This window comes from Liolophura sinensis, chromosome 7 (genome assembly GCF_032854445.1).
Source record: "Liolophura sinensis isolate JHLJ2023 chromosome 7, CUHK_Ljap_v2, whole genome shotgun sequence".
Taxonomy (NCBI): Eukaryota; Metazoa; Mollusca; class Polyplacophora; order Chitonida; family Chitonidae; genus Liolophura; species Liolophura sinensis.
Window position 1 is genome coordinate 19,081,652 of NC_088301.1, and position 144,179 is coordinate 19,225,830.

Genomic DNA, 144,179 nt, shown 5'->3' on the forward strand with positions numbered 1-144,179 from the left:
TTATTTACGGCCTTAATCAACAGTAAAAAAGCGAAAAAAAATACTATAAACATTTTGATTTTGTAGTTTGTACCATATGATTTATATACATGTTTCGTGCCTCTGTGGCCGAGTGGTGTAGCACGCCATCACGGCGCAATGATCCTGGAGCCTATCACCAATACGGTCGAGGTGAATTCAAGTCCAGCACATGCTTACTTCTTCTCTGGCCCCCCCTGGGAGGGTCTGCCAGCAAGCTGTGAATGGGTGTCTTGCCCGGTTTTATGCCACCATAATGCTGGCCGCCGTCGTATAAGTGAAATATTTTCGAATGTTGCGTAAAACACCAAATAAATAAATAAATAAATAAATAAATAAATAAGTTTACACATGTTTCTTGGGCAATATAACCGACGGCTTTCGGCAATTTGAATAGGACGATTTCGTCGCTGGGGGCGTGTAATGTGCAACTATCTATGCATTTATATGAAGAGTTAGAATAAAACCCAAACTGAGGTAAATTGATGGAGTATTTCGCCGGTTACCTCTGACCATTTGCCATTATCACGCTGTCATTGTTGCCTTGGTTTTTCTCTTTGTGCTGCACGTCTTAGTTATATTGAATGATTTGACCATACCCTTTATAAATAGGCGCAAAGGCCTGAAACCGTGTTCGTGACATACTACCTAAGCGCATGTGCCGAGCTGTTCACTACTGTAGACAAGATTGACCACTGGGGCCTGTGCGATGCACGCATATAGTTTTGTGTAGGCTTAGCATCATCACTTGTGAACTCGGGCCCAACTTCTTAATCCGCATTCATCAATAAAATTGTTTCAGGTGTTGGATACAATAATATGCTGTACATACTTTGCATAAAGAGAATACTTGTGTATAAAGCATGATTAGAAACAAAGATTGAGACAAACTCTTTTACATTGCTTCCGATCTGATCACCATGACGCCAGTGACCATGACATTTCTGTACCGAATTTCCTAGTGGCACCCATATAAAGCGAACCTAGAGAGCGGCGCATCTTCAAATATTAACTTTGTATTCTTGAATAAACCAGGATTCCTCGAGTAAGAATCACCTGGTCCATGTGCATTGTTTCCGCGTCCCTGATCATATAACGTCATGACAACACAGCATCTGAGGAATTGTAGACAAGTGACGTCTAATGAATCACTGCAATGTTTTACGTAATTCTTATAAAGTGCCCATGGTGCTGGAGACTCAAAAGAATACTTTTCAACCATTTACAGGAACCATTAGAATAAAATTTTACTGAAGTATATACAATGTGCCTGATTTCAGAGGTTACGTGTGACCATGCTAGCACGCAAAATGTCGTCAATGTTCTTATTCTTCTTGTATTTTATAACGATTGCAGGTTGAGGTATATGTTTCGGTATTAAAAGAAATGGCATAGGGAAGGGAATTTTAGAAACAGACAATGATCTCTAACAAACGTCTATCCTTCTTATACGGTATTATGGACTGACAATTAACGTTTACCGACGAAAACCCCAAATAAATACATCGCGATTGAATATTTTAAATTCTTTAACAAATGTAACTTCAAGTGATCACAAGTTACGTGTGATCACTTGCCAATTATCACATCACATGTCGATGTCAAAATCAAACTTCATCTTGTTTGCCATCATATTTTCTACTGTCAAATTTTTCTGATAATTAAGGGACAGTGATGTCCATTGTCCGTTTTTTGTTCTTTTTTTTGTTTGTTTGTTTGTTTGTTTTTACAGGGGGTGGGCAGTATTTAATTCACCGTTCGTTGCACACATCCATGGGCTATAACCATTATGCCCATATAGCATGACACAAGTTGGTACATGATGCATGCCAAGCCCATCCCTAAGGAAGCCAGGAGTCATGGCTTTGCTAAACATCCGCTTGGAATCATTGTTCCTAAAGGCAGTGTTTACCATACCCTGCATGGCAGCAAGTGGAAGCTATACACTAACCTCACTGACAGCCTCGTGATATCTTTCTTCTGCACTGACCACTCAGTAAACACTGTCCAGTCGCCAGCTGTGAAGGATGCCCGCTACAATTCCGGACACGTCCACCCGAACCAGAAACGCATGTGGGATTGATGACGACGGCCCCGTGTTGTGTTCGTTTGTAAGCAATAACCTAAGTCATTTTGAGCATTCCGCGTAATGACATTATTAGGCTATTGTTAAGTGTTAACACTTAACAATGACCTATTTGTTATACAACTGAACCTGTCCGAGGTCTTAAACCTCGGGGAAAAAAATAACGATCGAGTGTACACATACAGATTGAGCCGGCCTAGTTCAATTCCATTGAAGGGAACCCTTTCGATCTCCCTGTTTTCGGCGGGCAATGCACTCTCTATCCAGGGCTTGTAACATCGTCTTATGGGTTTTCGTGGCTTTCACACTTTAAGCACAAAGGCAGAAAACCGACGCCTTGCATTGAAAAAAAGTACCGCTGAACATACTACAGTCTACAGCATAAGCAGACTGCTTCCAGTTCATTTTGATTCTCACGATTCAATCGATCTCGTGTTCAAAATTTTACGTTGTTTTTAATGTTGACACGAAAGTGTGAATACCACGAAAACTCGAGTCGGGACGATATATTCCTAAGTCCCTTTTGATATTCGTTTTAATATTTTGCAGAATTTGGGAATCAAGAAATAATGAAATTTATTCCCCCGTCCACATTTCCTCATCAATGTTTACAAAAAACGCGGAGAGCAAACAGTAATTAGAGCAGTAGAGCAGCCCCCACCCCCGGCCCAATGCGTTTAGCATAAAGTTACCTCCCTTTGCTACCGTACAATATGAAAGAACTACTGCTCTCCGGGATTAAAAAACGCTCCAACTACAGGACGGTCACGTGGTACGATTCCATTGGATCCCGTTTATAGCTATATTCTAATTGTATGTATATACGTGTACGGGATTTAAAGGCACTCAGTGCTGAATGCAGAAATACACACAAGGTCAACACAAAATAGATCTTAGCATAAAGCTTAGATTTTAAGATGTTTGTTAAAGTTAACCGTAACTCAGTGTCACGAACAGTAAATTTTAAACGCTCATTTTAATTTATGTCCACAGGCGTAAACTGATTTAAGCACATCGCAATTGTGGCATATCAAATTCAACTCCACTACACTGATGCTTCTTATATTGTGTCGTGCATGTCTTATTTGTCAATTTTAACAAATGCAGAAGACCCCAAAAATCTGATTATCCGACGCTTTGTGGGAGTAATATCTTTCTGTATTAAGTCCTTAATGTTTCGATAGAAAGCTCAGGGTTGATTTTATTGATTTGATTGGTGTTTTACGCCGTACTCAAGAATATTTCACTTATGCGACAGCGGCCAGCATTTTGGCGGGAGGAAAACAGGCAGACTCCGATGGCCCATGACCATCCACAGGCTACTGGCAAACCCTCACGTACGGCCGGAGAGGAAGCCAGCATGAGCTGGACTTGAACTCAAAACGACCGCATTGGTAAGAGGCTTCTGGGTCATTGAGTCGCGATGACGTGCTAACCTCTTCGTCCACGGAGGCCCCATCAGAAATGATCGAAACCTACAACGCTGTTTTTCTTGGTGGTATCCACAATGATGCCTGGTATGAAGTACAAACAAGAGAATGCCAGGTTTGAACTTGTCCCGTCAGGTAAATCCTCCTGGACAAGGCTATGTACACCAGCGTACTGGGTTTCGGCAAGGTCGGACAAAGGAATCTTCCTTTTTATCGTGTTTTCCGAAAAGTCTGCCAATAAACCGAAGTCTAATGTGCCGATTTCACCGGCACAGTTCTGCATGGCATTCAGCTGTTTTACTCCGAGAAAAGAGTTTGGCTATCAGCGATATACCACACAGAGAGTAAAGCCTTACCAGACGGCAGTATCACCAACTCTGCGAGGAAATGCCTCGCAGCGGAGACGAGCGAAGGATCGGCAAGCCGGTCCAGTAGCTCCGGGAGACTGGGCGAAACGCTCGCCAACAACCCACCACCATCCCCCTCTTCAGTGAGCACGAGCGACCATATGCCAGCGGTGTAATACGTTCAACAGGAAACGCAACAGATATCTGGCAGGCTATGTAGAGAAGAACGCACCAATGGCAATGTAGAAGCATTCGTTGGAGTCACTTGTTCCTCTATTATTCCTAGTCCAGCGGCAGGTTTTGGTTACTTCTGCCTCATATCCGTTCGCTCGCGCCCACCCAGCCTAGCGCTTGCGGATATTTGTAATATCAACAGATGCCACAAGTAGCCCTACATTAATGGTGTCGATTTTGTACAGATGGATGCCTCGCCGGGGGGATTCCACTATTCAACATTTGGGAAGGGTGTCCGTAAGTGTTTTGCGATGCTACTTACCACATTATGAGGGAAAGGCAAGCTTATATTAGCTTGAGTAATAATAATGTCGTATAAGTGACATTCTCACTGGGAAGAGATTTTTATCACGCACAAGAGATAGGAATGCGGATGCTCGAAAAGCACATGCTCAGTTGAAAGCTTTTATATAGTAAAGGACGAGGGATGAGAGGAGAACAATTACGAAGTACCCATGTTATGAATGCATTTATTGTTTTGATTGGTGTTTGATACTGTACTAAATAATTTTACAAATTAGGCTTCCAGTTTTATGCGACAAAGAAAAGGGAGTGCCCGGAGTATACCACCGACCATGCCTAGGTACCTGGAAACATTCTGATTTAAAGCTGCAGCCCAAACAGCAGGAGCTGGACGGATGAAGGCTATCAGTCATCCCATCAATAAGTATCAATTCAACGTCATGCATTACCCTTTGCCCTCTCCATACCGCCACAGAACAATCCAGTCCGATGCCTTTTGATTTAAAACTTTTAGGACACAAACCAGTAGATGATACAATGCAGTAACTTCTTCTTGCAAAAGCAGGTATTAATTGCGCTTTATCCACATCGGCACCATCAACGCAATGTTCACATCTATTGATAAAACACTGTTACGTCTCTCAGCTGCCAATACAACTATACACTCTGGACATTGAGATGCATTTTCATCCACATTTGCATTTAATATTAAATACTGCACCACATACAGGGTAAAATCAGAGCAGCGACATTCAGTGTGATACTAGGCAAATGGTCACATGTAACAGGGGAAATCCGGTCATTTGTCTACTTACTTCAGTTCAACTTTTATTGCGTCTGATCGTTTCCATGCTTAATTAGTAGCAAATGGTGATCCACATTACATGTATATTCACATCCACAGATAAGTTGGTGTAAATGGGATTACATGTTATAAAAGAATATTTCACTTACACGACGATGACCAGCATTATCATGGGTGAAAAAAGCCAGAAAACTGTGCCAGTCAAAATTTGGGTACAAACGACCATAATTGTCGCCAAATTATATGATGTAGGAGTCTGAAACTCGAACTTCATGAGTAACTTGCTGTGTGTATGATGAAGCCTGGCATGTACCAAGTTCCAATTCTATACACTGAAAACTGCCAACGTCCAAAATGGCCATAATGTCAAGATTAAACGCAAGGGTTAGAAACTCAGTGTGAGGTAATGCGAAGCCATGTATCAGGTTCAAAATCAGTAAGAGGAACCGTTTAAGAAAAAGACCAGGAAACTGGTGAAAACAATCAGCCATAATTATTTTGTTAAAATTGAACTTAAGAGTCCAAAACTCTAACCTAATCTGTAACTTATGTTGAAAGCCATGTATCAATTTTTATTTTATTTTAAATAAGACGAACCGTTTCAAAAAAAAATGTCCAGAAAGCTGTTAAAAGTCCAAAAAAATTGTCAAATATGTGTCAAAAACTCAAACTTGAACTGTAACTGTGAAGCCTTGTGCAAAAGTTTCAATACTATATCATGGGCTGCTTTAAAAGAAATATCTTTACGCACTGACGGACGAACAGACGTTCAAATCTCCCCGAAATCTCCTGGGTACCGATAGGGTACTAATGAAAACTATATCTGACGAGAAAATCCTGCATTTGATTGTTGCTTATGCTTATCAGTTCAGATAAAACTCAAATCCTGTTTTGTATAACAGAAGCATCCACATAAAGTGTAGGTATGGTAAATGACAAAAGAGAATCTGTAATCTGTTTCCAATAACGAAAAGACGAGTAATCCAAATCGCAATTTGCATTCGGCGTCTAAAACTTATTTTTAAAACACTCTTAAACGACTCTTTAAAAGAAACGAATCTCTCTGGTATTGGTGTTGCAAGTACAAATTTGGGACATCTATATATGCAGTTATAGTCCTCGTTACTCTGCCTGTTTGTACGTACACACTTCAGCTAGGGGTTGGGGGAATTCTGATTTATATGGGTCTGTAATCAATCATAGGTCTGTACGACATGTACTGAAAACCAGGGCAACAACCACTAATGGAGTATGCACAATAAATTTATGGGGACAAAAGTCGGATAAATATTCTTTGCGGCCGTGTGTAAATGCCTCATAATATCCTTGATTAATCTACTTATGAGTTGATCCCGAATTCCATCTCCGCCTCGGCGATATATTTATGTGTATTAATAATCGTGTCAGGTCCCATAAGAGGCCGGGCCGTCGAATATTTGACAGTAACAAATCAGAAATATGTAGGCAAATGCGTCTGGACTGTCTTAATCTGGTTTACGTATTACCACCTCGTTAAACTGCTGTCGCGAGACATGAAGGCGACGCCTTGTTCACACATCAAAAACCACGGTGTAACACTACACCAGATATAAAGCCTCGTTACTATTCTTTATTTCCTCTTGGGTAAACCAAAGACGTAATATTCTTGATCGTGCCTTCATGCACAACGCCCAGGTTACCAGATATGTCTACCGCCCAGTAACGTCATGCGACTTTATGCCGGTGCATGGATTCATACACCAGCAAAGACGGATTTCTTGGCTGGTGACAAGTCTTGTTTCTGGGTTTATGGCAGGGCGGTATAGGAAATAGAAGGAATGTTCTTGCATTCTGTAGATTGTTTTCAGTAATAAAATACAAAGGTCTCATTCCACACTTTTTGCCGGTACTCGATGAAAAACCCTTGCAATCCGTGCCTGTTATTTTCTGCATCTAACTTATTGCCATTCCCTATCATCTCTCATTCAAAAATTTAAGGTTACACGACACTGTTTTCCAACAGGACAAGAGAATTTTGCGATTTTGAAAAAGAAACATTAATTCAGTCGCCTTACCATTGATATTTATGAATGTATTTTGGGGGTTTAGCGTCGCACTTCGAGCGTTCGAGGCGGACGCTCTAACTACTAGGCCACGGAAACGATCAGTAAATGTACAATAAATGCGTCATTTAACTCTCTTCGTTTCCGTTATATGGTGGTAAATTTCATTTACTTTTATCAAAGCATATTGTGTGAACGTTATCATAAATACATGCATGACTGAAGAGCCTCAGAAATTTAGTTGTATAACCGGCAGAAATTGAAGTCTTCAGTAATTATAACATTATCGAACTATGCCTGGAGGTTAGTACTACAGAAAGGGGCATCATCCGAGTAGGTCTAATTTACCCAGCGAGATGGAAAACTGAGCGATGTTGCTCCATTCCGCTTGTGGTCATTTGACAGGTTTTAGCAGATTTCTAGTCTACGCACATCATGACTTAACATTCAATTCGTCCTAAGAGAAAATATATCAGTAGGCAACAAGAAAAACGAGATGTGTTCAAATAGTTTCCTCATTGGGATTCCATTATCTCCATCATTATAGCAAGATATTCAAGTATCTACTGCAGAGCATTATTTATCATCCAACCGTTGTGATGTTTTGTGCCCTATTCAAAAATCTCGCATAAACAATTGCGGTCAGGTTTAGGCCTGGAAGAAAAGCGACATACTGTGCCGGCAACTACTGCATCTGGCCAAGTACCTCACACACATCCTGATGCAAAGTCAAGAGCTGGTGGCATGGGCTGAAAAAATCAACTACTATAATGCTGAATGTGTTAACTGGGCTGCATTGTACAGTTTGTATTTCGAAGGAATCACCGTGTAATCAAGACCTTTGTTGGATACAATAATGCAATGGACCTGGCTGTTGAACTTATGCTTGGTATGCTGCTGACAGAACATTTCTCCACACCATGATAAGAACTGATTCTTTCGAGTTCGAACTTGGCATTAAAGGTAGAAACAGTACTAAGATAACAGGATAGGCAAACTGGGTTGATATTAAATTACCGATCACCTGTCTCACTTGTTTACCACAACAAGTTTCCATGTTATAGTAAATGTGATCAAATATAGTTGCCTAACATTTTTGACAAGTCCTATAATACAGTAGGACTTTTTCAGCTTCTCAACCATTCGGTCATAGGAGATATCTCCAAACTTGAAATGTACTCAGCAGACAGAAAGATGCTACCATAATTCCTCAACTCTTTCACATACTTCAGTGTATGGCAAAAACTATAATTTTATCAACTGGCACAAAGTAAAAAAAAAATACAAAAAGTTTGAAGAACTGTGGTATTCACAATCTTAGCCTTGCTGGGTGAGAAGAATCTATTCATTTATGTCACTTATGTTAGCACCGTACTCATGGAATGTTCACTCTGAGCTTTTGGGTGGAGGAAACTGAGTGTCTGAGATAAACCAGTGGCCTAAGGCACATTTCTAATGATGTTTCCAACCATGATAGCACATTATGTGTCCTGTTTATTTATTTATTTATTTATTTGTTTTTATTCAAGAATATTTCACTTATATGACAACTTCCAGCATTATGGTGGGAGGAAACCGGGCAGAGCTTTTAAGGAAACCCACGATCATCTGCAGGTTGCTGGCAGACTTTCCCATGTACAGCCAGAGAGAAAGCCATTATGAGCTGGACTTGAACACACATCAACCACACTGGTGTGTTTCCTAATCATTGAAATGCAAGCATATTAACAACTAGACAACAGCCTGTTCCCACTCTGGCCCGGAGAAAAAGGAAAAAGACACCGTTATACCAACATCAAACTGTCTGTTTCTGTTTAACAGTTTTACGCTAAACTCTCTTGTTTGACTTACAGGATTGTAGCCAGGGTTTTGGGTAGAGGAAATCAGAATGAGCCTAGTGAAAGTACCCCATCTTTTCAGAGTGCTACAAGATTCTCATCATATCAGCAAATATTTCAATTCCAGGTGATCTGTGACATGTCAAAAGTCAAGGGTGAACCATGTAGCACTTGTCCTCAAACCAGAACTTGAAGGCAATGGAAACACTAAAATGAAGTATATATCACATGAGAAACCATTATATATACTGTCCAGGAAATAGTTCAATTTATTTTTCTTCTCAGATTTTTTCCAACTTAGTAAAATGGTATTAAAACATCATATTCTACACTGGTAAATAGTGCCCCAGAGGGTATCAGTGATGACTCGTCCATATTTGTGGCTTAAAAAAAATTTGTTTCAACATACATTCGGCATATGCAGCATATACATATGTCTATATGTATGTGCATTTTGAATTAAGAAATCTAACGGTCTGTTTGTTTTATGTGGCAAAGACCTAACGTGACATCACTGGTCCAAATATGATCAGAAAAGGCCATGGTAGAAACTAAAGTTTCAAATGCATTTTAATGGGTTGAAAAAATTCTAAAAAAAAAAAGAAAAAATGAATCAAACTATTTTTATGGACAGTGTTTCATGGTCTAATACTTATCCTTAGAGTTTTCTTTGCCTTTAAAGACTGCAGTTGTATGGTGATAAAGAGAATGAAAAAGTACATGTATTACGGAAATCTAAAAGGTTTATTTCTGAATACATCTCACATTTGGAGATATCTGATATTTTGTTTTCATCCACAATTACAAGTTTATGGCTCTTGAGTACAAAAAAAAAAAAACAGAAAAAAAAAACAAACATTACCTCAACACAAAAGTTGCACAATTTCTTCATTTCTAGTCTTTTGCTTTGAATGCTGCCTAGAAATCTTGAACAAAGATACTCAAAGAACATAAAGTATACAATATTACTTTGTGGTAATTCACTTCCGTTTTGTTTTCATATGAACTTATTTTTTTGAAACATATCTCATTTGCACCGAGCAAAAGGAATAAATAATTGCTAAACAAAATGTCTGCAACATTCTTTCAAAAAAAAACAAATGATATTCTCTTCAAAAAAAAAATGAGTACATGGGTACTTTTCTGGTGTAGGGTTCAATTTGCGGAATATACAGGTACAAGCTACATGGATCACGCACAACAACAGCCCCCTACCCCTTGCTCATCCCACAAACCCAACACCCGATCCTGCACCTGTTGCTTTCTACCCAGAATGTCTGCACCATCAAAGAGAAATTTCCACACAAAGTTCATCCTTCCAAAGGCAGTCTTTCTTTGAACCATGTTCTTGTCTTGAGACATCCAAGATTCTGGCTCTCATACAGTCAGTGACCTGTTCTTCACCCACAGCATGCTTGACCACAGCTCATCTCATCCTCTAGCTCTGAGAATCCTGGCTCCCTGGTTATTGTTCACACACAAAGTTGATGATGATGATGAACATAGCAAAAGGTGATGGTGACCTCTAATCCCTAGTCTCCCCGACCTTTGCCCTGCCGAGGAGGCCCACCTCGTCCCCCTCTTCCTCCTCCCCGGCCTCCGAAGGCCCCTGAAATAGCAAGAAAACATACTGTTAACACAATTTCAGCTGCATTAAGTATGCGAAAAAGACTTTAAAAGTACATCCGTAATAACAGAAATCAAACTTTACAAATGGTGTTGGGATCTCATAGAAGTAATGTTAAGAGGTACACAAATGTATGTGATTTTCGAAAGTTGACAAACAGATAAAATAGTAAACGTGTTTTTTATCACGTTTACAAGTATTAAAGTACAGGTAGGAGCCAGTGAAAATGTGTCCTTCACAATAAACACCAAGCCTTACAGGGATAAGACAAAAGTAATGTTCAGGTGTATTAAATGATTTTTCAAAAGTTCATAAACAGACAAAGTGCTGACAGACTGGTTATAGTTAGGATCAAATTTTTTTCCGAGCATTTGTAGACACCTTTAAAACAGTTGTTTAAATTATATAATGTATTGTACAATCACTGCATAATTAAAAAAAAAAAAAAAAAAGAAAGAAAAAAAAGAAACGAACAGAACATTATTAAACATGTATAGAGTCAAAGTCTACCACAGATTTGTTGATTACACGCTTCTTTTCAGCATTCAGAGAACTGTTCAAATTTTATAATGTTGGGAGCATATATTAAACAATTAAATTTAAAAAACAAACAAAACATTGTTAAATGTCTATTAAGCAAAATGTCTGGGAAATCAACATAACATTGGTCTCATGTCAGTTGTTGATAAAGTGAGCAAATAACTCCATTATTAGCATCATTTTTTGCTCATCATCAGCCTCTGTGACTTGCTAGCTTTATCTTACATGATAAATGGCTCAGTAGATCTCCTCCGACTCGGAAGAGAGGCCTTGTGAAAAGTCCATAGTTCTTGTTACAAGTCTTGCACCATCCGAGGTATAAATCTCTCCTTCAGACAGTAAACAGTGCTCAAGTACTGACACACTGGTATTTGTCCTTTATTTCTAGCCGACTACTGTGTCGAAAAGATCATAAAATATTCCTGATAGTATCAGGGTTGTAAAGCTGTCAATGCCTCCCACAGCTGATATCCTAACCTCAAAACTGGGTGGCAGTATGGCCACAGTGAGATCTCCCAACATATATATAAGTTGCACCACAGTGAAATCTCCCAACATATATATAAGTTGCACCATGACAGACAAGAAAATACATCTGAGGTCAGTGTCAGAGACCAAATTCCGATTACCAGACAATTTAGAAGAGAGCAACCTTCATGAATAACCTGCTATGTGTAATAATGTGAACAGCATATTGATTCTGCCATTCAAACTGGTCATTTTAAAACATTTTCTGTTTATTTTCTCAATATATGTCTAAACAATTATATGTCTGTTCAAAATCACAAAAAAATTCTTGAAATTTCTGAAGCTGGTCAAACTTTTTGCAACTATAAATTACACAGGTACATTTTTTGGGTTTTACCTGATCAACAAATATGGATTTTTGAAAGAGACAAAATCAAAATAAAGAAACAGAAATTAACAATCGATTAAAACATGCTTGCATGTGTTTCTTAAATATGCACATATGCAAGCACTGTTCTGACTGGATCCAATGACAACGATTTAGTGAATTCCCCAAAACTGATACCAGATAAGTGAATGTGTCAAGCTTGGGAACCCTTCAATGCTAGCAGGATGTTGAAGGAAATGTGTGTGGTCCAAAAACATTTTTTCTGGTCTAGCTACATGTACCTGTACAAGACATATCAAAACAAGAGATCAGCAAACTGGCAAGGGCTAGACCAAAACATGAAAACCTAAACCAGCACAATCACCTGCAAACCAGCAACAGTACTTACCAAAAAAACAAGGGTAGTACCAAAATCAGTAAAAGTGGTGCCAAGCCAAAAAGAGCAGCACCAAAGCCAGCATGTACAGTACCATGCCAAATCAAAAAGAGCAGTTCCAAGCCTGCAAAGGAACTAGCAAACCAACAAGAGCGCTACAAAGCCAGCATTGGCGGTGTCAAGCTTGTGAGGGCAGTACCAAGCCAACTTAAGGAATACCAAACCAACAAGAGCAGTACCAAACCAGCAAGGGCAGTACCAAGCCAATAAGAACATTACCAAACAAGAACAGTACCAAAACAACAAGAGCAGTACCAAACCAGCGAGGGCAGTACCAAGCCAATAAGAACATTACCAAACAAGAACAGTACCAAACCAACAAGAGCAGTACCAAACCAGCGAGGGCAGTACCAAGCCAATAAGAACATTGCCAAACAAGAACAGTACCAAACCAACAAGAGCAGTACCAAACCAGCGAGGGCAGTACCAAGCCAATAAGAACATTACCAAACAAGAACAGTACCAAGCCAACTTAAGGAATACCAAACCAACAAGAGCAGTACCAAACCAGCGAGGGCAGTACCAAGCCAATAAGAACATTACCAAACAAGAACAGTACCAAGCCAACAACAACAGTACCAAACCAGCAAGGGCAGTGCCAAGCACCAATCTGCAAGATCACTGTCATGCCAGTATTGGCTGTGTTAAATCAACTATGGCGGTACAAAGACAGAAAGGGCAGTACCCAACCAACAAGGACAGTACCATACCAGTAAGGACAGTACCAAGCCAACAAAAACAGTACCAAATCAACAAGGACAGAATCAAACCTAAAAAAGCACTACTACAAGAACAACATCTACTAAACCTGGGTACGCAGAGCATCAGAGAGCCTGTTCCTGACGTCTGTGAAAGGTTATTTATTGCAGCAGGGAGGTACATGTGCCTCTGTAGTGTTATCACTCAGGCTCACTGTGGCAGCTAATTGACTCAAGAGCCAAGGAGTTCTCACTAGACCACAACCCACTACTATACCACTACTACTCAGACGCCAATTAGAACTGCCTGTATCACCCAAATTGAGCCAATATCAGTCCTTTTTCTAACAGACCATCGCATAACTCCTTCCAGATGAATAGAAATTTCTCAGTAGTAACACATTCCTGCCATGCTCTTGGTTTAAGCTTACACGATTTGACACCGTTAATGCTTTGATTATGGGGATATCAACTTTTGGTAAGGCACAAAATGTACACACTTTAAAAAAGTCTGAGAGATATTTGAAAAGTATATGGTAAATGACTTAAAATTTAGCCCAGAATGGTGTAGAAGGCAAATAAATGTCATTAAATATTACTTTTTGGTACTGACCTTTTATTTTTCTAGTAGGATATCATGTTACCTTGCTGACAATTCTCAAAACACCTTTCTATCAGAAGTCCTATCAGAAGGACTTTCAGAATCATGTAAAAAAGTGCAGCTTAGGGTGAAATTTTAAATGATTCTTTTGTTCTAAATTTATTTTCTACCATGAGTATTTCAATACTGTATGAAGTCCGGCTGTCTTCTAGAAATTTAATTTTAATACTGAGATGAAATTGTCTGGCAGAAGTTTTGGCTCCACTTTGGTTTTTATGTTTTTGGAACATGTATTACACCAGAAATGGTACACTATTCATTTAAAGAAAAGACATTTACCAAAATGCAAAATAAAAATGTATAGTTTTGCAGCTTATAAACTGAGTAAAACATAAAAGTAGTACAAAAACACATGTACCCCAAAATAAAATGTAGTTAAGGTGTCAGGCTCTCCAGTGTAACGTCCACAAAACATGACGACAAAGCCATTTGTAACATTTTAAAGAACTTTATTTTATGAACAACAATAATTAGGCGAATATACTGGCACATAGATAATATCTATGTATTGTGTTATGAATGCAAGCACACAATCCCTAATGTTATCTCCTAATGGGATCTACTGTTATCTGAAATCAATGAGGACCAGATTTCAAGGTCAAGGTACTATCCTGTTACCATCAGGGCCACTACAGTTGCCCACACAAGGGTTCTCTGGCAAAAGGAGGCAAGACTCCGCTAATGAACCATTACAAGGAGGGTTAGGCTAGGGGGGTGTGGGGGGGGGAGATATCCAGTCTGGATCAGATAGTCCCTGTCTGTAATGATAGGCTGTTAAGGCCCAGTAGTCAGGTATGCAACCACACTTTAGTTCTTATTATTTCTGTGGTGAAAATGATCCACCATCAGTAATAGTCTCTTAATGTAGCTTGAGAGGGGCCTTTGAAGTTAGCCTGTCACTGGTATGGGTATAGCCTGATAGGATCTTTAGGAAGCTTAAGAGGGCCAGAGGGCTCTGAAGTCAGTCTTCCACAGGTGGTTGATATAGCTGGGGCCCATATCCTCATCTGACAGTTCATTCTGCACTACCAGGTACTTATGATACCTTGGGGAGTTCTTCTCTATATGGAAAATGTACTCAACACATGCAAATTGTCAAGGTCACCTTTACAAGATCAATACAAGATCCTTTCCATAGATCAACACCACAAACTACAGGTTTAAAATGAGCATTACTTATATATGAAAGCAAATTCTGTTAAATAATACATGTACTGTAACCTTTTTAAGGTGTTTAATTCAAGCACATTCTGAGGACATTTTTCTGAGTTAATAAAAAAAATTATAATTTTTGTTAAGCTCTGAAATTGGCCAATCCAATTTATGTCATTTCTTCACCCCCTTTCACTCGATCAACTGCACACTTTCCAGGTGTATTACTAATGACCCAAATAGTGAAGTGTTGAGAAGTTGAAAAAAAAAGTGTTCTGTGGTACCACATACTTGGAAAGTCAGAAGTAAGGTACTCTCTCTCTTTCAATGTTGGGAGTACCATACTCACTCTGATCAAAAATTATCCACTGCACTGGACAAATAGTTTTGAAACAGTTTGGTGTGGTCTTTGAAATGGACAGTTTATACCTCAGCACATACATTATGAACAGTCTTTAAAATTAAAGAGACTCTGACAGAGAAGCACATGAGGTATGGCATAGAATGTACCAAAAATACACACTGTCAGGTGCCCTATCCTTAAAGAGCCAGGTATACAGCACGTGAGATCAAATACGGAGGGCCAGCATCACATTTAGCAGTAAACAAACACACACTTTTGCCTGCAGTCTGCACACCTTGTCACCACATAAGGGCACATAGAGGGCTGTACAGGTGCAGGTAAGTACATATATCCCTATACACACAAGTCAGAGCATTCTCACACAGACTGTGGTCAGATTGATTTACATGTACTCAAATGTTCAGTAACAAAGATTTACATTATACACAAGGTAATAAAAAAGGGAATAGAAGGAAATCATTAAAAATATGTTTGCTGGGGTAATCCGACAGACACCCTGCCCTCCCCAAATGGATGGACACCCTTGCCCTCTCCAAAGGCCCAACACCCCTACCCTCCACAAAGAATGGACACCCCTACCATCCACAAAGGATGGACACCCCTAACCTCCACAAAGAATGGACACCTGTACCCTCCACAAAGGACGGACACCCCACCCTCCTCACAGGACGGACACTCTACCCTCCCCAAAGGACGGACACCCCTACCCTCCCCATAGGGCAGACACCCCACCCTCCCCAAAGACCCAACACTCCTACCCTCCACAAAGAATGGACACCCCTACCCTCCACAAAGGACAGACACCCCACCCTCCTCACAGGACGGACACCCCCTACCCTCCTCAAAGCATGGACAGTCCACCCTCCCCAAAGGACGGACACCTCACCCTCACCAAAGGACACCTCTACACTCCCCATAGGACAGACATCCCCACCCTCCCCAAGGAAGGAATATATACTCTTGTTTATAATGGGCTCTTCATGGAAACTCTTCTCTAAATTTTTCTCTCATTGTTAAATTTTTAAAATCACTTTCTTTTTCATTAGTCAGAATAAAAAAAAATTCTCTACATGTGCCTTACATTTTTTGATATGGTTGGGTTATGCACAGACATGGAAACCTATTACAATTTAACCCAATAACATTGGCGTAATAGTAAACATATAATATTACAGTCAAAGAGCTACAGATGTGTGGTTGAGGTTCTTTTCAATTGCTAGTCATGGAAGTCACCCGAGACATGGGTTCAATCCCATCCTTGGACGAAATATTTCAATGGCTCCTCTGTTCCGTAGTTCTCAGGACTTTGGGTAGTCAATGGTGTTCTTTTGTCTTTTTCCACCAGATGGTTTTACGGCCTGGGTTATCTCCCTTAGAGGCATTCTCCGAGATGCAGCACATGTCAGCCAGTGTTAATCTAAAACAAGTGATGCTAGAGGAGATCAAAGCTTAGCTGGGGCTTGTTTGATGGTACAGTCTAAACTATATGTCAGACCATCCCTTACTGAGGTGATAAGGCACACACTGTCCTGCTTTTCCCTTCTACTGAAGCCAATAGCTGGCAGAGGATTAAAGAGATTTACTTGGTTCTGGCTGACAGGCTTGCCCTAAAATGTGCTGACAGCAAATACAGGCAGCAAAAATCCTGGCCACAACCCATCAAAATTCAAGAATCTTTCCTTGCACACAGCCTGTTTTCTGGAGAAAGAATCTGGTGAGATAGTATGAACAGTTTAACAGCTTTAAATTACAATGGATATGTATGACAGATGCATATACACTGATACTGAAGTCTGGAGCCCCATGGGGTGACCAGAAAATGGCTAGAATGACGAGGACATGTGTACCATGTCATACTTGTCTTGTTATTCTCCAAAACACATTCGCTGTATACACATGGAACTTTGAACATTATAAACAACGCACTATTAAAAATTAACATTTTAATTCTCATTACAGATAATGCCTTTGAGTGGCATCCCTTGTAGAAATTTGAGCTTGTCGAATTCGCCACAAGTTTGCACGTACCTTCGCCTTGGTTGCAGCTAACTTGCGCAAGCTAACAGTTCTAAATTAATTGGGTACAATTAACCTCAAAGTTCCAGTACTACCTATTACCAACAACTGCAAGCACATGATTTTTTCAAATAATTACCTCACAAACACAACTTTCTCCATCAGACTGACCATTTTTTTTATTCAACGAAATATAGTGTTTCGACTTCAAAAACATGATTTAGTGGTAAATTTTTATGTTGGACTTTAACTACATGTGTGAGGCAAAATTGTAAATAGCCAATTAATAAATAATAAGTTGTGACAAACCAATTCCAACTGAAAGCCCTTAAATGAAAAATACTCTTAAACTCTTAATATTAAAGTACACAATATCCTCTGCACTGCCACATGCACTTTGAACCACATGCTGTAGGCATTATTTGAAAGTACAGAAGGACCCATTCTTCTGGGGCCACAAAGAGTGGAAATTAAGAATGGGAAGGATCAATGTTTGTTTCCACTCAAAAGCACACCCACCCACACATGTTGCAGAATACAGCTCAGTGGCATGTACAAGTATGTTTTTTTTTTACCTACATTTGCAGAGTAACATGGCCAATTCAAACAGCTGTTATTGGCCATTTCCCCCGTGTTTGAGCCTGAAACCAAATCCTCATAACAGTGTTGTTTTAACTGTTTTTTAAGGTGGTGTTATGACAACATCATGGAGACCATCCTGTTTGTACAGGCCCCAGATTGGCACCCTCTCTCCACCATAATGACTACCCAGTTAAAACATCTTTGTGCAAGATACCCGGCTCTAATTGGCTAGTAGAAAAGCTGTCAGCAAACAACAGCTTCCAGATCTACATGGAGGCTAAACCGGGACGATGGACAGACAAATTGCCACATTCCATCTGCTTCGCTCCTGAGGTTTTCCTCCAAGGCAATGATTAAGACAAGGGCGCTGTAGCTGTACCCAGAGAACTGACACACAGAACACATGGTAAATGTGTCAAACAGCAACTAAAGGTATTTTTGCACACTGGCCACAGTGGAATCGCCTTGTGACTTCACAAATCTCTCTTTGAGATATTAAGTCAGATTTTGTCTTATCTTGTTCTATTACATGTATTTCTGAGAAATTTGAACTTGAAAGCTTAAATATTTAATTCTGTCATCGTATTATTAATTATTAAACATATAACTTTCTAAGATAATTCCTAATTTTAAGTGGCACAGTAAACTCTTTTTGGGCCGATTTCACAAAGATGTTTGTGACTAAGTCAAAATATAAAACCTCTTCACAATGCTTAATTTTTGGTACTGGAAATTGAAATTTTGACACATTTGTCTTTAATACTGTATTTCAAATTTTTGACTTAAGATAGAAATAGCTTAGTGGAATCAGCCTTTGATGTCATGGATTCTGAAGTCTAAGATGACTCTGTTATCCTGGGAATGCTTAAAATAACCTTTCAACCCTAACATGTATATGTACATGTATATATGTAGAAGTACTAAACCACCTTGGTTCTCTCTGGTTATTGATTTTTGATAGGCCTTCACCAACAAGGCTGTGGGTTCAAATCCAGCTCTTGTCTGTTTGGTTGAAACTTTGAAAATTTGAACGGGATGAACAGATAGATGGACGAACGGAAAAAGCGATCTCTATATGCTCAACTTATTACGACATAGTTACACCACGTCAAGAGTCAAGAGTACATGAGTATGAAAGAATGGTGATAATTGAACATGTAGACGCCTGATCTTACACTATTAGAGATGTCAGCTGGATACTATAAAACACAGCTATTCTTGACCCACTGATTATATATCAATGCCAATAAATCTGAAGAAAACGCCTTTCAGCGGCAACTTGAGTAATCCTGATAAATTCTTGTGCTCAGTCATACCCATCATCAGCATTACATAAACCTAAAGCTAGGAGCTGCGCAGGATTTTCGTGCGAGGCCAATTTTTCTGAGTTGCTCAGGTCGCTATAGATGAGCAATTTACCAAGCCCACTTTCTGGCCCAGGATACATAGGGCCAGTGGTTCAGCAGAGAGGTCAGAAAGGCCAGGTTAATATACCCTTGCCCAGACATACACATATCTCCCTTCCATCTCCACAAGATTCAGTTTTCATTTCCGCCTTGTTTTCACACGGCTCCATATATTTTCCACGGTAAGTTTCTGATAAGTCCCATGTGAAATTGGATTTTGATGGACTTAGGGAGCAGTTCCTCTACAGAAGAAAAGTGGTCTCAATCTAACAAAATATGACGTGCACTTTATCACTAACAAGGCAAAAATAACAAACCTCATTCATAACACAAACTACTATTGGGCTACCAAAAAAGCCTGATAAGCGTGACACAATTTACTTGCCTCCATGTTTATGAATGTTTACAGGGGTGTTCATATTTGTTACAAAAACTACTTATCTTCCCCCATTAACATTATTATTTTTCTTTTATGTGGTTTATGAGCCTGAGTCAATATAAGTCATGAGTGAAATATATTAAAGTTAGCCACTTAGGTTTTCTCTTAACTTTAAAAATTTCCCAGCTCATTAAAGCAGGATGCCTATGAAGAATTTAATAGAATGAGCAGACCACATCAATGAGCAAGTACTAATTCAGTTATGTTGTCATACTAACCTACAATATGAACACACGGGCCAAATCCACAGTCATTTCTGACTCCAGTCAAAATTTGAAATATGATCTTAAAGCTTATTCTTTCGCTTTTTAATAGAAATCAAACTTTTGTCCACTTCATGAATGTTGTCGCAAGACAAATGTGTTCAAACTTCAACTTATATTACCAAAAACTAAGCATTCTGATAATGTTTTCAATTTTGACCTGTCAGAAATGACTCTGTGGAACTGGCTCCAGACACTACCAAATACTTTATTACTTGTGACTTTATTACTTTATTACTTGTGACTTTATTACTTTATTACTTGCATGAGCTCTTGATTGCCTGGTGTTAATATTTTACCTGTGCATGATTGAAAGGAAAAAACTACTACATGTAATTATAAATCCCCACATTCAAAGACCTACGTAAGTGTAATTTATAACTTATACATCTACATATGTATACCTACACATGGGAACAAAATTTCTTTCACATACTGAAGTGGTATTTTTTTTTTATATCAAACATTTATACATAACATGCACACGATTGGCAGACAATACGTGTAAGGCATATGAGGGGCCAATTAAATTAACACTTAATCGAGTATCAATATCAATAATTCATTTATCCATAAACTGTCATGCACAGGTATTTATCAATCTGACAAACTGAACCGAGTATTACTTACAAAGCAAACTGCAAATTTTACTGCAAATTTTATAAAGGTATAGATAATTTATTTATCAATATTATATCCATACCTGTACATTACACGTTCATATTACTCCCACAAGGCCTCTGACCAGAATAATGCCATGATGTTTAACCTACGTCTTCACTGGTTTGATTGAGGCTTAACATCAAGAGAACTGTCAGATACCGTAATTCACATGTATAAGTATATGTGATATTGTAACACGTACACACCCTTACCTTAATAATTAGTTAACCTGATGAATACTACCAGAATTTACAAGTGTACGGCACCTTTACTTTTTTTGCAATAATGCTCAATGCATTTTAATATTAATTTAGCTGACTGGTGTCTGATGTCACACTCAGTAATATTCATTACTTACATGTATATGACAAACAGCTGACAGGTACATCCTAATATGATTTATTTTCAAATTTTATGTGTTGAAGACATGGGTTTAAAGTCCATACTAACATACACGATGTATATTTCACCTGTCAAACAGTATGTAATATAAATGTAAGCATACTAAAGAGACCAGATTAAAAGGGCAAGGAATCATCTGGTATATATAGCACATTCTATGAAAGACGTGAATAAGTGAGCGGGTGCCTGAGGTTTAGTGTCGTACTTTAAAATTTATTAGTTTTATGAAGATGAAGGAGTCCTTTGCATATTATGTGCCTCTTTGATGAAGGATGGATTTCCACCGCTCTTTTATCTAGTGCTGCTTCACTAAAGCGATTTACTGAAGGCAAGTAAGTCACACCACACGAGCCAATATGCTGACACGGTTCATGCTGAACGCCAAGCGAGTTACAACTTTCTCCTTTAAGGTCTTTGGTGTGACTGACCCAGAATTGACCCTGGATCTTCTCCCACCTGAAGTGGATGCTCTACCAACTGTGCTATCAGGGCACGTCTATAAATGGAGAATGTTGGTAACAAAGCCCGTACAAATGGGTCATCAATCTAAGAACAAGAACAGGTGATATTTGGAGCCAATGTCAGAGTAAAAAAAAAGTTCCCTGAATTAAAACATAGTACGGGTGAGGTGAGCAACAAAGACTTCAAACGTACAGGTAATTTATATCTTACATGACAGCAAAGTTGAAACTGTCAACACAGTGACACTGCCGTCAACATTTAAAAACCCCGTATAAATCAGCACTCTGTACCGTATACATGTTCATCTAAAATTAAAGATTTTTAGGAGTAATTGCTTGAGCATACATTACTTCTTATCTAATGTTATTTTCTGTTTTAAAATTCTCAAGCTTTGATGAGATTAAATGCTGATCTGTCAGTCTTTTTATCACACGGTGCATGCAATGCAATATCACATATTTGTATCATTCACCTGAGTGAGTGAGTGAGTGAGTGACTGAGTGCTTGGGGTTTAATGTCGTACTTAACAACTTTTCCGTTAGATGACGATGAATGAGTCCTTAGAGTAAATGTAATGTGCCTCCTTGTTGCAGGACGGATTCCTACACTCTTTCATTTAGTGCTGCTTCACTGAGACACCTTACAGGAGGCAAGTAAGCCGCCCTACCTGGGCCATTATACTGATACTAGTTAACCAAGTGCTGCTCTATACCCTTAACGATGAATGCCAAGCGAGGAAGTTACAAATTCCTCTTTTAAGGTCTTAGGTGTGACCCGACACAGAAATGACTCTGGAACGACTGTCCCCGAAGCCGATGCTCTACTCATCCACTTGAACAAATCTCTTTATCAGCAAAAGAAGATACATGTATATGTACTGCTTTTCACCAGATTGTGCCAATGAAATTGTCTTGGGATTGGCAATCAGTCTGCATGCGCTTTTTAGGGAGTTTAAGGTATAGCCTGCTTTATTTTACTGAACTTGGATGAAATATGGTCTCAGAACCAAACACATTTCACAGCCAAGGTGTGTACAAGTGGTGATCCCAGACAAAAGGTTATACGCTTGCGGCCATATTTTACATGAGGTTCAGCGATTAAGCAGGAACTGCGGCCATAACTCATGCCAGCGAAAATCCCTCCCGAAATTAAACAGACACCAGCCAGGGATGTACAGGGAGTCAAACCGGGCAGAGTAAATCAATACAGACAGAAGCTTGGTAAAGATTCAATAAGCCCGAAGCACAGACACATAAATACTTCAATATTTGTTTCTTCAAGCTCTTAATCAAGCCAGAATCTGACGTGGTGACACTGATATCTGACAGTGTAAATCATATTAAATAGCAATTAAGCCTTCGTTCAAAGTCACAGAAGAATAAAGTCTTGACCCTTTAACTACAATGTACATGAATACATGTAAGTTGTTAAGAAAACCAGCATTCAAGAAGTACTTACATGTATTATTGTACATCTAAATCAAATATTTCTGGCTCCTTTCTCTAAAGTTGACCATTAAAATCACATACTTGTGCAGATCCAGATCCTAATACATATAGTTAAGCTACAAATCATTAAAAGGGGACAATATAAAACTGATTATCACATGACAGACTGTGAAAAATTATCATGAATACTGTATTTCACCTAAAGTTTAGTATTTTTAAAAATGACAAATATTAAAATTTTGCTTGATTTTGATTAAGCTCATCCACCTTATGATTAATTTCTGATCAGAAAAACTTAGCTATTGGCCATAAATGCATAAGTTCATGGCTTTTATGTCATCTCAAAGTTCATTTTTACGTACCAGATTTTAGGTGAAATGCAGTATATGGTCTTCAACATTCCAAACTATGTTTCTTTAAAGGAAAAAGAACATTAGAAAATAAATTTTGCAATGGCGGGTTTCTTGGCAGATGTATACTACGGAATTCTGACAAATTTACAAATAAATAGGCTTTAAATAAAAACATGCATGTATGTCTCAAAAATTTACTCATTCTCAAATTCAGCCTTTTCTAATAACAAATGTGTTAAACATGAATTTTAATTGTAGTCATACTTTAAATACATATCTTTAAGTCCAGAGGTGCCTTAACAGGTTCTAACTGGTTTCATGCACACACAATCCATAACACCATGTTACATCAGTCAGAAGAAATAAATCAATCAAATTCAAGTTTCTGACATATTAGACATATATTATCTACGTTTTCCGATCCTTGTCAGATCCTACTTTTTGAAAGTCCGCATGTAAGCCAACAATTTCTCAACCATAAACTATGCAGGAGCGGTAACGCCACATCATATATTTTTTCTACAAAGACAGCACGAAATCTATGTCTGCTGAACTAAGAGTTAAGGAAATTCTGTCCCTTGGTAGTGGTGGCACCTGCGTATTAACTGGCAGGTGAAACAGACAACAGGTGGCAGGATGTGTAATTTGGTGGATCTGACACAAATCCTGTCTTATCAAGCTAACCTGGTATTGAGAGACAATGCCCTAACTAAGCTTATCAAAGCCTCAGGCTCTGCTGTCAGCCGTACGGTGCTATCCACTCCATTAGCAGGTAAGCAATGCACTCATCAGTCCAGGAAGTCGTGCAGTCAAATTAGTTTCACTGAAATGCATCATGATAAAGCAGACATACCCAGTTAGAAGGTCTCGCTCATGTATTGGTGTTTCATATCTTACTCAGTCATATATCACAAGCATGTATGCAGAGACTGAGCCAGCATTATGGTTGGAGGAAACCAGGTGGGACCTTTGGGAAACCTGCAACCATCCACAGATTGCTGAGAGACCCATGGCCTCATCTACACAAGTATATGCATGTATACATCCATCCCAGCAGTATTAATACACCCACCTATGCAGTATTAATACACCCACCGTAACAGTATTAATACATCCACCCCAGCAGTATTAATACATCCACCGTAACAGTATTAATACATTCACCCTAGCAGCATTACCAGTAATACATCCACCATAACAGTATTAATACATCCACTAAGTATTAATACATTCACCGCAGCAGTATTAATACATCCACCGTAACAGTATTAATACATCCACCCTAGCAGCATTACCAGTAATACATCCACCATAACAGTATTAATACATCCACCCCAGCAGTATTAATACATCCACTAAGTATTAATACATCCACCCCAGCAGTATTAATACATCCACCCCCAGCACATAATACGACTTCATCGGTGCTTGAATATCTACATGCCTACATATTTAACGTGCCCAAATCTACCATATGATCTTTCACTCAATCCTCAGCAAGGGTTTCGGAACCTTAAGTACATGGACACTGATGACTGCAGAGTGAATAACAGATAAATAATGTCATCAAAATACACAGGGTTGTCCTATTTCAAACTCTTATTAAGCGAAACAGTTCTTCACATGCAGTCTTACCTCAACAAATGTACGGACAGACAGACGGATGGACAGAGAGATGGATGGACAGACAGACGGATGGACAGAGAGATGGATGGACAGAGAGATGGATGGACAGAGAGATGGATGGACAGAGAGATGGGTGGACAGGCAGACGGATGGACAGAGAGATGGATGGACAGAGAGATGGATGGACAGACAGACGGATGGACAGAGAGATGGATGGACAGGCAGACGGATGGACAGAGAGATGGATGGACAGAGAGATGGGTGGACAGGCAGACGGATGGACAGAGAGATGGATGGACAGACAGATGGATGGACAGAGAGATGGACGGACAGGCAGACGGATGGACAGGCAGACGGATGGACAGAGAGAGATGGATGGACAGAGAGAGATGGATGGACAGAGAGATGGATGGACAGGCAGATGGATGGACAGACAGACGGATGGACAGAGAGATGGATGGACAGGCAGTGGCATACCAGTAATACATGTACGGACAAAACAGAAGATCACCTGGCACTTGCCTTTGACTGAAGAGGTGGCAAGTTCCAAACCACTTCCTGATGGTTTGCAAACTATTTCCCAAATGCCTGATTTATCTAAAAAGAGCATGTTGAGCTTGTTTGGATTTATTTGACTGATGTTTTATGCTGTACTCAACAATCTGCTTTACAGAGTAAACTCATGTCACATATATCACATAAACTAACACTTACAGCTATTAACACTTACAAGTGTACTGCATCTACTGAAAATCTTCAAACATTTCCACCTTTAAAACAGGCAAACATACAAATACAAACAATCATCTTCATGGAAAATCTCATGAGAACCATACTGAGTACCTCGGAACATCACACCTGTACATTTCAGAAGGCAAGCACTTCAGATATTATCTAGGAGGGGCTTCTTCATCCAGCATAACTGCTGATGTTTATAAATTTACAAGAGTCAAATTCATGGTGAGTGCTTGTTCTAAAATATATTCAGTTTCCTGTAACATACAAACCATAATAGCTAGCCCAGACAGAAATGCGGGCGGTCTCCAAGCCTACCTATGTACATGGTACACTGCATGGTTTTTTAAGACATACAATTCTTCTGCTTGTTTACAAAGAAAATAAACAAACAGGAATGTTATTACAAAACAGATCTTATCTGGTTACCCTTAGTTCTGTCTCTGGATCTCTCCCCACAGCTGCTCTATCATCAGGATGGGGTGCTCCGCCTTTTGAGGGGCCAAATCTGCCCATCTGTGACAGATCCACTCAGACAGACTGTCCCTGTGTTGAGGTCACCCACAGTAAGGGTCATCTTCATGTATACACATCTCCTCACATCAAAGCCCAGGCATCACTCACTGTTTATCTGTTTACCCCATGACTGGGTAACACTGAGGTACTTGAATCTACACAGGTTGAGGCCTGATACTTCAACATTCCTGTATGAATTATTCAGTCCCATTGATGCATGGTTTCATGGTAAAGTGATAAACTGGGGCCCAGTTTCATGAAGCTTACTTAGTTTTAAGTTGCCCTTATCTAAGTGCACTATATATCTCTACAATATGCATTGCCATAGAGTTAAGGGCATACTTAGCTAAGTGATCTTCATGAAACCGGCCCCCTCATCTTGATACACCTATCCCCTGGAAATAGCAGATCTTCACATGTTGAAAGAGGATAAACTTAGGAACTAACACTGCTGCACAGACATCCACAAGTACCTGAAATGTCAACCAAGAGATTTACCTACTGTATGTGTGCATGTACTTTAATTCTTCAACATGTTTGCTATTTGTTATTTCTTGCCAGCAATTTGAAAATCCTGACAGCTTGAACAAGAGTTAAATGGGATACTATGCAGGCCTCCATGCAGAAAGGCAAATCCTATAACAGCAAAACAGATCTGTACACGTGAAACATTTGCCTTCATCTACACTGTAGTACCAGTACTAACAAATACTTAAGGTTTCACAGGTTTTAATATATATCTTACCTTATGAATAGTGGCATACGAAACAGCCAACTTTTAGTGCAATTTATGCACATTTGACTTTGGCGACAAAACTACACTGTCTGGATTGGCCATCCACAGGTGGCTGGAAGACACCTACCTTTATAAATCATGAAACTAATTGCCGGAGTACAAGTGGAAAATTCTTGGGTATGGTATTAAGCAGCAACTATACAAATATATAATTGAAAAAGCACCGGATTTTTGAAAAATAATCTGGATTTAGCTCCTCAGAAGGCGTCCTCACAACTTCAAGAAAATACTGTGTCAGAAAAAATTCACCTGGTAATCACTTCCTGGACCAGCATGTAACAGCAGAGATCAATAGATTGTCTTTAAGACTTCCTCTTAGTAGTGAGACATATTACAGCTGAATCTGAGGTTTACAGACACTATTGAGTGGGACAAGCCTTGAGTGATTAACTGTCCAGTCTTAAGACTGGTCAATCCAGAACTATAGGAGCTAGTCCACTTAAGACAGAGAGATTACAGGCATTTCTGGATGAGAGGTAATTAGAGCTTGCTTGTTCACAGAGAAACTGTTCATTAAATTCTGTTGTGTGCAAAACAGTCACAGGCTTGAGAGATCAAAGCTGGCTCCACACACAAACACTGACCCCCAGCCTAGCTGACCAGCCGGCTGCAACAAAAGCAAGTGACCGTCACTGCTCAAGGCTGGACAGTTCCACACAAGCTTTCCTCCACATAATTCTAGGCACTCTTTCATGTGATGAGATTGGATTTCCCTGGAGAAGTTGGTAACAGTAATTGCTTCCTGGCCAGCCACAAAGCTGACAAGTGTACAAGTCCTCAGTGTAAGAGGACACCAAATATTAGCTCAGTCCATTTGTTTGAGACAGTCACTTCATGTAACACTTGTTCTAGACACCAGGAGAAACAAGATCCAGACTACAGGATATACTTCTGACACTTGACCTACCCTGCCATGAAGGAGGCCAACTAAAGTAAACAGTATCTTCAACAACCCTATCTGCATCAAGAAATCCACTATGTATCCAGAAAAGCACAAATTACCTCCATTCCAGTGGTAAGAATTGAACACTTTCTCCCTATTTTTATGACACTCAAGCAACACACAAAAACCCCCCCCCAAAAAACAAATTTTTGTTAAGACAAACAGAAACACAAACAAGTCTGGCCAAAATCCTTCCTTCACTTAATAATATATATCTCTTTATAAATCAACTGTCGATGCTAAATAATGAACAGTCACAATTAAGAACTTTCGTCCTGCAAGTTGTTGTGCAAAAGTCCACCTTGTGTATACAGCCATTTAGTTTACTCTATTTCACCTAAAGTATTATGCACCCTTCAGAAGCACATAAACCTTTAAAATGATGCTTTTGATTACAAAATCTAGGCTTTTCTGGTAACAAATCAATCAAACTTCACAAAAAATGCTCAGGTTGTATCACACGAAATCTGTCACTTGAAAAATGCCAATCACAAAGTGAATTTCAGTACAGTTAACTGTAAGTTCATAAAGGTACTTTATTGCACACCAAAGATGTGGCAGGTCATGGTGATTTGGTATAGGCCCTCATCAACTTTCGCAAACCAAGCTACAACATGTGGTTCAAAACATCACACAAGAGTCTTGATTAGTCTCAATGTTGTCAAACCAACAAAGTCACGGATATGCATTTACTGCTGAATGTTTTGACCCACAGAAAGCCTGCTGCAAGACTGTGAAGTCAAGTTTAATCAGGGTTTTTTTCATCTGGAAATAATCAAAGAGAATCCACAAACAGCAAAATTGCTTCTAATCCTAAACACACTGAGTCATTAACTACATAAATTAATTATTGCTTGCTACAACATGACCGTTTCAAAGTTCCTGCTGGATCGACATGAATAATTGATTAACAAGAGTGCAGACACGTAATTTCAACAGCTTTCACATTTCTGTACTATAGGGCTTTTTACCAGCCTGTAATTTAATTAAATATGGAGAAAAAAAAGCATATGACAAAATGAGTTAAAGCTGCAATGAGAGAGTGACACGATACTTCTTCAGTCAATGGCGGGTTAATAGTCGCCATTGACTGAAGAGGTATAGTGTCACTCTCTATACCACCACAATGGTGAAAGACACCATTAATTTTAAGCTCTCTCCCTCTAATGCGGGTATATGAGTATATGTGTATTTTACTTGAGTTGTTTGCTCTCTGTCATTTGCAGTGATTTGTTTTCAGTTTCTTAGACACAACTAATCACAACTAATTAACTGTGGCATAAGTTATACTGTAGAGAAAAAAGTACCGATAACAGTGATCGCTAAAAATTCCATTCAAAGAATTCATTTACCAAAATCCGCCATTATCCAAGCCTAACAGACCAGTCACTTCCATAAACCATTCTCCCAGAATTCCACTTGACCTTTATCCAGCTTCAAGAGCAGCCCCTTCTATCTGTCAAACACTAATGATAATAGTCCCTAACCTGGCCGTCTCTAAAGCATTAACTCCCAAACCTTAAATACACACACTCCCCTTAATGTGAGATACACTATATGGATAGAGCCCGTCCAAGAATGATAACAGCATCAAACTCTCTCAATCAGGGTCAACTTTAGGTGTAAACGTCTTAAGGGTTTAACAAATTCCTCACTGGAGACACCAAAATGCTCATAGGATAAAGTCAGTCTGACAAGTCTCCATTAGGTCAAACAAGATTTTAGACTTGGGCAAATTCCATTGGCTTGGAAAAAGTTTTCTTCCACTTTTGTGATGAGAATGACTTTTGGCTAATATAAAGTGGCGTGTAATTAGACCCACGTTTTTGATGAAAGACTGACCGGTTTTGTTAGTACAAGTTCATTATCTATCCAAAGACAGAATACAGCACGTCAAAGACTACATGAATTTCCAGTGGGCATGCATCTGTAAGTCCATATTACAGACACGTAAGTGAAATAATCTTGAGTATCGCATAAAACACCAATCACTCTCCGTGAATCAAATTAAAAGTCCACTTCAAGAATAGCAAAATTACAATCAATATGTGTAAATTTCCACAAAACTTACTGTAGGTCAGAACTTGAAAGGCATTTAAAATCTGTTCTTTCTAGATTTCAGAATCTTAACATGTGAACATCTACACAATGTAACTATGTAAAGGGCAAGACTAAGTTATAATGCCACCCTTTCCAGACTATCTCACTGAAAGAACCAATTTACAACCTTTTCTGTAGTGGTGTACAATTTACATGTGTGTATGAATGTCTAATACCAGTACTGTAAACAGTACCTTTAAATAGTCTGGAAAGGGCGGAGTTACATGTGTAACTTTGTCCAGGTCTGTACCTAATAAAAATCCCCCCATCTATGCAGCATACACACATTAATATATATATATATATATATATATATATATATATATATATATATATATATATACAGGAGGCAGACACAGTAAATTTGTCTGATGTCCAGCCATGCATGCATCATAATAAAAGACTTACGGTGTGGAGAGTAAAAACCTGAGCAGCAACGATAATGTTAGCAAATAGTCACGTGTAACATATTGGTCAAAATACCGCCTTTTGTAACTTTAGCTAAGTTGTGGTTTTGGTCTGATGGTTCACGTAAATGTTTATATAGTTGCTAGTTACACACCCCCTAGCCCCATGATTTAATTAAGTGAAATATAAGGTGGGGAAAAAAGTGATGTTCATTGCAACTATTCTAGAATTACTCCCAATATATCACAATACAGAATTACATTCAAACAATTCCACGGGAACATGTCCTATCAAACTGAAAACTTGGACCACTCAATTGGATTTTAGGAAAATCTTACAGAGAGTGTAATCCTGGAACATTGGGAGATCGCTGACAAGCACATGTAGCAGTGGGGGGGTCAGCATATGGCTATCAGAGGGTAAACACCAACAGCACCGCCTAGGCTGACACTTAGCACAACATGTCCTTGGCCGCAGGGGAAACTGGAGCCAAAATAAGCAGTACTAGAAACTACCGCAAGGTGTGTAACCCTTCAAACTGTGGAGCTCCACCTGAGGAATGCCCTTTCAGGTACAGTCCCACACCCAGATACGCTGCTGCTCACCGAATTTCTGCAAAAGCACTGATGTAATATCAAAGGGAATCCTGAAAACTTAAAAGGCGAATGTTATTTGGAAATCTGTGTTTCTTCTGTCCTTGTTGAATGGTATTTCTTTGTGAATGAAAAGGGTAAATATCTATATGAAGTACGCTTATTTCATGTCTAGGGCAGGATTGTTTTGCTTCATCTTGTGTCTTCACTATTAACAAACCACTTTTTGCTACAAACATAATTGTAGAGCTCTAGAATCTTTTCCCTTGATAATGTACAAAGACAAGCAAAACCAGATTCAACCATTCAGTCACTTGCTTTTTCACAAAGAGGAGTTTTAAAGAGCAAGGTACTAGAGGATTTTGACAAAATAATCAATCAGCACAAATCCAATCGATTTTTTACTATTAGGCCTACACATCAAAATTAAAATGTCAGTTGCTTTATAATGTTGAAACCTCAGTTTCACTTTAACAATACTAACAGCCCAGGTAGAGGCCAGACATTTTCTGTCAAATTAAGGCAAATTAATTTGAGCTATTCTTGGGTAATGGACAAAATCCCATTTTGCGAATATGTTTTTTTTTTTTTTTGGGGTAAAAAATCTCAGGTATAACATCTTTACAATGTGGCAAGAAGTATAATGAAATCAATACAAATCAACTTTAAACATCAGCTTACATGCAGCACTGAACAAAATAATCCATTCTAATAATAGGTGTATACAAAATTTATTCATGTGTTGATTTTTAAAATACAACAAACATATAATGCATGTAAGCTCTGTATTGCAGAATTTTAACACCAGTATCTGTTGCACATGAAATTTAGTCTCTCCAAGCTCAACAAAATACGCACTGAAACCTGGGATCTTGTTTTTTTCCAACATGTACAGAAATTCCTAAGATTGTTTTTCTTGGCTCATTTCTCTTCATTTCAAAGGTGAAAGTCGGCTGAATGTCTATCTTGCTTCCAAGCATACCTCTTAACCTTCATGATTACATTAGATAGACATGTACCCTTGTGCTATTTCACTAGTGTAGTATAAAAACCACATGAGGCAGACTACCATTGCCAAGGAACGTAAGGTGTGCTCTTGTAGTCTGAAGTGGCCTGCTTCCTCATTGGACGGCTATTACAAGCAGACAATCAAAGCTTCCGCAAAGGCATCAATTAAAAACTTAAATTAAAGTTCATCTGGGGTCACCTTTATGTATAGCATAAAACACCAATCAAATAAAATAGGTGCCCGTACCTACATATGAAAAGCCAGACTTTTGACTCTTTTTGTTTCATTGTTTTAAATAGATTTTTTTCACTTAAAGCTTTATGAACTTGGGATATTATTCAACAAATTTGAGTGTAAATCTGTATTACCTGATTTTACCTAAAATTCAGCTTCTGTGAAGTGACAGATTTTCCTTGATTCCGATTGATTCATCCACTTTACATGTGTTTTTGTTGAGAAGTTTGGATTAACTTTCTTCCTTAAGAAAAAAAATAAGGCCTGTAAATGCTTCTGAATTGGCATTTTACTTATTTATTTCTCTGAATGGTGTTTTACGCCATACTCCAGAATATTTCACTTCTACATCTGCAGCCAGCTTTACGGCGGGACAAAAGCGGGCACAGCCCAAGAGAAATCCGCGATCATTCACAGGCTGCCGGTAGACCTTCCCAAATTTTCATTTTATAGGCCAAACTATAATAAAATAAACTGAGCTTGTTGTTTCATACGAAGTTTTGTGTTCATTCTGGCCTACACTGCCTGTGCGTGTAACACAAGATTAAAATATCCCATTCTGAGGCATATGTCTGTTTGAATAACTAATTTGTGTCACTTTCAGCCCTCTGTGTATACTCCGTGTTCAACTTGGAGTGCACAGGCATATTTTCACAAGAGTAGGATATGATGCTTGTTAAAAATTATTACAGCATATTTTGTGTCATAGAGAACAGAGACGGCCATGATAGATTGATGCTCATCTGTTACAGTTGGCGTCTTTGCAAGCAGCCTGGAATGACGTCTAGTACTTTATAATCCACCCACCTCGAGGGCCTATCTAATGTTAATGGGCTTCAAGGAAGTTGTACTTCCAAAAAAAACGAATCATAATCATAAGTCTGGCTAACAGTTTGATGGATGGTTTCCTGTGGTCAGAATATTTACAATTCACACGTACATGTATACGCATGCCGGCAACTGGAGTTCTTACCTGAGCCAAGACAATTAAGCCAAGGACTAAAAAAAGAGGGAAAAGCATGTATACAGACATGTGTCCATGGCTTCTCCCAGTGCCCAGAATGTAATAGAAAGAACTCTAAAGTGTGGTGTCAGTGGAAAGGTGTCACATGTCTGGTGTCCCCATATTCATGTTTCAGTGAAATAAACATGGTATCACTTATGAAGTTAACTGTAAAGCTTTCAAATTTGGAAAAAAATTTCTCCACATTCTTCTGTTATTGTGAAAATGATTAATTATTTTCAACAGAAATCTTTATAATTTCCCAATGTAACATTGAACAGAAATTGTGTATATATCTTTGTTTTGCATGCAATAATGCTGAAGTAGTCAAAGTGAAATGAAAATCTATATGCAGGAGTTAATCACCACAGTTTAGATGTTCTGATTGGTTGCTCTCACCAAACTATCATGTCAGGACAAAGACCAAAAATGTGCACATCTACATGAGCCATTTCCACAAACTTCACACACAGATTTTAATCCATATATAACATTCCCTAATAAATCTAACATCTTCAACCAAAGTTTCACAAAAGTCACTCACAGTGACTCCGATTATTTGAGGTCTTTCATCAGTTGGGCTTTCCTGTTTAGAATGCAACAATGTTTGCCTGTGACCTGTCACGACCATGGCCTGTGATCAGCTGAAAGCTTTTATTGGCAACATCCTGCAGTATTTGACCAACTGCAGTGCTGTACAGAAAAATTTCAGATACAGCTACTGGAAGTTGAGTGAGAGATGGATCCAAAGTGTGTAAAATAATTTGAATTTACTTGCTGTGCAGCTACCTGGAAAAGAACAGTAATCGTTGTGTTTTGAACCGAGGAAGACTGCAGGTTTGGTGTGACATGACGAGCAATGACATTATGAATTATGTTGGTCTGTGTCTGGACTCTCATGCAGACCGCAACTTGTTCACCTGGGACAGCCAGCTGCAATATATTGCCAAGGTTAAGCCATAATCATTCATTCATTCAGTCATTCATTTCAGTCCTCCCACATTACAGATACACCAGTCGCATGTCTAAAGCTGTAAAAAGCCGGCCTACATGTACCATTATAGCAGGCATGTATATATTCACCACAGATATGTAGCCATGTTGCTTATTTTTGATATAAACTGTATATACCTCTAGGCACATGAACATACTGTGGGGTTTGGTGTGTATCATAAAACAGAGTTAACGTCCATACCCCCCCCCCTCCCTCCCCCGCATCCAAAACTGTAGTACAGATGGACCTCACACATACTACATGTAACATTCTCCAAACTGGACATTTCATTACAGGATATGTGTTATGACTACCTTACAAGTAGATCTGTTCCCATATATTATAGTTTATGATCTGTTCATAACCCATAACCCGATCCTACATGTACGAGAAGAGCCGAAGGTATAATACACCGTAGATGCAGAATTCTGTGTTTGTTACGTTGGCAACAATAGCTGCTCCTCCATGTATCAGTAGCCTCCTACATTCCAGCCTGTGTTAACTACATGTATGATGGTATACACTATGGAGCTATTCAGATCTGAACTCATGCCTTAGGAACAGGGCTACATAGCCATGCTGATTTGAACCCGGAAATTGTGGCCAGGGCTACACAGTTCTGTACTAACTAGAAATGTCAATTAGTGCAACAGAAAAAAAAAAGTGATTTATATACATGTATGTCAAAAAAGCTATCCAAAAAAAAAAGTAGTTAGACAGTTCACTTCCGGAGGGGGTGGGGTGTGTGGGGGAACTGGGGGAAGAGTTGACTGCATATGTATGCTTAATAAGCACAAATTACAAGTATCACATTACAGACCTCCCTGTCAGAGAGAACAGAGAGGTACCAAAATATGGCTCTGCTTTCTTCCTACCACATTACATTATGTAAAGATATCCAAAAAGAAGAAAAAGAATATCTGGATAGAATTAGTAATCTAATTAGTTGGAAAAGGCAAAGAAAGAAGTAGGTTTCATGTAATAAAGTTAAATTATATGTGAGCCAAAAAAAAAACAACAAATAACACAGATAAAAACTGTGACCAAACTTAACCAGCTCTGTAATTCGATAAAATTCTAACTAGTCATTACACTGCACAAGGGTAACTATAAACTGATATGCTCTCTTTTTCACTACAGACACGCGATATGCAAACAAACTCTTAATTTGCAGATGGGACAAATTTGCTATTTTTTTTATCTGATTAGTGTTTGAAGCCATACATTTTTCATTTATAAAATCACCAAGTGCTGCATTTGAACTTGAGATCTCATTGGAATGGTACAGAATCCTGCAGTGCTTCAGGCTTGTCACTTGCCTAATTTTCAGGACTATGAAAAAGGCAGTACAGGCTTAATTAGACTGTCTATTCTCACATATTATCATATTTATTTGATTACCATTTAATATAAAATGAGGTTTGTACAAGTAGGGAAATGGCCAGATTATTTTTCTGATTGTTGTTTCAAATCATACTCAAGAATTTTTCACTTTTGCACTGGTGGTCAGATTTATGAGTGGTCAAAACTGAAGTGCTTGGAATAAACCACAAACTTTTGGCAAGATACTCAGAAACTTTCATATGCCCTGAAAATTTTTTTTTTTATTATGTCTGATCATGATATTTTGAAGATATTCCAGTTTTCTAAGGTTTCACAATCATGTAAATATGTCTTCAATAGGAGAAACTGCCAAAGAAGTCCACATTTTCCACAGATTAAATCTATGATTTTTAAGATTTTTTTTTTATTATCTTACTCCTTTATTCTCTGATAATATTTCCACCTCTCCACTGAAATTAAAAGATTTATTCTGCCCTTAAAAAAGTAAATATAACTGGTGTGGCCTAAAGCATTCTGCAGCTAAAGCACTGACTGTATAGCCTTGCTGGCACCTACTTTATTTATTTATTTATCTGATTGGTGTTTTACACCGCACTCAAGAATATTTCACTTATACGACGGCAGCCAGCATTATGGTGGGAGGAAACCCATGACCATCTGCAGGTTGTTGACAGACTTTCCCACATAAGGCCAGAGAGGACACTTTAGGTCAGAGGGTACTTCTGGTACCTTGATTCCTAGTGTTTAATCCATATAAATGTAATTAATTACTAAAACCTGGGGTATTTAACATGCACTGAAGTCACCTTGATTCTGTCTCGTCAGACATTACACCTGTCAGCTCCAGTTAACCAGGTCAACGTATCAGACCAACCCAGACAGGCGGGTGCTGCTGGTCCGGTGGGGGGAAGAGGTAGTAGAGGTTTGGGCCGGGCCAAAGTCATACAATAAAAGCCTTTGACGTTTAGTATATATGTAGTAGTGACTTTGATTGAGTAAGAAAGAGCTGTGTAATTAAATATATACACTAATATGTATTAGTAGACTTGTATGCATGTACACAGAAGTGTGATACACAAGGAAGATTGATACAATCTCTTAACGTAGGACTTCGGGTATGTAACCTCAAAAAGTTGGATCCCGAAAAATTTTTATGCTAGCTCAGATTCATTTACGGACATGTCTGAGTAGCTACAAACGCAAGTGGAAATGCGGACTCATAAATTTCTCAGTGTTGGATAACTGCATTGAGGAGTTTCGTATGCATTTAATCGGTGGGACACCACATGTATACCATTATGGTTTGAATAAAGCTTAGAGAACACGGTAAAATGTCACACTAAAAACGTCACATTTTAGGCTGGTTGTCCTGGAAAACTGGGCTGGTGAGTTTGCAAGCCACTAGACACTGTACATGTAACTGATTTCTTTCTGATGGACTTTCATATAATAATTTACACAGCGTGATCAATAAAAGCTATGCGCGGCCAAAGTTGAAAATATCAGAAACATTACTTCATCGTACATTTAGTGAAATGAAAAACTTGTTCATCTCCAGTGGTGTATCCACGTGTACATGATAATGATTTTATTTAAGTGATTGTTGTTTTACAGCGTATTCAAGAATATTTCATTTATACGACGGCGGCCATTATTATGGTGGGAGGAAACCAGGCAGAGCCTGGGTGAAACCCACGACCATCCGCAGGTTGCTGGCAGACCTTCCCATGTATGCATGACAATGAATACCATCAGTATCAGTACATGCTAGGTTTGGGAGTACACACATGTATGTTAAAAGCTTCATGTATGCTTTGCCCACTATGCAAACAAAAACATAGCCCTACATCTCATATAATGGTGAATGAGTATCTGGGTCATATGATATACTAGTAACCAGTTCATTATTTAATTATAATATAATTATAATTATAATTATAATATCTCTATTAGAAAAAAAAAACTATTCTTATTCAATGTTAGCTTGGCCATCCATTACACTAATTTGCAGAATTCCAATAATTAAATATCAATTAAAAGTCATATAATTAAGCAATCAAATCAAGACACTACAAATATAAATTCAAAATGAAGTCATAGAATCACCACATTGCTAGATAAAAGTTATTTATTTATTTGATTATTTTTTTTTTTTTTTTTTTTTTTTTTGTGCCTTACTCAAGGATATCTCACTAACATGACAGAGGGCAGCATTATGGTGGGAGGAAACTGGACAGAGCCCGGAAGAAACCCACGACCAAAGCAACGTTTCAAACCATTAGATGAAGGGTTTTTATTCCTTGACTCTCATTGGACAATTCTTACTACATGCATAAAATTTGAAAAATACAAACACTGTTGCCTGATCCTACAGGGATAATTGAGACTGGTTTACTTACTGATAACTTATTAGAGTCTGAATAATTATGTTTTGCTATCTCATAAATCAAATCAAAAAGGTTTCAAAGTAAGTAGGTAAACAAGCAAAAAGTTTTGCCAAAAATGATTTACATTCAGCATGTGAAAGCAAAAAGTCTAGCCATCATACATATGGGAATGTCTGCTGTAGGGCTCATTGGAATTGACCAACACTGTAATTGTGTATGCCGCACTCTGACCTGTAAAGGTGATTTTGAGTGAGTGAGTCCTTGGGGTTTAACGTCATACTTAACAATTTTTCAGTCATATGACGACAAAGGAATCCTTAGAGTGCATGTAATGTGCCTCCTTGTTGCAGGACGGATTTCCACTGCTCGTTGATCTAGTGCTGCTTCACTGAGACGCCTTACTGAAGGCAAGTAAGCCGCTCCGCCCGAGCCATTATACTGATAGGGGTTGACCAGTCGTTGCACTATCCCCTTCATGCTGAACCCCAAGCGAGGAAGTTACAACTTCCTCTTTTAAAGTCTAAGGTGTGACTCGACCCAGGATTGACCCTGGATCTACAGCCCCCTGGGTGATTTTGAAGAGTACAAGAACACACTTACTAGAAGAATATACATCACCCTGTGGACAAATAAAACTGTCATCATGGCATGATTACCAGCATAATTCTCGGCATCTTTAAGCTTTTCTCTGCAAAACTACACATACTCTTTGAGTCACAGAGGTGATTACACCACAACCACTTCAGTACAGTTGTTGTAATGATGATAACGATATTCTGGTATGCTGCCCTACATAGCCTTTATCATAATCACCCCTCCACAGTAACCCACTGTGACTTAAGTGCTTAGTTAACTCCGACACAGACAACATCCTGATTATCTGCCAGCCAAGAAAAAAGATAACCAGGCTGGATAATCTGATTATAGCTCTAGAACAACCTCATTACATAATACATGTTATTACTGCCATTGATCCCTATAACTGAGCTATGGCAATATTGCTAACGTCAGCCGATATAAATAACGTTGTTCAATTCACCAGCTGATGATCAAGTGCGTGATGCCGAGGATATCTTTTATTCTGGGTACTGAGCGCTCGCTCCATTATTTCTTCATGCTGTGTTCTTTGAAAAGGATTTGATGAAGTAAAGTAGTTCACGATTAGGGGCTGAGTTAAAACTAGAGTGACACAAGCAAACAGTTTGGGTAATAGCCCTGGGTTAATTGTCTCCATCATTGGTTTTCCCTAGGGGTCAGGGGAAGCCTGAAGGTTTGGAATGGGGGTGGGGTGCAGTTAAGTTAACAGACTGATCAGGCTTAGGTTAGTTTAGCATCTGTTAAGTGTTTGTTGCCTAAGATGAGATAATCTTACAGCATTTGTTTAGGGGATGGAAGCAGATGTGATTAACACAGAAAATTACTGGGATTATATTGGGACAGTCCAGACACATGGTTGACATGGAAAGTTTACCCTGATTAAAGTGCTAGGGGTTAGAGGACTCATTGCGTGCTCTATAATCAGGCAAAAAAAACCAGATGTCCACTCGCAGAATTACATGTACTTTTTCAAGTGATGGAAATATATATACTGTAAATCTTCAATCTCTTCAACCATGGGGTGTCGTGAAAAACTTCACACAGTCTTATGAAGCTTGCATCTTTAGTCATACAAAGAAATCACATTTAGTGCCATTTTCCTAATCACATTTAGTGCCATTTTCCTAATCACATTTAGTGCCATTTTCATAATAATAATGTGCATAATTTCCTCTGCTTAAAAAGTGCTTATAAATTAGTAGTTGAAAAGGTTGAAGATGTACAAAGCATGGTGGAATTTTTCGTCAGGGATACTTAGAACAAACTGTACACAAAAACTGTTTACATTTAAACTTATCTTACACAAATAATGTACAAGCGCATGATTCATTAACATTAGCCCATTAATCTGTTGTGTGAAAGATTATATGTTGTTCATTATACAGTTGTACATGCACATTGTATTGTTCATTATATTTTGTATTGTAACATTATATATTGTTTTGTTCATTACATACTATATCTTGTTCATTATATAATCACATTTAGTGCCATTTTCCTAATAATAATGTGCATAATTTCCTCTGGAAAAAGTGCTTATAAATTAGTAGTTGAATTGTGTGAAAGATTATATGTTGTTCATTATACAGTTGTACATGTACATTGTATTACATACTATATCTTGTTCATTATATATTATATATTGCTCATTGTTGCGTGAAACATTACATATTATTATAGTGAAGTTAAGCCATATTACCATTGATTCGACTTGAGCACAAAACATCTGATAAAGACAAAAGGATCCCATGTTGTGCTTATGAACATACAGGTGTGTGTCTGATGGCTGCAGTACAAACTGTCTTTCTTGTGGCAGGGTGAGTCTACGCCACCAAAGTGCTGCCGCCACTGAAGTATCATGCTGAAGACACCAGACAGGACACCCCATAAAGTCACACTATATTGACACTAGGCAAGCCTTGCCTGTTTCCTTGCTCTAACCTCTCGGTACTGAGCGCCAAGCGAGGCCACAGCAAGTATCATTTTTTAAAGTCTTTGCTTTGACTCAACCCGGTTTGATCCCAGGTCCCCTCATTGTGCATACAAAAATATGACTTACTGTTAATCACAAAATGTAGTTCCCATTGAGAAGTAACCTTTGATACAACCTCTGCTGAACTACATGCACATACATGTAACACTTTCATTTTTTCAAGTTTGTCTCCTTTTGATGCAACATTTTCTCAAGCTTGTGTCCTTCTCATGCAACATTTTCTCAAGTTTGTCTCCTTCACATGAAACATTGTCTTAAGTTTGTCCCTTTCTCATGCAACATTTTCTCAAGTTTGATACCATTCAAAAACTGGTCCCAATTTGGCAAGATGTTCCACTGTGCCAGTTCACACCTAGTGAATGTGTCAAAGTGTTCAACAGTATCAGTCAAACCCTGGCTGATTTATCAAGTCATTTTTCAACGCTAGTCAGAATTTCTGCTCTGTCTGGCAACGTATTTCTCAATGTCAGTAAAAAAATTTTGTGGCTCAGTTTGGCAAAAGGTTAAGGGATCTCCTGGCCAAGATAAATTTACCACAACTGCACATGCACTTTAAGTAAACAATGTATAAGGATGTAAAAATGACATACCAAACAGAAATAAGGGATGTGAAGAAGCGACTCACCTCTACCTCCCCGTCCTCTCTGACCTCCACGACCTCTGCCCTCTCCACGACCTTTAGACTTCATTATGACCTCCTCTTTTACCATATCAATCACTTCATCAGGTATTCGGAGATATTTGATTGTGCTACCTCTGATGTAACACTCTGGCATTCTCCAAAACCTGTCTCCATCCTAGACAGAAATCAATTTGATCCAAATTTTGGCATATAAAGCAGACAAGAAGCATTAGCTAGGAAAGGTACCATATGGAACAAATCAGCCTTACCCGTACACTTTTACTTCATTACAGGCATTCAGAATGAATTCTTTATATTTATCAAATGCCTTCAACTTTTTCATTTGATTAAGCCGCATTCACATGATGGACTTTCTCATTTCGACTCATCGAATTTGAAGAAAGGCCATGTCAGCACCACCATGTGATTTGTCAAAGGTGACAATCAGATGGAATATTGCATGTCTTATTTTCAACTACTGATGGGTCAACTTTACAAAAAAGAAATGAGAGAAAGCTACAAAGAGAAACACAGATCTGTTGGATGTACAGTTATTATAGCATATAGATGTTCTTTAGTATAACCAAGAATCAAGAAATGCTCATAACTTAATGCCACACCAGCGCTAACACAGCAGAGTCGTTCGCTAGAAATTACCAAGAATACCTATACATATCATAGAGCAGTCCTACTAAATTCTACCATGTTTAAATTTATTTATTGTTGGTGTTTAACACCAAACTCAAGAATATTTCCCTTATACGAAAGCAGTCAGCATTATTGTGGGAGGCAGAGTGCGGGGAAACCCACGACCATCTGCACGTTGCTGGCTAACCTTCCCACTTACAGCCACAGAGGTAGCCAGCATGAGCTGGACTTGAACTCACAGCGACAGTATTGGTGAGAGGCTCATCATGTTTAAATAGAAATGTTCCTCTTGAAGGCCATGCTGGAGACATCAGATATGCATTGTATACCAACAAGACAACCTTCCCAAGTGTGACATATGACATATTGGTGGAAGGCAAAGGCACTTCAACAACCTTCATGCAAGACCACACAAGAGAGCACTGTCAAGCACTTAACGCCACCAGATCCCCGGACAACAAAATGGAAGCATGGGAATCTTGAAACCCCCTGTGGAAGGCCTGTTTTGAACCTGCATCTTAAAAATATGTAAGCATGTAATTCAGCCTTGTGGGGAAAGTTTCACGTGTGAAATAACACATTTTAACAGGAAATGCTAGCATCTTACATGTATGTGGTACTGGAGATTCCGTGTGAGGAATTCACAGTCAATCCACAGTCAAGCTGCTGGACTTGTATAAACAAATATTATCACTGGCCATAGGATCTTGTAAATTTCAGCACCAGCAAGCTGCAATGAGGCAATATGGCTTGGTATTTAAGACACCAATGCATGTGCCATATATTGATCACCTTCCTATAAGGGTTTGGTTGGTGTCAGTTAAATTGAAAGCATACACCTAGGCACAGCTAAGTCCTCAACTTCTTAACATGGAGTTTCAAGGTCAGTTTGAACAATGTATATGTACTTACTTTCAGTTTTGTTGGGAACCCAGAAGTATAAAAATGTGAAATGTAGATATTGTCTCCACTACCTAATCACCCGGTTAGTTGTAGGCAACTGTATTTCACAGTTAAGGGGAGACAACTATTACCATACAGGATGCTTCTGGTAACTGATTTTATCACACCAGTGTTACAGGGTACATAAAATGCATTGGTTTTATTTCATAATGTGCAGATTATCTTGTGTAATAACATATAACAGTGCCAACAGTTTTCAACTTTCATTTTGGGAAGTATAAATGGCTTCAAAGTACAGTTTTCTTGAGGCCTCATTGGCAAGTTTGGAAATTAAGTAGCTTGTAGCGGTGATGTCAACAATGATTCCTGTTTAAAAAGAACTCTGTGGGGGAGAGACCGAATGGGTCTGGCAATTTGGATGCGGCCGTGAAGGGAATAGACAGAATGGGGGTGGGTGTAGGGAAACTAAGATTGCCAAAAGAAGCCATGCGGTATCAGTATACTTGTCACCTTGCCTAAACTGTGGTGACACGGATCACCTGGCTCCGGTCACTTCAGGGGTGTTCACAGAGTTACGAATAAGATCAACGATGACATAATTTCTGAAAAAATGCTACCATGGATGGAAAATATGCCTAACATATAGGTGTAATAAAACAGGTATAAAAATACCTCCAAAATGAAAACTTTTTAACAAAAATTCATTTGGCATAAAAACATAATCTTTGTTTTATAGTTCCTTTTCATGCATCCTTTAGGGTTAAATCCTGGCCTTGGACAATTAGATTGGCCCTCCTGCTTTCATTGTTCAAAGGTCTCTAGGGTGTTAAAGACAATAGCCTGTCAGTGGCACTCATGGAGCCTTGGAGACATGGAGTCTTATAGTCGTTAAAGATCACTTGTCTTCCACGAACGTGGTGTGCAAGTCTGCGTGTCACAGATAGGAATGTGGTTTACTCTCCCTCAGTCCGGTTTCCTCAAGTCATAAAGCTTTATTTCTTTATTTATTTATTTGATTGGTGTTTTCTGCCGTACTCAAGAATGTTTCACTTATAAGACTGCAACCAGCATTATGGTGGCAGAAAACCGGTAAGAACCCAGGGGAAACCCACGACCATCCGCAGGTGGCAGGCAGGCCTTCCCACATATGGCCCCAAAGGAAGCCAGCATAAGCTGGACTTGAACTTGCAACGACTGCATTGGCGAGAGGCCTCTGGGTCACTACGCTGCGCTAGCACACTAACTAACTAGCCATGGAGGCTTCCAAGTCATAAAACTGACAGCTACCATACATGTACCAGTTCAAAATTCTTGAATATGGCAATAAAATCACATAAATAAATAATCACACTGGTAACTGTAAACTCTTCAGAGGTGGCCTACTGACTTAACCAATCACAATGATTTGCATGCAAATGCAGACCAGTGGAGCAAAATGGCCTATCAGTGTTAGGTTCTCTCTCTTCCTTCAGCTATATGTAAACTTTAAGTCCATTCTTTCTACATTTAAAAAATACATGTACCAAGCTCTACAGAGTTTCAGATACCAGAGTTAAAGCAGAGAAAATGACTGGTGAATGCTGTCTTACCCTGGATGTGCAGATCACTTCTCTTAAGTTAATATTCATCCAGTTATCACAACTGACAAGATGACCATTGTAGGTTTCTCCATTCTTTAACTCCACCAACTGAAAAGAATAATAATGCAATTTAAATTGTAAATAGTCGAGCATGCATTGAATCTTCTCTCAAATCCCCTTTCATAAGGCATAAAGCATTTTCATACTCTCAAATCATTTTTATACAAATTACCTTTCAAAAAGAAAAAAAAACGTAAGATGATTAACTACTTTTTGACAAAGTATGATATTTTTATCTGAGAAAAATTCCAAACAAAAAATCATTATGGACAAAAAAATTGAAAAAGATTTTCAATCTAAAACAAGTGAACATGAACTGCAGCTAAACTTTTATCACATATATAATTTATCTGAAATGATACAAAGATAAAAATTTAAAAAAAAAATCAAGAGTTATAATATTTACCATTGGGTGGTTTACTGCTGTTCGCAACAATGAAAGAGGTAACTGCAAATAAATAAAAAATTGTCTAAATGTACATGTGCAGTAGAGTACACGTATTCATCTTCCATTAGAGGAAATGACAATATACAGGGTGTCCCTGAAGTCGTGCACCATCCTGATTTTCATGTTTTTTCTGTGTTTCAGATTTAATACTGATTTAAATTTTTTTTTCTTTCAGAGTTAATTATGGCTAATAAACTAACAGTACAAGAAAGAGTTGAATTGGTTTTTATGTTTGGAAGAGATGGGGCAACACACCGCTCTGTAGCTCAAGCATTCAACCTCAACCTGGATGGTGCGTGACTTCTGGGACACCCTGTAGTGCTGTATTTGTCACTAAACATTTTAGTCAGGGAAATGTAGGTTTTGTTTGACAGATTCTTTAAAAAATTGATGCAACTGCCAAAATTCAAAGTCCTTAACAGAACAAAAACAGCCATGACCTTTTTGAAAATGCATGAAACAGTCAGAAACTTTTGACACCGGTGCATATAGCACAGTGATTGGAAGTTGAATTGAAGCCTGGGTCATATAAACATCACACGTTCATGTGAGCTAGTGGGAGATATTTTTCTCTTCGAGTAAGTCACAGCAGCAACATCGAGAGGACACGATTAGGAGTGGGCTTCCCTTGTGTTCCTGCTTGACACAGAACGCAGTTGTAGCGATGTTCAGGCTAAACTGAAAGGTGCAGCACCTCGACCAGGGCAGGTAACTGCCTCAAGTTTTTAAATGGAGCGTGCTCTGATACAATATTCTGCCCCACCTAATGTCAGAGCAATCTCAGACTACAACCAAAAGTGAAATAGCCGAACTCAGCACTCGGCAATTTTGTCGCACTGAAATTAGAATGGCCTCTCAAAATTGTTACATGGATTACACCAGTTTGACCAGTGGTGCTTATCCGGGCGACCACCAGTTCCCTACCATGTGACCAAGGGGGCTGGTCTCGGACTGCTGGTCGGATAATCCAAGATAGCTTTGATGTGCGTTCTTGCAATATTTTGTTTGGTCAGCGATGGCCTCAAACCAACATCAAAGTGGACGTCATTTAAAAACCTGATGCAGTAACCTGCCCTTGTCAAATATGTTGAGGCTGTCAGTACAACTGCTCGCTTTCAGCTTCACCAAGGAATCTCGGACCCATGCCGCCTAGAAAATAACATATCGACGTTGTGTTCACAATACCCACTGCCACTACAGCTGCATCACGTTTGAGGACATCCTTAGCCGAACAAAATTTTGCCAAACTTCTATCTGCTGGAGAAAGTTTCAATACATCAACAACAACACTAATGAAACATCATTGGCGACAGCCTAAATGAATTAAAGCAAATTCTCATGGAATGCGCACAAAAATTTTATATGTGCACAAATGTTATATATTTCCTCACCATCACTGGAAATTTGTTTCAAATCTTTGAGCGGTATGCAAACACACAATATTCGACACTTCGCTTTCGATTCAGCTTGTCGAAAACAAAACGCACGTGTAGGTTGTTGGTAGTCGTTATTTGCCTTTCAAAAATCGGGATCTAGCTACTATACGGTAGAATTTGTTTGATTCACAATAAACTAGTAACTCAAACTTTCAAACAAGAGGAAATAATTGAAATATTTAAGCGGGATTCTGTTTAAAGTATTACTATATTTTGGAAATTAATTCCAAAATCACGCATAAGATAGATATAACATAATAATACCAAATTCCTTCCAGCCACTTTAGAATCAAGTGCAGTTTTTCTATAGAACAGAGTGCGACATCCGAAAACAAGTCGTTTACGTACCCACGTGGTTCGAGACATTGGTAAACAGTCATGAAAAACATCTGATGATTTATATTTATGTTGTATTTACGCATTTCCTTTTATTGTGGATTTATCAGCGGTTTTTGAGAACGTGAGGAAGTGAGGTGTATGAAGTCAGTATGAGTTCAAAGAGACCAAGTAGCACCTCGGATGACCACGCCTGTGTAAAACAATCGAAGTCGACACCTACAGATCATATAGTTGAGAAGGGCGGGGACTGTCATGCAGTGGACGAAAACGAAACCGCTTCAGATGTGTCGAATGGTTATCTTAATCCTGTTTTTGGAGGCGAGGGCTTTAAAGACTGTCTTGTTGAAAGATACCGGAAAAATGATGGCGCAAACGATGGCTCGTGGACAGGTGAGATCAGCTGTCACCTGATACATATAGCATGCATGCATTTTATATTAACTGCATAAAAATATACACTTGAACACTGGGTACTTGCATTTGCAGCCATCTATCACTTGCTGTGTTTGTATGCTGTGTGTATAGTTTACATTATAGTCTAATGTCTGCAGTTTTTTCTCACCGTTTTCACGTATTTTTTTCTTTTGTAGTCCTGTATAGTAAACATGCAGGATAGCAGCTGGATATTGCAGGCATGATGCATTCTTATGAGTTGGTTCATTCAGCTCCAGCATCCTCTTATATGGCCCTTTGTTCTTATCCACTTCCCAGCATAGTCATCTGACAATAGTGACAGGATGGCTTTTCATGCCCATGCTTCATACAATCAGCCTACTTTCTAAAAGTCATGGCGTAGTCCATATAAATATAATTGGGGACGCATCTGCATACCATAGTTCATTTAGATGCATGTAACTTTTCTGCTCTCAGTTTGCATTGAAAGTCAGTAAATGAAAGTCATTGCAGTTCAGCAAATGTGTGAAATGTGCAGACTGACACCTTCATTTTGTCTCAGCTGCCACAGTACAAATTATTCTATACCATACTAGCTCAGGGTATAATTATTAAGTAATATCTCATCAGAATGTACACTGGCAGCCATTTCATCTGCATGTGTTGACCGCAAACATTACAGTATTCCTTGCCTCTTGAATAATGGACCTTACCAAAAGTTACAAGTATCTTTTTTCATGTCCTGGTCATACATGGCTGATGCACTGAGTTGATGGCAGCTTGATATTAAAAAGAAGGTCAGGTACATACAGTATGTGCCTGTTCATTTGCATAAACCAGGCCACCATCATTTAAGTGTAAATTATTTGGTACTGCATTATTCACCAATCAAATTTATAGTGGCCTAAATATATAAAACAAGATATAACAACATTTCTGTTTTTTAGACTCTGGTGTTACACTTCACAGTGTGCCTTTTAAGTGCTGTGAACTGAAGAATTTCATTGAGGAAGATGGGTATTTGAAACGATTAAAACAGGACCTGGAAAGCCTAAAATTCTTCCCAAAGAACAATGATTTGTACAAATTCCACCAGGTCAGTCAGTTTTAGTTTAATAATTGTTATCTACATGTATATGCATGTATGATGACATGTAAACATGATCACTATTGTTTCAAAACTGTTTTGTCCATTTCTGGAGCGGTAGATCCAGGGTCAGTCCTGGGTCAAGTTACACCTAAGTTGTAACTTTCTCACTTGGCGTTCAACATGAAGGCGATAGTGCAATGACTGGTTGACTCGTATAAGTATAATGGCTCGGGCGGGGTGGCTTACTTGCCTTCTGTAAGGCATCTCAGTAAAGTAGCACTAGGTAAAAGAGCGGTGGAAGTCCGTCCTGCAGCAAGGAGGACACTTGCACTCTAAGGATTCCTTAATCGTCATATGACTGAAAAATTGTTAAGTACGACGTTAAACCCCAAGCACTCACTCAAAACTGTTTGTATAAAGTTTAAGGTACTGCTGTATGTAATTGCTGGATATTTATTGAGCTTTACTCTAAAATGTGCACCGGATGACTGTCACAAAATCACATGCATTTGTTTTATTATGGCTAAGCTGTATGGTATATTATGTAAAATTTGCCCATTAAATGCATTTTTACTGGCAAATAAATGCCATGAAATCTTAATTTTGGCGCTGAAACAGTTTTCCAGTAGGAAATCGTCATACCTTCCAAGCAATCCTGAAAAACACCTTCTGAGGATGTTGGACCTCACAGAGCAGTGCAAAATGTGAAAGTTAGTCATGGGTGAATTTTTAAATCATTTACTGTACATTGTAAAATTTGGACACAGGCATTGAATCTTAAACAGAATCAAAGACAAAAGCTTGTCAGCTCGACAACAACTTGTCAGCTTGACAACAGCTTAAGATCAATGTATAATTAAATCTAAAACAATCAGATTTAACCGAGCCTGTCCTGGTGGCATGTACTTATTTTATGTTTATATTAATAATATAGTTTTGCTGCTTAGACTCTATGCTGCCATTTTAAGAAGGCATAAATGTAAGTGTGCTTTCTGTATATCATTTGATATACATTTATTGAGCTGATGTATTGGTTTGCAGAGTGATGACTTGAAGACTGTCAGTCACCAGTCAATTCAACACCTCAGGTATGAATTTTTGAATAGGCGTAGTTTCAATAATGTACCGGTATTGAGGGCTATACTCTTACTGTGATGTGGGTACAGTCCCAGAACGTGACAGTGAATTCTCAGGATTCTTCCGCCCCACCGGGGCTTGATGAAAATAATTGTCATCAGTGCTCATATGGCTACTGAAGCCTGACTTGGCTTGTTCACATGCTTTAAGGGCTGACAACTATCATTACAGCTATTAAGACTTTGGTCAGTGATGTCACAAGTTTGAATCCAGCTCTCGCTGTTCAAGCTGTGGCCTTAAGGAAAGAGGTTTTTTGTGTAGCTGGTGAGTTTCGGTTGTCTATTGCCAGCGGATCATTTTCTTCCACCCATAAACCTGACCATCCATCATGTAAGCAAAACATCGTTGAGCACTGCATTAAACGCGAATCAATCAACCAGTCATTCATTAATGAGGCCACAAAGGCCTCAAAAGTTGATCACTGTTATTTCTGTTATCGTGTTATTTCTGGTATTTCTGTTATTGTGTTATTTCGCCTTTCTTATTCAGAAATAAACAATGGCAAAGGGCACCTCAGAAGTGGATTACTGTTATTTCTGTTGTGTTATTTCGCCTTTCTCATTCAGAAATAAACAATGGCAAGTTGGTCATAGTTATTTCTGTTATCGTGGTATTTCACCTTTATCATTCAGCACCTCAAGAGTTGATAACTGTTATTTCTGTTATCGGGTTATTTCACCTTTCTCATTCGGAAATAAACAATGGCATAGGGCACCTCAAAAGTTGGTCACAGTTATTTCTGTTATCGTGGTATTTCACCTTTCTCATTCGGCATCTCAGAAGTTGATCACTGTTATTTCCGTTATCGTGTCGTTTCAGTTTTCTCATTCAGAAATAAACAATGGCATAGAGCACCTCAAAAGTTGATTGCTATTATATCTGTTATCGTGTTATTTTACTTTTCTCATTTGGAAATAAACAATGGCATGCATCACAAGTTGACCACTGTTATTTCTGTTTTTGCGTATGTAGGAGCTGGAAACATTTTTGTTACAGTAGTGAAAGTTGTTCGCCAGAAACATATATGTATTCTATGAATTTGTAAATACCTTCTTTTATCAGGAAAATATTATTCACCGATTTCCGAGCTTGGTTAATCTCTGTGACAGACATTCTTCTCGATGATACAGTGGACATGTCCTGTTCCTTGTACAGATCAACAGGTTTGTGTGTTTGGTTAGGCAGCATCCCCGTGTATCCATTTCTGTTCGTTCAGCAAACTAAAAATGCCCAGTCAGATCAGCCATTCCTTGCTTAAACGGAATACTGCCACAGCGTTATTTGGATCATTTTTCTCTCTCTTGTCTGAAGCAGTATTCATTCTTTTGGGAGATGGCCTTAGAAAAACATCCATTGAAAACTTCTGGAGAAGTTCTATGCAGGTTTTGAGAGCATGTATGACAAAGGAAGCTGTGGGCTCAATGTACACAATATTGCATCACTGCATCACAATAATGCATCACTCCTTAAGTCTTCACATGGCACAGGGTGTGTTATGAAGCAAATAATGGAAGTGAAAGAAGCTCGAGCTTTTCTCAGGATGTCAGGTATGGTTTGAGATGTAACATCAAAGAGGTTATCATGCACCCAGGAAGTAGTGAACTGTATTCTTGTTGGAAAGCTTTATCCCGTACCACAGGGATTTTGTGAAACACTGGTGGTAAGACAATTTGACAAGGACTACTTGAAAAATGCAAGTAGGATTATTGTGAAAGGACAAAAACTGTATTCATCTGAATATTCTAGGATGTCCAGAAGAACATGTAATATTGTTCTGTTAACAAAGGTATTGTAGCTGTTAAACACTTCCTTGTGGACACAAAAGTTTGGCGTGTTTTTGCTTACATTCAAGAATTCCAAAAAACAAACTTTTGGTCTCACTTGTCAGCTGGAAAACATCTTACTGGTGTGAAGTCGACAACAGAGTTCAGTGTTGTTCCTGTAGAGGACTTGGTGGAGACATTAGTGTATATTCCACACCCGCAGTTAGACGTGGGACTGGTTGCAAGACGTCCCAACAAGCATGGCCATGCTTTATTTAAATAGTTTATCATGCAGGTGAATGACCATTCAGGACATGTAACATTTTCCAGGGACTTCCACCCACACTCTGATGCCCTTGTCAGTTTGAGAGGTTGTTGATATTGGATAATTTCAAGCCAATTCCTTATCTTGCTTGGCACAGTACATGTTGCAGTAATATCTCAAAATCCATAAATAAACGAAATTACACCTCTATTCTGTATATTTTATGTATGCAAGGCTTTCCCATTTCATGGTGTAAGACATGTCTGAACAGTGAGGAATTCTTAATTCACAGATGTAGTTTTCTCTGAAAGCTTGGTGTCTTAAACTTGTATGTCACTGTCGGACTGTTCAGCAAAAGTTCATCATCAAAGATAATGGAAATGGCATGAATTTCAGTTCATGAGAAACTTGCTCTACCTGTCATGAAAGTTCAGCATGATTTCATTAACTGGAATAATGCAGATTTCCTCAACTTTTAAGGTTACAGCACTGTTATTTTCCATGGCATTAAAGTTCAACAAATAATTTTTATCTTATCAGAGATTTTAATGAATTTTAACTGATGTCAATATTGTTCATACTTATTCATGAAGAGTTCTGAAAGCCTGATTATAAGCGTTCTTATGGTTCACGAAGTTTCATCAAATTTCCCTAATGTAGTTCCTAATAATTCTCCTGAATATAAAATGTTCATCATCTGTTCATGAATTCTCCTACTGAATATTTCATGAATCACAGTTCATGAACAATTGTGGTGAACAAATGATGAGTAATCATGAACCAATATGAACATTTCATGAATGTTCATCAAGTGATGAACTTGGCTTCAAAGGGGTTCAGACCCATACAGTCTATCTGCAGCCATATTTATGTTATAACCAGCCTTTAACCAAAGCTACACAGAGATCCCTTGTCCATACGTTACAATAAATGAATTTTAGTTTTAGAAGTTTTAGATTTAAGTGTACATTTTCAAAAGACTTATGGGCTTATATTATGTTTTCTGTAGGTCTTGAGCAATTTAAACATTTTCAGTAGCATTACACAAATACATCCCTATGTGTCATAACATAACAGTTACTGCTTTATGGCACATGTGTAAAAAAACCTTGCGCTGGGTTAACACCGACGTACAGCAAACAAAGAATAAAAGAGTGCAGAAGTCCAGCGAAGGATTGCATGTTGTGCATTTGGCCACCAGTGATGATGATGGTCTCTTTGATGATAAAGTGGACATTGAAAATATTCAGTGTAAATTGAATATTGATGTCATCACTGCCATCAGATAATTTGATAGCCTGATGGTTTTCTCCTAAAGCTCGTTTGTCAAGGAATTTTTCATGCACTGTGCTTTCATAGGCCTGCCAGCAGCCTGCGTATGGTTGTGGGTTTCACCCAGGATCTGCCTGGTTTCCTCCCACCATGATGCTGGCCACTGTCGTATAAATGAAATATTCTTGAGTACGGCGTAAAACACCAAACAAAAAAATAAATAAATAAATAAATCATTATCCTGTGATGCCATTGCTTACTATGCATTTCTGAGTTCAAGTCCAGTTCATTCTGGCTCCCTCTCTGGCCTTATGTGGGAAGGTCTGTCAGCAACCTGCGGATGGTCGTGGGTTTCTCCCGTGCTTTCCCGGTTTCCTCCCACCATAATGCTGGCCGCTGTCATGTAAGTGAAATATTCTTGAGTACGGCGTAAAACACCAATGAAATAAATAAATAACTATGCGTTTCATTCGATCAGATACCCTACTGTGTCACGACGATGAATTAGAGGGGCGGAGAATAGCATTTATATTTTACCTGGTACCCCCGTGGACACCGGAGGATGGGGGAAGTCTAGACTTGTTTGGTGTAGATGGTAAGGTCTTACATGAGTTTTTATCTAAAAAAAAACATCGTCAAGTTAAAGCACATTACATGTAGCTTGGTTTTATAGTGACAGTTTCACATTTATCTGGTTGTTTTGTTAAGGCTGTATGACACAATGACAGGAGTGGAATGAAGCTATGACATGTCTGCTTCCTAAGCTGCGTTCTGGCGATGCTGTTTATTTTTTGTTTGATAAATGACTCTAGCTCTAATTGTTAGTGTTTTATTATTATTATTATTATTATTATTAATGTCCAATACATGTACATGTATGTAACACAGGAAACAAATGAATTGACAGACAAGTGTTGACTTTGTTACATGTAAGATAACCCTCTGTCATATATAGCATAGAAGTTAAAATTCATTGAGCAGAGCATTAATCAGCAATCAAATAAATAAAGAGATTACTGTAAAGCCTACCCTGAACTAAGTTGTGTAAAGTGTTAAGGGGCCCTCTGTGGCCTCTGTGGTTTGTGTGCCAGGGCGGCACAATGACCCAGGAGCCTGCCATCAATGCTGTCACTGTGAGTTCAAGTCCTGGCTTCCTCTCCTGTCGTACGTCGTACTTGTTTCTTAGAAGATTTGTCACTAATAATGACATAAAATAGTAATTCTGCTTTTGGGTCTGAAGGAATGTTGCTAGAACACTGATGTGAGACTCTTATCATTACAGACAATGGCCAGCCCAGTGACATCGTGAAAAGTATCTCACCAGAGTGGAACAAGCTAGTATTCTTTGAAGTTACACCCGTCTCATTTCATCAGGTCTCTCTGATCTTCTTTTTGTCAGCCATCATTAATTCTTTTGCCGTGCTACTGTATTTGGCTATTCTGCTGTAAGTTTTTTTTATACCCCAGAGAACAAAGTTAGTGAGGTGTGAGTGTGTGTGTGTGAGGGGTGGGGGGAGTTATACTGGACTCACCTTGTCTGTCCGTCTGTATGTCTGTAGGCACGGTTTTGTCCATGCATCTCCTCCCAAACTACTGGGAGGATTTTGATTAAACTCTGCATACATCTTTCCTGTAATCTGTACTTGTAAATATGTAAGTTTAATTAGAGTGTGGTAATTATTTTCATAATTATTGTCCTTCTGATACTTTATGCAATAATGGATTTTCATGTACACTCTAGTTACTTTTGATTGCTACATTTCTGTGTTCAAATTGGATGTACCAGTAGTGCAATCAGTGACAATAGCTATTTAATTGCATGGTTTTTGGTGCAGTATAAGTTGCTTCAAGACACAAGACAATCAGGATCGGGGAATTTTAGAAGGCTGGCTGCAGCTTCTAGGTTTACTCTGAGATTGATTGGCCATGTTCTCTGCATAGTAGCTTCTACATTGACCACCCTGAATCATTACATTCGCTACCCTGGAGTGGTAGTCCTTTCATTTGTGCTGTCCGCCAAGTATCAAGGCTCTGTGTCAAAAAAAAAGCAGGTTTCCCGTGATCTTCCCGTGAGACTATGCATGTACCAGAGATTTTTGGGCAAACACCAGATGAGTGTGAATCCATTTAAATTATGCTATTGTTTTAGAATAGCCCAAATAATGACCTTTCACAAAGTATCAGCCTCTTTTAAGGGTATTTTACCGTTCAGTATCAGTTCAAAATCGGTAATAATGTTTGTTAAATTTTATAATGCCCTATAACTTTTTCAGAATTTAGAATAATTTTAAAACTACAGTTTTTTTTGTCAATAATCTGTAGTGTAGCATCTTTTAAAGAATTCTAAATTCATACCACCTCAATATTCTTGAAGAATAAATACCCTAGCATTGTAATTAACTCAAAATATAACTGACATGCTCAACTGCTCAAACAGCATCCAAACTTTGAAAACCATCATTTTCAAATCACAAAACTCGGGTTCTTCATTACTTCTCTTCATTATTAAAACAATAATTTAATAATGTTAGATGTCAAACATTTCGTGTTTTGTCATTTTAATGGTACATACTTAGTTTCAATCAAAATATTCCTCGAGTTTATGTTTTTCGATTCTATTCAGAAATGGCGGTCAGCAAAGATCAGCTGGCTGTTGATGCACCAGTCCCATTTGTATCAACTGTGACGTTATGCTTTTTTAAAAGTATTCCGGAACATCTACATGTAGGTGGTATGTAGTCAGAATTACTTCATGATTAAAGGATTGTGTAGCATACAGAAAACAACATGCTCAAAAAGGCTCGAGTTCTGTGACTGATCCTCAGACCAAATGCTACTAAGTGCACTAGTCATTCAATCAGTCAATCACTGGTGTCTTCCCCCCAGGTGAGTGAAGTGTTAACAGAGGAGAAGTGTCGCCTCTCAGTGAGTGGTTGGTTTCACGGACCCCCCATAGACCGACCTCAGCCTCATTCTGAAGTCCCATCTCCTCTGGAGCCTTGCTTGACAGTCGATGTACGTAAGTTTCACAGCATCATCACCACCTACAGTTTAGTAGTGTCTATAAAAGTGTTTCCGTTCACTAATTTATTCAATGTTTTTTTTTGTTGTCCTTGCAAAGAGAGACAAATTTTGAATACTATTTTTGCCAATAAAATATGCTCTGATTCTTGAAGCAGTAAAAAGTGACCACCCAAAAACAAGAACACCTCACCACTTTGACACCACTAAGTTTTTAAGCTTGATGTGTACTGACATATGTTTTATTGGTATGTTGATAACAGGAGCAGCTCTTCTACCAGTGGATCAATCCTCAATACCTGGATATCAATGTACAGTCAGAGATACAAGACAGGTTTGAGACAGAATCGGAGATCGAGTTGCAGGATTTTATCAATGTGAGCAGTTTATGACATAATCTAGCCACACCCCCATTGTGTTCCGTATTTGGTTAAAAATGAAATAAATATCTTGGTGTGTCAAGTAAATTTCCTGAGGCACCCGAATCAGTTACCTTGTAGCCCAAAAAGTTACTTTGAAAAGTTACTTGTAGCCAAATAAATTACTTGTTAAGGAATTGATGTACATAAATAAATCAGCTTGTGGCCAAGTAAATCACCTGTTGACCAAGCAAATCATCTTTTAGCCAAGTAAATCACCTGTTAGCCAAGTAATTCACACAGTGGTCAAGTAAAGCACTCAGCTGCCAAGTAAATCCTGCAATGACCAAGTAAATCAATAACGACCAAGTAAATCAGTCAGTGACCAAGTAAATCACCTGATGACCAAGTAAATCACCTGATGACCAAGTAAATCACACAGTGACCAAGTAAATCACACAGTGACGAAGAAAATCACACAGTGACCAAGTAAATCAGTCAGTGACCAAGTAAATCACCTGATGACCAAGTAAATCACCTGATGACCAAGTAAATCACACAGTGACCAAGTAAATCACACAGTGACCAAGTAAATCACCTGATGACCAAGTAAATCACACAGTGACCAAGTAAATCACCTGATGACCAAGTAAATCACACAGTGACCAAGTAAATCACCTGATGACCAAGTAAATCACCTGATGACCAAGTAAATCACACAGTGACCAAGTAAATCACCTGATGACCAAGTAAATCACCTGATGACCAAGTAAATCACCTGATGACCAAGTAAATCAACGAGCACGTGGCATGCGACATTAGCATGATGATGATTTATCATTTGAACACAAAAATGTTTCGCTTTTCACAGCCACAAATGTATGAAAGTTTGTTAGAAGTTCTCAAGAACAGAAGTTTACCCTGGGCAAAACGAGGGCCACCAAATAAAAGGTATTTTTTGGACAGTTTACCGAATCTAACCCTTGTCTGAGAAGCTGTACTAAGTGTGCTAACAGTGTTTATGTTCCTGAAAATGCTTACGCAACAGTCAGTTTTAATAGCTGCTGTCAGAAACCACTGTGGTTGCTAGCCACAGTGTAGTTCCAAAGTCTCCTAATTTTTGTCGGTGCCATCATTTGTGGATTATCATGAATGTTTGGTCTGTGTCAGCAGTGCATTCATCAAGTCATGTTCTAGTTAGGGCAGTGCGTTGATGTATGTGACTATCTGTCATTTTCTGTCAGCTAATTAATCAGTCAGTCAAATAATACCTACTTTTCAGGTGTTACTACCAGCTTGACCCAGGCAGTTATCCTTCTGTTCTCGTCAACTGTGTCCAGTTTTTCCGCTCAGACGCGATGTTTGTGGTATTGTCTAATCTAACTGGGTTGTCCTTGCACGAGCTGGTCATGAGCGATGAGGAGGGGGAGGAGAAATCCACGGAACAGCCTCATGCCCCAGGAGCTAATGGGGAAAAGGAGGACAAGTCGGATGAACAGCCAGGTGCATCAGCAGCCAATGGAAAGGTTGGGGGGAGACAACTCAATGAAGGTAACAGTGATGGGGACTGCCGTATTCAGATTCAAGCGAATGACTCTGGTGGTGGATCTGCATCTGCCTTGTATTAAAGCAGTAGATTTAAGTTTTAACCTCGACAAAGTTATACCTAAAACTTTAAACTTGGTAACATTGAATTCATGCTTTAGCACGTTCTACTGTCAATGCTACATATATATATGAATTATTTTACAGCATCAATAGCCGAGCCATCATACATTATTTAGGGGCTATAATCATAAAATATATTCTTTATACCTGTTTATGTACACTTCTCTAGATTATATTTTTTGACATTATGAATTGTTTTTTAAAGTTATTTTTTTTTCCCCCTCAGATTTGGAGGTTTCCATTATCACATCGAAAACCATTTACATGCATGGTCTCCAGGTTTTGTTTGTGTTAAGCTATAACTGTTCATTCACTGTTTAGAATGATATAGTGAGTAAGCACTCTATACAGCAGGGTGACATGATATGACACCAACACCATTAACATAAGGAAGAAACCATTCATCAGTGTTGTGTTGTTATTCAGGGGCCGGTCCATGTTGTCGTGGGGAGGTGAGGTGTTGGAGGCCTGGGTGTTACACCCTCATGGCCGATACAGATCTTTGTGAAACAGCAGAGTTTGCTTTAGATGCCAGATATTTCATTGGATGTACTGGTGAGTTATCTCCCTTGGGTGAGCCTCTTTGTTCGGTTTCTTCAGTGTGGTAAAAATCAGAAAGAACATGATGCATAAGTACCCGTCGTCTTGATTTATAAGAAATTGTTCCATGGGAAGTTTTGGACTAAGTTGCCAATTATACATGTAATCAGATTTTCTAAGATCAGAACAATTGCAAGATATGCAAAAGACTTTATATGTGTAGAAGGAGTTTTGTGTCTGCAAAGCAATGCAAAAAATGTCCAGGCCAACCTGAAACAACAACCTTTTCTCTGCAAACCTGTACATACATATACAAGTAGATGTTCATATTGGATATTAAAATACCTGTGTATAAGAAAGGTAACATGTGGACAAGTCATAAGATTATTGGTAACAGTGATTCTGTTGGGAAAACTGACCTTATAAAAAGGAGAAACAGATATAAAATGCATATGCTGATGGTGTTGGCAATTTTTCAGATTGGCAAACACAATATGGAGGATACACATCTTATATTGTCAAAGATGAGGACGAAGAGGTGAGAATACTACGTGAAAAAATTCAGATGTGAAACATCAAATTTTTAATACTTTTTGGGAACAAACTGTTCTTGTGGAATTGTGTTTGTTTTAAAAATGCATGCGATGATAGTTCAGTATAAATTTCATAATTTACATCGGAACTGAAACGTAAAACATATAAACCAAAACATACAGCCACAGTTGATTATAGTTTTAAGTTTAATACTCAAGTGTGCTATGAATAAGGCACATTAACATTGTAAACCTACATTTTTAAGCAGACTTACTTGAGCCTGGCTGTCTTTTTCAAGTATTTTCAGTCGCACGTTTTCACTCATTTCTTCACTCAGCTAAACTGGCTCTTATAATACATGGCAGAAAATATATATTTATGTATTTATTTATTTATATGATTGGGGGCCTGTGTGACAGATATGGTTAGCGTGCTAGTAAGGACGCAAGAAATACTCAAGAATATTTAACTTATGCAATAGTAGTAAGCATTATGGTGTGAGGTAGCTAATTAATACTGGTATATATAAAGACAAGAAATAAGATAGTTGACCATGAAGGGTTTCTTTTTCCATTGTTTTCACACAGGGCACTTGCTGGACTTTTCAGATTCCCCTTAGGGACAATAGCTAGTCATAACTAATAATAACTTAATTTTCATTAATATTAAAGATCGTGTGTACGATTTCAGCCCGTGCTGGCTTTCCAGTGGCTTTGTATCAGAATTGTCTGGTACAAAGCCGAGTTTGCACTCTTTTATCAGTAAAGGTAGAAAATGTCCAACTGTGTCGCGTGACCTGTCAAAAATGTTAGATAGCTATTTTTGATCACATTTACGGTTGACGAACGATGAGAAAATTGAGGAGCTGAACATTGGTGAACTTGAGAAGTTCCTAAAGGAAATAGGTGTCATTTGTGCCCTGGAACAGGGCGAGACACCTGATAGGCAATCTGTGTTGATACTGATTTACCTATCATTTTTCATAGGGCATATGATACAATAGGGCTGCTATTACATTAATTTATTTATTTGATTGGTGTTTTATGCCATACTCAAGAATGTTTCACTTATACGCCGACGGTCACCATTATTGTGGGAGGAAACCGGGCACAGCCCGGGGGAAACCCACGACCATCCGCAGGTTGCTGTCAGACCTTCCCACGTACGGTCAGAGAGGAAGCCAGAGTGAGCTGGCTATTACAGAGTTCCAACTCAAACTTCCATATTAAAGAATATTTTCTCATAATTTGATGCATGCATCCTATATTTACATGTGCCTTCCAACTTTGCAAACTTTGTTATTGAAATACTTATTTCTGTTTTGAAGTGAACTCTGTTGGTTATTTCTGGTTTCAGTTATTGACTGTAAACCCGTTCCCCAACTCTCTGGCTCTGGTGTACAGAGACTGTGACACCATGCAGTTTATCAAACACATCAATCACACAGCCTCTCAGAGAGAGAATCCTGAATTCTGCGACGTGTCATTTGTGTATTATGAGAAAAGCTCATAATATTGTTTTATTTATATACATGTACATGTATCTACCAGCATGATTTGGCAGAACAATTTTGATTATTGAAGAGAACAGTGTGTATTTACCTGCATAAAGATCTTAAATTGTATGAAATTGTATAGCAATATGCCACAGAGTTGTTTTAATTAAAGCTTTTAATTAAAGTTTTAATTCTGTTTTAGACTTTGCTTCATGTCTTTTATGGATTTCTTCAGAATAATATTCTACGCATGATTTCCAGTGAAATATGAAGTACATGTAGCCCTGTTGAACTTCAGTCATTCTCACTTTAACAAATCACTTTTCACATAAGTTTGTTCCACAAAGCCTGGTTTCTTCATCCTAGCCCATTTTCCTCTACCCATCTTGGTTTCCTCCACTCAGCCTGGTTTCCACCACCCAGCTCACTTTCCTTTATCAAGACTGATTTCTTCCACCCAACCTGCTTTCCTTTGCCCAGCCTGGTTTTCTTCATTCAGAGCACTTTCCTCTACTCAGCCAGGTTTCCTCCACCCAGCCTGAATGACATGCCCTCCATCCAGCATGTTCAGCCCAGTTTCTTCCTCCCAACCAGGTTTCCTCTACACAATCCCCTTTATTCCACCCTTAAACTTCTTATATGTGAGAATGTCTTGCATGTGGTTTAAAACCCCCAAAGAAATAAGAGATTTTAAACAAATGTAGCGAGATATATATACAAATGTATAAACAAACAAGCTCACTACAATATTTTATAGAAGACCGGTTTCAGGCTTGCTCCCTCCTTACTTTACATTTAAACTTTCAGTTAATACAGGAAAGACAAACACGTTAGGCATTGAACCAGTTGTACGTACATATAATTTATTTTCCTATCTTATAGCGATTATTTTCTGAAAATAATTCTATTACAATACATGTGTTACGCAGATAAGTGATGCAAGTATATACAGATGTTAATTACAAACACCTGGAACACGTAGCCAGTAAGTCTTGTGAAGATTAACCACTGTACATTGTACCAGATAACTCCCAGTCTATCCAAGTATAACTCTTTTTTTCTTCTTTTTCTGTTTAGAAACGAATACAATAAGTACCCAATGCATATTGGTATTCAACAGCTTAACATATTGAAAGTTAAGGTGCTGCTGACACATTCCTTTTTATTGTACTATAGCACAAGTAAGCAGATTCATTTTTTATATTTAAAAATGTAAACATCGTTAGACTGTGAATGTCTTATACTTTCAATGAGTCTTAAGAAGTGCAGAATTTTTTTTTTTTTTTTTTTTTGACTCCAGAAAAACAAATGTCATGGCATTAACATATCAGCAGTTCTGCATCAAAAAATGCCCATCAGACAATATACATACACATGTACATTCACTGTTACACTGTCGTACAGTTTGTATGTTGAAAAGCAGGGCACAATAATTACAATCCAAATACATGAGCTTATAATAAAAAAAGCCACAACGAAGCACTAGTGTTCTTATATGTAATAATACTTCCAGTACATGTGATCTGTTCACTGTATAGTGCTGAATGGTTTAAAACATGCAACGTACAGGTGTGCCACCCCAACTTAAGCTCTGTGACACGGCCATGTGTTGTTACAGGTACAAAAGCTATACGTTCCACACTGAGTACTGTACAGGAATAATTTATTTATTTGAATGGTGTTTTACGCCGTACTCAAGAATATTTCACTTATATGATTATTATATATTAATAATAAAATACACATATTTTCAGCCAAAATAAAATTTCACATAAATTTTATCTCCAGTATTGACAACTGTGTTACCATACATCGGATTTTTATATGTACATGGGTTGGTACTTCTTTTGTCCTCTTTATAGTCATCACCGTGATAAAATAGACATCTATAGGATGAGACAATTCCTTTTTAAATTTGTTGATTTATTTGTTTGAATGGAGTTTTACAACGTACTCAAGAATGTCTCACTTACAGAACGGCGGTCAGCATTACAACGGGAGGAAAATGGGAAATACAATCAGTCAATATGCAGACCTAAAGAACCTTATACTGTAAATTCTAGCCCAGCCAGGTAAAAAAGTTTTGAACTTGGGTTTTACATAGCAAAAAGTGGCATTTTTATACACCAGGTATTACCATTTGTTAAAGCTAACAGTTTTCACCAGATTAATAAAATGGAGAATAAAATGTTAAAATCATTTGCTTTGAACAACTACGAACACTAAATAATTTTTTTCTTGCAGTACGTTTCCTCGATGGAGTAAAGTGGTACTGATTGGCCACAGGAGCATTGTTGGTTACTTATTTTCGCCTAGGCCCAAAAGGCATTAAGGGCAGGTGATGTACAAATTCCCTATCCAAGACTGGGATTGAACCCGCAACCTTGTGCGCCTTGTTGATTGAAAGACAAGCACCTCTAACCACAACCTACTTCCTCACTGATATGTACATGTACACATCTACACTTTTATGTATCTCTACATGTGCACAATCTCTCTTACTGCATTAATACGTTAACATGTTAGTTACAAACAGGTAAGACAGGGATGAACACCTATATTCTGTTTCCAGGCCTTAACTACCATAATTCCTCAACCTTATCGCATATGAGAGAGCAACTTTCAGAGCAATTTATGCCCCTTTTTAAAGTTGATTTTGGAGGTAAAAATACATTTCCTGGATTGACCAATTTCAGGATTACACACAAAGTATAATTTTATCAGTCTGCACAAAATGATGCCTTCAGAATCTGCTTAAATAATCACCTTGCACACATTCGAAAAGGTTGAAGAATTTACGTAATAACTGTTTCGGTCTAATACATTTTCACATGTGGTCCTATAAAAGTTACTATAATACAAGAACATACATCATCATGTCAAGGGACAGATACACATTTCAAGGTCATTCACCACATTTCACTGCACACTGCAATTTACAGGAATGCTATTATATAAATGTAGCAGAAATATTCAGGTGCAAGCAATGCCGGGACTTTATAGCAGTGCTACGCACGTTCGCATACGTACACCAAAAAGCTATTCTCCATCTTTGGTCAGGAATGCCCAGTTTTACTTGCAGGGCTGAAGTAACGTTACATAACGTGCATGGAATGAAACCGCTGCCACTGGGTAACCTCAATCCCAATATCTTTCTCACCCTCAACAACCCAGGGGCCCAGTTTGTCCTTTCTCCTCGCTCACCCAACAAGAATACAGGTACAGAACAATACCCTGTACACAACCGATACAATACGTACATTCAATTTCTGGGTATTTACATAAAGGAATGCTAATTACATATGTACCATACAATTTAGGAATCAAATTTATTAACTACATGCCATGTTGGATACTGGTATTTGGAGATTTAGCTTTTAGTGTACATATTTACATGCACAGGGCAGTAATTTTTATGTACATATATTATTTATTTTGGGGTATTCCTTTCTTGTTAAAATATTAATTCGCACTCTATTTGGATATACAAATATAGCACTAGCAACATACATGTAGCACCAGCAATACATCCTTACAAGTGTTTAGTCAAATCAGGCTGACAGCCCACCCCCAACCCCTCCCAAATAAAAATACAATAAAAAAAAAACCCATACATAATACTGTTCTCAGTTATTTAGATATCACATAGTTTAATATTTCTAAAAACAATGGTATTAGGCATAAGTGTAACACACTTCCTTTGGACATCCTAAAACATGTCATAAACATGTTTAGTACCTGAACACATGCTAAACACAAACTCTACACGTCACTGTGACAGTTTTGGGTATTGTGGAGTATTTTGTTTTTCATAATAACAGGCAAAAGTTTCATGGGTATCTGTTTGTATTAAACTGCTAGTGCGTAGCCACATTAGTGACAGAGGTTCTTCTCATAACTACATATTTGAGCTAAGAAACTGCCACATACATATACTTGCATCAAGGGTTGGTTAAAGTCATAAAGAATAAAACCAATTCATGTCCTCTGTTAACAGGTGAGACAGAAGTACATGTAATGTCGTAATCTGATTGCCAATTAAATGTACAAATAGGTTGACAGATTAATCAGCTTGGTACGGATCTCGTTCTCTCTCTTGATCCATAATTACCAGGTGTGGAAGATTCGATCAGCGGATCTCTCTCGTTGACAGACACAGTGGCTTCATTCACTAACAATCCCTCTCTTTCCTTAACCCGTTTCTTCTGGCTCCTGCTTTGGTTCAAAACCCCGCCCTGGCAATAAAAGCACAGACACAGGTTTCTTACTGTCTATGGGGGTGGCAAAATTTGCTGAAACCAACACTACTAATGAGATTAAAAGATTTTATAAGTGCTGTTTTCATACAAGTACTACTATAAATCAAACTCCAAAGACTCCAAATATCCTCCAAAGATGCTCATATCAAACAAGTTCATGTGAACTCAATGTATGCATGGCGCCGGTGCACTTTAATAGTTAAGTAAGCCCTCAACTACCATGACAACTTACATGTATGTTTAGAGAAATAAAATGCACTTAGTCTTAACTAAGGGCTACTTAACACTAAGTATACTGCATGAAACCATCCCCAGAACAAATATATATCCTTATTCATACAGAGGAAAAAGTGAAATACGGTTACCATGGCAACCATAAAAACGCAAGACACCTCATCACTTTTACATTTCCATAACCACCAAAATTTATAACAGTACATGCAAAACAACTGGAGTCCTAGCTCAACCACAAATTCATACATGTTATTATAGTATACAAGGAGAAAATTGGCAGTTTGGTTACCATGACAACCACTAAAGTGGACAAATGTAAAGTGCCACACATCACACAACTCTATAGGAGAATATATGTGTCCAGCTAAAGTTAAAACTGCACATGTTGAACCAATGGTGTTGTACATGTAGCTCAAAAGAAGATAAAATTGTGATACCATGACAAAAGTCTTATTCTAAGTATAAAACATGACTGGAAACAATAATGTCTTTCATTTATTTTATTTCATTGTTGTTTAATGCCATACATTTATACAATGGTGGTAAGTTGAATGGGTGGAGGACAGTCAGGTACTTGGGTGAACTACAATTGCCAAGATGGAAATTTTGAGAAATTCTGTGTAAAAAAATTTGACCTTTTCAGAAATGTGGAAACATGTAGAAGTTGGACAGGTTCTTGTGCAGGGCACGCATTGTAATACCTAGCATTACTGTAGGAAAAATCAACATTACTAGCAAAACACATGAAGTTACAGCACAACTTAAAGGTTTCTGACCTTTCTGTTATCATTTATGTTCAGGAAAATGGTGATCAGATATGAAACAGACCAGGATGTTATCCAGCATAAACACATGACGATGACGAATGTATTGTCACCTGTATAAGCAGTGACCATAATAATTTCAATGTTCTCACCTTTCTCCTGTCATTCGGGAATATGGTTGTCGCGACACAGGCTAAGATGTTTCTAAATTTATTTATTTGATTGGTATTTTATGCCATACTCAAAAATATTTTCACTCATATGACAGCGGCCAGCATTATGGTGGGAGGAAACAGGCTTGGGTCTGGAGGAAACCCATGACCATCTGCAGGTGGCTGCCAGACCTTCCCAAGTACGGCTGGAAAGCTGATGATGGTACACATATTTTCACCTGTATGAGCAGTGACCATAATTATTTCAATGTTCTCACCTTTCTCTTATCATTTATATTCAGGAATATGGTGGTTGTGACACAGGCTAGGACGTTAGCCAACATGAAGATCATGACATATTTCCACCTTGGCAAAGTTTCCTCTCGAGACAGACTGGAAATGACAAAATCATGAAGCACATGTAAAGACACTGACATTTGCCAACTGTGAGAACAATGATTCATGGAGACAGACTGGAAATGACCAAATCATGAAGCACATGTAAAGACATTGACATCTGCCAGCTGTGAGAACAGTGATTCATGGACACAGACTGGAAATGACCAAATCATGAAGCACATGTAAAGACATTGCCGTCTGCCAACTGTGAGAACAATGATTCATGGAGACAGACTGGAAATGACCAAATCATGAAGCACATGTAAAGACATTGACATCTGCCAGCTGTGAGAACAGTGATTCATGGACACAGACTGGAAATGACCAAATCATGAAGCACATGTAAAGACACTGACATTTGCCAACTGTGAGAACAGTGATTCATGAAGACAGACTGGAAATGACCTAATCATGAAGCACATGTAAAGACACTGACATTTGCCAACTGTGAGAACAGTGATTCTTGAAGACAGATTGGAAATGACTAAATCATGAAGCACATGTAAAGACGCTCACATTTGCCAACTGTGAGAACAGTGATTCATGAAGACAGACTGGAAATGACCTAATCATGAAGCACATGTAAAGACACTGACATTTGCCAACTTTGAGAACAGTGATTCTTGAAGACAGATTGGAAATGACTAAATCATGAAGCACATGTAAAGACACTGACATCTGCTAGCTGTAAGAACAGTGGTTCATGGAGACAGACTGGAAATGACCTAATCATGAAGCACATGTAAAGACACTCACATTTGCCAGCTGTGAGAACAGTGATTCTTGAAGACAGATTGGAAATGACTAAATCATGAAGCACATGTAAAGACACTCACATTTGCCAACTGTGAGAACAGTGATTCTTGAAGACAGATTGGAAATGACTAAATCATGAAGCACATGTAAAGACACTCACATTTGCCAACTGTGAGAACAGTGATTCTTGAAGACAGATTGGAAATGACCAAATCATGAAGCACATGTAAAGACACTCACATTTGCCAGCTGTGAGAACAGTGATTCTTGAAGACAGATTGGAAATGACTAAATCATGAAGCACATGTAAAGACACTGATATCTGCTAGCTGTAAGAACAGTGGTTCATGGAGACAGACTGGAAATGACCAAATCATGAAGCACATGTAAAGACATTGCCGTCTGCCAGCTGTGAGAACAATGACTCATGGAGACAGACTGGAAATGACCTAATCATGAAGCACATGTAAAGACACTCACATTTGCCAACTGTGAGAACAGTGATTCATGGACGTTTTTTAAGTGCAGGTGTACTGGAAATCTACATGTATTTATAATACGGAGAAGCATTTTTTAAATCTAAGACCATTACAAATTACAAGACGTCAGGAGCTGGATTTGAAGAAATAATCTTGTTGGTGAAAGGCTACTAGTTTATTTTTTATTTAGTTAATTAGTGTTAACTGGGCAGAGCCCAGATGAAACCCATAACTATCCTCAAGTTTCTGGCAGAAAAACGGCTCTGTCAGTTGCGCCATCTAGTTATTGTCAGCAAGATCCTGAGAACAATGGATATATTTAATTTAGTGGTGGTTTACGCCCTACTCAAGAATATTTCACTTCTTCGACCGCAGCCAGCATTATGATGGGGGGAATCGGAGGGAGACTGGAGGAAACCCACAACAATTCGCAGGTTGCAGCCAGACACTCCCACGTAAGATCGGAGAGAAGGTCAGCATGAGCTGGACTTTAACTCACAGCGACCTGATTGGTGGGAGGCTCCTGGGTAATTGTGCTGCTCTACAAAAGTAACACTAGGCCACTGGTCCCAGTTGTTCAAAACTGTTTGAAGACTTAATACCAGAATTAACTTTAAAGTCCTCAATTTTGTTCTAAACCCAAAAATAATTGCATAACAGTACATTAAATACGAACTAAGAGTGTTGCTGTTATACTTTTGACTTTGGTCAGATGTATTTGCTGCTGAATTTGTCTAAAAATCTTAATGATAAAATGTACTTAATACCAGTTTTAGCTAATGCACCACTTTTAAATAACTGGGTCCAGAGTCACAGAGAACGGTGGAGGCTGCCTGGTCCTATACAAATTTATCTTACTGCTGGTTTTTGCCGAGGATCTCCCCCACGACGACGTTGGAGACTCCAATTCCAATCATCTGTATGGAGGTGGTGAGGCCCATGGCTGTTCCGATGGTGGACTGAGTGACGACCAGAGGAATGGACGGCCACATGCTAGCCTGTTGGACAACAACAGTGTGATGATCACATGAAGGTGCTCTATACAGAGCAATGATGTCTTCAACCTTTTTTCAAGGAATCAATGGCTAAAAACCAAATGGAATGAAACAGACTTTTATCATTTATTGTTTAACTTCTGACTGTTTTGTATATTGAAATAGTGTCGACACCACTGATATACAGTAACTTAATTTTTCCACCTTTTCAACCACCGCTGCGACCAATATTTTCAGACAATCTGAGAGAGCTATGAGAGATAGAGAAATAATCTTTCCAGTTTTCTGAAGCTTGCATCTTCATGGACACAAACAAATAATTTTTGGTGCTATTTTACACGTATTAACGGTATGCATAAATTTCACTGAAAAAAGTGTTTTAGTGGTTGAAATGGTTGAAGATTTACAGTTTTACTTTTTTGCCCGTTTCAAATGAAACCGACGCTGCTGATGGAACTCACTTTTTGTGTAATGATTTACTTTTCTTCCAAAAAACCAAATAAGTAATAAAAACACATTAGCCTGGATGATGAGTTGTGTAAAAATGCCCAATAGAGGGACAATACTGATGAAACTGATATTGTGATGATGTGTTGTGTGGTGTGACCAATACAGGGGCAATAATGATGAAGCTGATATTGTGATGATGTGTTGTGTGATATGCCCAATACAGGGGCAATAATGATGAAGCTGATATTGTGATGGTGTGTTGTGTGATATGCCCAATACAGGGGCAATAATGATGAAGCTGATATTGTGATGATGTGTTATGTGGTGTGACCAATACAGGGACAATACTGATGAAGCTCATATTGTGATGATATGTTGTGTGGTGTGACCAATACAGGGACAATATTGATGAAACTGATATTGTGATGATGTGTTGTGTGATATGCCCAATACAGAAACAATACCGATGAAGCTGATATTGTGATAATGTGTTGTGTGGTGTGACCAATACAGGGGCAATAATGATGAAGCTGATATTGTGATGATGTGTTGTGTGGTGTGATCAATACAGGGACAATATTGATGAAGCTGATATTGTGATGATGTGTTGTGTGGTGTGACCAATACAGGGACAACACTGATGAAGCTGATATTGTGATGATGTGTTGTGTGATATGCCCAATACAGAAACAATACTGATGAAGCTGATATTGTGATGATGTGTTGTGTGGTGTGATCAATACAGGGACAATGTTGATGAAGCTGATATTGTGATGATGTGTTGTGTGATATGCCCAATACAGAAACAATACTGATGAAGCTGATATTGTGATGATGTGTTGTATGGTGTGACCAATACAGGGACAATACTGATGAAGCTGATATTGTGATGATGTGTTGTGTGGTGTGACCAATACAGGGACAATACTGATGAAACTGATATTGTGATGATGTGTTGTGTGATATGCCCAATACAGGGGCAATAATGATGAAGCTGATATTGTGATGATGTGTTGTGTGGTGTGATCAATACAGGGACAATACTGATGAAGCTGATATTGTGATGATGTGTTGTGTGATATGCCCAATACAGAAACAATACTGATGAAGCTGATATTGTGATGATGTGTTGTGTGGTGTGACCAATACAGGGACAACACTGATGAATTGATATTGTGATGATGTGTTGTGTGGTGTGACCAATACAGAAACAATACTGATGAAGCTGATATTGTGATGATGTGTTGTGTGGTGTGACCAATACAGGGACAATACTGATGAAACTGATATTGTGATGATGTGTTGTGTGGTGTGACCAATACAGGGACAATACTGATGAAGCTGATATTGTGATGATGTGTTGTGTGGTGTGACCAATACAGGGACAACACTGATGAAGCTGATATTGTGATGATGTGTTGTGTGATATGCCCAATACAGAAACAATACTGATGAAGCTGATATTGTGATGATGTGTTGTGTGGTGTGACCAATACAGGGACAATATTGATGAAGCTGATATTGTGATGGTGTGTTGTGTGATATGCCCAATACAGAAATAATACTGATGAAGCTGATATTGTGATGATGTGTTGTGTGGTGTGACCAATACAGGGACAATACTGATGAAGCTGATATTGTGATGATGTGTTGTGTGGTGTGATCAATACAGGGACAATACTGATGAAGCTGATATTGTGATGATGTGTTGTGTGGTGTGACCAATACAGGGACAACACTGATGAAGCTGATATTGTGATGATGTGTTGTGTGGTGTGATCAATACAGGGACAATATTGATGAAGCTGATATTGTGATGATGTGTTGTGTGATATGCCCAATACAGAAACAATACTGATGAAGCTGATATTGTGATGATGTGTTGTGTGGTGTGACCAATACAGGGACAATACCGATGAAGCTGATATTGTGATGATGTGTTGTGTGGTGTGATCAATACAGGGACAATACTGATGAAGCTGATATTGTGATGGTGTGTTGTGTGGTGTGACCAATACAGGGACAACACTGATGAAGCTGATATTGTGATGATGTGTTGTGTGGTGTGACCAATACAGGGACAATACTGATGAAGCTGATATTGTGATGATGTGTTGTGTGGTGTGACCAATACAGGGACAATACTGATGAAGCTGATATTGTGATGATGTGTTGTGTGGTGTGACCAATACAGGGACAATACTGATGAAGCTGATATTGTGATGATGTGTTGTGTGGTGTGACCAATACAGGGACAATACTGATGAAGCTGATATTGTGATGATGTGTTGTGTGGTGTGACCAATACAGGGACAATACTGATGAAGCTGATATTGTGATGATGTGTTGTGTAATATGACTAATACAGGGGCAATAATGATGAAACAGATATTGTGATGATGTGTTGTGTGGTGTAGACAGTACAGTGACAATGCTGATAAAACTAATATTGTGATGAAGTGTTCTGTGGTGCTTATATATACAATATACATACAGTGCGTACTGTGGGATGGGCTATGGGGAATTGTAAGCTTGAGAGAAGTGATATTCAATGAGGGCTGACAATTCCTCATATGCCTTCCCACAGCATGCACCATATGTTTTATTGTACCAAAAAAACAGCATACCTTTTAGGGTTGTGTATATATCGGAAGATTTGTACGTCCCCAACAGAGCCGATAATCATAAACCTTTGTTTATGGTACAAGCAAGCAGACGTCTGAGAGCTAACGGAGGGAGATAACTGCCGTGGAATAAAAGCACTTGATTGTTGGATATTAGCACGAAATCGTTGGATATTGCCTTGATAAGGTGGGATATTACTTTGTGAGCGTGATGTTGCATTCATTGGGTGTATGATCATTGTACATCATGTTTTGTAGAATATCATGTGACTGTCTCTCGACCAATGGTAACGGAGAATAACCCCATGAGGAATAATAATATGTTTTGTATATACCATATATACACATAATCACAATTTTGTATGGCAGAGGAGATCCTCTAGTGGCCAATTGGCTGTGGGATATCCTCATAAAATAAATAAATAAATAAATATATAAATTAAATTAATTACATACAGCAGCAAAGGAATAAGTAATTCCTAGCCAGAGTGTAGAGACCAGCGGGTAGATGGTGGTAAAGGCCAGCAGGCCAAACACAGGTATGGTTAGAACAGCACAGCTGAGCGCGAGAATTCCACGCTTACCTATACGATCCTGTCAACACAAAGAATGTTTGTCAACAATTCAGTGGCCAGCAGAGGACCCAGAATGACATCTTAACACAATGAGCTTTTGAGAACATATATGAAACAGGTTTTTGTGTTACAATATAAACAAGGTCGTGTAACGAAATGCTGTGGATATGTATCTATGCATATTGTTTTTCACATGACTTCCTCTCAAAATTTTAATACCACTGTTGGCAAATTCAGAGACCAGCAGAGGATATGCTATGACATCCCATTGTTCTGTATTAAGCCACTATTTATAGTCTACTAATGTCAAAATCAGCAGAGCTATTTATTCCAACCATCAGCCAGTGAAATACACCCAGGAACAAAGGCAGTTCAATGGGAGATAACTCACAATGACAAATCCAAGGAAAGGGGAGAGAACCATGGAGGCATCATACACAGCTCCTGCTAAGTAAGCGGAGGTTTTCTTATCAAACTCATATTTGTCCTGGATGAATTTACTGAAATGAAAACAAACAAGTTAAGTATTTCTTAAACAGCTAGTAGGCATAATTGAATGCTTATTCCTTGAAACTTATGCCATTCATTTAGTAAGTGTTAAAACCCTGTACACAAGCTGACAAAGTTAAAACAGTTGCAATGAGCTTTCTCTTACTCTAAACCAATGTATCACTTCATAAAATTACCAAGCAAAATTTGAGTTGAGCACAAATTGAAACTTAATATGTCCAAGCAATCCTACAAAGATCGATGTGTAGATTACCATATCACAGGGCCTCCACACAATGAATCAGGAGCCTCTCACCCCACTCTAGTCGCTGTGAATTTGTCTAGCTCGTGCTGGCAATATAGCCCAGTTTCCACCCACTCAGATATTCTTGACTAAGACATAAAACACCAATAAATTTTATTTATTTCTGTGATTCATGTTTTATGCTGTACTCAAGAATATTTTTATTACCTATACGGTGGCAGCCAGCATTTATGGGGGGAGGAAGCCGGGCAGAGTCCGTTGCTGGCAGACCTTCTCATGTAAGACTGCCCAATCAAATAAATAAATACTGGTTTATCTGATATAGTATGTACACATACCTTGCATCAGCCACAAAGGGAAAGACTCCATTGTAGAAGAACATAATGGTCAAAGCCAGGAGCCAGTACGACAGGGAAAAGTGTTTTATGTCTGTCACTTTCTGAAAAACATCCACAGTAAGAAAAAACACTTGATTCAAAAGTCATTCACTACCTGGCCGACCGAGACAATACCAGTTTACATGGTTAATGCTAAAGCCTACATGTCTGAATGCATGTGTAAGGGAATACTTGTGCTTATATCAAAACATCATAAAAACAAAACTAGATTCGGTGAAATGTTACCTACGGCAAATTTATTCAACCAAATGGTACATAAAGCCTGACAGTATCTGCATCGTTTGACATACTTGCTTTAATAATAAACAAATCCAAGTTTGGCAAGTAGATCTAGTGTAAACTGGGATCTGGATGTCCTAAATACCCCTCTTCAATCCCCGAAAAACTTCCGAAAATAAATCAAAACAGTGTGAAATATACACACTGAAAAACAGAATACTACAATATCACGATAACAAAATGTGACTTTAACGTGCCAATTTAGCTATGTAATGCATGGAAAACATTACCCTAATTCTTCAAACTTTTCTCACATGAAAGAGCAGCTATCACTGCAATTCGTGTACACGTATAACTTGATTTGTTTTATTTTATTTTGATTCGTTTTTTTATGCCGTATTTAAGAATATTAAGTAGGAAACCAGGCAGAGCCCGGGGGTTACCCACAACCATCAGCAGGTTGCTGAAGGACCTTCCTACATACAGCCAGAGACTTATATCTTGTTTTCGGAGACTATATTACATTGGTTGGATTGGCCAATTTTAGGCTTTCACAAAAAGTACAATTTTATCAGTCTATACAGAATAATGCCTTCAAAATATGATTAAATAAACAACTTGCAAACATGTGAAAAGGTTGAAGATAAAAACAATAATCGGACTGTCATTATTATGAAGCATTTTCAGATGATATAAAACATATACACACAGATTCAGCAAAACTGGCACAATACTATAGCAGGAGTTGCATGGACAAAATCTGTGTACATGAAAATCCATTAATGCACTACATACCTGAATACGAGTAATTAGGAAAATAATTACCCAAATGTAATTAAACTTCAGCATGCACATGTTCAGATGATAAACAAGATGAATGCTAAGTTTCATGGAAATAGATTCTGTACTTTAGGAAGAGCTACAAGGACAAAACCTGCATACATGGGAAGGCATTATTATGCAAAGCCCTAATTAAGCATGTTCAGGGTTTTTATGAAAATAATCACCCAACCTTCATTAACCTTTAAGCATGCACAAGTTCACATAATAGGCCAGGTGCACTGAAAGTTTTATCAAAATCAGTACAGTAGTTTGCAGATAAACAAACCAGCAGACAAACAGATGGACAGACAGGGTGATTCCAGTATACTGCCCACAACTTCGCTGAGGGGGAGTATAAAAATTTGGGCACTACTGTGGTACCATCCAAGGCACACTGTACATGTACTTACTAGTATGGTCTAGTATGGCATGTTTTGTAGATATTTATTTATTTGATTGGTGTTTTACGCCGTACTCAAGAATATTTCACTTATACGACGGCGGCCAGCATTACAGTGGGTGGAAACAGGGCAGAGCCTGGGGGAAACCCACGACCATCCGCAGGTAGCTGACAGACCTTCCCACGTTTTGGAGATATAGAGGATACTTTGTTCTTCATTCAGTACATACAGGATACATAAGGGAAGACTGTGTACAAGGCGTAATAACATACTTGTATCTGGCCAAGTCTGACAAAACCCAGGGACTTACCTAAAAACTGGTCACCAAGAACTTTATCATGCATCTATACTGTATATGTATATTTTTTAATATTTTGTTCAAATCGTTATACTCACCAATTTTTTCGATTCTATCTTCAGGTCTTCTGCCTGACCTAGTTGTCGTACTCCGACCACGTCCAAGATGCTGACAACAAATGCTGAGATGAAGCCCAGCCCACAGAGCATAGCACCTGGGGATGAAAACCCAGTCAATGATGAACCAGAGTAAGTGTGTGTACACTGAGCATGATAACTTGTGAAAACTGGTACAAGAAAAAGAGAAAGGCTGTGCAGGAATTGCACAAAATCCACCTACATACACATCATGTGATCATGCCAGTATCTAAATAAACCACTCTCATACAAAAGAAGAAGATTCTGAACTGCGTAATATTTAAACCACATTTCTGTCCTCCTTGTCCTGTAGATCTTATTTGTTGAAATGTTTTGTGTATACCACTAGCAGTACATGACAAGTACCTGTAGTATAAACCTGTATCCCAACACAACCTGGGTATATGTGCGTCAATCCACACGTGAATACCTACAGCCAGCTGCGCTCCCTTTGCACCCCCGCTACACATACAGTACTTATGCCCACTGTTTGCACGTTACACATCTCAAAGTGTGAGAGAAGATTGTCGTACTATCCTTAAAGGCGTTGCTGTTCCTTTGTTACCATATACTAGGCCCTTCCTGGGAAGGGAACTTATAGACAATAAACTGTTTGTGTCTGTGTGGCCATTAGTGCAGCCAAACATTTGCTGAAGATCACTTGTCTGGCACCAATATGGTGTGCGTATCTGTCTATCACATATGGGTGTTTTTGGGGAGTACCCCAATTCTTCAACTTTTCTGCATGTGAAAGAGCAACTTTCAGTGCAGTTTATGCACATTTATAATGAGATTTTGGAGAAAAAAACTACACTGATTGGACTGGCCAGTTTCAGGGCTTCACAAAAAGTATAATTTTATCAGTCAACACACAACAATGCCTTCAGAATATGCTTAAATAAACAAGTTGTAAAGATGCGAAAAGGTTGAAAAATTACAGTGACTTAAATTTGTCAAAGGGCAGTGGTTAACATCGAGCACTCTGGTTTCCTTCACCCATTCAAATGCCCATCATTGTATAACTGTAAAATTATTGGATATGGCATTAAACAAACGTCAAACAAATATACAAATATATCCCTGTAAGGACAGATCAGACGTATCACATGCATACTCTATACCTCCCCATAGAGTCCAACTGAGTCCAAACCTCCTGCGCAAAGCTCTGTGTAAGCAAGAAGTTAAGGACGCTGCCAAGCCTGGAAAAGGCAAGGGTGAAGCCGAAGGCCATGGCTAACTCCTTGTTCCTGAACCAGAAGGCCTGTGATGCGATTCTGAACAACTGGAAACACAGACAAATTATAACTGAGGGGACAACGGCAGCTACATACACCCAAAATGTTCTTAAAACTATTGCCAACCACAGAGCATTCTCTGAATGTATTTGTATGGACAAGCATGGATCCCAACTAATACAGTTGTACTCTTCTATAAAATGATAATCACAGTCATGTTTTAAACCATACACTTTGCAGGTCTCAGTTATAGTTTTGTAATATCACACAAGTTAAATACTTTTATGTAAAAATAAATCAGTAAATGAATGTTTTAGACGTACCATATAATGACTTAAAATTTCACCCCCAACATCGCGTTTTTAGAGGGTAATTAATGTCATTAAATATTACTTTTAAAACTTACACCTTTCAAGTAAAATATCAGCCTAGTGTCCAAGCAAACCTGAAAACACCTTTTGTGGAGATTTGCGATAGGCCAAACTTTTTGGTCATTTACCTTGCTGTAATTTCTCAAAAGTTATTTTATGGAAACCCATGAATGCCATAACTGACAAATGTTACCAAACTACATCAACATGACTAGCCTATTAAAATTTACTTCTGATAAATTTGTTTGACTGATGCATTTTAGAATAACTGAACAGAAAAGCTTAACCAATGGATGAACTACAAACATAGCTGGTCTACTCACTGGTTAGAGAGCCATTTCCCGATCCAAATAAGAGACGACCTGTTAACATGAGAGGTAACATGGCTGCCGTGCCCTTCATCTCCGCACCAAGGGCAAACGTACATGACCCGAGGACACAGAGGAAAGAAAACAGGAACACACCGACTGGGGACAGAACAAAATACGGAAATGTAAGTGCGTCTACCTTCAACTCCGCACCAAGGGCAAACGTACATGACCCGAGGACACAGAGGAAAGAAAACAGGAACAGACCGACTGGGACAGAACAAAATACGGAAACGTAAGTGCGTCTACCTTCAACTCCGCACCAAGGGCAAACGTACATGACCCGAGGACACAGAGGAAAGAAAACAGGAACACACCAACTGGGACAGAACAAAATACGGAAATGTAAGTGCATCTACATGCAACAGTACTGGTAGAGCTAGACGTTTTTTGTATTTAGTGCAGGGTTAGATCTAGGGCCTTTCTGTGTCTCTTCACAAAATCAAAGGAACAATTTAAACAAAAAAAACAAAAACACAGCATTTTTTTTCAAACAATCAAAGAGAATTATTAAAAGTTGAACTTGGGGGCTTCATCTTTCAAATTTATCAACGATGCAGTTCACCATTTCTTACTAAGGGAAGGTAATTCCATAATAACAAGATCTATAAAAATATCATGCTCCTAAAATCACCTTGGAAATTATATGTAAAAATTGGCGAAAATCTCTGATCAGGAGAATTCGCTGCTTTGAACGAATGGCGCAATAATGGTGGGACAGAAAGGTGGTACAAGGCCGGGTAGCGGCTGAAAATGTGGCAAGATCGCAACACGCATATGCGTAAAAAAAGCTGAAAGGAAACAATACTGAAAAGCTAGATTTGTTGTTTAAGAAAATTCAGTCTACACGACGAGATGAAACACCAGATACCGGTCCAGAAGCAACAATGTCTGGCAGAAGTGCAGACTTCTCCAGTGAGAATTGTACAAAAACCACTAGACCATCAGGACGGTCATATATGCCCCTATAAACTATGAATAAGCGCTTATGAATGCCTATCTTTTATAAGCAGGGTATTATGAGGACATAGAATGTCAAATACACAGGTACAGATGTTTTTCCAGGATGCTTATGGCCAGGTTTACCCTGTGAAATATATGTGAATGCGAAGTATACCGGTGCATTTATGGTATATGTGTACCTACATATATATATACATATCTTCAGTGATAATTATCATGTTTTACAGTTATTTAGACATATTATTTAGCCATCTTTTGTCTGATAAATATACACAGATCTGCTCTACGAATCATTCCCGTAAACACTGTGCAACTATTTAGCACATAAAAATATATATATATATATATATTTCTGACTCACATCTGTTTCCTAGTTTATCAATGAGGAATCCGGCTCCTATCACAACTACAGCATTCCTGTGAAGGAAAAGAGAAATTAATGGTTTTATGCATCTTGCTCACCCAGCATCCATGAACATCCTAACAATCCAATAAAAAATCTCTGTGTTAAAGGATAAATGAAAAGGCAATACATGTAAATATGGTAAATGACCTAAAGTTTCGCCCTGGGATCTGAAAGTGTATCCCAGGATTCACTGCGTTAGTTGTGGTTGTTGCTGACTAAGCGCTGCAGGAGAGCATCAGGGGTGGTCAGGGGATTATATGGACAGTTCAAGAATGTAATAAACAAGCTCACGCTTCACTGAGCAGTCAGTCTATGCTCCTGCCACCAACATGTTTTCCTCAGCTTTAATCATAGTAATTTTGGTACATGCACTTTGCAACAGGCTCATTGTTTTATTATCGTTATTTTGTGATATCAGGTCTGGGCAAAATTGTATACAGGAAATCATAAAATATTTTGTTTAAAAAGCCAGTGACAGTGTTGTGCAAACTGCTAATGTGATAACAACTCACAAATCCTGTCTCCCGATATGCCAGCCTCGCACACAGTGCTACCAAAAAGGGGTGAAAGTAAATCGTGCTAGTTTCCAGAAACCTCGTGTGGAGTATGATTTCTGTGTCTAATGGAGGTTCCTAATACAAAAGCACAGAAAAACAGTTCCGACTGTAAAGAAACAAAATGTGCCTGTAGACTGACATAATACATTTGAATTACATGGACACGGGAAGCTATTGACAGATTTTTCTCAGTGAAATTTGTATTTAGCCAAAATACATTTATATTCGCTGCTTAATGAGGCTCTCAACAGACAAAAGTAAGCCTAACCAAAATAATCGGTTCATCGGCAGTGTACATAGTGTATGAACATTACTTGTTTGGTGTGGTCATGTTTTGAGACAGTGTCTGGAATTTAAAGGTTTGTAATGGACATCGCCTGTCTTAATACTTTCTTCGATTTCATTCATGGGTATGTAGGCCTAGAGATGCGCTTGTAGGTCTACTAGTCAGGAGACCTGCACACCTCGCTGTCACTGACTTTTGAACCCTTGTGGCGACTATTAGCAGACAGAGCTGCCGAGTGCCATGCAGGGTACTCAGACATGATTGTGGTGAACCAAGAAAATAGCTGAAATTTACTATCATAGCCCAAAAAGGCCGGGGTCCAGGGGCCGCCTAGGACCCGGAAGCTAGAAAAATCTGCGGAAAACAGGTAAATTAATCGAAACTGAACAAAGAAAAAGCGGAATTCCGCTAAAAAGCGGAAAAAAATCATGTCTGGGTACTGAAATGGGTCAGTACCCTTCTCTTCTGTCATCTTGTGGCCAACTCAGATCATGCTGAAGTAAACAACAGCAGCTCATGTGCGAAACTTGAGGTCATTTACCGCATATAACAGTTGCCTTCACATTGAAGTAAAACCAGCAGAGGTACATATACACAGGTACGTAGCTTTTCCCCTACCCTGCTAGTTCTTGAACTTGACACCCGAAGAGAACAACACACGTGTAACATGACTCAGCTGGCAAACCATGAAAATCATGGATCCACCTCTAAATTAAGAATCATCTAGTTTTACTTCTACCGTCAATGTTGCCTTCACTCTACGTACATGTAGGATTCCTTTTTTGTTTCGCAAAGACTATGGGCATACATGTACCTAAATACAAACAAACTTACAAGTCAACCAAGAAGCTGCCACTACTTACGTCCAGGCATAAATGGCATAGAGCAGATTGTAGTCATCAGCTGACATCCCCAAGCAGTCCTCACAGGTACAGTGAGTGGTGTTGTCCAGGGTTGAGTTGGTACAGTTCAATATCTGATAATATCAAATGACAAGCATAGGGTCAAATAAAGGGCTTGATTTTTACACCCTTTTAAGGCCTATTATCTGGCATATAATATGGAATTGCTGAAATATATCTATATATTGGCATTGGGATCCTTTGAGTGAAATTTTCATGTATGACATACGGTACAGTACAGCCTGATCCTAACTATCAATCCTACAGCCAATGACGGTCCCCAATGGTCAGCGTACGATATGCTGACCATGTATCTTCATACGCGTGTCATGGCGTGATCATCTGGCCATCATATGTGGACCCTTGGCCGACCGTCGGCAGACTGTCAGCCAATGATCATCAAATGTTTTAACGGCTAAATATGGATCGAATTCCTGTAAACCGTCATGCCTCGCATGAACAAGGTGATGGCTTGCAGTGTATTTACTTTCACACAAAGTTAGTACAAATTTCGAGCTTTAACACCTCACTGTTTGAGACCTCTAATGTTTTGGTCCCCCACAAAGAAGACACCACATTGCTCTGGAGGACAGAGGATTCAAGTCTGTACTGGTGTCTTCAGCACATGATATTTTGTATATGAATACATTAAATAAATTACTTCACCAATTATTAAATAACAAGCCTACTTAGAGGCATTTAAGGCAGAGTTATGCGCCGACAAATATTTGTATATGCAACACATTGCTTCTCTCTGAAGTCCACACTGTACATGACGGCTCTATACAACCTTGGCGGTGTTTTAGAATTTGGAAATTGACTTGAGTTCTTTGGCATGTCAGTTGGTAAATTTACCACAGTTTCATGTTGGATACAAAATTACACATGAATATTTGACTTTGGCATGTGTGATGTCAATCAGCATGCAAGCAAATACACAACAAAAGGCACTTAAAAAAACCTATATTGAAAATGTATATGTAAAGAGTCATATCACAAAATTGTTGATCCTATCGGTTATTAATTTTTGTAAGCACAAAAACATGTTTACTATCCTTTATATACATGTAAGAACACATGCGATGTAGGCCCTAGGCCTATATATACATGTATCCGAAATCTTGCAAACTATAAAATGTATTACATATTTTGACAATATTTCTCTACTCATTGATGTATTAATTATAAAAGTACAGTAAAGAAAGTCAAAAAAACAAAACCGGAGATTTTTGGTACCCATAAAAAATCTATCAGCACAATTCCACTCCAGTTTCTTGCTATTACATTGTCTGTGCAAATGTTATGTTTAAAATCGGAACCAAAATTTACAGAGCAAGTCGCATTATAACTTTAGAATCACTTTAACAATTTACATAATACAGGTACAAGTCTGGCATTTGGGAGTAGGATTGATGGTTAGAACCCGTCTGTCCTATACACAAGAATATGAAGATCATATTTAGAGATGACTGGTTAAGTACATCACTATGTTTCACATGAAGATCATATATAGAGATGACTGGTTAAGTACATCACTATGTTTCACATGAAGATCATATATAGAGATGACTGGTTAAGTACATCACTATGTTACACATGAAAATCATACATAGAGACAACTGGTTAAGTACATCACTATGTTATACATGAAGATCATATTTAGAGATGACTGGTTAAGTACATCACTATGTTACACATGAAGATCATATTGAGAGATGACTGGTTAAGTACATCACTATGTTACACATCCTTATTTTGATCCAAGCATATTATTAAATATAATGTGAGAAACTGAATTACAACTGTCTGAATTCAAGTAAATGTTTTAACACTGTCTAGAGATTTTTTTCTAATTTAATCACAAAAAAAAATCTCACCCCTTGGAATTCTGACTGTAGAACACTGGGCATATCAAAGCAAAAATAGGACCCAAATGTCAGCATACAGGTGAAAAACAGGACCATGTAGCGGTACGCCACTGTAAGTAAAAGTAAAATGAAAAAGATGTCAGGGTACACATCTGGCGATGGTTCATGGGCCGTCTAGACCCTGGAAGCTCTGGCTTTTCAGATAGCCAATGGGAAGTTGTCGGTGATGTCTGCTGTTTAAATTATGATGTAAAATCTCACGATATTAAAACTGTTGGCACTATCATAAAACAAGGCATTCAGAGTATACTGATAGCTTGTGGGATTGAGCAGTTTGTAAAACTGTATAATGTACAAGTCGTGTGATCATAAAACAATGCATTCAGAGTATACTAATAGCTTGTGGGATTGAGCAGTTTGTAAAACTGTACAATGTTCGTGTGATACATTCAAATATTGACCTGTAAACCAAAATAAAACAGAATGATTGACACTGTGACACACGTATATTATTCACTAATTATATAGTGCTAACATGTTGCCGCTAAATCAACAAGGCCAAAATTATTATACTGTCACAGCTATGACTGTTTATTGTATGTGTAAGGATTGCAGAGCAATGATTTCATACATTATGGAGTTGTAAATCACTGTGGTGGTAAGACAACACAAAGTGAGGACTTTTTGCACAGATGCACTGCAGAGGCCTTTGATGTGCAAATCGTGAGCTGCATTTGGCAATCCATGTACTATATGGGTGGCAACTACAACCCTGTGAATGGCTGAGGAAATGTTGAGCTATAAGGTAAAAAAAACTTCCTAGATCCTTAATATGCAAATCGCTACTGATGACTGGCTATTTGTGTACTATGAGTGGTGACTGCAACTCTATGATTGGTCAAATACTTTAAACAAACTGGACACTGACGCCGACATAATCTGATCCCCATCTCACGACACTACTCCTTACTTCATACAGGCGACCTAATTCAGTTGGAAATTGTAAACCAGAAGAATCAAAAAACTGAAGGTCAATAAGCAAGAGGACAGAGGTCTCCGAAACTCTGGCCATTCAGATAGCCAGAGACATGTTTCACAGGTGAAGTGAAATGTACCTGTTTGATATGAAGCTGTGAGAAAATGTACAATGCGTTGTAAAATGTAGCCCTATGTTATTCAATACCTTTAATAATTTGAGTATGTTAAAAAGATTGCAATACAGCAGGAGGAATGCCTTCAAAAAGATAAATGGCCAATCAGATGGAACTCTTCAAGGGGTCACTGTACGTACTAGCTATCTGGAAGGATCAAGGAAAGTTTAGAGGAGGGGGGTGGCATTCAAGCTCCTCAATCCCCCCCCCCCAATGTTTGGATGTACATGTATATATGTATTTATTGAATGAAATGTTTGCTTTCTTCTATCATTATGATATCACCAGTAGTAGGTCGATTAAACTGAATGTTGAGGTCTATTTTCAACAATTTCTGATATTTACCTGCCTCAATGTTTAATTGTTTACATTCAAAAATATGACAGGTCCATTCCACAAGGCACTTTGCAGAACGAAGTGGATTCATAAAACCAATCTAAAAGAGCTGCACACGCCAATTTCTGTTGAGGATTAAAGAAAATATGATGCCTTCAATCATTCATACACCTTTAAATCCATTTCAGACTAATAGGTGAAGAAAATGCATGTACCCCCATTCTGGAGTAGATTTAACGGCCAGCTTTATTCCACAACGTGCCTTACAATGTGCCTTGTGGAATGCACGAATCACATTTTTGAATTCAACAATTAAACATTGAGGCAGATAAATATCAGAAATTTTTGAAATAGACCTCAACATTTAATTTAATTGAACTACACCAGCACAAATTCATAATGTAGATGTTGTTTAATAGTGTTTATTTATTTATTTATTTGATTGGTGTTTTACGCCGTACTCAAGAATATTTCACTTATACGACGGCAGCCAGCATTATGGTGGGTGGAAACCGGGCAGAGCCCGGAGGAAACCCACGACCATCCGCAGGTTGCTGACAGACCTTCTCACGTACGGTCGGAGAGGAAGCCAGCATGAGCTGGACTTAAACTCACAGCGACCGCATTGGCGAGAGACCCCTGGGTCATTACGCTGCGCTAGCGCTTTAACTGACTGAGCCACGGAGGCCCCCTGTTTAATAGTAAAAATGATGATGAAAGCTTCAAATTCAAATGGCTATATAATATCAGTTAAAGAGTCAAATGGCTATATAATCCAAGAGTACCCTGGCCGTCAATAATTTTGGGCGAGATTGTATGCTTATATGACTGTTGCGCCTGAAGTACAAGGAAGCGCAGAGGCACTGACATTTATGAACAACGTACAGCTGTACATTTACAACTTTGGATGTTCAACTTTCATTATCAACATGTATAAATTCTGGACATTTCTTTCCAGTCAAATAAAAAATTTTACGACTACAGGTATAGATTGGTTTCTCACTGGTTTCTGCGTTTAACCAGGCCATCTTTTGTCTCTGTCTGCTGCTGACTTCACAGAAATGATGAACGGCAAATGTCAACACCCCCGATCACCGCTTTGCCGCCATTCTTTTGCTGACTGTCAGCTGACTAAACCCGGGACTTGCTTTAAATCCCCGAGTAATTATGACGGCCATCATTCATAACTTATTGATATTTTCATCGATGTGTAATTGCGAAATTTTGACTAATATATACATAAATATAGACATTGTTCCACGAACACTTTTATTATGACAGATTTTGACGTTATTATTATCAAATGAAAATATCAAACCAAAATACATGTGACAGAGACTTTTTTTAAGATTTGACGAGACCCGATTGGCGGAGCCTTGTTTGGAGGACTTTAGGGGCCAATCAGAAAATGACCACTGGCAACATATAGCGTGGCAAGGAGCTCGGGAGAATCTGACATGGAAATTTTGGATATTACGTCTTTGTTCCTTCTCTTGGTGCCATGTCTGTGCCAAATTTTACCAGCTTTAGCAAACATTCCAAGACCGAGAGGGGTGGCTATTTCAAGTAATGCAATCAGAAGCGTTTTTGGATACTTAGTCAGTCGCCGACTAGCACGTGTTATGTATATGTTACAACAACAACACGGGTTAAAGAGTTAAAGGATTTCTAGTGAAATCATAAATGTTGTCTTGCACTATTTATATTCACACACTAAACATTTGTGCTGTACATTAATGTTACAACAATGCTATGCTTTGTGGCAATACGCTATCAAGCAGTGACGAAATTACAAACAATGCTAGAAAAGACAGTAAAAGTGTTGAACAACTCAGGCGAATCTACATAAAGCAATCAGTTTATACTACTGAAGCTAGTATCCTCACTCTTGTCTCACAAGATACATATTTGTGGTATATTCAGCGATCACACAGTAGGCCCATAGTGGTTGAACAAAATGAGGTAAGCTGAGAATTTTCCTATCTGGATTTGGAACCTCCATAGCATTTCCTACATGTCATTTTGTCAACCAGTAATCCCTAGTCAAGGGGATCACACTTTTGTTGGACGACAATCGCCTTCCGTTTTGCTCAAATCTGTCAGTTTAAAACCGGAAAGACAGCAAAGCTTGGAAGAGTCAGCCATGTATCCCTCCTCCATGCTTTGCCAAGTATTTTCCAAGACGGAAACTTTCTGATCCTCAAGATGATAGCTGTTCTTCACATATGAAAATGGTTCACTGTGCATCATAGACGAAATGTCCACATCATGGAGAATAATCCACTCAGCAAAGGTTAGAGATGGCGAACATGGCAGTCTGTTTGCAGTTTGTTCTGGGTCGTGAATTAGAAATACTGGGTAATACCATAACTTGAGTCAATTGTGGTCCATTAAAAGTGTGATCCGTGCAGCCAGGAATTGCTGATTGAGAAAATTCTTTGTAGAAAATGCTACGAAGGCTTTAAGTACATATAGGAAAAAAACCAACATTACTGGAAGGGACCTCCGTTAGGCGTTAAACCGGTCGCATACAATATTTAATTCATTAGGCTAATGTAGACACAGATAACCTGTGAAATGTCACCTTTTGAGGAAACTTTCACACAGTCCACTAAACTTGCATGGCCCTGTATTAATAGCATAGATGATTGGGTTAAACTGTTCTACCTGTCACATGTTAGAGGCAATCAAATTTTTTTACTACTCCAAACAATTCTCCATCTGTACAAATCTGTCTCAAGGATCTAAATTTATTACTTCTTTCACACAAATATACAAAACAGCAACTGCGGATAAAAATGTTGATTTCTGAGATTGGCTTGATATGCTAACATTTGACCCAAAATATTGCAGAAATTTCCACAAATGTAATAAAAGACATGTGAAAGGTATTTTAGTTTGAATTTACCCGTTACTTGTAAAAATTACCTGTGTGGGACATTTGGACCCCCGCAGTTTAATCGCATCATTTGTGGGACCCCAGACACCTTGAGTAAGCAACCTTACAATGCGACTGAAGTTCTCTAACAAAATGCATCACACCCTTTACAGCATTCTGATTGTTACTGCGATGCGTCGCAAATGTCCTGTCCCATCTGTTTCATCTCACTATAATGCTGGTTGCTGACGAAATAAGGGAAATATTCTTGAGTATGGGGTAAAACACCAGTCAACAACCTTATGCACTGAACTTATTTGTTGTTAAACCAATAGACAGTTGATTGTTTTCAGCTGATGACAATACCAACCTTAATTAAATGCATTTTCTGCAGTCGAGAAAAAAAAACACATGCATGTAGGGGATAAACCCAAAGCCTGTCCTTTATACCTTTTAATGACTTTAATGCAGTCTACTTTAATCTTTTAACATAATTTGTGAATCTTAATTACTTCCAAAAATGTCACACATTGTAGATTCTGTAAGAGAATTATTATATTTTTATTTAATACTTTCGTATTTTTTAGAGGCTGGAGCATATGACCCAACCAAAGATTTTACCTGCTTCGATCATTCGAAAGTTGTCCCATTTGAGTATGTCAATGATGACTACTGTGATTGCCCTGACGGGAGTGATGAACCAGGTGAGCATACTCTGTGGTTAGAAAGGTAAGTGTCAGCAACCTGCGGATGGTCGTGGGTTACCCGAGCCCGGTTTCCTCCCACCTTAATGCTGGCCGCTGTCGTATAAGTGAAATATTCTTGAGTACGGCGCAAAATACAAATCAAATAGAAAGATAAGTTTGTCTTATCAGTACCGATAAACAGGTGAGTTTGTCCTGTGATTAGACAGGTGAGTTTATTCTTTGGTTAGAATGGTGAGTTTATTCTGTTTTTAAACAGGTGAGTTTATTCTGTTTGTGGACAGGTGAGTTTATTTGTTGGTTAGACAGGTGAGTTTATTCTGTAGTTAGATGACTTAGTTTGTTCTGTGGTTAGACATGTGAGTTTGTCTGTGGTTAGACATGTGAGTTTGTCTTGTGGATAGACAGGTGAGTTTGTCTTGTGGATAGACAGGTCACTTTGTCCTTTGTTTAGACCGGTGAATTTGTCCTATGGCTAGATTGATGAGTTTGTTTTGTGGGTAGACAGGTGAGTTTGTCCTGTGGTTAGACCAGTGAGTTTATTCCGTTTTAGACAGGGGAGTTTGTCATGTCCTTGGACAGGTGAGTTTATTCTGTGGTTAGACATGTGAGTACATGTTTACATTAATATTTGTTTTCTATTGAATCTCTAACAGTGAAATAACGGAGTCCGATGAAAATTATGGCCCTCACTAAGCATGCCATTGTCATCTGGCTGGACAGTTCAGTTGGTAGAGCTTAAAGGCTAGTTATTGAGTCCCAGTCAAACTAGTATTTTCACTAAAAGTCCTACTGTGATCTGTGAAGAATGTTAGGCAACTAATGTTGGTCACATTTAATATTAAAACATTTACATTAGACTAACAATGGAGAAAATTTTATCGTTAAATGATTGTTAAGTTGAGAACTTTCTAAAGCAAAATGTCATTTGTGTCCCTGGAACATGGGGAGTAATATTTTTGAGCAGCGCATTCAAGGCCAATCAAATAAATTTTAAAAAGTATTTGCGAAAGTTGATGAATTGACAGTGTATTGACATGTAATTACTTTTTTGCAGGTACCTCTGCCTGTCCTAATGGATGGTTCCACTGTACTAATGCCGGACACATTCCCCTGAACATTGTCTCCTCCAGAGTCAACGATGGCATCTGTGGTATGGTATTGCCCTAGTACATGTACCCTAACTCTTTTACAAGGGTCTCGGTAGCCAAATGTTTAGCATGCCAGCGTGCAGCCTCTCAACCATACAACCATTGTGAGTTCAAGTTAGCTCATGCTAGCTTCCTCTCCAGTCATATGTGGGAAGGTGTGACAACAATTTGCTCATGCCCTGACTTTTGTGAGGTTCACTTCATATTTCACACATTGTCTTGAAATTTAAGAAATTGAAAACTGGTGTTTTATGTGATTCTTCATATACAAACTGTTTAAAGGACAAGGCCTGTGAATTTTGACTGGGTTTCAGTTGTTTCTAGATACGTTTTCACAACACATACCACCGGTGTCCATGTAAATCAGTTTTAACAGAAGTGAGTAATTGAGTAACCCAACATCGGAAGTGGCGCATGTGGTGCATGTAGGCAGTGCAACAACAACGTTATACTATACTGTCAGCATGCCTACACTGTCTTGTGATATAATGCTGCTATGTGTTCTAGCTGTTTGCCAAAATATATATGCATCGGTCTTATAAAAGACTTGTTCCCAACACCTGCATCATTCATACACTGTAGTCTGGGTATCGGTAGTGTTGTTCACATATAAACCTGCATAAATCCAGATCTTGCCCAGAATGGACCCAGGATGACATTTAAGACTGTAACGTGCTGTGTAGAGTTTGTAATGTTTTGAATGTTAATTTGCAAACAGCTAGATGTATATCGCAGCGCGTCAAATCGTTTTAATTAGGCATACACGTACATAGGTTTGAAACATTGGGCTAGACAGCATTTGACGTGCTGAGTTTACATTCATACTATAAATCATTTGGTGTATGGTACAGCATTTTATATTGGCTGTATTTCATTAGTGCAGGAAACCTAGCACTAGGAGGCTTTGGTTTCAGGTCTGCTCGTTCACATTGCACTCGTCAGTCATCTCATAAACTGAATTGACAAACCCATTCCCAGCGTGTTTGAAATTTGTGCTTTAGTAGTTATGGGTGAGATTGGTGAGATGGGTGGGTTGGACACAGAGTGATTTTAGGTACTCGAATGTGTGGTAAGAAAATGTAATACCTTATTTACAACTTTGTGTAGGCCCATATGTTAAATATAAAGGTTTTATACATATTATCACTCACCTTTTGGAAATCTTGCTTCCACTGCACTCTATCATTTTATATTTTTTCATCTGATCGTAAGTTACATGTGCCCTATATCCATAAAACAAATTGCTGGGAACTGATAATTTCAATATAAAATCTCTCAGTAAAGTGACTAACCTTGTCTCATGGTGATTGAGAAATGAAAAAAAAGAAAGAGTACAACAGCGATAATTCCTATACAATTGTCAGATATCGTGCGATTTGGTAGAATAAGTGTTGACAATGTTTTGTTCAAATGTTCAAATGACGTTTGTTAAAATTACTGACACTAAGTGCCTACATGTGCCTTGTTGAATGACATAAAAACAACAGCTATGCAGCTAGTGTATATTAAGCCAAGTAAACCGTACAGGGCTTCCGCCAGCAAAAATAATCAGCTATCATAAGACAGTGTACTATAACGCCTGTAGCTGTATGTAGGCCTACAAGATCGGTTAGACATTATGAGGAAGATGTGAGTTTCTGTATAAACAGCAATTCATACATTTCATACAGTACACACCCCTTGATGGATGTACTTGTAAGTACAAGTAAATGTTCGATATAAGGGAAGCATATATATTTTAGCAAATATCTACGGCACGGCTCTGCCTTATTGCCAGACTCTGAGAGCAGACAGTAGTATTATGTTGTTGTTGTACTGTTTATATGCACCACATGCGTCACTTCCGTTTTAGGGTTAATTAATCACTCGCTTATATTAGAACTGATTTACTTGGGCAACGATTTTATGTTTATGAAAGGGCATCTAGAAACAACTGAAACCCAGTCAAAATTCATTGGTCTTCGCAAGATTCAAGATACAGCGCTATGATGGCTGAGTGTTGTCTCTTTGGTGACGCTCCATGCTAATTTTAACATGAGGTTACACATAGAATAATTAAAAAGAATTAAATTATGAATTGAACTTATGAATTATGTTCCTGGGTGTGTTTGGGTCCCAATATTGCAAAAATAATGATGTCCTGCTTTTAGATGGAGTGTGATGTAAACACCATCATTGCCATGTTAAAAGATAGGCATGTCATGCATGTAGCCCTACTGCACCATTAAAGTAGCGACGTCATTTTGCACTGGGACGTCGTTCTGTTGTCATAATGACATAACTGTACGTGGGAAGGTCTGTCAGCAACCTGCGGATGGCCGTGCGTTTCCCCCCGGGTTTCCACTCGCCATAATGCTGGCTGCCATCGTATAAGTGAAATATTCTTGAGTAGGGCGTAAAACACCAATCAAATAAATAAATAAATCAATAATGACGTAACTCAGTAACAGCGTATTAAAGTGGATCCAGTTTTTTAGGGGTGAATCAGAATATCTCCTTGTCTCATGCCTATGTTCGTATGTTCAATTTAACCTACATGTATGTTTTTTTCCTGTTCAGATTGCTGTGATGGTTCAGATGAGTATGAGGGCATCATTACCTGTTCCAATACCTGCAAGTAAGTGCCATGTAAATCAGATCAGAGTTAAAGAAAAAGGCGACATAGAATTTAAATAAGCATCAGGTGAATGCGGGGTGAGGGAACTCGCCCTCATATTCGTGCTACCAGCCGCAACCACGTGATGGAAGCCTACATGCTGTCGACCAATAGTAGTAATCTTAAGTGTAGCCTGCTGTAAGAAATTGACGTGTTTGTTTGGGACATTCTTGAACATTGCACTACACTCATGAAATGGACACTTCCTCTACTGTTTTATATACATGAGGGGGAGGGGATTCCAGCAACCTATGGGAGGTCGTGGGTATCCCCTGGGCTCTGTCTGGTTTCCTCCCACCAGGCCTGACCACCATTGTATAAGTAAATTATTCTTGAGTACGGCATAAAACACCAGTAAAATAAATATATTGATGAGACAATGTATTGCACTTGAGGATGGCCACGAAGCTACAGCTATGATGTATCTCTGTGTGTGCCTGCATGCATTGTTCACATGAAATTTTTCTGTAGCGGAATTTTTGAGAACATCATTGAAGTAATCTTGTACTCTTAGGTATTCCAATATTAGAAGCTGTGTGGAGTGGGAAAACTGAAAACCTGTGTTCACCTCAAATATTTAAATGCTTTTACCATAATCCTTCAATCTTTTCACATGTTTGCAAGGTTATTATTCAAGCATATTCTTAAGGCTTTATTCTGTGTGGAGTGATAAGATTATACTTTTGGTGAAACCCTGAAATTGGCCAGTCCAACCAAAGTAGTTTTGTCTCCAAAATTTCGTTATAAATGTGCATAAATTACTCTGAAAGTTGCTCTTCATATGCGAAAAGATTGAGGAATTAAGGTAAACTGTGTGGAAACAAATGTATAAACTATGATATTGTATTTTGACTTTTTTCCACTGTTTTAAAATTCTTGTGCATGTGCTTTTTGGAATTCAGGAGATTTAAAATGACATATTTAAATCTAAATTGATTTTTTAATGAATCTTTCCTGAATAAAGATAGTGGATTTATATCTGTCCATGTACAATCATAGACATATGCAAATAAACCTTTGTGTGATACAGAGAATTGGGCAAACAGGCAAGGGAAGAGGCAGAGAAAATGAAAATATTAGTGGACCAAGCTATGAAAGTGAAAGTGGATTATATAGAGCAAGGCAAGAAAGCCAAGGAGGAGAAAAAGGTTTGTTGGAGTTTTAGATATGTATGCTTTATTCATTTTTCTTTAATGCTTTTGTTGATGACGAGGCCTTTCGTTAACTTGTTAGACTTTTAGCAAAGGCATTTTCATTTTGTTACCAGCTTTAGAAATGTGAAAAAATGGCATGATGGTAACAGCGGTTTGTCTGAGTACAAGTGCATGTGACGTATGCACAATGAGCAGTGATGATCTCCAAGTCTCGTTCGTATGACTTGTTTGATTACAAGTATTACCTGAGCTCATTAAGTTAGAAACAAACACTTTAAAAACAGAAGTCCCCAGTCTTGAACTTTAATATGGGTTGTTGAAGAGGTCTGAGAATATTTCTTTACAGGAGAGCTTACAAGGCAAAAAGAACACGGATGTGAATTCTTGTAAAATATATCCAGTTTGAAATTAAGAGGCAGGGAAAATGAAGATATTGGTAGAACAGGTTATGAAGTGAAAAGGCAATTTTCAGATTTCTCCTGTTTGTAGATCCTTGCCAATGAGCAGTTGATGGCACTTGCATGTATGGTACTAGCTCAGTGCTTTATTTGTATGTAAAGACCTACTGTAGTATACTTCACACTTTTCCTTCTAGAATCAAACTTTTGATCAGGGGTGCGTATTATTCAGTGCTCAGGAAATCTGAAAACCAGAAGCAAATATGGCGACACAACGCTGCTGGCATTTACTCTAAAAAAAATGTTATAAAACAAACAACAAAAGAAATGAATTCATGATATATAGCTGAGCTTTTTTAAAGCGAATTGGCTTAACACATATTTGACATCAAACCAAGGTCACGTCAAAGCCTCAAGTAGGTCTTACTTCAGGTCACTTAGTAGGAAATCACCTGATATAATTCTTTTGATGTCCACGTCCTTGTCATCATTTTAATGTAGTCCTTGTTCATACTCTCAGTACCCTAACCTGCATAACAGATGAGTTATGTCCCTTTCTTGTTCTGGTTCTGTGTCACTGGCAGATAATAGCTCATTGTCCCACAAAATGTTGTCTTCGGTACCATCCCGCTCATCAGAAATGCTGCATTTCTTGAAGGACTACACAGTGATGGCTGTGTCCAACTGTTCCCAGGCTGTCAGAATCCATTCACATAGGTGTGGCAGCTCAGGCTTTTACCTCTTCACCCTTTTGGTGAAAGTATGGCTGTCTCTGGCCGACCAATCGGTCCAAAATTTCACCTTCATCGGCTTGTTCACGGAGACATCCAGGAGCTGCTGCATAGAGCTCATCCCACCGGGTGTATAATAGCAACTGTTGTGTTCTGGGCGATCTTTAACTTTTGTTTGATATTGTCTCTATGGCAGCGAAATGCATCAAGATCTAGCAAACTCTTACGGCATTGTAGCCCTCTGGGCCGTTTGCCCCACTCATTAACCAACCAATCTGTCATCATGCTGTCATCAAACCAACTGTTTTCTTGTACTTCACAATAATGCCTTTGGGAAAGTTCTTTTTTGGCATTGTCTTTCTTTTGAACAATACAAAAGGGTGAAGTTTGCCTCCATCAGCCGTACCGGCCAACATAATGGTGAAGTAATTTTTTTCATTACCAGTCGTTTTGATTGACATCTGATCGGCATTCCCTATTTGGCCAGACGAATGGTAATTATTTTTTCATTGCCGGATCATAAAATGTTGAAAGTTGAACAACCTCTCTTAGTAATCAGCAGGTAGTTTCTGGGCAACTTTTGTCCTCATGAATTTAAAAACCCATGACACAGAGGCCTTGAAATTCTATGCACCAGGGGTTATCTTCGCTAGGGAGAGAGTCTTGATCTGTATTTCTGTGGTGGAGACTTTCCTTGTACCGTTCGTCACAAACTCCACAAGGGCTTGTTCAGTTCTGGGAAAATGCGGCAACTGACTTCTGCTCATGTGCTTTTTGCTAGAATTTTGCTTTCTGCCAGTTCGACATTAGCTTCAGACGTAGAATATTCTCTCCCCGCTGCTCGGTTCCCACGTGCTTCTGCGTGATGCTTATCTACAAGTTTTTCGCGTGTGGTGAATGTATATCGTCGTGGCATGATTCGCTTTTTTTAACAGAGAAGCCAATAACTTAGAAAGCTTTTATAAGGATACAGCAAACCAAATGATGATCAGTGCAGCTGCTATCTTGTTTAGCACTTGCAGATTGGTATAGTGAATTTTACGCATAAACTAAGGAAGTTATCTCTAAATAGAACAGAACATGCACAATACATTATTTACATGATACACACACACACACACACACACACACACACATATATATATATATATATATAGGTATGGCTTTATCATGCAACCAGCGAGGTACAGCACTGTGGAGTGTCCCTGTGTGTCAGCATGCAGCACTCAATGTTGTTTCAACAGTTTGCCTCTGATCATGGCTGGACAGAGGTCATGTACACAGCTACAGATGTTTTTCCAGAATACTTACGGCCAAGGTGACTATGCGAATAATACATGAATGCGAAGTATGCTAGTGTATTCACGGTATAATCTTTGATCAACATTGCGTGCAAATCTCTTTGCCCGATGCAGGAATGTTGTGGCCAGTAGTTGGCTCTTTATCAATGTGCCCGTTGGTTCCCTCTGGTGTGTTACAAAAATGAATGAAAAATTCTCAAGTACCACAAAAAGTTCAGATGTAATAAATAAATAACGCAAATAATTCATGATTGTAATATATTCCTTCATAGATGATCACATTATTATTTGTCTCTTAAAGCCTTTTCATTTTTACTATTTTGTCTTTTATTTTAATAAATTACTGACATTATTCTTCAAGAAACTTTGGAAAGTGGCATTTCTGTAACAGCATTTTGTTTGTACATGTGATGTAAATGCAATGAGCAGTGATGATCCCCAAGTCTCGTTCGTATGACTTCACTACATGTAGCTTGATTACATCAAGTGTTATCTGAGCTCATTAAGGCGTTTATCGAAATAAAGGTTCAAAAAAATTATCCGTTGTTGAGCCTTCATAGGGGTTCTTCTAGGGACCTGAGAAAGTGAAAAAATATTTTTTTACTTCTCTGCTCTGGCTGTTTCTGGATCCTTGGTGACAATAAACAGTCAGTTTTAACTTTTAGGTTATTTGCAGTGTTTTACGTTAGTGTGTGGTGACCTCGTTTTGGATTAAACATCAAACGGATTTCAACATCAAACCAGTGGCTTACTCTGGTTTAATTTTTGAGTGTGGCATTAAACAACAATCAAATAAATAAATAAATTTGCAGAATGATTTTCTTGTCTGATGATCATGCATAGCTGTTTCTTGAGGACTTTCATCTTTCTGGGACTTTCTCTCCAAAAAAAGAAATGGAAGTGTTCAGTGTTTCAGAATATACCTATGTTGATTAAGTGCAGAATTGTGATGCACTACATTGTATAGTCAGTGATCATTGTCTGTTAGTTTCATCTATATATATATATATATATATATATATATATTTTTTTTTTTTATATATACTGTATATACATGTAAAGACTTTTTGTGTGAATATGTGTATACATGAGGGACTCGAGGAAGATTGGTTTTGTAAATTTATTTATTTATTTGATTGGTGTTTTAAGCCTTACTAAAGAATATTTCACTTATACCACGGCAGCCAGCATTATGGTGAGAGCAAACCGGGCAGAACCCGGGGGAAACCCATGACCATAGGCAGGTTGCTGGCAAATCGTCCCAATTATGGCCGGACGGTTATGTAAATAATTGATCTCTCTCAGAAAACAAATTATTATTATTTATTATTATTATTATTATTATTAGACTAGTCTTCAGCTACTGCAGTTTGGAGTGTTAAAATAAAAGCAACCTGTGCTTACACAACACAGATTAATTCAGATATTTCCAGATGTGGAAGAGTTCAATATGAACTTGAAATGCATCAGACCCAACTATATAATGGTGAAGGTGAGAAAATACTGTTAAACCAGCGATAAATTCATGTTAGCTTATATGGGAGGCTGTGCTCCTAGGGACTGTTGTTGTCTTGGCAGTAAACAGTCCTGGTAATCAGGTTAACTTGTTGTTGTCGGGGTGGGGGATAACGCAAGATACAAAACCATTGAACAGGCAAGAGATTGGCGATAGGTATGCACAAGCCAGCCCAGTAACTTCCTGTTTTGATGAGGTTGGTAGTAGACATGAACAGTGAGCCGTGATGATCACCAAGTCTCGTTCGTATGACTCACGATGATTACATCAATTATGATCTGAGCTTACTGTAATGTTTCACAATCCTCAAAGTCTTTAAGATAATTTAAAATATAAACCAGGAAAGATGTTTTCTAACAGTAGCATTCCAATAGCCAGCTAGCGGAAAATCTTCAGCCTGTAGCAATTTACTATCCTTTGTCTGCTTGAAGTGGAGAGTTACTTGTAGCTTAAAACTAGCAAACCCCAGGCATAACACAAGTAAACTCCTGTCTTGCCACAAGCAAACTGCATGCACGCTAATGTATGCCACCAGGATATTGGGACAGAATTCAGTGTATTGTCTTTTCTTTGTACTGTATTTCTCTTTATTTACTTACTTATATATATAGTTATTTATTTATTTTTTTGTTAAAAAGGCAAGACTGGTCCAACTTGAAGGTGATCGAGACAAAATGGATGCAAAGAGAAATGACTTAGAAGGTAAATTTGTCTTCATTGGTCACATACGCTGTACTTCAGTTCAGCTGGCTTTATAACTTTTCGTTCATCTCAAGATAATTTTAAAATACTTTCATAAATTATTAAACTTGGGTTGTATTTGGGACCTTTGTCAGCTCAGAGAAGTAAATAAATATGTTTGATATAGGCATTGTGAGAAGTGGAGATGGGATTGTTGTAATTTTACTTTGTTACACACAAATTGACGTTGTATTTAATGGTTTGTCACTAAAGTGGACTTGTTAATGACATTGATCATTTTAACTTAGTGGCAGCAAGCTTACTGCATTAAATATCTGTTTCATTGAAATTCTGCATTGGAAATCATACTCCCATTCCTAATAACTTACAGTAAAAACAATAGAAAAAAATTTAATCGAAACTGAAAACACCAAGCAGAAAGTGTTTTCAAAATGATGCAGTTTTATTGACCATGAAAAGCACCTGCAACTCAAACTTCACAAGACATTTGTCCACGCCTGGGTGCTAATTTGACCCACGGCTGCTGTGTTGCTTTTACCAACAACTGTGGCTGTCCTACCTGTTGGAAGTATTGAATACAAATCAATTTGCTTGGTATGGTGGGTTGACATGTACCTGTCTCATTTCATATGTGCAGTCACCGTGGCCAAAGTCGGTATCACGCCAGTGTGGCACAATAACTCAGGAGCCTCTCACCAATGCGATCGCTGTGAGTTCAAGTCCAGCTCATGCTGGCTTCCTCTCCGGCCGTACGTGGGAAGGTCTTGCAGCAACCACTGGGTGGTTGTGGGTTTCATCCGGGCTCTGCCCGGTTTGCTCCCACCATAATGCTGGCCACCGTTGTATAAGTGAAATATTTTTGAGCGTGGCATAAAACACCCATCAAATAAATCATGCTGGCTTCCTGTCTGGTCGTATGATCTTGCAGCAACATGCAGATGGTCCTGGGTCTCTCCCACCACTAAGCTGGCTGCCGTCATATAAATATAGTGAAATATTCTTTAGTACGACGTAAAACAGCAATGAAATAGACATGAATATATGCATTCAAGTGTGTATTTGTGCGACCTGGCTGTGTACACATTATGACAAAATCGGGCCAATTTTACATGTGTCCAGCCACAACATGCAATCATGTTAACAGGCATAAAGTGACAAAATGTGACAAATTTATCAACAGGGAAGGACAAAATCTGGCCAGTTTTACATGTGTCCAGCCACAACATGCAATCCTGTTAACAGGCATAAAGTGACAAAATGTGACAAATTTGTCAACAGGGAAGGACAAAATCTGGCCAGTTTTACATGCATCCAGCCACAACATGCAATGATGTTAACAGGCATAAAGTGACAAAATGTGACAAATTTAGCAACATGGAAGGACAAAATCTGGCCAGTTTTACATGCATCCAGCCACAACATGTGATCATGTTAACAGGCATAAAGTGACAAAATGTGACAAATTTATCAACAGGGAAGGACAAAATCTGGCCAGTTTTACATGTGTCCAGCCACAACATGCAGTGATGTTAACAGGCATAAAGTGACAAAATGTGACAAATTTATCAACAGGGAAGGACAAAATCTGGCCAGTTTTACATGCATCCAGCCACAACATGCAATCATGTTAACAGGCATAAAGTGACAAAATGTGACAAATTTATCAACAGGGAAGGACAAAATCTGGCCAGTTTTACATGTGTCCAGCCACAACATGCAATCATGTTAACAGGCATAAAGTGACAAAATGTGACAAATTTGTCAACAGGGAAGGACAAAATCTGGCCAGTTTTACATGCATCCAGCCACAACATGCAATGATGTTAACAGGCATAAAGTGACAAAATGTGACAAATTTATCAACAGGGAAGGACAAAATCTGGCCAGTTTTACATGTGTCCAGCCACAACATGTGATCATGTTAACAGGCATAAAGTGACAAAATGTGACAAATTTAGCAACAGGGAAGGACAAAATCTGGCCAGTTTTACATGCGTACAGTCACAACATGTGATCATATTAACAGGCATAAAGTGACAAAATGTGACAAATTTTGCAACAGGGAAGGACAAAATCTGGCCAGTTTTACATGTGTACAGTCACAACATGCGATCATGTTAACAGGCATAAAGTGACAAAATGTGACAAATTTTGCAACAGGGAAGGACAAAATCTGGCCAGTTTAACATGCGTAGAGTCACAACATGTGATCATGTTAACAGGCATAAAGTGACAAAATGTGACAAATTTAACAACATGGAAGGACAAAATCTGGCCAGTTTTACATGCGTACAGTCACAACATGTTAACAGGCATAAAGTGACAAAATGTGACAAATTTAGCAACATGGAGTTACAAAATCTGGCCAATTTTACACGTATAAACAAGCAAAACGTGACAAATTTAGCAACATGGATTGACCAGATTTGGCCAATTTTACAAGCATAAACAAACAAAACGTAGCAATGTGGAGTGACAGTCTGGCCAATTTTACAAGCATGAACAAGCAAAATGTGACAAATTTAACATATGCGACATCCATGATATTTTACAAAATTTGAAACTGATGTACGGGAGTGTCAAATACTTGGTGTGACGATGTCCGATTTTACCTGGTGTTCCCAGAAAGTGTCGGTAACCAAACAGGATATGTACAACTGTTGTGGGATTACTGATTGTCACAAAATATAAAATACTAATCATGTATTAAGTATAATAATTATTTTTTCAGCCAGGAAGAATGAGGCAGAAGCTCCAGAGAAAGAGGCCAAGGACAGACACCAAGCTGCCTGGGAAGGTAATACAGGGATTATTCTGTGGAATAGAAAACTGTGAGCGGGGGCCTCCGTGGCCAAGGTGGTTAGCATACCAGCAGGGCACATTAACCAAGTGGCGCTCTCACCAGTGTGGCTGTGAGTTCAAATCCAGTTCATGCTGGCTTCCCCTCCAGTCATACGTGGGAAGGTCTGCTTGCAACCTGCAAAGTGTCATGGGTTTCCCCCAGGCTGTGCCCGGTTTCCTCTTAGATGTACCATTATGCCCCCGGGCTCTGCCCAGTTTCCTCCTACCATAACGCTGGCCGTCGTCGTATAAATGAAATATTTTTGAGTACAGCATAAAACGCCAGTCTGGTGCATGAATACTACTCCTTGTGCCAAACATAAACATGTACTGACTGTATTGTAAATTTATCTACTTTCAGCTGAGAAGGCAAAACGACAGTCTGAAAAGGAGCAGAGCAAAGCCGAGGCTGCGTTTAATGAAATGGATTTGAATAAGGACAATGTGTAAGTTATGAGTAAGGACAGGGTGTAAGTTATGAATTAGGATGATATGTAAGTTATGAGTAAGGACAGGGTATAAGTTATAAATTAGGGCGATATGTAAGTTATGAGTAAGGACAGGGTGTAAGTTATGAATAAGGACAATGTGTAAGTTATGAGTAAGGACAGGGTGTAAGTTATAAATTAGGGCGATATGTAAGTTATGAGTAAGGACAGGGTGTAAGTTATGAATAAGGACAATGTGTAAGTTATGAGTAAGGACAGGGTGTAAGTTATGAATTAGGACGATATGTAAGTTATGAGTAAGGACAGGGTGTAAGTTATTAATTAGGGCGATATGTAAGTTATGAGTAAGGACAGGGTGTAAGTTATGAATTAGGACGATATGTAAGTTATGAGTAAGGACAGGGTATAAGTTATGAATAAGGACAATGTGTAAGTTATGAGTAAGGACAGGGTGTAAGTTATGAATTAGGACGATATGTAAGTTATGAGTAAGGACAGGGTGTAAGTTATGAATTAGGACGATATGTAAGTTATGAGTAAGGACAGGGTGTAAGTTATGAATTAGGACGATATGTAAGTTATGAGTAAGGACAGGGTATAAGTTATGAATTAGGACGATATGTAAGTTATGAGTAAGGACAGGGTGTAAGTTATAAATTAGGGCGATATGTAAGTTATGAGTAAGGACAGGGTGTAAGTTATGAATAAGGACAATGTGTAAGTTATGAGTAAGGACAGGGTGTAAGTTATGAATTAGGACGATATGTAAGTTATGAGTAAGGACAGGGTGTAAGTTATTAATTAGGGCGATATGTAAGTTATGAGTAAGGACAGGGTGTAAGTTATGAATTAGGACGATATGTAAGTTATGAGTAAGGACAGGGTGTAAGTTATTAATTAGGGCGATATGTAAGTTATGAGTAAGGACAGGGTGTAAGTTATGAATTAGGACGATATGTAAGTTATGAGTAAGGACAGGGTGTAAGTTATGAATTAGGACGATATGTAAGTTATGAGTAAGGACAGGGTGTAAGTTATGAATTAGGACGATATGTAAGTTATGAGTAAGGACAGGGTATAAGTTATGAATTAGGACGATATGTAAGTTATGAGTAAGGACAGGGTGTAAGTTATGAATTAGGACGATATGTAAGTTATGAGTAAGGACAGGGTGTAAGTTATGAATAAGGACAATGTGTAAGTTATGAGTAAGGACAGGGTGTAAGTTATGAATTAGGACGATATGTAAGTTATGAGTAAGGACAGGGTATAAGTTATGAATTAGGACGATATGTAAGTTATGAGTAAGGACAGGGTATAAGTTATGAATTAGGACGATATGTAAGTTATGAGTAAGGACAGGGTGTAAGTTATGAATTAGGACGATATGTAAGTTATGAGTAAGGACAGGGTATAAGTTATGAATTAGGACGATATGTAAGTTATGAGTAAGGACAGGGTGTAAGTTATGAATTAGGACGATATGTAAGTTATGAGTAAGGACAGGGTATAAGTTATGAATTAGGACGATATGTAAGTTATGAGTAAGGACAGGGTATAAGTTATGAATTAGGACGATATGTAAGTTATGAGTAAGGACAGGGTGTAAGTTATGAATTAGGACGATATGTAAGTTATGAATCGGGACAATGTGTAAGTTATGAATCAGGACGATGTGTAAGTTATGAATCAGGACGATGTGTAAGTTATGAATCGGGACAATGTGTAAGTTATGAATAAGGACAGTATGTAAATTCTGAATCGGGACAGTATGTAAGATATTAATAAGGACAATGTACTTTATGAATATGGACAATTTGCACGTTATGAATATGAACAGTATGCATGTTGTGGATAAGGACTATATGCACATTATGAGTAAGGACAATATAAGCTATTAATAAGGACAATATAAGCTATTAATAAGGACAGTATAAGCTATAAATAAGGACAATATAAGCTATTAATAAGAACAATCCTTGGCAAATTCAGCCCTAAACTTCAGATAGTACAAGTTGTAAGGACAGAAGTCTAATGCTTAGATAATGTCACTGAGAGTCTATCACGACACTGAGAGGACTAATAGCAAAGCAGTGAAGTTGACACTGAAAACCCCCGGACGTACTCTGAAAAAGAAAGCTGTGTGTTGTATGACAGGCCTTGTAATTTGTGAGACAGACTTTGGAGGGGGAGGGGGAATAAACAAGAGAGCTGCCAGGCAGGATCCCTTGTTCCTCTTCCCTGTTCCCCCTTCCCTTTGCCCAGTTCCAAAAAATTACAAAGAAGTTTGCATAGTTTTCATTTCATTCATGTGTATTTGCCCAGGAAACACAAACTCCAGCATTATGACAAACTTTGATTCCTGAATAACTATTTCGGTTACAAAGATTCTTTTACATGGGGCAATCAGGATTGTCCATTTTTTATGGTTTACCACAAGTTTACAGTGAACTCTAAAGCATTGGGATCTATATGTACTCCTTGAGAAATCATAAGGATTGTGGATTTGACTTAAAATAGTTTATTTTCAGCCTGGACAGGGGAGAAAGATTGACCAGTGTGATTTTGGTTGACAAAGATCATGACAATAAAATATCAGGGAAAGAATTAAAGGTATTGGGGATAATGTGATGGAGAAATCTCAAGTCTTCTTCCCCTGGTCTGTAGGAGAAAGCTTGTGATGACTCACTCTTCCCATCTTGTTCCTTTTATTTTTTAGATTCACTGTTTAGATCCAGATATATATATATATATATATATGTGTGTAACCACAGGCATGATATTTATTCCATGCAGTAGCACCCTTCCCTCCCATTTTTAAGTTGCCACAATGCCCATGTTAGTTGACATTCTTGTAAGTGAAAGAATTTGAAGGCAGTGTAATGGGGCCCTCGGTCTAATGGGGCCCTCGGACTAATGGGGCCCAACAGCTCACACTGTTGAGGCACTCGCTGACTGCGATTCGTTGCGTTTGGCTGCAGCTTTGTGTGAAGAGCTTTGTCAGGTACCTTGTGAACAGTTGTTCACTCTGAGAACTTAGAATTAAATGCTGCATTGAGGGCGGCATTAAATACCAATCAAATAAATTTATACTATCAGTAGTAATGTGATAGTGTGACGCAAATGGTGTGCGGAGATATGCTAGAGTTTCGGGACGAACATGACAAACTGTACGCAGGGATTAATTGGATCAAATTTTTGTGTGTTCAAAAGGATTTACCAAGTGCATATCGTTGTGTTTTTTTGGAACGGGTTGGTGTCATTTTTCAAGCACAAGGTGTATATTAGTGAATGCTTTCCACCCCTGTGGCCGCCTATCCTCACCAAACCTTTTCTATCCTCACCAGATGTTTTCTATCCTTGTTGCACATTTTCAGCGTCGATTTACTAGAGGTGGTGGCTCACACAGAATTTGATATTGATGGAAATGGAGTAGTGTCTGATGATGAAGCTAAGGTATGATCAGTTTTATTTGTTCATTTCCATGTTTTTTCCTCATGGGTTGCAGTTGAAATCAGTGGTACCTGTATCAATAATTTAATCATTAAACATGCCAAAAAAAGAACGTGTTCAGAAATTGTAGTGACATAAACAAACTGATTTTCAGTTTGTTGTGTATTCGTTAACATGAATAATTTTTTGAAAAATGTTACCAGTTGAAATTAAACTGGGAGGAGCATTGGATTTTCCACATTAATTTAGGTTGATGCTCACGTATATGCATAACAAAGCAGAATGCAAAATTATGGCCCAGGTTAATTCTCTCAATTAACATCCTGATTTTGATACAGGAATATATGGAGGAGCAAGATCAAGTCGATTTGACAACTTTTGTTGAGAAAATGTGGCCCAGTATAAAGGATATTTATAGACCATTATCAGAAGCAAAACCCCCAGGTACAGAATCTCCAGAAGACCAGGAAGTGGCGCCACCTGCAGGAGATATCCCTCCTCCTGAAGACATTAAAGAGGAGGTAAATCATTAACACTTTCCTAGGAACAGTTTACATGTGCACCAGTTTGTCTGCATCGTTTATTTCATATTCTGCACATTCTTGAGTTTCACAAGCATTTTTTCTTTATTATTGTTATTATGATTATTATTATTTCAGCTTTTTTCAGTTTTTATCTCACAATTTTCAGAGAAAAATGGGGGTGCTGTTGTGATTTTGTTTTCTTATTTAATACCTCTGTTACTTTTAGTGGTAAGAACGTTGAAATAATGAATTGTGTAATGTTTTCTCTGTTTATGTGGGAAAACGTTGGCTCAGGTATGCTGGAAATATGTTCACGGTTGATTCTTTGTTCTTGTATCAAGTAATAAAAACACTTAAAGGAGGTTGAGTTAAGGATGTATGAAACAATAATGTATTTTGAAAAATCAGGGTCAGATATTATGGCGCGGGGGATAACTTTGAAACTTATGCCTATGTACAGTATGTGTGTACATGTATGTTTCACGTCTCGGTACGTTATACGGACTCTTTGCAGAGACTAAATGATGCTACTTTCAACTTGTGATATGTTCGCTCAGAAATATTGAGAGAAATGATTTTCCTTGCTAGTGCTTCAAAGTATTTGAGGATAAATGATTTGAGGTAAACTCGAAAGAAAGGAGAAACGCCTGTATGTTTTTTACAAATGAACTTGCATGAGGAGAGGTAGACCAGAGTACTGCAGCTCTCCATCCTTACATAGTATCATCCAGAGTGTACACGTATTAAGAATGTGTTTACTAAGATATACATTTAAGTGCATGAATCCTGTTACCTAGACAACTGGTCTGACATGACCTGACCTGACCTGACCTGACCTGACCTGACCTGACCTGACCTGACCAGTTTCCCTACCTGATACTCTCCCTTGTACATAGACTCTGACAGCATGGACTCGTCTTGCCACAAGAAGACACAGTATATAGTACACACTCCTAAGGACTCAGAGTCATAATATGACTGGAAAATTGTTAAGTAAAGTCCAAGCATACATACATACATACATATGCGTACCCTTACCTACGGGTAGCGTATGCATGTGGCCGCTTCGGTGGCCCAATTGTTAGAGCTTCTGCATCAGCATTGGGAGAGACAGGATGAAACCTGCAGCGGGTGATGCCAGAGCCTTTAAAAATGGTGTTTGTTGCTGCTGCGCTTGGTGTTTAGCCCTGAGAGATTAGAGGAAAGAAACAGGAGTGGTTGGCTCGGTGTCTGTATAGTGTCACTGGGTGGGGTGTCATGTCTGGTGTCTTCGGCATGATACTTCAGTGTTAGCATGGCATGGACCCTTCTAAATCTGATATACAAGGAGACCAAGTATATGTAAAATAATTAAACATGTACAACGTAGAGAGTAAAACCAGGCAACTGGTGAAATACGGCCTCTTGTCAGTTTACCTCAGCCAGGGTTTTATTCTAACTGGTCATTAAATGCATAAATAGTAGTAATTGACACCCCCCCCCCCCCCCTCCCCCCCCCTCCCATCCAGCACCATAGCGTAAGCAGAATTTGGTAAAAAAGAATGGGATAATAATTGTAATTCATTAGATGTCACTGGTGTAGAAATACTCAAAATGCAGTGGTGTCATCACATTTAACATACATGTACAAGCACATTAAAACAATGCAAAGGAACCTGGCCTTGGGGATGCTTAGTCCACCAGCAAAACCCTGGTGTATGCAGGAATACAATATAATTAAAGACGTACAGCATAGAAAATAAAATCAGAGCATCGACGACAGTGTGGTAGCTGGAAAATGTTCACGTGTAATCAGTGTGCACACACCTTATGGCTTCTCATCATCATATGACTAAAAAATTGCGATGTTAAACCCCAGTCATGTATACATGTATATATATATGCATGTGCATTAACCCAGAAACCTGTAAAACTTTTGTGTTTTTTTCTGATTTAAGTTTTAAAAAATAGTCAATATAGAAGGTCAGAGGCTGATTTGTAAAGCAGACAGAGTGATATGATACTCACAGCAACACACAAACAGCGCAAAATGGTCCTGTGTTCACCTGTCGCATGCAGGGGAAATTAGCTTGTGGCAGGTTGAATGCATATGTGCCTGTTGCTTATGGTATGTAAGAAATCTGCTTTAAACAATGCATTTCATGAGAATTAAAGATCATTAAGATAGCTTTTCGATGATCAAAATTACAACTTAGATAAGTATATGAGCATTGTCCTTTTGGCATAGTTTGCTCCTGACCGTAAGACGTGAATTAACAATTTTGCAGGTGAATAATGAATTGATGTCATAAGTGAGCTGTTGTCATGACAACCCATACAAAATGTATGGGTTGTGCAGAGGTTTGACATTCATTCCATTTGGTTCACAAGATATTTTGTAGTTCAGGCTGACAATTGCATATAGGAATTGCTAATAATATGGGATAATAGACCAATAAGACAGTGGCGGAGGCGCGTGCGCGTGCGCATTGAATTTCATTATACCTGGGGCTTCTTAGTCAGCAGAGCAAAACTGTTAAGATTGCTAAATAATGAATGGCAGTACGTCATTGTGTACAAATGTCAGTGAAAAGTTCTTGAGATTAGAGCTTTAATAATAATCAAATAAAACTATAAACAAATAGAAAGTCGAACAGAACGTCAGATATATAAATAAATACTAAATCAAGAATCCAACCAATCAGATTATTACTTGCATGAATATGCCCTGTGGAATTTTAAGCAATGAGAATGCTTGAATGAGTTTATGTTGCATAGTGCTGCATATGGCTTGTATTAGCATAATTAATTGCATGAGTTCTAAGCAGAAGTATGCCCTGGATTTATTTGATTAATTGGGGCCTCCGTGGCCAAAGGGGTTAGCACGCTAGAACTTCGCAATGATCCAAGCCCCTCCCACCAATGAGGTTGATGTAAGTTCAATTCCAGCTCATGCTGGCTTCCTCTCCAGCCATACGTGGGAACGTCAGCCAGCAATCTGCTGAAGGTTGTGGGTTTTCCCTGGGCTCTGCCTGGTTTCCACCCCCATAATGCTGTATGCCATTTTATAAGTGAAATATTCTTGAGTACATCATAAGACACCAATTAAATAAATAAAATATCTGATCAATAAATGTTACCTCAGAAATTCTGGTGATGAAATACAACTTTAAAATACTTCGAACCAAAACAGAAGAACTCCCACCTGATATTTCTTGATATATTCTTCAGTTAGTACTTTTATCTCATTCATGAAGCACTCCTTAGATTCTTTGCCTTTCCTATATTCCTTAATTTTCACGCATTTTTCTTTCCTCTGGTTAACACTCCATCTGAGTTTATATGCTTGTTGTTGTGGTTTAATTTTATATGAACAGTTTTATTATTTGTCTGTGATAACTTTCATGTTGTTTTACCTGTATATTGATGTCCTTTGTGAACTGTCTATAGTGTGTCGTTTAAAACACCTGTACACCTGTGGATAGGGATGATTTTAGTAACTGTATACATATGACAGTGTGGAGACTTAGTGTAAATATGATATTTTTGATTAAGATGCCCTGATTAATAAACTATTAAAATTTGTTAAATTTGAATACTCCAATCCTTCTGACAAGCACACCACAATTGCAGTTGTTTCATCAGTTTTACTAGCAAGTGTTTCTAACATCAGAATGATGGAGAGAAATTGCATCACCTAAGAACATGTGAAATAGGGCTGTTAAGAATGAGTTTTCGTGCTTTGAAGTCACAACAGAGTTCATGATCTTCCACAGTGTGAAAAACGCTCTCACCAGAAAGTATATCTCATATGTGAAAAAGAAATTCAGTCAATACTAATAAAATAACAAAAGATGCATTGTGAAAAACCTATCATTTCCACTTCTGACACCAAATTTTGCATTGAAGAATCAGTTTATTGAGCCCACTTCTGACACCCAAGTTTGGCATTATTCAATCAGTTTATGCCACGCACTTCTGGCACCATACATGTATTTTGCCATGTGCAACCAGACTTTATAAATACCACTTCTGACACCAAATTTTGGTGTATGTTAGGTACCTCCTCCACCAACCTTTGATGATGAGGATGATGATGAGGAAGATGATGAAGACGATGAATATGATGATGAACATTATTCTGATGAACATGATGAGTTTAGAGAGGAAGTGAGTAACAGCAAATTTTGTGGAGTGACCTTTGCTGTCATTGTGAAAGCTTATAATGTGCTAGGGTATGGTCATCCTGCAGTATTTTAGATGTGCTTCCAGTGCCTTTTTAAGGACTTTCCTGCCAATTCCATCCCCACCTATAATCTCTTCTGTCCTCATCAAATTAATTTAACTGTATTTCACCTGAAGATTGATTTTTAAAAACGCATTTGTATATGCAATAAAGCGTCTTTTTGGTGCCAACACTTTTTTAAGTATTGCTGATAAAAAATCAGTCACAAAAGAGAACTGGTGAGTCACCCAACAAGCCAAATGAGTCACTTGTAAAATGGTAAACTTCAGGTGAAATACAGCATACTGATGTTCTTTTCCCTGCGATCATTTCAGTTTCACTTTCACTTTACTGTACGTCGACTATTTATGTTATTCTCCCCTGCATTATTGCAGCTATACAAACTTTCTCTGCTGCTTTTATTTCATTATTCTCATATACAGCAATCATTATCATACACAAGTGTTAGTTCACCAAACTATAAACTTCCTCAAAATTACAGTTGTACTAATATTGTTCTCTCTGTGGGAACAGGCAGTTGTGTCTTCAGTTGTCATTCATAATTTCCTTCCAGTCATTGTGGGCAGTATGTCTGGTTTTTAGTTTACCTATTTAAAGTACAGCAGAGGCTTACATTATACCCAACTCCTCAGCATCAATCAGTTTTATCAATGTTGAGTTATTGAAATGTTAAGTGTGATACAAGTGTCTCGGAATGTACAGCACACATTGAGCCAAAGTTCTTGCATACATTTAGAGCCCGATAATATGAAGGTCTTCCATTGTTTTCGTATTAATTACTGTAAATTACAAAATTCAGGATGGTCTCTTGTGTATTGGGATCGATGGTAAAGGCAAAGAGAAAACACTAAAATGAAGTGTATATTAGGTGAAAGACCATTAAACACTGTCTATGAACATAGCTGAATTTATCCAATCGAGTAGAATGGTTTTAAAACATCATAATCTACGGTGGCCTGTAGTGACCCAGAGGGTACCATTGACATCACATCCATGTTTTTTCCTTGGAATAGTTTGAACCAAATAGGTCCATTTGGTGAGTGCATTCATAGATTACAAGTATACAATTATAATGATGAAACCAAGTAATGTATGTATGCTAAGTGGCAAAATCCAGACATGACATCACTGGTCTGGATAGGGTCAGGTAAAGTATCCACAGAATCAAAAGTTCCAAATGCAGTTTTCTTGGTTGAAAAAAATCTAAAAAAAAAGTCCTAATATTTTTTTGACAGTTTTTATTGGGCTTTCATCTATACTTATTGTACGGTTTTCTTTGCCTTTAAGGTAAATGTTGAAGGAAGTATCTCAGAGAAAACTTTATGTAGTACCTGTATTTATATGCTCAGGTTTTGCATACATATGTTAGTGCAATATAACAAAGGGCATATTTCGTCATTGGTTCCCTGTGTATTTTATTAAAAAATTCAGTACTTGGCCTCATTTTTTTTTTCAGAATCCATATATTATGTATAATATATTCACATGAAGACCTGCTCTCATGTGTTTTCTACAGACGAGCTTTTTGATAACCATGTCATTAAATCCATTTTTAATAGTTCTTTATTAATGTGTATTATGATATTTAAGGCTCTGTATCTAACCTTAGGGGCATCATCAATGGGTTTTGCAAGAAAATAATCTAACAGCCTTGAGTAAAATTCCTCTAAATATGCCTTCTAACCTTCATTTGTGGCTTTTCATGAAGTGTTTCTGCTTTCCTGTAAAACTGTGAACGTTTTAAATTACTGATTTATGGGCGACTCTTGTTGGTTTTTAATGTTATGTACATGAATTTATGTCAGAGTTACCCTAGTTCTTGTAAAATTTGGCACACCTGGTCTTCTCATTTTAACCGATATACCTGTATATGTAATTGTAGCAGGAATATGGTTTCTTTTTTCTCATATGGTTAGACCAAAAATCTAATGAACAACATACTCATATCTTTACTTTCCCAAAAAGCTGGTGAAAAAAAATGTAACATTGTACTTTCAACACCACTAAAATCTGTTACAAAAATAAGAAGAATTAGGGGTATGTTTATTTGACCTGATTGACCCATGGAGTGCAGCTTACCTCTATAAGATCTTACCTCCGTGTCATCTGCTGACTAATAAGTATACATTTACATCATTCCACCATTTATTGTTCAGGTGATTTCATAAGTTTTGCTCACCCTAATTACTCGACTGTTTCGCCAATGAAAATCTTTCAGTTATGCACTTTTTTAATTTGCTTTAGCAACAGAACGACACTGGTTAGGCTGACAATTTCAGGACTTAGCAAAAAGAACAATTTTATCAGTCTGCGCAAAATCATTTTCTCAGAATACAGTTGAATAAAGACCTCGCAAACACGTGCAAAGGGTGAAGAATCACAATAGTATCATGGCCACATCATGTAGATGTAGACATGTACAGGGGAATATTTTTTTTTTTTTTTTTTTTTTAAATGTGTTGCTGTCAGGCTACATTTGACGGAGTTATAGCCCTTTCCATTGCAAATCATTGGAAAATAACCTTGTCTTGAAGTCTAAACATAAACACATTGTTCTTGAATGTGAGAATTATCCTATCCGTGATAAAGTAATGATTACCATAGCTGAAATTGTATAAAGTTTTACCTCCAGGCTGTTTGTAGGTCATGTTAATGTGTTTTTAATGTGAGAAGATATGCTCAAGTGGAATTTTGGATTGGAGATTATGCAGGAAATCTTCAACCTTTTCAACTTCAAAGCATTTTTTTCTGTGGAATATGTGCATGCATTCATTATTGTTTGTGATTTTGGTATGTTTGTGTCACTAATTACAGATTATTTCTCTACACCCCATAGTTCTCAGAATGTTTCAAAATATTGCTCACAGTGTCGAAAAATTAGGGTAAATGTCATCACCTGATGATCTCTGTCTCTCACCTGTTGTTGTCACATGTTATGTGACGTCGGTTCAATCCCAGCATAGGACATTGAATTTGGCTGGAGATCACCTGCAGTACGACATACATGAAGGTCACATGTGGAAGAGATTTTGCCTGTGATTAATTCAGCAAGTTTTGATGATTTACTACTGCAGCTGCACCACAATGCTGGAAGTCGTTGGTATGGGGTAAAAAAACAATGAAATACTGCATCTGTTGTTCTTGTTTTCCCAGACCAGAAAGCTGGTGGCCATCATACTAGGTGAAACCTGTGAAGTGTATGGTCAAAAAAAGTATACTAATTTTGGACTTTAATAAATTTTCCCACATTTCTGCTCGTTAATTAATCGAAGGTGGAGAGGAGGGGTAGTTACGTCATCAGTTCTTGCTGTAATTACCAATAGAAAGTTGTAAAGCAATCTTTAACATGCACACATGACTTAGGATTTCAGTGGTTGCATTTTAGATTTTTGGGGTGACATTGAAAATCTGAATATGATCATGGTACTTGTTTGACGGAAGACTAACTTGTGACATTTATTGCCGCTTGCAGGCACGAGGGGATGATGGGAAGAAGGAAGAGGCTGAGGAGGAGAAAATGCCTGATTATAACGAAGAAACCAAATTACTGATCCAAGGTAACACTGCTTTTCACTACTCCATCACACCTGTCCAAAATGAAATTTTTCCTTGTTCACGAACAAGATACTTATTAGTTTTGTGATAATGGGTTTAAAAGCTCGATATACATTGATATTACCATCTGTATACAATAAAGTCACACTGGAAGTCCTTTTCACAAAATAATTTTAAGATATATTCTTCTAATTGTAATCCAAGCAGCATGAAATCAATAAAAGTTTAACCACTGAGTCTGTGCTGCAGTTGCTGCAATTTCAGCCTAGTTTGTGCATCCATCGACTAAGTTCAAAATTGCATCTTTCTGAAAATAAAGGCTTACTAAAATTATGAAACCCTGGTGAAATATTTGAAGGAAAATGGCAGAAATAGCATCTTCAGAACTTCATACTCACATGAAGATGTCTACTAGGACAGAATCTAATGAAGGTGCCATGTTTAAAGATGCCATGTTTAAAGATGTAGTTATGACCTTTGACTTTTTTCAATTTGTTATTTCACATTTATGGTTTTCAGAGCTGAGTCAGAAAAGCTTTATTTCCGATAAAAATCCATCCACTGTTATTATTTTTCAGTTGCTGATGAAGCAAGGAATAATTTTAATGAGGCCGATGAAGAACTGAAAAAGTTAGACAAAGAAATTAGGTGAGTGGTTATATTATACATCTTTCAATAATAGTTTAATCTGTATCTTTGCATGAGTGAGCTGGGTACATGCAGATGTTTGCCTTTATAGGTGGAATCTTCTCCACTGAATGTGGGTCATATTGCTTTATGTTTTTCATCTTTTTCTGTCTGATAGTTACACTATATTTCATTGAACAAGTCTGAATCCTGTACTCAGTGTTGGTCAAGTCTACAAGATCGCCACGATATGGCTGAAATATTGCCGATGTGGCGTTAAGCCATAATCATTCATTCAAGTTTACAAGATTTGAAAAAAAGCTCCTTCAGTTTGCCCTTCAGCAGAACTGCCACGGCCTTGACCTTTAAATAAGGAGGTTTGTAAGGCACATTGTGAAATTCTTGTAAAGGTATTAAACATGGTATGTAAATGGTATGTAAATGTAAATAAAAGTAGGAGTAAAGGGTTACACTGATTGGCACAGGTGACCCAGGAGTCTCTCAAAAATGCGGTCATTGTGAGTTTATGTCCAGCTTCCTCTCCGGGCATATGTGGGAAGGTCTTGCAGCAGTGTGTAGATAGTCGTGGGGTTCCCTGGGCTCTGCCCAGTTTCCTTCCATGTAGACACCAGACGTGACACCTCACCCAATCACATTACACTGACACAGCTCTGTTTCCTGCTCAAACTTCTCAATGCTGAGCACCAAACAAGGCAGCAACAAGTACCATTTTTTTTTTAAGTGTTTTGTATGACACCACCCAGGTTTTGATCCAAGGTCTCCTGACTTCAAGACGGACGCATCCGGTTCGGGAGCGGTAGATCCAGGGTCAGTCCTGGGTCAAGTCAAACCTAAGACTTCAAAAGAGGATTTAAAAAAGAATTAATCTTGCACAAATACACCGTCATATAAGTGAAATATTCTTTAGCAGAGCCTAAAACACCAATAAAATAAATAAATAAATCATAAACAAATATAGGAATTTTTCCACGAAATATCTTTTTCCCGATCGGAGGTGTTTATACTTGTTTGTTTTATGCAATACAGGTATGTACAATATGCCCAAGTACAGTATGCCCAAGAGTATATATACCGTCCCCGTTAGCACAGCTGGCAGAGCGCCCGCTTCGGGAGCGGTAGATCCACGGTTAAACCTGGGTCGAGTCACACCTAAGACTTTAAAAAAGGAAGTTGTAACTTCCTCGCTTGGCGTTCAGCGTGAAAGGGATAGTGCAACGACTGGTTGACCCATATCAGTATAATGGCTCAGGCGTGGTCGCTTACTTGCCTTCGGTAAGGCGTCTCAGTGAAGCAGCGCTAGATAAAAGAGCGGTGGAAATCCGTCCTGCAATAAGGAGGCGCATTACATGCACTCTAATGATTCCTTCGTTGTCATATGACTAAAAATTTGTTAAGTACGACGTTAAACCCCAAGCACTCGCTCACTCATTCAAGGCAGACTCTCTAGCCATTCGGCCAAGGAAGTAGGAAACAAACATGTAGATCAGTAATTAAGTATTCTGACAATACTGATATCATTCATTTCTTTCTCTTTGCAGTGATATAAAAGGATTCTTAGAGTTAGACCTGGGTCCAAATGCAGAATTTTACTTTTTGAGAGAAAAATGTTACGAAATGACGGACAGAGAATATGTATATAAATTGTGTCCCTTTGACAAGGCGACACAACGTCAGAAGAGCGGTGGGGCTGAAACTACTTTAGGGTGAGTTATGCATGCGCAGGCAAAGCCAGTGTGAAGCGTTTTGGGGATTTTAAGATGATTGGCTGTAAAACCTGTTTCTTTACTAACTTTTGTTGGCACAGGGCTTTAATGTCTCCTGACCGAGACCACAAACTTAACCAGTAAGTTTGTGTTCAGAGTTATAACAATGGTAGGTTTTAGTTGGATTTCCAGCGTTTTTCTTTCTGTCTTCTCCGGGGCTCGTCTCGGTTTCTTCCCATCACAAAGCTGGCCCTTGCCATACATGTGGAATATTCTTGAGTACGGCGTAAAATCAAATAGATAAATAAATATAAAATGACTGCGGTATTATTGGTGAAGGAAACCAGATTAAACCACTGACCTGAGGTGGGTTACTAACAACTCTCCCACCATTGACTTTTTGGTACAATGCTCTGACAAGGAGCTTTAGCTTTTTTTTTTTTAGTTCATTTATTGGATGATGTAGCTTACAGTACCACAAAGGCAAATAAATCATTGCAGCTGCATATTGGAGGACAAGTGCATATTGGAGGACAAGTTTTATTCAAAGATATTGAGTATTTGGGACTTGAAAGCACGTAATATTGAGTTCATTTCCTTTGCACATTCAGTTTTTCCAATCACCTTGATACTACAGGTACAATGCTGTTCTGCAAATTCAGTGAATCTCTGACTCATATCTATGGGTCTGACTAGGATTAAAACAGATAGCACTAGTATGCCACTGAACCCCTGTATTCCTATTATCTCCTCAGAAACTGGGGGCACTGGTCCGGCCCAGCTGATAATGTGTACTCCAGTATGAAGTATGATAGAGGTCAGCATTGCTGGAATGGGCCAGACAGATCTGTGGAGGTGAGTTCTGTAAAGGGAGGTAACATAGTCAGAGCATGTGTCAGGGACTGGTGATGTAGTTGATCTACCTAGTTTGCCCAAATACATGTAAATTCATGAAATATTATGGTTTGTGCTGAGGCTTCAAATGTGTACATATTTTATGTTAGTCTGCTTTACTTGCATATTAACTATTTAACTATTTAATCTGTACATTAGTTTCCATAATTATTTTAACTGTTGACACTGCCATATCTGTGAACTTAACGAGACCTTTTAGTGACCTATGTACTACATGTATTATCCAAAGCTGCACGGAATATGCAGACTGAGGTTTGTTGTGTTATCACTGTTTTTCTTGCACCAAGTTTTATTTAACATTTTGACCTGTCTTCACACCTTTTTTTTCTGCAGGTAATATTGCGCTGTGGCCTGGAGAATATGCTCACAGGTGCTTCTGAGCCAAATCGCTGTGAATACCAGTTCATTTTCACAACGCCCGCTGTGTGTTCTCAAAGCACAATGTCGGATGACGCTACACATGCGCCACATGTCGAACTTTAAACCTGTCTATCTGTCTGTCTTTGTGTTTTCATTCTCACCTCATTAAGTTTTTTTTGATAGTGCTTAATCAGTTGTAGCTGACAAAGTATTTATTTCAAACTATTGGCATTTTCACGGCATATTTTTAACATTGTTATACATTAAAAGGTTGAAGCATTAAGTACTATGGGATGTTGTCTACGACTTCTGAAGTATTCATTTAGAATGCTTATTCTGCCTACTCTTTGGCGTTTTTATTCTGGCTCAAAAAGAGTAGCTCAAAAATAGTAGCTCAAAAAGAGTAGCAGCAAGTATTCATTACTGAGTCGGGACTGCATTTTGAAGTGGAAGATGCATTTCATATAGATGGATGCTCTCAGGTTAAATGTCCCATTTCTAGTTTTCCATCAACATTTGGGAGAGGCAAAATAACAGTAGGGAGTGATTGTCATTTAAGTGCATGTCTAAGACTAATTTTATTGGAAAAAATACTTCAGTTTAAGCTGAACTAAAGTTGATACTTTCAGCAGATGGCATTGTAAAGCCAAGCAAAGGTGTTTAAAGATATTCAATTTTTACCTGATATATTAAAGTTAATGACTACAGCATTAAAGTCAGTCTGCGTGTCTTGTGCATCTCACATTATGGTATTAGATAGGTTCTTATATAACTTGACATTGTTGAGTATCAATATCCTGAAAAATTATAGGGTCAAGTTGGATTTATGCCTAATACCACCAAAATGAACAAAGCAGACTTTTGTTATTTTGCTCTTGAGTGCAAAACAGTATTGTAGAGCATGTTTTTTGTGCTGAATGCATTCCAGGATGAGTATTTATTGAGCAAAGGAAACAGTTTTTACCAGTTGTCATAGTGGTAGTAAAACACATAAAAGTGCTTGTAGCGAGATGCCAGAATATTTAACATGCTGTTTCTGTTTCAAATTGTAAACTCGGATAAAAACTGATTAAATAATAAATGTTCTTCTTGGTCAATATTGTATTGGTGTTATGTGTGTTTTATATATACATCACCTTCGCTCTAAAAACTAGGTATGGGTAGGGATGGTATAGTGATTGGCATTCGTTGTGTTGTCATTATGTGTTAACTATTTAATTGTTGTACTGTAAAATTTTTCTCGTATAACATGACTGGTCTTCCAGCAACCTACGGGTAGTCGTGGGTTTGCCCCAGGCTAAGACCAGAGGAACGGCGACAGTGTGTTAGACGTACAGCATAGAGAGTAAGACGAGAGCAACGGCGACAGTGTGATAGATTTACAGTATAGAGAGTGAGACCAGAGCAACAGCGACAGTGTGATAGACGTACAGCATAGAGAGTAAAACCAGGGCAACGGCGACAGTGTGATAAACGTACAGCGTAATGAGTAAGACAGGAACAACGGCGACAGTGTGATAGACGCACAGCATAGAGAGTAAGACCACCTTACCGGTGAAATACAGCCTCTTGTCAATTTACCTCAGTCAGGGTTTTATTCTAACTGTTAATGTAAATGTATAAAAAGTAGCAATTTACACGCCCTCTAGCTTCATGGCTTAAGCTGAATTAGGTAAAAAAAAAATATGTAGTGATGTTAATTGCAATTTAAAAGATGTCCCTGGTCTAGAATTACTCAAATTGCTGTGTTCTCATCACATTTAACATACAATCACTTTAAAACAATGCAAAGGGACCAGGCCTCGGGGATACTTAGTCCACGGGCAAAATCCTGGTTTATGCAGGAATACAAAATAATCAAACACGTACAGCATAGAGAGCAAGACCAGACCAACGGAGACAAGAGTGATAGCTGGCAAATGGTAGCAACGTAACCTGTGACCTCTTGCCAGTTTACCTCAGTCGAGGTTTTATTCTAACTGTTTATGTAAGTGTATAAATAGAGGCAACTTACACGACCCCTAGCACATACCGTTCCCTCTTTCAGTCTTACCGTTATTGATTTCCATTTGTGGCATGCACATGTATTTGTGGGAAATTGGAATGTGCGTCACTTCAGTAAATTCCTCATTCGTCCAACCGTAAAACTGACTGCAATGTTTTGCAGAGCAATGTTGAAGGTTTAGAACAGCCAAATAAATGAATACGATTAAACAAAATGACCTGTGTGACAAATGCTATGAGAGACTGAATAAATGAATGTCTGAATGCAGTTTCACGCCCTACTGTCCGTATCTTTGATATATTCAATCTAATTGAAATTTATTTATTTGATAGAAGTTTTACGCCGTACTCAAGAATATTTCACTTATACGACGGCGGACAGCACTATGGTGGGAGAAACCGGGCAAAGACTAGGAAAACCCACAGGTTGCTGGCAGGCCTTCCCACGTACCCTCAGAGAGGAAGTCCGCATGAGCTGGTCTTGAACTCAGAGCCATCGAACTGTCTAGAAGCTCCATGGTCATTGCGCCGCGGGAGTCCAACTAATAAAACTTGGCACCAATACAGCATTCCCAGATAAAACAGCAACAGGTGATAGGTGAATTAATAAAACTGCAAAAAGTACATCTAAACGTTTACGCCAGTGTAATAGGCCTACGTTAAGACAGTGATAATACAGCAGCCGGTTGATTCATATCATGAGGATTACCGTCTGTCGCCACACCAGTCACAAATCTCGTATTGTGCATACAGTTCATCGATCTTCATGTCCATTCTCGCTTCTCGCTACAGACTTTACCAACAGGATAATGTGTGCCCAGCTATATCGTCAGTAAGTGAGTATGTCTTAGCTGAATAAAACCATTTTAACACCCACTTAACTGCGGGTTTTCATAAAGAGTTAATCTTGCACAAATACACCGTCGTATAAATGAAATATTCTTTAGCAGAGTCTAAAACACCAATAAAATAAATAAATAAATCATAAACAAATATAGGAATTTTTCCACGAAATATCTTTTTCCCGATCGGAGGTGTTTATACTTGTTTTATGCAATACCGGTATGTACAATATGCCCAAGTACAGTACGCCCAAGAGTATATTATACCGGCCCTGTCAGCACAGTTGGCAGAGCACCCGCTTCGGGAGCGGTAGATCCACGGTTAAACCTGGGTCGAGTCACACCTAAGACTTTAAAAGAGGAAGTTGCAGCTTCCTCGCTTGGCGTTCAGCATGAGAGGCATAGTGCAACGACTGTTTGACCCATATCAGTATAATGGCTCGGGCGGGTCAGCTTACTTGCTTTCGGTAAGTCGTCTCAGTGAAGCAGCACTAGACAAAAGAGCCGTGGAAATCCGTCCTGCAACAGGGAGGCACATTACATACACTCTAATGATTCCTTCGTCGTCATATGACTGAAAAATTGTTAAGTACGACGTTAAACCCCAAGCACTCACTCACTCACTCATCCAAGAGTATAGAGCACATTCTAAATTAAAGATGGTTTTTAATGTCCACAATACTGTTGAAAATGGCATGGCTGAAGAAAAGTACAAAAAAATTGTTCCTCCAGTGAAGCACGTGTACAACAGCACTCATCATATGAAATTCTGTTGTGAAAATCGTCGCTAAGACAGTCTTATACTAGCCCTGTCTTCTTACCCATAGTATTTTCGATGGCCATTTCTCGAAATCTCCGATTTCCAACGGATGGAGGTCCATTCTAGAACGTTTCGGGACAAACCCTTTAATTTCCAGTTCCTCCAGTGCGATCTGAATGGGTTTCCTGAGATTCTCATTGTATGTGAAACTCATGAATATGCATTCGATGTGGATGATTTCAAAAAGATGACTGCCTGCGAGAACCATCGGCTCTTTGCCGCCAATATCTATCCGAATAACGGCCTTGTTGACGTCGATAAACTTAAGGAGGTCGTCAAGAAAGACATTTTTGACGACTCTGTGGTTCTTGACGTCTTTCACGGTGATGAATTCCCTGGGAATGTGATGTGGGTAGGCGCCTGCAGCGTTCTTAGCGGGCACAAAGATGAAGGAGTAACCCCTGACGGTGGTCAACGCAGCTTCTACAAGAGTCACTTTGTCCAGAAAACGGTTGGTATAGATGCTCTTCTTGAGTCTGCTCACTGTGCTGTGGCAAGCGTCCACCGCTAGCACCTTACGTCCCATAGCCGCAGCGGTCAGCGTGAACACACCCAGGTTCGCACCGAGATCTAGTAAACCGAGTTCCTTGTCTCGATTTAGAATGGTTTCTAAATCATGGAGCTGATCAGATTCCCAAGTCTCGTACATCTTCAAAGACTTGGATACCACCTCGTCCCTCGCCAAGTCATATATGCATATCTTGACCTTCCGGCTGGCGGCCTTGAAAGGCACACAGTTCACGTCTTCCATGGCTAGATGGTCCAAGATCTCACCGACATCGCGAAAAGTCTTGCCTCTTAGTTTCGCCAGCCCGGTGGATAACAACGCCTTGACTTTGGGCGCCTGTAACTCTGGTGCCTTTCTCTTTGGTTTTTCGTTCTCTTTGGAGGACGTCAGAATGTAGTAAACTATGAGAACAGTAAGAATGTACAGCAAATGCCAGACCTTTACACGCCTGAGGAATCTGAATTTGAATGACGTCATGTTTCCACCGGTATTCGATGACTTCAGGAAGTTCCACGGCGACTGCTGACCACCAAATCAGACAAGATAATGTAACTGACGTGTTTGTCTGATACAAACAGAAAGAAGCACCCACCGCTACGGTATGCCCATAGAGCAAATGCTCTTCAGTTCATGTAGTTTAAAAGTGTGTTTGGCCACGTGGATCGGCCCACAAGACTGTAGACAGGGCAAGCACCTCCAGGTCTTCTCCTTGTCACATCTGTTATCAAGACACTATACATGTACTGTGTACTCTGTACGTGTACTACTTATGATGTCTGGGTAAATTAGTCGCACAACGTTGCATGGTCAACCGTCACTGTCATGAAGTTGAAACTCCACAGCCTATCGGTGTCAGAAAGACCACTATATGTTGTGGAGTTCGTCGTTAAGTATGACTGTAAAGGTCTGTGTTCACCACGAAGTTGATGTAGGCCTACAAATGTTACCAGCGATGTAACAATGGAGTTTTCTCGATCCAGGTGACACCATTGCAGCCGTCACAATTTTTAAAAAAAATCAATCGCATTCTCGAGAGAACGTTAATAGACGAGACTACAAGATGTCTCGACGAAGAAATCAGAATTAGTTTTATATTTTAGAGTACCAGTGCTTTTGAGATTAAACTTCACATCTCGTCATTTCACATCTTGTGCGAGATGTCTACTAAACAGCATAATAATGTGTATATAATGTACATTTTCCGTTACAAAATATCAATTGCTCGATGAAATGAAGACTGGCTAATTGATTTTCATGGGTCGTCTGCTCATACGAGAACGGCTTCACATCTCAGGCATGACCTTTAAAATCTTGTTGAAGAGAGTTCAAGCCCAACAAATGTCAACTTGTGTTTTCTGTGAATGGAATATATCGCTCAGCCCGACTCGATTTTTGGTGGAATCCATAACAGGACGTTCATAATACTGTTAACACTTATGATGTTTTTTTTTTAAATTACATGCATGTACACCAGTAAGAAAAAGGCTCCCTCATCTAATTTGGGTTGTCTTAAGTTTGTCATAAAACAATTAATCCATCCATCAGTCAGTTGAAGTTCTACGTGTGAAGGTCTGTCAGCAACCAGGGGATTGTTGTCGGTTTTTCCATGACGCTGACGTACGGTTTCCTCTCACCATGATGCTGGCCTCAAGGGAAATATTGTTGGGAACGGCAAATACTAATCAAATAAATAAATATAATTTTGAATCGTTGACATTTCCCTGTTACTTATTTTCATCTGGTATTTTGACTTACGAACTTGTGTGCAACATTACCCAATTCAGTACCAGTTAATAAAACATCAATCAAATAAATATATAAATCAAATCAAATAGTCCCAAAGCACAATTAAATAAAACCTATCAGAGAGGACTAATCCGATGATGTTACCTTGTCAGAAACTTATTTAAGCGGTTCTGGATTCAGACAGCATATGCAATAACTACAATGGAATTCACCTTGCTATTTCAGCAAACCCTTATACCTGAAAACTACAGGTGACTTGATTGTTGTTTGATTCGATTGTGAAGAATAGGTGGTAGATGTGGACAAAGACTTCCAACTTTTAAACTGTTCTGCGCTATTTAAATTTAATATAAAACATGAATAAAAACAGTAATTTAAAACCATTGCCATTCGTCGACTGCTTTGATGGATTTATTTATTTAATTGGTGTTTTACGAAAAACTCAAGAGTATTTCACTTATACCACAGCAGCCAGCATTATGGCGGGAGAAAACCGGGCAGGGCCCGGGGGAAACCCAACACCATCAGCAGGTTACTGTCAGATCTTCCCACGCGCCACGAGCCAGTCACTTTGAACTCGGGCGAAGAGCCAACGAATAAGGTTTTATTTATTATTTATTTATTTGATTGGTGTTTTACGCCGTACTCAAGAATATTTCATTTATACGACGGCGGCCAGCATTATGGTGGGAGGAGACCTGGCAGAGCCCGGGGGAAACCCACGACCATCCGTAGGTTGTTGACAGACCTTCCCACATACGGCCGAAGAGGAAGCCAGCATGAGATGGACTTGAACTCACAGCGACCATATTGGTGAGAGGCACCTGGATCATTACGCTGCGCTAGCGTGCTAACCAACTGAGCCACGGAGGTCCCCCAGCGAATAAGGAGGGTAATAATGCCGGCCAACCAAGGGGATGGGGATTTAACCCCGCCTCCTGACAGGGAGCTTGGTTTTAATATCCCCTCGATCTAACTGTTCGTTGGACCTTGGTGATAAAGAGCAGATATGATGCTCGTAGAGTTTTGCTCTCAGTGAAGACCAACTTGTTTTTATCAATATGACTTGCAATTCTATGGCATATCACACTTGGCAAAGTTCATCAGTAACTTGCCAAAAGCCGCTAGTTTACTGCAGATACTCCAGGTTTACTCCACCCATATGATTGTCGCGTAAATGAAAAATTCTTAACAATGACAGAAGGAACATTGTTGTATTAGATAAATGAATAAATAAAAATATCTGCGTGTAAAACAAGGGAGGTAACTCAAAATAGTACTATTTATGTCTTTTGTTACACAACTACCTCCCCTGCACTGACATGTAGTTCAGACGTATTTTCTGTGTAGTGCGGTGAGATAATTACTGTTCTGTGTAGTTTCAGTGTGGTTGCTGTGTAATAAGTTGTGATAATAACTGCCACGAGTACTTACAACATAAGTCTAGTTGGTGTGTAATACAATGTTATAATCACTTGTGTGAGTTGTTACTATATATATATATGAGTTGCTATATAATACAGTTTGACGATTAGTGTTGTTAGGGTACACTTAGGCCTAGTATTCATTGCAACACCATGAGAAAGACATTTAACACGATTGTTCATGTTTGATGTAAGATTTAGTACAGTGCAATTTTATATATACTCTGACACTCACGCTTGTTTAGTTACTGTGGAGCTGAATGGTGTGGCACAGCGCTGCTTGTGTAGTTACTGTGGAGTTGAATGGCGTGGCACCGCTCAGCTTATGAAGTTACCGTGGTGTGGCACAGCTCTGCTTGTGTAGTTACTGTGGAGTAGAATGGTATGGCACCGCTCAACTTATGAAGTTACCGTGGCGTGGCACAGCTCTGCTTGTGTAGTGCCTGTGGAGTTTAATGGTGTGGCACCGCTCAGCTTATGAAGTTACCGTGGTGTGGCACAGCGCTGCTTTTCTTGTTACTGTACAGTTGAATGGTATGGCACGGTGCTGCTTGTTTAGTTACTGTGGAGTTGAATGGTGTGGCACAGCGCTACTTGTGCAGTGAGAGTGGAGTTGAATGGTGTGGCGCCGCTCTGCTTATGAAGTTACAGCTGTGCTGGTCTACGTTGGAGTTAAATGGTATGGCACAGCGCTGCTTGTTTAGTTACTGTGGAGTTGAATGGTGTGGTATCGTTCTGATAATAAAGTTACCGTGGTGTGGCACAGCTGTGCTTGTCTAGTTACTGCGGAGTTGTATGGTATGGCACAGCGCTACTTGTTTAGTTACTGCGGAGTTGAATGGTGTGGCACCACTCTGTTTATGAAGTTATCGTGATGTGGCCCAGCTCTGTTTGTCTAGTGAGTGTGGAGATGTATGGTATGGCACAGCGTTGTTTGTTTAGTTACTATGGAGTTGAATGATGTGGCACCGCTCTGCTTATGAAGTTACCGTGGTGTGGCATACCTCTGCTTGTGTAGTGACTGTGGAGTTGAATGGTATGGCACAACGCTGTTTGTTTAGTTACTATGGAGTTGAATGATGTGGCACCGCTGTGCTTATGAAGTTACCGTGGTGTGACACAGCTGTGCTCGTCTAGTTACTGTGGAGTTGAATGGTATGGCACAGCGCTGTTTGTTTAGTTACTATGGAGATGAATGATGTGGCACCGCTCTGCTTGTGTAGTGATAGTGGAGTTGAATGTTACTGTTGTGCTTATGTAGTTATCGTGGTGTGGCACAGCTCCACTTATGTAGTTATCGTGGTGTGGCACAGATCCACTTATGTAGTTATCGTGGTGTGGCACAGATCCACTTATGAAGTTACAGTGGTGTGGCTTAGCTCCTCTTATGAAATTACCGTGGCGTGGCACAGCTCCACTTATCTAATTACCGTGGTGTGGCACAGCTCCACTTATGTAGTTACCGTGGTGTGGCACAGCTCCACTTATGAAGTTACCGTGGTGTGGCACAGCTCCACTTATGTAGTTACCGTGGTGTGGCACAGCTTCACTTATATAGTTACCGTTGTTTGGCACAGCTCCACTTATGAAGTTACCGTGGTGTGGCGCAGCTCCACTTATGTGGATACCGTGGAGTTTCTACACTGTCGAGATGTTGTTTATCTTCATTTTGTGTAGTTGCTACATGCTTATGTTGTACGGTGTTTTTTTTCTTTTGTTACTCGGCTTTTGTGTCAACATTACTTTGGTCTGTATGCTGCCAGCCATTCCCAGTTCCACCAGTTTTTTTTCAGTTTTGTTTGTTGTATAAACACTATACCGAACACACTAGACATGGTACCTTATCTGAGGCATTGTCGACCACAGTACGTCAATACTTAAGATGGCCGTTAGATGAGCGACAAGCTAGAAAATACCAAGACTGGCCATTTTACTTTCAGGCATGGCTAGAGTTGGACATGGCAATGACACAACACTGCTTACTTTGTTGATATTTGGTATGGCCTATTACAACACACTGATTTTGTATAGTTACTTTTTGCCGTGAGGTGAGGCCTGATATAGCACTGCTTTGTGTACATAGTTTGTTGCTATTTGGTACAGTCTGATATAGCACTGCTCGCTGCAGTCACCTTGTTGCTATTTGGTGCCGTGTATAATGATCTCGCTTTGCATAAATTTTGGTTGCCATATGACAAGTTGTGTAATACCAGGCACCTTTGTAAAAATGTATAATTGCTGTACAGTTATTATGTTAGATTTCTAAAACATTTCAGCTGTTAGGCCTATCCCAACCAACGAAATGCAGCTGGGCGTGCAACAACGACATTGCTTCAATGCACGTTCGAATGATGTAAAATAGTGGCCATCGGCACAAAAAACGAGCACATTGTTGACAAATAATTCGCTTGACAAAACGTGGAATGTTTATTGTGTTTTCTTATGTTACAAAAAAGTAGTCAGGAATGTCAAGAGTGAGACCGGATTGATGGGAATTCCGTACAGTGATTGATCATGGCCATGCAAATGCTGACAGACCGATATGGCAAGGCAAGTACTTTTATGATGAATAAAGCGTTTTCTTTTGAAAAAAAATTTCACGTTGTCTGACAAAATTTTGGCCACATATGGCAAAGACCGCATACTTTTATCCACCTGGCTTTAAGTCTGAGACCAAAAGCGAATGTGTTTTGACAGAGTCTGTTCTCTCTTCAGATCACCGGTTCCCACAGGGGCCATTTTTCGGAATGTTTTACACTAATAATCTCGTGGAATCTCGTTTTTTGCTGCGTTATGTCAAGTCGAGGTTTTTCACACATGATCACGCTCTTGGGAGTTCTTGAACAAGGCTCATATTTCACTTCACTCTTTCCTAACAACGCAACATTAAATGTCGTGTTTTCTTTTTATTTTGGATTGATCGAAATTTCCGAATTATACAGCAGAGGGATCAGAAGGAAGCAGCCATATTGGATTGCAGGAACCTGGCTACATCCCAGCAGAAATCGAGACTCTATCATTATAGACGTCAAGAGATGTTTGATTCTTGCTGTAATAGCTTTATTTTAATGATTTAGTTGTTTGAATTTTCTAAACATAAAACGTTTAGTGAACATTTGATTGTCGATAAATGACCGAAGCGCTGCGATGATCTTGGGAGTCGGAGGGTATGTCAACCTGGACACTTGAGTTCAATCCACAGTTTGGCCTTTATGTTTCCTTTCCAGATGGAGATCAACACACGGCAAGAGGACAGATCAAACACTGGACAGAGTGTCTAGGTGGATTAACAAAAGGAGTGTTGGCCTTCCAGTGAAGCAGCACTATATATGGTTGCATCAGGACCGTTCCGCTTCAGTGAGGCACAATGCTATGCTGAAGACACTTGACACCCACGCAGTCACATTATGCTAATACCCGGCCGACCAGTAGATGGTCCATTCCTATTATGCTGAACGCCAATTGAGGTAGTGTCACGATTATAATTGTTAAACTTGTTATTTGGATTCGGAATGGAACCCCGAATGTTCCACATAAAAGGCCGGGGCTTATCCGCTACGCCACCGCATACCAGACAAAATAAGGCCATTTGTTCTGACCCTGTTTTAACTTGCCCAACAAGGGTACAGATCATTTTATTTATTTATTTATTTATTTATTTATTTATTTATTTATTTATTTATTTATTTATTTATTTATTTATTTATTTATTTAGTGTGAGTGCTTGGGGTTTAACATCGTACTTAACGACGAAGGAATCCTTAGAGTGCACGTAATGTGACTCCTTGTTGCAGGACGGATTTCCACCGCTCTTTTATCTAATGCTGCTTCACTGAGACGCCTTACCGAAGGGAAGCAAGTCGCCCCCCCGAACTGATGGTCAACCCTTCTATACCCTTCATGCTGAACGCCAAGCGAGGAAGTTACAACTTCCACTATTAAAGTCTTAGGTGTCACTCGACCCAGGTATTTAGTTAGAGGAGAAAGCAGGAGTGGTTTGCATAAACTGTAGACCTTTGGAAAATTACTGCCAAACTTTCCCACGTGCGACGTATTGCACGCCATACAGGCGAATGTTGGACGGCAAAAGCGCCTCCTCCACAGTCCCCCAACCAACACCACCCCCCACCCCCACCTCCATCGACGAACGCCGTTGACTGTTCATTGTCACCAAGGCCGCACAAATAATATGTTTCAAGGTTTGAAGACATTATCAGAGATTTCTAGGACGATATCTCAGGCCTTGGGCGGAAGGTTCTAAGGTATAAATAAATGCCTTTCAAGAAGTGAGGTTTAATTAGTCTACCGCAATGCCGTAAGCGTCTATTTTTCATCATTAATATCGCTGACAACTTATTTTTGCTGTGGAGCAATTTGATCCCTGGCTAGCTGAATGGATTACCTCGGCAATGTCGGCTGACTCGGTTGTCAAGGCTTGGTCACTGGGGCTGGCCATCTCGACGGAAGAGTTCCAACTTATATTAGTTAGTCAACGTTCGAACTAACAACGACATATTCTTCCCTAGAGGGCTGTAAAGTGTGGAAAACATCCCAGTCGTCGAAGACCGGTTTCTCCACTGCAGTATCGCACCATGGCTGTATGAGACTGACGAGTCACAGAGACGATCGTACACTTTCTCAGTTCTATACAGCAGTGTAACCCAAAGTAAAGAGCTGTACTGCAGTCTAATCCAAAGTAAAGAGCTGCACTGCGGTGTAATCCCAAGTAAAGGGCTGTACAGATGTGTAATCCAAACTAAAACAGCTGTACAGCAGTGTAATCCAAACTAAAAGAGCTGTACAGAAGTGTAATCCAAACAAAACAGCTGTACAGCAGTGTAATCCAAACTAAACAGCTTTACAGGAGTGTAATCCAAACTAAACAACTGTACAGCAGTTTAATCCAAATTAAACAGCTTTACAGAAGTAATCCAAACCAAACAGCTGTGCAAGAGTATAATCCAAACTAAACAGCTGTACAACAGTGAAATCGAAAGTCAACAGCTGCACAGAAGTGTAATCCAAACTAAACAGCTGTACAACAGTATAGTCCAAACTGTTAATTTTAACAGAAAGTCTGTTGTCCGAGTGATGCTAGAATGGATTCTGTTACTATAACACAGATTTTTTTCGTCTTCAACATAATATCCTGTTGGTCTAATAGAATTTTTATGTTGAATCAGTAGAATATGTGTGTTATATTTAACAGAACAATCTGCTACAATAACAAAACACATTCTAGTATCACTCAGACAACAGACTTTCTGTTAAACTTGACAGATTAATTTTTTGAGTGTATAAGTCACATCATATATTTACGATTTGAGAGATTATTGACTGTAATTGGAGATAATTAAACACATGTCATTCAGAACTTCAACGTAATGCCTTATGCCGACTTTTTCTTCTCGAAATCTATGGTAAATTCAGAGGAATATAACCTTTCATGGTTCTGTGACTAAAAATGATATCCGAGAGTCGAAATTTTGTGATAAAAATACGAAATTTGGAAACAAGAAAGCCAAAAGAAAATCGAAATTTTGGCATAAGATTTCAACTATCCTATGTCGAAATTTCAACCATTTCTCCTCCTCACCCTCTCTTTGTTTTTTACAATGACCTCCATAGTTTTATGTACTGAGCGGTTAATTATTTACATACATCTTGTTATCATAGTGGTTAGTTTTACAAATCATCCCAACCATTTGTTGAAGATCTGGGTGTGGATTTCTGCTGCATAAACAAACGAGATGGTAGAAACAGACTGACGACCAGATGATGATTGCCAATAAAGGAAGCATGTGAAATAAGATTCTTTTATGGTGCAATTATGGTTTTATGATTAAGGTTTCCCATGTTGACATAAGTGAATCAGCGCACATGGACTAGAAAACGGCCAGATATTCGCGAACTTCCTGCCTGGAGGGCCATGGAAACCGGCAGATCTCAGAAGCGAGTGGCAATCGTGCACGGTGACTGACTTTGCTAATCTGGTAGGAACCGGCCTCATCTGGCGATGATCCAAAACCGTCCTGGGTGCCAGGCTTCACTAGGTTTTAATCTCACGTGTGTTTATATATAGTGGGACCAGTCACCTATAATTAGTCCGCCATCTTCCATACTGCCCGCAGCTCTTTAGCTTTTGAACTCGCTGTTTTAGTTTGTGATGATATAGGGCACACCCCTGGAGGCCACTGCATTCAAGAGGAAAATTCCGAACCAGCGGAGCCCATTCTAGTCCAAAACCCCCTCAATGGGGTACAAAAACCAATTAGCGACCAGCTTTAAGTCGATTTTTTCAGTAAAAGCTTTCACAAAGAGTCCCCGTACATTAACTTAGGTCACTGCAAACGGCTTTCAAAAGCACGTTAAAAAATATTTCAGTGCTTGCATTTTCAAACAGATTTTTCTTTTACAAGCAATGCCCGATGGGATAACTACCGGGTGCCACAACACACGACTTTTAACGCGAATTCATCCAATAATTATTGTCTTGCACGTCCTCGGGCTACTAACCATTCCTTTCACAGTCGTTCTTCACAGCGATCGAATTTCATCAGTATGTCTTGGACAATTTGCAAAGTTTTCTTGTGAAATGAGGCATCCTGCCAGTCAAACTTTCTATTTTTGTTCTTTGACAAAAAATTATATTCACTTTGTTCGATGGTGTGATTTTTTATGGAAGTCACATGCTATAGGCTACGTGCATCATACAATCAAAATACGCGCGTGAGGAAGTGCCTCTCTCGTTCGATGGTGCATTTTTGCACCTTATACATTCAAAAAACACGTGTGGCGGGGTGTCCCTCTGCACTATATTACGTGATTCACCTGTAATGATTCACGAAGTCAAATGAACAAGTTATCTCGTTAAGATAACATTTTCGTATATTTATGAAAGAAATCTAATTACATGAATTACATGGATTACATGACCTTTGAAATCACTAGTACCAATATAGACTTAACTTTGTCCTGTTCTTTATATGTTCAAAATGTTTCAGTAGCCACAAAAAGATAGTAGTATTAAGATGCTTTGTTCTACACAGAGCTTTGATACATCTCGTCCACTACTGAGAAGAAAGCTCTGCGGTTCTGATATCGAACAATTGAGGTGGTTATTAATGCCACCAAGGCCTTGACCAATGCTCAAGCGTGGACTTGCAACAGTTAATAATATCCCTGGTAACCAATAAAGAACCAGTCTCTGTTACTGGTCATCACAAGGACTATAGTAATAAACGATCCTAGGATGAGGGAAATGGTAAATTGACATTGGGTACTAATAAAACGTATCAAACCGAGCTACATCGTGCGTAAAAGCCAAGCCTTTGATAACGACGGAACCAGTCTGTCAGATGGAACGTTATTTAAGCAGGGTAACAATGCTCGGGTCGTCTTGATTTAGCACACTATGCTAGCTGCTTTAGAATGGGACGCGCAGTGACGATTTATGGTACCAGAACTAGGTCCTTCCTATCACTTTCTCTCACCACTGACCCATTAAACACGGCGTCCCTTTGATGTTCTTTTGAAAATTTTGACCGCATTGGACATGTCTTGCCAGGAGGATACTGTGATAAAACGTGAACGGTGACCATGGAGACTGTTTTGAACGGTTTTATTTATTTATTTATTTATTTATTTATTTGATTGGTGTTTTACGCCGTACTCAAGAATATTTCACTTACACGACTGCGGCCAGCATTATGGTGGGAGGAAACCGGGCAGAGGCAGTTTTACTTTGCCGTTAAACTTACAAGACATTTGGAAGGCAGTACCTATTTATCATGACTGTTACTGAACAGCATTAGACCTACTCTCAAAAAATAATCCCTTAAATTTTCACTGAAAATCTATTGTCTGAGTGCCAGTGACGATAGAATGTATTTTGTTATAATAGTAGATTGTTCTTTTAAATATAGCACACATATTGTGCTAATCCAACTTTAAGATTATATTAGGCCAACAGCAAATTTTTGTTGTATATGACACAACGTTATGTTATGATAACATAATACATTCTAGCAACATTCAGACAACAGATTTCCTGTTAAAATTAAGAGATTACTTTTTTGAGAGTATAGATTAAATGTTAGAAGGCTAGGTTGTCTGCTGGGAGAGTGTGTCCTGGAGCGGCCTGACCTGTACACGTAATATTACACAGATCGGATGTGTGTTCTTATACTGATATAGAATAATCTGTTCTTTTAGCGTGTGTGTGGAAATGTCTGTTCATGCAATTAGCCTGTCTAGACTGTATTAATGGTAGTCCTACATCTTATCGATGTTAAACAGAACGTCAAAAGAATCAGCGACTTCTGATCGGTGAAAACCGCTAAAAGGCTTACACAAGGCTTTCTCCCACATAATGCATGTAATGGTGATTTGTGTCCAGGGTGTATTTAAACCTAATTACACTGTGTTATAATAGTATCAGTCTTTCAATATTCATGCATAAGTATAAGCCGCTCATGTGTCATACTTGCGGAAGTATAAGCCTATTTATTTATGTAATTAGTGCTTAGGTTTGACCCACATATTATTTTCCTCGCTTGATCCTTTGATGACCCAGTGCTCTAAGTTGCCTGTCCATAAAGGAACAATAAGCACGTGATGGACGACATTATGTGTTCTAATCGTGAAGCTGACCATTTTTGCGTCAAGTTTAAGCTGAGGAAGGCTGAAAGAAGTTTACCAGTCTAAACTTGGTAGAGCCTGCATGTAACTCTCTGCACTAGGTTCAACTGAAGAGTAGGCCTATATTGTACCGGGGTATTGACTTTAATATACAGGGTCTATCAAGTTTATCGTGGTAAAATCCTTCAGCCTTCATCAGCCTTAATTTGGGGAGAAAATACTCCAATTTATTATTATTACTATTAGCAGCTATTATATATACACGGTCTCCAAGGTGATGCCTCAGCATGGCATTGTTTGACGTACATCAATTTTGGACATTGAGAGTTTTATAGTAGTTTTCCCTACGAGCATTCAATGACCTGTGCTTTATAAAAACGCACTCGGTATTTTAGTAATTTTATATTATTGAACAAAACTATTGAAGGCAATCTAATGCTCATATTAACGAGAGAATGATTTCGTTGGATAATGGTCTTCTGCGCGCGTTTACTGTTACATCGGACTTCCGGTTTTGGCGTACAGTAATTCCTCCAGTGTAAAAGAGCTCCATCTATCCTCTCGTGTATCGTGTGCGTACTATGGGATCACCAGTCCACATCTTTTTGAATCTGCGCAATCTGATGGTGTACAGGAAATATTTTGGCATGGTTTTCCGGTTTAGAGACGCGAACTCGACCACTGACTGGCGACCTGAACCTAGCTATTAGAAGAAAACTGACACTCTGCTTTGTCAATGTGGCTTCGATGAGTGTAATTTGGACACCAAGGACAGTAATTATTTCTCCATTAGGTTCTAAAGTTGATTCACTAGGCATTACATTAAAGCAAGTTAAGGTGTCGAGTAAGATTAAATAACAAAGATGTGAGAGATCATATATTACATGTATTAATAAAAAAATATTGCTGTTCACATTTCAAACAGGTATTTTATTATTTGAATATTTTAGTACATGTAAGAAGAGTATTTTAAGAGGAACAAAATAATCAGATATGTGCAGGCCTATAGCAGTTGGTGATGGATTGAACATTTGTGTACAGGCTTGTTTTTCTGACACCTCCGACAATTTTTATAAATATTGTAACCAGTTCGTCTACTGATTTCGATTTCTGTTTTCCGTCGCCAGTCATTGGATACAGATACTTCATTTAATTTGGATTATTGTACGGTTTCACATACCATGTCGGATTTTAAAAAAGACGGTTTTCATTATTGTGCGATAGTAATGAATGAAAAATCGCCGTTTTAAAATGCTTTAGAATTTCTCAATGGCTGCTAAGGTAGGATTATAGAGGCGACAGAACAGCACTGGATCAACATGACTAGCACTGCAAATGCTATATGTAAAGAAGTTTTGCTCAGTGACGTTGCGACTAAGAGCATCGAATAATACCTAGCGACAAGGAACCAAAATATTGGTGCTGCGTGCATGGTGTTACTCAAGACGGGACGAAGTCTAAATTACGGTGTTTATTCGTAATCATTAGATACCAGCTCTGTTGGATATCCGTTCCTCTCCAGAGCCCTATAATTGTTCTCAGGTATGGAATTACACTCTCTTGCAGTTTCTAGTGAACAGTCTTTGTATGCCCTTCTGCACAATTATCCCTTGGAGCCTGTCGCGGTTCCACCTGTTTTCTCCAGTGATCAGGAAAATGAGGGTGCTAATAACTAGCTACTGGCTGTGGTACCAAAGATTCCAAAGAGTTTCTCTGTATCTTGTTTTGCGGCATCTATCCACGCTATTATGTTCGCGGACAATCGTTCTCGAGTAGCTCATGGCGTTCATTGAAAGTACTTTAGTTCTGGGCAACAGCAAAACATGTCTGGGTAATTATATGTATGAAACCTTTTTCATAAACTTGAGAAGTATCAAGGCCTGAGATTATTCTGTATTGTGGTCTGTATGATTAGTGTGTCACGCACTCATATACTGTCCCTGGCTATAAATTGTCTATCGGCTGTGAGAGTCAACGGACAAAAGGTATAGCCTTTGGCCGATGAGGTCGCGCGTTCGAAACCAACTCCAGCTCTGGAGGGTGCAGCCTTTCGAAGGAAATGATCGATGTTCTTTCATCGTTTGTCTTATTAGTGTAATATTCTCAAGTACGGCGTTTAAACTGCAATCAAATAAAAAGAAGTTTAAAAACCATTAAATGATACGACACACTTTGGGTATATGAGACTGACATGCATCCGTATTGAGGAATAGTGTAAATAAATCTAAGCCCTTGAAACAACTCTGGAACTGTTTTCAGAGCTCACCTGTTGTCCCGGAAATCGACTAGAAATCAAGAAGTCATAAGCCGTCTGTAAATTAGCAGCCTCGATCATGCCACAAATCGTTGCAAATTTATACTTTGCAAGCGGAATTTGTATTCGTTGTGTTATCGAGAAAGTCCAAAATGTCTTCCTTTTGATCCGAATTGCAGAGGAGCACCATTAGAGAGACGTTTCCTTCAAGCCCGGGGAGAGATACTTATAAAACCACGAGATTCATCGCTCTTGTAATTTGAGAGAAAGTATTGAGGAATACTGCCCAATGGGGACAAAAGCCATGATTCATGCAAGCAAAACATCACATCAGAAAAACTAGATAATTCCAAAGAAAATCACTTGATTAAATGTCAATCTAGCACTTCCTGTCTCCGGGCATGCTGCTAAAAACGATTTGAACTCCTGTAGAGAAGGTGTTTTTAACGCTATAGGCGTCTGTGAAAAAAACAAACGTTCAAATAGCGATGGTTAGAAAAAATGTAAAATTCCTGTTACGCCATAGGTGGTGTTTAGCACCTCTTTCGCTCAAGCCCACAATCTTTAATTGAAAACTAATCGAGCAGGTTTCGCAACACTTGCCTAAGGGGAAACAGCTTTTAAAAAACAAACTGTGGTAACATGATGTCCAGTATGGTAGCTGGAGGGCTGTGGGTAAGCTCTGGCATGCAACGCTGATTGAAACAGACCATTGTTAGCAAATCTTCGACTGATCATTTTCATTGATTATTTGATTGACTGACTGATTTCTTTCTGTCTTTGATTGCTATTTTACGCCGTACTAATTTCACTTGTACGACGCCTGCCAGCATTATGATGGGAGAAACTTGGGTAGAGGCCAGGGGGAACTCGCGACTATCCGCAGGTTGCTGAAAGACTTTCCCACGTAGGGGATTGATTGATTGATTGATGTAATAATTATTTCTCCTTGGAGACAATATAAGAGGGTATGTACTTTCTCGAACTCGACTTTGTGTTATTCCATACATGTTAGTTTATTATAGTACAACGCACGAAAACGGCTTCGTTCTTCATCAATATGGATAAATGACACTCATAGACAACGACAAATGGTTAAGTATGAAAAGCAGGTCGCGTGTATTAACAATATTTAGGTGTGGAAGGGAAGGGAGGGGGAGGGTCTCAATATTGTATACGGGCACGCTATGTACAACCTTGTCCTAGATCACTCTTACTTTTATTCCTGTGGGTACAGCGGCTGATGACGCCTGATAGATACCATTCCGGTCTATTTCCACAGTGTCTGAGGCGGTCCAGCGAGCTACAGATGGGAACGACACCTGGTTTGTCTGTGGTAAGCTATCCACAATACAACACGGAAATTGACGCGAATGGATCCGCAAATGGCCCGGTGGAAATGACATGGTTCATCATTGGCCTGCTATTAGGAACCGACTCCGGCGTAATTGTACCTGAGAATAGTCTGTAAGTATTCCAAATCCGAACACATCCGCCAAGTTATTGGACAAATGCGTTGGTTTTACCCTACTTACGGGCTTTTCTGCTCCTTTCCCATTACCGCGTCATATTGGAATTCCTGAGTCAAATTGAAGATCTTACATATATGTTGCAATACACAGTGACGATCTACGTGTTTGGCGAGTCTTTTTCTATAGCCATAAAGATAGCCACAAACTAACGTGCGTACTCTAAAAGCAAGATAAAGAACAGTTCCTTTTAGTAATGCAACAATGTTGCGAGATGTTGTTAAATTTATCTATGTGTACCTTTATTTATTGTATTGCTATTTAACGCCGTATGTGTAATGTGTCTTCTTGTTGCAGGACGGATTTCCACCGCTCTTTTATCTAGTGCTGCTTCACTGAAGACGACTTACCGAAGGCAAGTAAGGCGCCCCACCCGGACCATTATAATGATGCCGCTACAACTTCCTATTTTAAGGTTTTTGGTGTAGTCCGCACAGGATTAACAGTGGATCTACCGCCCCCAAAGCGGACGCTCTGCCAACTGAGCCATCGGGGCCGGTCGTAATCTGGGTGGAGCATGAAGTACTAAAAAGCGCACGATTGAATAAATATGAGGTAATTTGTTACACTTCTACCACAACACAAGGAAAACGTATACACAGAGATAAACTTTGGGTTAATCGGTACGTGTATGCGGGACCCAAATATGACATCTAGGCGTCGGGATCGACATACGTATACTATTGGTAAACCATAAAGAGGCGTTCCAAGCCGATGATTGCAAGACCCACTTTCAAGGCAGCCTTATGTTACTGAAGAAATGTGTAAAAAACAAATGGGGTAAATGGTAACAGGTAAGAAAGAAAGTGTTTCAGTTACCAGTTTTCAATTAATGAAGGAAGAAACGATAAGATTTATGTAAAATTTCAAACCGGTACCTTTAGCTAGTGTTGAAATAAAAAAAATTCTTACAAGTGATTTTTACATGCATTTATCAACCTCGAATTTACCCTACAGAGCACACACATCGACATAAATATATTCAGTTTAAACCATGTTATTCATAGTTTAAATCACATTCGAGAGTACCGGAGTTGGTCAGCTGATTGGTAGACATTATGAAAGTTGGCCAGTCAAGCCAGCTCTGGTCCCCCCGGGGAAAGAGGTACCGTCTACGCCATTACGACATCTTCTGGTAAAATTGGTCCTTGTACCAGCAGACTGCGTGGCAGACTAAATTACCTTTTAGCTAAACACTAGTGAACGATGTAATTACCCGTTTCCATTGTAACCCTGACTGAGTTCACAGACTGACATGTCGCTAACACCTGCCTTAATGAGTTGGTCTGTCCCTGATCAACCCAGCCTACTGTCTGGTCATAACGTACCATCATCGACACATCAATCCCATGACGGGTCTGCGCGCAGCCAGACCGATAGGCGACTAATTGTCTACTACCGCTACAGAGATCACCAAGGGAGGTAATCGTTCTGTGTACGGCACGCCGAAACATTTTGTGTGAGATAACATCATCTTTCCACATAAAGGATGGAAGTACAGAGGACCAAACTCCCTGCTGGAGAACTGGCCCTGGATCACCAATCTGCACTGAGTATGGGCTTTAACATATACGTGCACTTACCCATTCATTCATGTATCTGGCCAAAGACATGTTCATGACAAAGTGTTGCCGACTAAACCTCTTATAAAGAATCACTCGAGAATTACGACAAAGTTCATGATAAACCATAGGTTGTAGGGCTGAATTGCTGGAAGTGCATTTCCAAGGGGTAAAGCAATGAAGTCAGCACATTTACCATGCATCTTGGCCAGAATAGACTCACACATATATATTCTGCTATGTATGACATCCCTGCGGTGTTCACAAATCAACACAGGAAAGCTTTGAAAATGTAGATGTAGTGATTCGGTCTAAGAGGAGAATCACAGTGGCAGCTTGGTAATTGTAAATCAACTATCATTTTCGGCGTCGTCAGAAAATTAACTGTAAAATTCATGCAGTAACTCTTGGGTTACGTCCTGCATTTCAACCTGCAGGACATAAGAATGTGTAATGGAAATATTCTCTAGCAGACTAAGAGGACTTTGATTGTTACCATCCATTAAGCCTTAGAAGCACTCGATACACTATGCACTTGTTCCATTAACAAGTGTTAACACGTGGAAGTCACATTTAAATTTTCCTCTTGAAGCAATTGAGCATTTAGGCTCTTAACCGTTCAGAACAAAAGTCAGAAGAGGAAAATTAACGAAGGTTCATTTGAAGGAAAAAATACAAAAACTTGGAATTGAAGTACGCTAATGGCTTTTTGCTTTACTGGTTTGAAGAGAAGTTCTTGAACATAAAAAAAACAGTTGCAAAGAATAACAGGATGCCTTTCTTTTAGCTGGATACTTAAAAAAGGAAACATCAGAAAACGCTTTCATGGAATCCACATCTGGACGCGAAAGTCACTGGCAATTTAGTTCTACAGAAATATCAGATTTGCATTACCCTAAATGTATCATCTGGAACCATTTAAATGACGACTCATAACGAAGCAGACAACCCACGGAGATAGCTGAGAGCAATTAATGATTGCTTACTAAGTACTAGTATGTGGTTTTCGAAAACATGATGGAGGGGTTTGATACTATCGACACAAGACCGAGTTTAAATGCAGTCGGCTTTGAACAGCATACAAAATTCTTGAAAACTGTATCTACCATGTTAACAATTTTTTCTTGCCAGGCTAAATCAAGACCGAGGCAATAAGTGGTACTTAAGTTTCAATAATCAATCAATAAATCAATGAATTACGAGGTGGGTAACCAGACAATCAGTGAGATCAGAGGAATTCAAAAAAGAAAGTAATCAGTCAGCGAGACACGATTGGGAGAACAGCAGTAAGTACATGTATCAATCAGTTATAATTGATTGATTAGTTAAACAATCAGTCAGGAAGACACGGATGGTGAACCAATCAACAAATCATTCAGGAAGACACAAGATGGTGAACCAATCAGCAAATCACTCCGAAAAACACGAGGCAGTGAACCAATCAACCAACCAGGGAGACATGAGATGGTGAACCAATCGAACAATCAGTTAGGGAAATATGGGATAGTGAACCAATCAACCAGTCAGTTAGGGAGACACAAGATGGTGAACCAATCAACGAATCAGTCTGGAAGCCAGGAAATGGTGAACCAATCAGTTAGGGAGACATGAGATGGTGAACCAATCAAATTATGATTCAGGGAGACATAAGATGGTGAGTCAATCAACAAATAAGTCAGTGAAACACGGGATGGTAAATCAATCAACTAATCAGTTAGGAGACACGAGATGGTGAATAAATCGACCAGTCATTGGGAGTCGGGGCTGTACAAAAACAGGAACATATTCACTGTTTAAGGAGATGGTGGCGTTAAACAAAACCAACCAAATAAGTAAGTAAATCTGAGTGGATCAAGCTCTAGGCATTGTCACTCAAAGGTCGTAAATCTATGCGGCGAAACAGACATTCACATTCTCAGTTGCGCATTGAATGCAACTGTTCATATATCCAAAGTGGCGATCTAATTCAGCACGATGAATATACTTTCCCTAGCCCCGGGTTCGGCGAATTAGACACAGTCATGGAGAAGTGTGATAGAGATTCTAAAATTTCACACCAGAATTTTACACCAGAATTATATTCGTTGTAAAACTGAAGAAACTTAGATTGAAAGCGTTCGATAGAATAACCTTGACACACAAGTTTTTCCAGCAATAAATTGTGACGTTGAGTGAAATCGTCACATAACACGCAGGATCTAACAAATGCCACAAGACGGCATATGTACACGTCATATACAGGGCCCTTCGTTATACTGCTGTCGACGTAACGATAATTTACAATGTCAAAACTGAAACTGTTCCTCTTGTATCAAAGTCTGCGAGAGAGTAAGTGAGTGAGTGAGTGCTTGGGGTTAAACGTCGTACTTAGCATTTTTTGAGCCATATGAAGGAATACTTAAAGTTCATGTAATGTGCCTCCGTGTAGCAGGACGGATTTCCACCTCTCTTTCATCTAGTACTGCTTCACTGAGACGACTTATTGAAGGCAGGTAAGGCGGCCCACCCGAGCCATTATACTGATACGGGACAACCAGTCGTTGCAATATCCCCTTTATGCTCAATGTCAAACAAGGAAGTTACAACTTCCTCTTTTAAGGTCTTAGGTGTGACCCGACCCAGGATTGGCCCTGGACCTACCGCCTCCTGAAGCGGACGCTCAACCAACTGTGCTATCGGGGCCGGTGTCTGCGAGAGAGAAAATCGTTTTCGTCTCTGTACAAATATACGTTCAGATAAGATGTGTCATCTGAAGAGTTTGTGGTTTCCTTTAAATCCAGCGAAGGTGGACATATATCTTCCACAGTCTTTGCTACATACTGATTGTTTAAAGCTAACAGATCATCAATATACTGCTTAGTGTATAAGAAAGATATAGCCCGGTGAGGATTGATAGTTTCTGCACATAGTCGTATTCATACAAGAGCAGGTATGCGTCAGCCAAAAGGAGGGCTCAATTGGTACCCATGGGAATAGCTATACACTGTTAATATTTGGTTTTCCCGAATTTCACATAGGTGTTATTAATGAGCAAGTCCGTTTTAGCCAGATAGACGAATGAGCAGAATAATAAGGGAATACACGGGAGTTTCTGTAGTTGTACACATACAATGATAAAAGCCAAAATGTTGAATAACACTTCAGGACAAAATATAAAAATGTTGACAAAAGTCCCACAATTTACACATTGAGCAAACATCTAGCCTAGAATGTGAGGCTTTTCATATACTCCTATCACAACAATACTTGTCCTTAGACAAGCGTTTCTGAAACGAAAAAGCACTCTTATTTGTTCTGTGGCGGAAAAAGTAAAACTTTCAGAATGAATATAGGCCTACACGTTTCTGTTTGTTAAAATGACATACACTTGTAAATATTAATTGAGACTTGGCAAAATTGATAATCCAAGGAGTTGAAAGCAAAGCGAAACAAAACTAAAAACTGTGGCCTGATAAATAAATGAACGCCTAGCTACTTTTAGCGAATGAAAGCTGTCTTCAGGCATTACTTCAGGCGGATATCAAGATGGGCCGAGTGAAATGTTTACAAAAGATTTTAGCACACCTTTATTAAATGTAGTATGAAAAGTTATTTCAAACTGGTTGGCAAAGGAGAGTTTCTTTGATGTCATTTATTTGACTTATTACTTTAATGAAGTCTGTCATATAATTACTCCGGACACATTACTTAACTCGTTCATGCAGAGCTTGGGACGTTGATTTACTTTTGTGTCTGGCGATACATATGAATGTGACACTGTCGGTTTTAAAGTTTAAATAGCTTCAGGGATGGTTCGCTGGGAACTGAGTAGTATTCTAGACTTAATCAGCGTGCTTCTATTTCCTGTTTAGTCGCTGTGATCTCCCAGAATCGAGATTTATGGAGAGAAATCGTATTCTCTTCATCTCCTTTCGCATACGACTGACATTTGATATGGGCGTTTCCAGTTTTGAGAGAACGTTTGAGAGGTGAACAAAGAAGCAGAACAATTAAAACGCCCTTCTATTATCCCTTCTATTATCCGACTAGTATAGCTGAAACACTTGAATAGGTTATATCATTCAAAGAATTAGTCATTCGATCTCGAATCTAACGTTCACAATGATTTAAACTAGATTTATTTATGTATTTGATTTGTGGTTTACACCGCTCTCGAGAATATTCGCAGGTTGGTGGCAGATCTTTTTGCGTAAGGAGCCGACATGAGCTGGACTTGAACTCACAGCGACTGCATTGGTGAGGGACTCCTGAGTTATTGCGCTGTACTAACCCCTCGGCCACGGAGGCCCCGCGATACACCTCGCAAGCATGATACAGGTGTGGTACAGTCACGTTAAGAAATGATAGTCTTAACAAGGGAGAAGAAAAGCATGCGGTTGTACATGTATGTAAAGTTGTAACTGGGCGTTTCGCTTTAAAAACAACAGAAACGCGTTAAAATTTAAAGCATTCGCAAGTGGTTGTATGCAGATATTCTACCTGTTGTCTTTTCATCCATATAGCGAAATTTTATAGCAAAAATTAGATTCCTCTACAGTGAAGTTTAACGCAAGACCGCAAACTTTTGAACAACTTCTGACTCGACTAAAGTTTTACAGAGTTATCTTTGATTAATAGTATATATACCATGAAGGGAATTGTAATGTTGCGTTAAATGTCATGGGAAATGGGTAGTGTGCGAGGAAAAGATCAACAGACGGACAGGCTAATTCGGGTGACGTTCGATAAAAATGGCTCAGAAGAAGGAAGAATGCAGGTGTCCTTAGGCAAAACTCCCTGGACCCTCCTTCCTTAATCGTCGCTAAGCTGCTTGAGACGCCAGGACAGCCTGTGGCGTGAACTAACGCGTCCTGAGCCGTATTTAAGTGTGTCCACTGATCCGACTAACTAATCTCATACATTTGTCCAGTCTATGCTCAGACTCGAGCTGGATCAGGGGACTCGAGAGGGGAGATTTAAGATTTAGGACTTCGGAGAAGTCTGACCAGTTGTACCTAGCCGACCTTTCATTGAACAGTTGGTTGATAGGTTGCCAAGCTGTTTGATTGAGCGATTGGCATGATCTGTGCTTTGACTTCCTTTTTGTATGACTGAGTGATGAATCGGGGAGTTTCGAATTCGAACATTTTTGTCGTTAAGGGTAAAACAGCCTTATTGTATCATATGATCTGTGAAAAAATTAAGACAACCTTGGCTGACATTAACTTACAGATCACTTCTCCCACCGTCTTCCAGAGGCTGAATGCACAAACGTTCAACTCCCCAGTTTTCTCCATTCTAGTCTAAACAATTTTGGGGAAGCTTTTTTCAGACGCCCATGTTATAGTAAATGCGATAAATAATAGTTGCCTAGCATTTTGACAGATCATATGATACAGTAGGACTTTTTAACCTTTAGTGATAAAAGAGTTCTAACTCGACACTCCTCTCTTAGCTCACCGAATCATTGTTAATTAACACACCTATTGACTGAACTGTCAATTGGCTGTGTGGAAATTTGAATAACGGCTAATATCATGGCAGATATCATAACTTTTGCTCTTTATCATAATACTTAATAAACATACAGACGAAAATCTGATCGGTTTCATGACTGGGCTCAGTGTCCTGTCTGATGTTTTCGGTGTCCTATCTGGTGTTTTCGCTAAGGTGTTCCCTGAGGTAGCACTACAAATATGTCGACAATGGGGCCACCCTGCTAAGAACGAGACGTCATCGTGAACGAAAAAATATTCAACCTATGTATTTCATATCTTTTTTTTAAGTTTTCAAATATGAAGCATCGCATACAACATGTATATACGTTGTGTGTATTGGAAACAGAATATCTATTTATCTGACCGATGTTTAACGTTGTGCACAAGAATTTTGCACTCAAATGACGGCGATCAGGTTATGAGTGAAGGGCATAGAAGTACCAGGAGTAAACCACCGACCTTTAACAGTTTCCTCCACCGTGAAACACTGGATTCGTACACGTGGCCTAGAGGTTAGAATGTCCGTTTCGGAGTCGGGGGACCTGGGATCAAACCTGGGGGGGGGCCGTGTATGTAGATATGTAAATCAAAGGCCAGAGGGTCGTAACGTGCTAACGCTTCTATCATGGAAGAATCTAAATTATATTTTGATTTTATATTTTAATGCTATAAACAATAATTCTTAACTTCATAGGTAGGCTTGCCTGATGTGAGAACCATACATACTACCATTACTAGCCAGGTATGTGAACTACAACGAAAAACAACACAGACTTATAACCAAAAATGTGCAGACCCTTCCCAATAGTATCTTCTTGTTAAAACATTTCTCTTGGGAAAAACATGTCCTGTATAGTTATTTTAAACTTTATACGGTCAATGTCCTCACTCAGATATCTCGAAAATACGCCAGCAGGCACGTAAGCACTCTATAGCGGTGTAGGCCTACTTGTAAGTATCTAAAAAACCTCATTGGTTCCCGCTCAGAGTGTCCTTCTAACGCAGCCTGAAAATACACGTCCATTGTCACAGAATGACAGCTTTCAGGCTACCTGTAAATTACAAATATGATGTTTTTGTTAGACCGAATCTACTGCGTAATGGATTGTGCAAAAAATGGTCAGCAATTGAGCACGCTTGTCAGAGTGAATATTTAGAAATCAGACAATCCGGTAAAACTAAATTGAAAAACGGAAAGCGGTTACCGACTGAATACAGCTTTTTCTCCTTTTACACCAAAGTTTCTTGATCCCGGCTAAACAGCACATGCTGAGGTAGCTTTACATAATCACAGATTCTAAAAGTCGATTCATTCCGCGTAAAAAGCTTTAAAGCAATTAGTCTGATAAATGCTTAATTCATTATAAAGACTTCCTGAGAGTGAGTGATGGGTGAAACACTGATCATAGTAAGTGTATAGTTGCAAACAGTAATTTTACTAAATAAACGGAGCAAAAATATAGTGTTAAAGGAAAGTCATGAGGTAGCATGCTCAGACCAAAAGCTGTGCTTCATGTACATTTATACTTTTTTCTGATTTCTCTCTGTTCTCACGGACAATTCTTTTTTTAAATTGTCGTATGTTCGATTTTTAGGTCTTGTTTTATGACAAACTCTCAGTAGGTTAATCCACTGGACCCAGCCTACAAAGCCATTTCTGACTTCAGTCTAAACTTGAAATATAATTTTAGAGCTTAGTTTTGGGACCAAGAAATTACCATTTAGACCCCCGCATAAATGTCACCTCAAGACAAACGTATCAAAATTTGGCAATGGCAATGGCAATGGACGTGTATTTTCAGGTTGCTTTAGAAGGCATCTCCGATCGGAAACCAATGTAGAGTCATACTGTTACAGAGTGCTTACGAGCCTGCTGGGGGTATTGTTACGTCTGGATGAGGACAATGACCGTAAGTTTAAATTAACTGTGTGGCAGGTGTTTACAATAAGAAAGTTAAATTGTACAATAAGTACAAAAGCTACATCACTGATAATTAGCCTGCTTTGATGCTATGTAACTACGAGTACTATGAAGTCTTTGCAATGAGTAGTTTTCGTTGCACTATGAAAAGTTACGTATAGGTTATT

At 38.8% G+C, this 144,179-nt stretch overlaps 5 protein-coding genes across 6 annotated transcripts; 2 read left to right on the forward strand and 3 right to left on the reverse strand.

The window, feature by feature from the left end:
* Window positions 1-9,897: 9,897 nt before the first annotated feature.
* LOC135471163 (U6 snRNA-associated Sm-like protein LSm4) lies at window positions 9,898-46,459 on the reverse strand. Its single transcript, XM_064750255.1, has 5 exons — window positions 46,342-46,459; window positions 44,909-44,950; window positions 44,452-44,550; window positions 41,315-41,486; window positions 9,898-10,652 (listed from the first exon to the last, which is right to left on the reverse strand). Exons 1-5 carry the CDS (start codon window positions 46,342-46,344, stop codon window positions 10,576-10,578), a joined length of 393 nt encoding a protein of 130 aa, XP_064606325.1. The 5' UTR covers window positions 46,345-46,459; the 3' UTR covers window positions 9,898-10,575.
* Window positions 46,460-46,753: 294 nt separating this feature from the next.
* LOC135470507 (prolyl 3-hydroxylase OGFOD1-like) lies at window positions 46,754-60,375 on the forward strand. Its single transcript, XM_064749489.1, has 13 exons — window positions 46,754-47,115; window positions 48,066-48,214; window positions 49,250-49,296; window positions 50,408-50,508; window positions 53,124-53,240; window positions 53,928-54,019; window positions 55,532-55,660; window positions 55,930-56,043; window positions 56,897-56,976; window positions 57,308-57,576; window positions 58,120-58,248; window positions 58,713-58,771; window positions 60,124-60,375. The coding sequence occupies exons 1-13, from the start codon at window positions 46,875-46,877 to the stop codon at window positions 60,277-60,279; spliced, it is 1,683 nt and encodes a 560-aa protein (XP_064605559.1). The 5' UTR covers window positions 46,754-46,874; the 3' UTR covers window positions 60,280-60,375.
* A 1,164-nt stretch (window positions 60,376-61,539) lies between these two features.
* Window positions 61,540-84,535, reverse strand: LOC135470373 (major facilitator superfamily domain-containing protein 1-like). The gene is given in 15 exon segments (XM_064749275.1): window positions 61,540-64,497; window positions 65,950-66,064; window positions 68,164-68,303; window positions 71,831-71,968; window positions 72,341-72,449; window positions 73,042-73,142; window positions 74,940-75,055; window positions 76,100-76,136; window positions 76,138-76,239; window positions 76,241-76,260; window positions 76,908-77,051; window positions 78,277-78,332; window positions 80,028-80,140; window positions 81,944-82,044; window positions 84,425-84,535. Coding segments are annotated over 15 exon segments (1,485 nt in total). The 5' UTR covers window positions 84,450-84,535; the 3' UTR covers window positions 61,540-64,329.
* Window positions 84,536-84,849: 314 nt separating this feature from the next.
* Window positions 84,850-116,440, forward strand: LOC135470086 (glucosidase 2 subunit beta-like). Of its 2 annotated transcripts, XM_064748829.1 has the most exons (16): window positions 84,850-84,987; window positions 86,887-87,003; window positions 88,061-88,156; window positions 90,714-90,771; window positions 91,841-91,958; window positions 96,549-96,612; window positions 99,344-99,409; window positions 99,815-99,899; window positions 103,280-103,358; window positions 103,694-103,876; window positions 107,918-108,028; window positions 111,577-111,661; window positions 112,238-112,307; window positions 113,846-114,010; window positions 114,766-114,865; window positions 115,259-116,439. In XM_064748829.1, exons 1-16 carry the CDS (start codon window positions 84,879-84,881, stop codon window positions 115,406-115,408), a joined length of 1,656 nt encoding a protein of 551 aa, XP_064604899.1. In that variant the 5' UTR covers window positions 84,850-84,878; the 3' UTR covers window positions 115,409-116,439. The 2 variants fall into 2 exon arrangements, with proteins under 2 accessions (XP_064604899.1, XP_064604900.1); XM_064748830.1 differs by lacking the exon at window positions 107,918-108,028 and having other exon boundaries at window positions 115,259-116,440.
* Window positions 116,441-118,861: 2,421 nt separating this feature from the next.
* On the reverse strand, window positions 118,862-119,936 carry LOC135470710 (uncharacterized). The gene has a single exon (XM_064749746.1). It carries the CDS (start codon window positions 119,934-119,936, stop codon window positions 118,935-118,937), a length of 1,002 nt encoding a protein of 333 aa, XP_064605816.1. The 3' UTR covers window positions 118,862-118,934.
* Window positions 119,937-144,179: the final 24,243 nt, after the last annotated feature.

Bases quoted from the DNA above. Each gene is read 5' to 3' on its own strand.
- LOC135471163 (XM_064750255.1), bottom strand. The intron at 41,487-44,451 runs GTAAGACAGCAT...ATTTCTGTCTAG, and splicing joins AAGTGATCTGCACATCCAGG to GATGGAGACAGGTTTTGGAG. The intron at 10,653-41,314 runs GTGAGTCGCTTC...TTGCTATTTCAG, and splicing joins GAGAGGACGGGGAGGTAGAG to GGGCCTTCGGAGGCCGGGGA.
- LOC135470507 (XM_064749489.1), top strand. From the start codon at position 46,875: ATGAGTTCAAAGAGACCAAGTAGCACCTCGGATGACCACGCCTGTGTA. The intron at 48,215-49,249 runs GTCAGTCAGTTT...ATTGGTTTGCAG, and splicing joins ATTTGTACAAATTCCACCAG to AGTGATGACTTGAAGACTGT. The intron at 53,241-53,927 runs GTAAGGTCTTAC...TTATCATTACAG, and splicing joins AGACTTGTTTGGTGTAGATG to ACAATGGCCAGCCCAGTGAC.
- LOC135470086 (XM_064748829.1), top strand. From the start codon at position 84,879: ATGGAAATTTTGGATATTACGTCTTTGTTCCTTCTCTTGGTGCCATGT. The intron at 103,877-107,917 runs GTAAATCATTAA...GGTGTATGTTAG, and splicing joins CTGAAGACATTAAAGAGGAG to GTACCTCCTCCACCAACCTT. The intron at 112,308-113,845 runs GTGAGTGGTTAT...TTCTCTTTGCAG, and splicing joins AAGTTAGACAAAGAAATTAG to TGATATAAAAGGATTCTTAG.
- LOC135470710 (XM_064749746.1), bottom strand. From the start codon at position 119,936: ATGACGTCATTCAAATTCAGATTCCTCAGGCGTGTAAAGGTCTGGCAT.